The following is a 136,845-nucleotide window of genomic DNA, read 5'->3' on the forward strand; positions in this document are numbered from 1 at the left end:
GAAAAGATACTTGATACAATTTCAGTTTTCTTAAATTTACCAAGGCTTGATTTGTGAGCCAAGCTATGAGCTATCCTGGAGGATGTTCCGTGAGCCCTTGAGAAAAATGTGTATTCGGTGGTTTTCGGATGGAGTGTCCTATAACTCTCAATTAAGGGCGTCTTGTCTAATGCATCATTTAAAGCTTGTGTTTCCTTATGTATTTTCATTTTGGATGATCTGTCCATGGGTGAAAGTGGGGCGTTAAAGTCCCCTGCTATGAATGTGTTACTGTCGATTTCCCCTTTTATGGCTGTTAGTATTTGCCTTATGTATTGAGGTGCTACTATGCTGGGTGCATAAACATTTACAATTGTATCTTCTCCTTGGATCGATCCCTTGATCATTCTGTAGTGTCCCTCTTTGTCTCTTCTAATAGCCTTTATTCTAAAGTCTGTATTGTCTGGTATGAGAATTGCTACTCCAGCTTTGTTTTGGTTTCCATATGCATGGACTATCTTTTTCCATCCCCTTACTTTCAGTCTGTATGTTTCTCCAGGTCAAAGTGGGTCTCTTGTAGACAGCACACACATGGGTCCGGTTTTTGTATCCATTCGGCCAGTCGGTGTCTTCTGGTGGGAGCATTTTAATCCATTTACCTTTAAGGTAATTATCGATATGTATGTTCCTGTTCCCATTTTCTTAATTTTTTTTTTTTTAACAGCATCTTTATTGGGGTATAGTTGCTTTACAACTGGTGTGTTAGTTTCTGCTTTACAACAAAGTGAATCAGTTATACATATACATATGTTCCCATATCTCTTCCCTCTTGCGTCTCCCTCCCTCCCACCCTCCCTACCCCACCCCTCCAGGCGGTCACAAAGCACTGAGCTGATATCCCTCTGCTCTGCGGCTGCTTCCCGCTAGCTATCTACCTCACGTTTGCCAGTGTATGTATATATGTCCATGCCTCTCTCACGCTTTGTCACAGCTCACCCTTCCCCCTCCCCATAGCCTCAAGTCCGTGCTCCAGTAGGTCTGTGTCTTTATTCCTGTCTTACCCCTAGGCTCTTCACGACATTTTCCCCCCTTAAATTCCCTATATATGTCTTTGTCTTTGCATACGGTCTTTGTCTTTCTCGTTCTGACTTACTTCACGCTGTATGACAGGCTCTAGGTCCATCCACCTCATTACAAACAGCTCGATTTCGTTTCTTCCTACGGCTGAGTAATAGTCCATTGTGTATATGTGCCACGTCTTCTTTGTCCGTTCATCCTATGATGGGCACCTAGGTCGTTCCCATCTCCGGGCTATTGTAGCGCCGCAATGAACATTTTGGTACATGACTCCTTTTGAATTACGGTCTTCTCAGGGTATATGCCCAGTAGTGGGACTGCTGAGTCATATGGTAGTTCTGGTTGTCGTTTTTTTAAGGAACCTCCATACTGTTCTCCATAGTGGCTGTACCAATTCACATTCCCACCAGCAGTGCAGGGGTGTTCCCTTTTCTCCACACCCTCTCCAGCTTTTATTGTTTCTAGATTCTTTTTGATGATGGCCATTCTGAGTGGTGTGAGATGATATCTCATTGTAGTTTTGATTTGCGGTTCCCTAATGATTAATGATGTCGAGCATTCTTTCATGTGTTTGTTGGCCGTCTGTAGATCTTCTTTGGAGAAATGTCTCTTTAGGGCTTCCCTGCCCATTTTTGGATCGGGTTGTGTGGTTTTTTTTTTTGTTATTGAGCTGCATGAGCTGCTCGTAAATTTTGGAGATTGATACTTTGTCAGTTGCTTCATTGGCAAATGTTTTCCCCCCACTCTGAAGGTTGCCTTTTGGTCTTGTTTATGATCTCCTTTGCTGTGCCAAAGCTTTGAAGTTTCATTAGGTCCCATTTGTTTCCTTTTGTTTTTAGTTCCAGTTCTCTAGCCGGTGGGTCAAAAAGGCTCTTGCGGTGATTTATGTTGTAGCGTGTCCTGCCTCTGTTTTCCCTCTAAGAGTGTGGTAGTTTCTGGCCCTACATTTAGGTCCTTAATCCATCTGAAGCTTATTTTTGTGTCTGGTGTTAGGGAGTGATCTAATCTCATACTTTTACATGTACCTGTCCAGTTTGCCCAGCACCACTTATTGAAGAGGCTGTCCTTTCTCCACTGTACATTCCTTCCTCCTTTATCAAAGACAAGGGGACCGTATATGTGCGTGGGTTTATCTCTGGGCTTTCCATCCTGCTCCACTGATCCTGCTCCATCTTTCTGTTTTGGTGCCAGTACCATACTGTCTTGAGTACTGTAGCTTTCTAGTATAGTCTGAAGTCAGGGAGCCTGATTCCTCCAGCTCCGTGTTTTGCGTTCGCCAAGATTGCTTTGGCCATTCGGGGTCTTTTGTGTTTTCATACAAACTGTGGCATTTTTTGTTCTAGTTCTGTGGAAAACGCCAGTGGCGGGTTGGTAGGGATTGCATCGAATCTGTAGCTTGCTTTGGGTAGTAGAGTCATTTTCACAATGTTGGTTGCTCCCATCCAAGAACATGGTCTATCTCGCCGTCTATTTGTATCAGCTTTAATTTCTTTCCACAGTGTCTTGTAAGTTATAAGATCTGCGTACAGCTCCTTTTGTCTCCTTAGGTAGGTTTACTCCTAGATATTTTATTCTTTTTGTTGCAATGGTAAGTGGGAGTGTTCTCTTGATTTCACTTTCAGATAGTTCCTCATTAGTGTAGAGGAATGCCAGAGATTTCTGTGCACTAAGTTTGTATCCTGCAACTTTACCAAATTCATTGATTAGCTCTAGTAGTTTTCTGGTGGCATCTTTAGGATTCTCTATGTATAGTCAGCATCATGTCATCTGCAAACAGTGACAGCTTTACTTCTTCTTTTCCGATTTGGAGTCCTTTCATTTCCTTTTCTTCTCTGATGGCTGTGGCCAAAACTTCCAAAACTATAGTGAGCAAGAGCGGTGAGAGTGGGAAACCTTGTCTTGTTCCTGATCTTCGTGGCACTGCTCTCAGTTTCTCACCATTGAGGATGACGTTGGCTGTGGGTTTGTCACACATGGCCTTTATTACGTTGAGGCACGTTCCCTCTACGCCTACTTTCTGCAGGGTTGTTAATCATAAATGGGTGCTGAATTTTGTCAAAAGCTTTCTCTGCATCTATTGAGATGATCCTATGGTTTTTCTCCTTCAATTTGTTAATGTGGCTTATCACATTGATTGCTTTGCGTATATTGAAGAATCCTTGCATTCCTGGAATAAAACCCCACTTGATCATGGTGTATGATCCTTTTTGAATGTGCCTGTCGGATTTTGTTTGCTAGTAGTTTGTTGAGGATTTTTGCATCTACGGTCATCAGCGATACCGCCCTGCAGTTTTCTTTCTTTGTGACATCCGTGTCTGGTTTGGGTATCAAGTTGATGGTGGCCTCGAAGAACGAATTTGGGGGTGTTCCTCCCTCTGCTATATTTTGGAAGAGTTTGAGAAGGATAGGTGTTAGCCCTTCTCTAAATGTTTGATAGAATTCGCCTGTGAAGCCCTCTGGTCCTGGGCTCTTGTTTGTTGGAAGATTTTTAATCACAGTGTCAATTTCAGTGCTTGTGATTGGTCTGTTCCTATTTGCTATTTCTTCCTGATTCAGTCTTGGCAGGTTGTGCATTTCCAAGAATTTGTCCATTTCTTCCAGGTTGTCCACTTTCCTGGCACAGAATTTCTTGCAGTAATCGCTCATGATCTTTTGTATTTCTGCAGTGTCAGTTGTTACTTCTCCTTTTTCATTTGTAATTCTATCGATCTGAGTCTTCTCCCTTTTTTCCTTGATGAGTCTGGCTAACGGTTTATCTATTTTGTTTATCTTCTCAAAGAGCCAGCTTTTAGTTCTATTGATCTTTGCTATCGTTGCCTTCATTTCTTTTTCATTTATTTCTGACCTGATCTTTATGATTTCTTTCCTTCCGCTAACGTTGGGGTTTTTTTGGTTCCTCTCTCTCTAATTGCTTTAGGCGCAAGGTTAGGTTGTGTATTCGAGATGTTTCCTGTCTCTTAAGGTGGGCTTGTGTTGCTATAAACGTCCCTCTTAGAACTGCTTTTGCTGCATCCCCTAGGTTTCGGGTCGTCGTGTCTCCAATGGCGTTTGTTTCTTGGTACTTTTTAAGAGCCTCTTTGATTTCTTCAGCGATCACTTCGTTATTAAGCAGTGTACTGTTTAGCCTCCGTGTGTCTGTATTTTTTACAGATCCTTTCCTGTAATTGATATCTAGTGTCATGGCGTCGTGGTCGGAAAAGATACTTGATACAATTTCAGTTTTCTTAAATTTACCAAGGCTTGATTTGTGAGCCAAGCTATGAGCTATCCTGGAGGATGTTCCGTGAGCCCTTGAGAAAAATGTGTATTCGGTGGTTTTCGGATGGAGTGTCCTATAACTCTCAATTAAGGGCGTCTTGTCTAATGCATCATTTAAAGCTTGTGTTTCCTTATGTATTTTCATTTTGGATGATCTGTCCATGGGTGAAAGTGGGGCGTTAAAGTCCCCTGCTATGAATGTGTTACTGTCGATTTCCCCTTTTATGGCTGTTAGTATTTGCCTTATGTATTGAGGTGCTACTATGCTGGGTGCATAAACATTTACAATTGTATCTTCTCCTTGGATCGATCCCTTGATCATTCTGTAGTGTCCCTCTTTGTCTCTTCTAATAGCCTTTATTCTAAAGTCTGTATTGTCTGGTATGAGAATTGCTACTCCAGCTTTGTTTTGGTTTCCATATGCATGGACTATCTTTTTCCATCCCCTTACTTTCAGTCTGTATGTTTCTCCAGGTCAAAGTGGGTCTCTTGTAGACAGCACACACATGGGTCCGGTTTTTGTATCCATTCGGCCAGTCGGTGTCTTCTGGTGGGAGCATTTTAATCCATTTACCTTTAAGGTAATTATCGATATGTATGTTCCTGTTCCCATTTTCTTAATTTTTTTTTTTAACAGCATCTTTATTGGGGTATAGTTGCTTTACAACTGGTGTGTTAGTTTCTGCTTTACAACAAAGTGAATCAGTTATACATATACATATGTTCCCATATCTCTTCCCTCTTGCGTCTCCCTCCCTCCCACCCTCCCTACCCCACCCCTCCAGGCGGTCACAAAGCACTGAGCTGATATCCCTCTGCTCTGCGGCTGCTTCCCGCTAGCTATCTACCTCACGTTTGCCAGTGTATGTATATATGTCCATGCCTCTCTCACGCTTTGTCACAGCTCACCCTTCCCCCTCCCCATAGCCTCAAGTCCGTGCTCCAGTAGGTCTGTGTCTTTATTCCTGTCTTACCCCTAGGCTCTTCACGACATTTTCCCCCCTTAAATTCCCTATATATGTCTTTGTCTTTGCATACGGTCTTTGTCTTTCTCGTTCTGACTTACTTCACGCTGTATGACAGGCTCTAGGTCCATCCACCTCATTACAAACAGCTCGATTTCGTTTCTTCCTACGGCTGAGTAATAGTCCATTGTGTATATGTGCCACGTCTTCTTTGTCCGTTCATCCTATGATGGGCACCTAGGTCGTTCCCATCTCCGGGCTATTGTAGCGCCGCAATGAACATTTTGGTACATGACTCCTTTTGAATTACGGTCTTCTCAGGGTATATGCCCAGTAGTGGGACTGCTGAGTCATATGGTAGTTCTGGTTGTCGTTTTTTTAAGGAACCTCCATACTGTTCTCCATAGTGGCTGTACCAATTCACATTCCCACCAGCAGTGCAGGGGTGTTCCCTTTTCTCCACACCCTCTCCAGCTTTTATTGTTTCTAGATTCTTTTTGATGATGGCCATTCTGAGTGGTGTGAGATGATATCTCATTGTAGTTTTGATTTGCGGTTCCCTAATGATTAATGATGTCGAGCATTCTTTCATGTGTTTGTTGGCCGTCTGTAGATCTTCTTTGGAGAAATGTCTCTTTAGGGCTTCCCTGCCCATTTTTGGATCGGGTTGTGTGGTTTTTTTTTTTGTTATTGAGCTGCATGAGCTGCTCGTAAATTTTGGAGATTGATACTTTGTCAGTTGCTTCATTGGCAAATGTTTTCCCCCCACTCTGAAGGTTGCCTTTTGGTCTTGTTTATGATCTCCTTTGCTGTGCCAAAGCTTTGAAGTTTCATTAGGTCCCATTTGTTTCCTTTTGTTTTTAGTTCCAGTTCTCTAGCCGGTGGGTCAAAAAGGCTCTTGCGGTGATTTATGTCGTAGCGTGTCCTGCCTATGTTTTCCCTCGAAGAGTGTGGTAGTTTCTGGCCCTACATTTAGGTCCTTAATCCATCTGAAGCTTATTTTTGTGTCTGGTGTTAGGGAGTGATCTAATCTCATACTTTTACATGTACCTGTCCAGTTTGCCCAGCACCACTTATTGAAGAGGCTGTCCTTTCTCCACTGTACATTTCCTTCCTCCTTTATCAAAGACAAGGGGACCGTATATGTGCGTGGGTTTATCTCTGGGCTTTCCATCCTGCTCCACTGATCCTGCTCCATCTTTCTGTTTTGGTGCCAGTACCATACTGTCTTGAGTACTGTAGCTTTCTAGTATAGTCTGAAGTCAGGGAGCCTGATTCCTCCAGCTCCGTGTTTTGCGTTCGCCAAGATTGCTTTGGCCATTCGGGGTCTTTTGTGTTTTCATACAAACTGTGGCATTTTTTGTTCTAGTTCTGTGGAAAACGCCAGTGGCGGGTTGGTAGGGATTGCATCGAATCTGTAGCTTGCTTTGGGTAGTAGAGTCATTTTCACAATGTTGGTTGCTCCCATCCAAGAACATGGTCTATCTCGCCATCTATTTGTATCAGCTTTAATTTCTTTCCACAGTGTCTTGTAAGTTATAAGATCTGCGTACAGCTCCTTTTGTCTCCTTAGGTAGGTTTACTCCTAGATATTTTATTCTTTTTGTTGCAATGGTACGTGGGAGTGTTCTCTTGATTTCACTTTCAGATAGTTCCTCATTAGTGTAGAGGAATGCCAGAGATTTCTGTGCACTAAGTTTGTATCCTGCAACTTTACCAAATTCATTGATTAGCTCTAGTAGTTTTCTGGTGGCATCTTTAGGATTCTCTATGTATAGTCAGCATCATGTCATCTGCAAACAGTGACAGCTTTACTTCTTCTTTTCCGATTTGGAGTCCTTTCATTTCCTTTTCTTCTCTGATGGCTGTGGCCAAAACTTCCAAAACTATAGTGAGCAAGAGCGGTGAGAGTGGGAAACCTTGTCTTGTTCCTGATCTTCGTGGCACTGCTCTCAGTTTCTCACCATTGAGGATGACGTTGGCTGTGGGTTTGTCACACATGGCCTTTATTACGTTGAGGCACGTTCCCTCTACGCCTACTTTCTGCAGGGTTGTTAATCATAAATGGGTGCTGAATTTTGTCAAAAGCTTTCTCTGCATCTATTGAGATGATCCTATGGTTTTTCTCCTTCAATTTGTTAATGTGGCTTATCACATTGATTGCTTTGCGTATATTGAAGAATCCTTGCATTCCTGGAATAAAACCCCACTTGATCATGGTGTATGATCCTTTTTGAATGTGCCTGTCGGATTTTGTTTGCTAGTATTTTGTTGAGGATTTTTGCATCTACGGTCATCAGCGATACCGCCCTGCAGTTTTCTTTCTTTGTGACATCCGTGTCTGGTTTGGGTATCAAGTTGATGGTGGCCTCGAAGAACGAATTTGGGGGTGTTCCTCCCTCTGCTATATTTTGGAAGAGTTTGAGAAGGATAGGTGTTAGCCCTTCTCTAAATGTTTGATAGAATTCGCCTGTGAAGCCCTCTGGTCCTGGGCTCTTGTTTGTTGGAAGATTTTTAATCACAGTGTCAATTTCAGTGCTTGTGATTGGTCTGTTCCTATTTGCTATTTCTTCCTGATTCAGTCTTGGCAGGTTGTGCATTTCCAAGAATTTGTCCATTTCTTCCAGGTTGTCCACTTTCCTGGCACAGAATTTCTTGCAGTAATCGCTCATGATCTTTTGTATTTCTGCAGTGTCAGTTGTTACTTCTCCTTTTTCATTTGTAATTCTATCGATCTGAGTCTTCTCCCTTTTTTCCTTGATGAGTCTGGCTAACGGTTTATCTATTTTGTTTATCTTCTCAAAGAGCCAGCTTTTAGTTCTATTGATCTTTGCTATCGTTGCCTTCATTTCTTTTTCATTTATTTCTGACCTGATCTTTATGATTTCTTTCCTTCCGCTAACGTTGGGGTTTTTTTGGTTCCTCTCTCTCTAATTGCTTTAGGCGCAAGGTTAGGTTGTGTATTCGAGATGTTTCCTGTCTCTTAAGGTGGGCTTGTGTTGCTATAAACGTCCCTCTTAGAACTGCTTTTGCTGCATCCCCTAGGTTTCGGGTCGTCGTGTCTCCAATGGCGTTTGTTTCTTGGTACTTTTTAAGAGCCTCTTTGATTTCTTCAGCGATCACTTCGTTATTAAGCAGTGTACTGTTTAGCCTCCGTGTGTCTGTATTTTTTACAGATCGTTTCCTGTAATTGATATCTAGTGTCATGGCGTCGTGGTTGGAAAAGATACTTGATGCAATTTCAGTTTTCTTAAATTTACCAAGGCTTGATTTGTGAGCCAAGCTATGAGCTATCCTGGAGGATGTTCCGTGAGCCCTTGAGAAAAATGTGTATTCGGTGGTTTTCGGATGGAGTGTCCTATAACTCTCAATTAAGGGCGTCTTGTCTAATGCATCATTTAAAGCTTGTGTTTCCTTATGTATTTTCATTTTGGATGATCTGTCCATGGGTGAAAGTGGGGCGTTAAAGTCCCCTGCTATGAATGTGTTACTGTCGATTTCCCCTTTTATGGCTGTTAGTATTTGCCTTATGTATTGAGGTGCTACTATGCTGGGTGCATAAACATTTACAATTGTATCTTCTCCTTGGATCGATCCCTTGATCATTCTGTAGTGTCCCTCTTTGTCTCTTCTAATAGCCTTTATTCTAAAGTCTGTATTGTCTGGTATGAGAATTGCTACTCCAGCTTTGTTTTGGTTTCCATATGCATGGACTATCTTTTTCCATCCCCTTACTTTCAGTCTGTATGTTTCTCCAGGTCAAAGTGGGTCTCTTGTAGACAGCACACACATGGGTCCGGTTTTTGTATCCATTCGGCCAGTCGGTGTCTTCTGGTGGGAGCATTTTAATCCATTTACCTTTAAGGTAATTATCGATATGTATGTTCCTGTTCCCATTTTCTTAATTTTTTTTTTTTTAACAGCATCTTTATTGGGGTATAGTTGCTTTACAACTGGTGTGTTAGTTTCTGCTTTACAACAAAGTGAATCAGTTATACATATACATATGTTCCCATATCTCTTCCCTCTTGCGTCTCCCTCCCTCCCACCCTCCCTACCCCACCCCTCCAGGCGGTCACAAAGCACTGAGCTGATATCCCTCTGCTCTGCGGCTGCTTCCCGCTAGCTATCTACCTCACGTTTGCCAGTGTATGTATATATGTCCATGCCTCTCTCACGCTTTGTCACAGCTCACCCTTCCCCCTCCCCATAGCCTCAAGTCCGTGCTCCAGTAGGTCTGTGTCTTTATTCCTGTCTTACCCCTAGGCTCTTCACGACATTTTCCCCCCTTAAATTCCCTATATATGTCTTTGTCTTTGCATACGGTCTTTGTCTTTCTCGTTCTGACTTACTTCACGCTGTATGACAGGCTCTAGGTCCATCCACCTCATTACAAACAGCTCGATTTCGTTTCTTCCTACGGCTGAGTAATAGTCCATTGTGTATATGTGCCACGTCTTCTTTGTCCGTTCATCCTATGATGGGCACCTAGGTCGTTCCCATCTCCGGGCTATTGTAGCGCCGCAATGAACATTTTGGTACATGACTCCTTTTGAATTACGGTCTTCTCAGGGTATATGCCCAGTAGTGGGACTGCTGAGTCATATGGTAGTTCTGGTTGTCGTTTTTTTAAGGAACCTCCATACTGTTCTCCATAGTGGCTGTACCAATTCACATTCCCACCAGCAGTGCAGGGGTGTTCCCTTTTCTCCACACCCTCTCCAGCTTTTATTGTTTCTAGATTCTTTTTGATGATGGCCATTCTGAGTGGTGTGAGATGATATCTCATTGTAGTTTTGATTTGCGGTTCCCTAATGATTAATGATGTCGAGCATTCTTTCATGTGTTTGTTGGCCGTCTGTAGATCTTCTTTGGAGAAATGTCTCTTTAGGGCTTCCCTGCCCATTTTTGGATCGGGTTGTGTGGTTTTTTTTTTTGTTATTGAGCTGCATGAGCTGCTCGTAAATTTTGGAGATTGATACTTTGTCAGTTGCTTCATTGGCAAATGTTTTCCCCCCACTCTGAAGGTTGCCTTTTGGTCTTGTTTATGATCTCCTTTGCTGTGCCAAAGCTTTGAAGTTTCATTAGGTCCCATTTGTTTCCTTTTGTTTTTAGTTCCAGTTCTCTAGCCGGTGGGTCAAAAAGGCTCTTGCGGTGATTTATGTTGTAGCGTGTCCTGCCTCTGTTTTCCCTCTAAGAGTGTGGTAGTTTCTGGCCCTACATTTAGGTCCTTAATCCATCTGAAGCTTATTTTTGTGTCTGGTGTTAGGGAGTGATCTAATCTCATACTTTTACATGTACCTGTCCAGTTTGCCCAGCACCACTTATTGAAGAGGCTGTCCTTTCTCCACTGTACATTCCTTCCTCCTTTATCAAAGACAAGGGGACCGTATATGTGCGTGGGTTTATCTCTGGGCTTTCCATCCTGCTCCACTGATCCTGCTCCATCTTTCTGTTTTGGTGCCAGTACCATACTGTCTTGAGTACTGTAGCTTTCTAGTATAGTCTGAAGTCAGGGAGCCTGATTCCTCCAGCTCCGTGTTTTGCGTTCGCCAAGATTGCTTTGGCCATTCGGGGTCTTTTGTGTTTTCATACAAACTGTGGCATTTTTTGTTCTAGTTCTGTGGAAAACGCCAGTGGCGGGTTGGTAGGGATTGCATCGAATCTGTAGCTTGCTTTGGGTAGTAGAGTCATTTTCACAATGTTGGTTGCTCCCATCCAAGAACATGGTCTATCTCGCCGTCTATTTGTATCAGCTTTAATTTCTTTCCACAGTGTCTTGTAAGTTATAAGATCTGCGTACAGCTCCTTTTGTCTCCTTAGGTAGGTTTACTCCTAGATATTTTATTCTTTTTGTTGCAATGGTAAGTGGGAGTGTTCTCTTGATTTCACTTTCAGATAGTTCCTCATTAGTGTAGAGGAATGCCAGAGATTTCTGTGCACTAAGTTTGTATCCTGCAACTTTACCAAATTCATTGATTAGCTCTAGTAGTTTTCTGGTGGCATCTTTAGGATTCTCTATGTATAGTCAGCATCATGTCATCTGCAAACAGTGACAGCTTTACTTCTTCTTTTCCGATTTGGAGTCCTTTCATTTCCTTTTCTTCTCTGATGGCTGTGGCCAAAACTTCCAAAACTATAGTGAGCAAGAGCGGTGAGAGTGGGAAACCTTGTCTTGTTCCTGATCTTCGTGGCACTGCTCTCAGTTTCTCACCATTGAGGATGACGTTGGCTGTGGGTTTGTCACACATGGCCTTTATTATGTTGAGGCACGTTCCCTCTACGCCTACTTTCTGCAGGGTTGTTAATCATAAATGGGTGCTGAATTTTGTCAAAAGCTTTCTCTGCATCTATTGAGATGATCCTATGGTTTTTCTCCTTCAATTTGTTAATGTGGCTTATCACATTGATTGCTTTGCGTATATTGAAGAATCCTTGCATTCCTGGAATAAAACCCCACTTGATCATGGTGTATGATCCTTTTTGAATGTGCCTGTCGGATTTTGTTTGCTAGTATTTTGTTGAGGATTTTTGCATCTACGGTCATCAGCGATACCGCCCTGCAGTTTTCTTTCTTTGTGACATCCGTGTCTGGTTTGGGTATCAAGTTGATGGTGGCCTCGAAGAACGAATTTGGGGGTGTTCCTCCCTCTGCTATATTTTGGAAGAGTTTGAGAAGGATAGGTGTTAGCCCTTCTCTAAATGTTTGATAGAATTCGCCTGTGAAGCCCTCTGGTCCTGGGCTCTTGTTTGTTGGAAGATTTTTAATCACAGTGTCAATTTCAGTGCTTGTGATTGGTCTGTTCCTATTTGCTATTTCTTCCTGATTCAGTCTTGGCAGGTTGTGCATTTCCAAGAATTTGTCCATTTCTTCCAGGTTGTCCACTTTCCTGGCACAGAATTTCTTGCAGTAATCGCTCATGATCTTTTGTATTTCTGCAGTGTCAGTTGTTACTTCTCCTTTTTCATTTGTAATTCTATCGATCTGAGTCTTCTCCCTTTTTTCCTTGATGAGTCTGGCTAACGGTTTATCTATTTTGTTTATCTTCTCAAAGAGCCAGCTTTTAGTTCTATTGATCTTTGCTATCGTTGCCTTCATTTCTTTTTCATTTATTTCTGACCTGATCTTTATGATTTCTTTCCTTCCGCTAACGTTGGGGTTTTTTTGGTTCCTCTCTCTCTAATTGCTTTAGGCGCAAGGTTAGGTTGTGTATTCGAGATGTTTCCTGTCTCTTAAGGTGGGCTTGTGTTGCTATAAACGTCCCTCTTAGAACTGCTTTTGCTGCATCCCCTAGGTTTCGGGTCGTCGTGTCTCCAATGGCGTTTGTTTCTTGGTACTTTTTAAGAGCCTCTTTGATTTCTTCAGCGATCACTTCGTTATTAAGCAGTGTACTGTTTAGCCTCCGTGTGTCTGTATTTTTTACAGATCCTTTCCTGTAATTGATATCTAGTGTCATGGCGTCGTGGTCGGAAAAGATACTTGATACAATTTCAGTTTTCTTAAATTTACCAAGGCTTGATTTGTGAGCCAAGCTATGAGCTATCCTGGAGGATGTTCCGTGAGCCCTTGAGAAAAATGTGTATTCGGTTGTTTTCGGATGGAGTGTCCTATAACTCTCAATTAAGGGCGTCTTGTCTAATGCATCATTTAAAGCTTGTGTTTCCTTATGTATTTTCATTTTGGATGATCTGTCCATGGGTGAAAGTGGGGCGTTAAAGTCCCCTGCTATGAATGTGTTACTGTCGATTTCCCCTTTTATGGCTGTTAGTATTTGCCTTATGTATTGAGGTGCTACTATGCTGGGTGCATAAACATTTACAATTGTATCTTCTCCTTGGATCGATCCCTTGATCATTCTGTAGTGTCCCTCTTTGTCTCTTCTAATAGCCTTTATTCTAAAGTCTGTATTGTCTGGTATGAGAATTGCTACTCCAGCTTTGTTTTGGTTTCCATATGCATGGACTATCTTTTTCCATCCCCTTACTTTCAGTCTGTATGTTTCTCCAGGTCAAAGTGGGTCTCTTGTAGACAGCACACACATGGGTCCGGTTTTTGTATCCATTCGGCCAGTCGGTGTCTTCTGGTGGGAGCATTTTAATCCATTTACCTTTAAGGTAATTATCGATATGTATGTTCCTGTTCCCATTTTCTTAATTTTTTTTTTTTAACAGCATCTTTATTGGGGTATAGTTGCTTTACAACTGGTGTGTTAGTTTCTGCTTTACAACAAAGTGAATCAGTTATACATATACATATGTTCCCATATCTCTTCCCTCTTGCGTCTCCCTCCCTCCCACCCTCCCTACCCCACCCCTCCAGGCGGTCACAAAGCACTGAGCTGATATCCCTCTGCTCTGCGGCTGCTTCCCGCTAGCTATCTACCTCACGTTTGCCAGTGTATGTATATATGTCCATGCCTCTCTCACGCTTTGTCACAGCTCACCCTTCCCCCTCCCCATAGCCTCAAGTCCGTGCTCCAGTAGGTCTGTGTCTTTATTCCTGTCTTACCCCTAGGCTCTTCACGACATTTTCCCCCCTTAAATTCCCTATATATGTCTTTGTCTTTGCATACGGTCTTTGTCTTTCTCGTTCTGACTTACTTCACGCTGTATGACAGGCTCTAGGTCCATCCACCTCATTACAAACAGCTCGATTTCGTTTCTTCCTACGGCTGAGTAATAGTCCATTGTGTATATGTGCCACGTCTTCTTTGTCCGTTCATCCTATGATGGGCACCTAGGTCGTTCCCATCTCCGGGCTATTGTAGCGCTGCAATGAACATTTTGGTACATGACTCCTTTTGAATTACGGTCTTCTCAGGGTATATGCCCAGTAGTGGGACTGCTGAGTCATATGGTAGTTCTGGTTGTCGTTTTTTTAAGGAACCTCCATACTGTTCTCCATAGTGGCTGTACCAATTCACATTCCCACCAGCAGTGCAGGGGTGTTCCCTTTTCTCCACACCCTCTCCAGCTTTTATTGTTTCTAGATTCTTTTTGATGATGGCCATTCTGAGTGGTGTGAGATGATATCTCATTGTAGTTTTGATTTGCGGTTCCCTAATGATTAATGATGTCGAGCATTCTTTCATGTGTTTGTTGGCCGTCTGTAGATCTTCTTTGGAGAAATGTCTCTTTAGGGCTTCCCTGCCCATTTTTGGATCGGGTTGTGTGGTTTTTTTTTTGTTATTGAGCTGCATGAGCTGCTCGTAAATTTTGGAGATTGATACTTTGTCAGTTGCTTCATTGGCAAATGTTTTCCCCCCACTCTGAAGGTTGCCTTTTGGTCTTGTTTATGATCTCCTTTGCTGTGCCAAAGCTTTGAAGTTTCATTAGGTCCCATTTGTTTCCTTTTGTTTTTAGTTCCAGTTCTCTAGCCGGTGGGTCAAAAAGGCTCTTGCGGTGATTTATGTCGTAGCGTGTCCTGCCTATGTTTTCCCTCTAAGAGTGTGGTAGTTTCTGGCCCTACATTTAGGTCCTTAATCCATCTGAAGCTTATTTTTGTGTCTGGTGTTAGGGAGTGATCTAATCTCATACTTTTACATGTACCTGTCCAGTTTGCCCAGCACCACTTATTGAAGAGGCTGTCCTTTCTCCACTGTACATTTCCTTCCTCCTTTATCAAAGACAAGGGGACCGTATATGTGCGTGGGTTTATCTCTGGGCTTTCCATCCTGCTCCACTGATCCTGCTCCATCTTTCTGTTTTGGTGCCAGTACCATACTGTCTTGAGTACTGTAGCTTTCTAGTATAGTCTGAAGTCAGGGAGCCTGATTCCTCCAGCTCCGTGTTTTGCGTTCGCCAAGATTGCTTTGGCCATTCGGGGTCTTTTGTGTTTTCATACAAACTGTGGCATTTTTTGTTCTAGTTCTGTGGAAAACGCCAGTGGCGGGTTGGTAGGGATTGCATCGAATCTGTAGCTTGCTTTGGGTAGTAGAGTCTCATAAATGGGTGCTGAATTTTGTCAAAAGCTTTCTCTGCATCTATTGAGATGATCCTATGGTTTTTCTCCTTCAATTTGTTAATGTGGCTTATCACATTGATTGCTTTGCGTATATTGAAGAATCCTTGCATTCCTGGAATAAAACCCCACTTGATCATGGTGTATGATCCTTTTTGAATGTGCCTGTCGGATTTTGTTTGCTAGTATTTTGTTGAGGATTTTTGCATCTACGGTCATCAGCGATACCGCCCTGCAGTTTTCTTTCTTTGTGACATCCGTGTCTGGTTTGGGTATCAAGTTGATGGTGGCCTCGAAGAACGAATTTGGGGGTGTTCCTCCCTCTGCTATATTTTGGAAGAGTTTGAGAAGGATAGGTGTTAGCCCTTCTCTAAATGTTTGATAGAATTCGCCTGTGAAGCCCTCTGGTCCTGGGCTCTTGTTTGTTGGAAGATTTTTAATCACAGTGTCAATTTCAGTGCTTGTGATTGGTCTGTTCCTATTTGCTATTTCTTCCTGATTCAGTCTTGGCAGGTTGTGCATTTCCAAGAATTTGTCCATTTCTTCCAGGTTGTCCACTTTCCTGGCACAGAATTTCTTGCAGTAATCGCTCATGATCTTTTGTATTTCTGCAGTGTCAGTTGTTACTTCTCCTTTTTCATTTGTAATTCTATCGATCTGAGTCTTCTCCCTTTTTTCCTTGATGAGTCTGGCTAACGGTTTATCTATTTTGTTTATCTTCTCAAAGAGCCAGCTTTTAGTTCTATTGATCTTTGCTATCGTTGCCTTCATTTCTTTTTCATTTATTTCTGACCTGATCTTTATGATTTCTTTCCTTCCGCTAACGTTGGGGTTTTTTTGGTTCCTCTCTCTCTAATTGCTTTAGGCGCAAGGTTAGGTTGTGTATTCGAGATGTTTCCTGTCTCTTAAGGTGGGCTTGTGTTGCTATAAACGTCCCTCTTAGAACTGCTTTTGCTGCATCCCCTAGGTTTCGGGTCGTCGTGTCTCCAATGGCGTTTGTTTCTTGGTACTTTTTAAGAGCCTCTTTGATTTCTTCAGCGATCACTTCGTTATTAAGCAGTGTACTGTTTAGCCTCCGTGTGTCTGTATTTTTTACAGATCCTTTCCTGTAATTGATATCTAGTGTCATGGCGTCGTGGTCGGAAAAGATACTTGATACAATTTCAGTTTTCTTAAATTTACCAAGGCTTGATTTGTGAGCCAAGCTATGAGCTATCCTGGAGGATGTTCCGTGAGCCCTTGAGAAAAATGTGTATTCGGTGGTTTTCGGATGGAGTGTCCTATAACTCTCAATTAAGGGCGTCTTGTCTAATGCATCATTTAAAGCTTGTGTTTCCTTATGTATTTTCATTTTGGATGATCTGTCCATGGGTGAAAGTGGGGCGTTAAAGTCCCCTGCTATGAATGTGTTACTGTCGATTTCCCCTTTTATGGCTGTTAGTATTTGCCTTATGTATTGAGGTGCTACTATGCTGGGTGCATAAACATTTACAATTGTATCTTCTCCTTGGATCGATCCCTTGATCATTCTGTAGTGTCCCTCTTTGTCTCTTCTAATAGCCTTTATTCTAAAGTCTGTATTGTCTGGTATGAGAATTGCTACTCCAGCTTTGTTTTGGTTTCCATATGCATGGACTATCTTTTTCCATCCCCTTACTTTCAGTCTGTATGTTTCTCCAGGTCAAAGTGGGTCTCTTGTAGACAGCACACACATGGGTCCGGTTTTTGTATCCATTCGGCCAGTCGGTGTCTTCTGGTGGGAGCATTTTAATCCATTTACCTTTAAGGTAATTATCGATATGTATGTTCCTGTTCCCATTTTCTTAATTTTTTTTTTTTTAACAGCATCTTTATTGGGGTATAGTTGCTTTACAACTGGTGTGTTAGTTTCTGCTTTACAACAAAGTGAATCAGTTATACATATACATATGTTCCCATATCTCTTCCCTCTTGCGTCTCCCTCCCTCCCACCCTCCCTACCCCACCCCTCCAGGCGGTCACAAAGCACTGAGCTGATATCCCTCTGCTCTGCGGCTGCTTCCCGCTAGCTATCTACCTCACGTTTGCCAGTGTATGTATATATGTCCATGCCTCTCTCACGCTTTGTCACAGCTCACCCTTCCCCCTCCCCATAGCCTCAAGTCCGTGCTCCAGTAGGTCTGTGTCTTTATTCCTGTCTTACCCCTAGGCTCTTCACGACATTTTCCCCCCTTAAATTCCCTATATATGTCTTTGTCTTTGCATACGGTCTTTGTCTTTCTCGTTCTGACTTACTTCACGCTGTATGACAGGCTCTAGGTCCATCCACCTCATTACAAACAGCTCGATTTCGTTTCTTCCTACGGCTGAGTAATAGTCCATTGTGTATATGTGCCACGTCTTCTTTGTCCGTTCATCCTATGATGGGCACCTAGGTCGTTCCCATCTCCGGGCTATTGTAGCGCCGCAATGAACATTTTGGTACATGACTCCTTTTGAATTACGGTCTTCTCAGGGTATATGCCCAGTAGTGGGACTGCTGAGTCATATGGTAGTTCTGGTTGTCGTTTTTTTAAGGAACCTCCATACTGTTCTCCATAGTGGCTGTACCAATTCACATTCCCACCAGCAGTGCAGGGGTGTTCCCTTTTCTCCACACCCTCTCCAGCTTTTATTGTTTCTAGATTCTTTTTGATGATGGCCATTCTGAGTGGTGTGAGATGATATCTCATTGTAGTTTTGATTTGCGGTTCCCTAATGATTAATGATGTCGAGCATTCTTTCATGTGTTTGTTGGCCGTCTGTAGATCTTCTTTGGAGAAATGTCTCTTTAGGGCTTCCCTGCCCATTTTTGGATCGGGTTGTGTGGTTTTTTTTTTGTTATTGAGCTGCATGAGCTGCTCGTAAATTTTGGAGATTGATACTTTGTCAGTTGCTTCATTGGCAAATGTTTTCCCCCCACTCTGAAGGTTGCCTTTTGGTCTTGTTTATGATCTCCTTTGCTGTGCCAAAGCTTTGAAGTTTCATTAGGTCCCATTTGTTTCCTTTTGTTTTTAGTTCCAGTTCTCTAGCCGGTGGGTCAAAAAGGCTCTTGCGGTGATTTATGTCGTAGCGTGTCCTGCCTATGTTTTCCCTCTAAGAGTGTGGTAGTTTCTGGCCCTACATTTAGGTCCTTAATCCATCTGAAGCTTATTTTTGTGTCTGGTGTTAGGGAGTGATCTAATCTCATACTTTTACATGTACCTGTCCAGTTTGCCCAGCACCACTTATTGAAGAGGCTGTCCTTTCTCCACTGTACATTTCCTTCCTCCTTTATCAAAGACAAGGGGACCGTATATGTGCGTGGGTTTATCTCTGGGCTTTCCATCCTGCTCCACTGATCCTGCTCCATCTTTCTGTTTTGGTGCCAGTACCTTACTGTCTTGAGTACTGTAGCTTTCTAGTATAGTCTGAAGTCAGGGAGCCTGATTCCTCCAGCTCCGTGTTTTGCGTTCGCCAAGATTGCTTTGGCCATTCGGGGTCTTTTGTGTTTTCATACAAACTGTGGCATTTTTTGTTCTAGTTCTGTGGAAAACGCCAGTGGCGGGTTGGTAGGGATTGCATCGAATCTGTAGCTTGCTTTGGGTAGTAGAGTCTCATAAATGGGTGCTGAATTTTGTCAAAAGCTTTCTCTGCATCTATTGAGATGATCCTATGGTTTTTCTCCTTCAATTTGTTAATGTGGCTTATCACATTGATTGCTTTGCGTATATTGAAGAATCCTTGCATTCCTGGAATAAAACCCCACTTGATCATGGTGTATGATCCTTTTTGAATGTGCCTGTCGGATTTTGTTTGCTAGTAGTTTGTTGAGGATTTTTGCATCTACGGTCATCAGCGATACCGCCCTGCAGTTTTCTTTCTTTGTGACATCCGTGTCTGGTTTGGGTATCAAGTTGATGGTGGCCTCGAAGAACGAATTTGGGGGTGTTCCTCCCTCTGCTATATTTTGGAAGAGTTTGAGAAGGATAGGTGTTAGCCCTTCTCTAAATGTTTGATAGAATTCGCCTGTGAAGCCCTCTGGTCCTGGGCTCTTGTTTGTTGGAAGATTTTTAATCACAGTGTCAATTTCAGTGCTTGTGATTGGTCTGTTCCTATTTGCTATTTCTTCCTGATTCAGTCTTGGCAGGTTGTGCATTTCCAAGAATTTGTCCATTTCTTCCAGGTTGTCCACTTTCCTGGCACAGAATTTCTTGCAGTAATCGCTCATGATCTTTTGTATTTCTGCAGTGTCAGTTGTTACTTCTCCTTTTTCATTTGTAATTCTATCGATCTGAGTCTTCTCCCTTTTTTCCTTGATGAGTCTGGCTAACGGTTTATCTATTTTGTTTATCTTCTCAAAGAGCCAGCTTTTAGTTCTATTGATCTTTGCTATCGTTGCCTTCATTTCTTTTTCATTTATTTCTGACCTGATCTTTATGATTTCTTTCCTTCCGCTAACGTTGGGGTTTTTTTGGTTCCTCTCTCTCTAATTGCTTTAGGCGCAAGGTTAGGTTGTGTATTCGAGATGTTTCCTGTCTCTTAAGGTGGGCTTGTGTTGCTATAAACGTCCCTCTTAGAACTGCTTTTGCTGCATCCCCTAGGTTTCGGGTCGTCGTGTCTCCAATGGCGTTTGTTTCTTGGTACTTTTTAAGAGCCTCTTTGATTTCTTCAGCGATCACTTCGTTATTAAGCAGTGTACTGTTTAGCCTCCGTGTGTCTGTATTTTTTACAGATCCTTTCCTGTAATTGATATCTAGTGTCATGGCGTCGTGGTCGGAAAAGATACTTGATACAATTTCAGTTTTCTTAAATTTACCAAGGCTTGATTTGTGAGCCAAGCTATGAGCTATCCTGGAGGATGTTCCGTGAGCCCTTGAGAAAAATGTGTATTCGGTGGTTTTCGGATGGAGTGTCCTATAACTCTCAATTAAGGGCGTCTTGTCTAATGCATCATTTAAAGCTTGTGTTTCCTTATGTATTTTCATTTTGGATGATCTGTCCATGGGTGAAAGTGGGGCGTTAAAGTCCCCTGCTATGAATGTGTTACTGTCGATTTCCCCTTTTATGGCTGTTAGTATTTGCCTTATGTATTGAGGTGCTACTATGCTGGGTGCATAAACATTTACAATTGTATCTTCTCCTTGGATCGATCCCTTGATCATTCTGTAGTGTCCCTCTTTGTCTCTTCTAATAGCCTTTATTCTAAAGTCTGTATTGTCTGGTATGAGAATTGCTACTCCAGCTTTGTTTTGGTTTCCATATGCATGGACTATCTTTTTCCATCCCCTTACTTTCAGTCTGTATGTTTCTCCAGGTCAAAGTGGGTCTCTTGTAGACAGCACACACATGGGTCCGGTTTTTGTATCCATTCGGCCAGTCGGTGTCTTCTGGTGGGAGCATTTTAATCCATTTACCTTTAAGGTAATTATCGATATGTATGTTCCTGTTCCCATTTTCTTAATTTTTTTTTTTTTAACAGCATCTTTATTGGGGTATAGTTGCTTTACAACTGGTGTGTTAGTTTCTGCTTTACAACAAAGTGAATCAGTTATACATATACATATGTTCCCATATCTCTTCCCTCTTGCGTCTCCCTCCCTCCCACCCTCCCTACCCCACCCCTCCAGGCGGTCACAAAGCACTGAGCTGATATCCCTCTGCTCTGCGGCTGCTTCCCGCTAGCTATCTACCTCACGTTTGCCAGTGTATGTATATATGTCCATGCCTCTCTCACGCTTTGTCACAGCTCACCCTTCCCCCTCCCCATAGCCTCAAGTCCGTGCTCCAGTAGGTCTGTGTCTTTATTCCTGTCTTACCCCTAGGCTCTTCACGACATTTTCCCCCCTTAAATTCCCTATATATGTCTTTGTCTTTGCATACGGTCTTTGTCTTTCTCGTTCTGACTTACTTCACGCTGTATGACAGGCTCTAGGTCCATCCACCTCATTACAAACAGCTCGATTTCGTTTCTTCCTACGGCTGAGTAATAGTCCATTGTGTATATGTGCCACGTCTTCTTTGTCCGTTCATCCTATGATGGGCACCTAGGTCGTTCCCATCTCCGGGCTATTGTAGCGCTGCAATGAACATTTTGGTACATGACTCCTTTTGAATTACGGTCTTCTCAGGGTATATGCCCAGTAGTGGGACTGCTGAGTCATATGGTAGTTCTGGTTGTCGTTTTTTTAAGGAACCTCCATACTGTTCTCCATAGTGGCTGTACCAATTCACATTCCCACCAGCAGTGCAGGGGTGTTCCCTTTTCTCCACACCCTCTCCAGCTTATATTGTTTCTAGATTCTTTTTGATGATGGCCATTCTGAGTGGTGTGAGATGATATCTCATTGTAGTTTTGATTTGCGGTTCCCTAATGATTAATGATGTCGAGCATTCTTTCATGTGTTTGTTGGCCGTCTGTAGATCTTCTTTGGAGAAATGTCTCTTTAGGGCTTCCCTGCCCATTTTTGGATCGGGTTGTGTGGTTTTTTTTTTTGTTATTGAGCTGCATGAGCTGCTCGTAAATTTTGGAGATTGATACTTTGTCAGTTGCTTCATTGGCAAATGTTTTCCCCCCACTCTGAAGGTTGCCTTTTGGTCTTGTTTATGATCTCCTTTGCTGTGCCAAAGCTTTGAAGTTTCATTAGGTCCCATTTGTTTCCTTTTGTTTTTAGTTCCAGTTCTCTAGCCGGTGGGTCAAAAAGGCTCTTGCGGTGATTTATGTCGTAGCGTGTCCTGCCTATGTTTTCCCTCGAAGAGTGTGGTAGTTTCTGGCCCTACATTTAGGTCCTTAATCCATCTGAAGCTTATTTTTGTGTCTGGTGTTAGGGAGTGATCTAATCTCATACTTTTACATGTACCTGTCCAGTTTGCCCAGCACCACTTATTGAAGAGGCTGTCCTTTCTCCACTGTACATTTCCTTCCTCCTTTATCAAAGACAAGGGGACCGTATATGTGCGTGGGTTTATCTCTGGGCTTTCCATCCTGCTCCACTGATCCTGCTCCATCTTTCTGTTTTGGTGCCAGTACCATACTGTCTTGAGTACTGTAGCTTTCTAGTATAGTCTGAAGTCAGGGAGCCTGATTCCTCCAGCTCCGTGTTTTGCGTTCGCCAAGATTGCTTTGGCCATTCGGGGTCTTTTGTGTTTTCATACAAACTGTGGCATTTTTTGTTCTAGTTCTGTGGAAAACGCCAGTGGCGGGTTGGTAGGGATTGCATCGAATCTGTAGCTTGCTTTGGGTAGTAGAGTCTCATAAATGGGTGCTGAATTTTGTCAAAAGCTTTCTCTGCATCTATTGAGATGATCCTATGGTTTTTCTCCTTCAATTTGTTAATGTGGCTTATCACATTGATTGCTTTGCGTATATTGAAGAATCCTTGCATTCCTGGAATAAAACCCCACTTGATCATGGTGTATGATCCTTTTTGAATGTGCCTGTCGGATTTTGTTTGCTAGTAGTTTGTTGAGGATTTTTGCATCTACGGTCATCAGCGATACCGCCCTGCAGTTTTCTTTCTTTGTGACATCCGTGTCTGGTTTGGGTATCAAGTTGATGGTGGCCTCGAAGAACGAATTTGGGGGTGTTCCTCCCTCTGCTATATTTTGGAAGAGTTTGAGAAGGATAGGTGTTAGCCCTTCTCTAAATGTTTGATAGAATTCGCCTGTGAAGCCCTCTGGTCCTGGGCTCTTGTTTGTTGGAAGATTTTTAATCACAGTGTCAATTTCAGTGCTTGTGATTGGTCTGTTCCTATTTGCTATTTCTTCCTGATTCAGTCTTGGCAGGTTGTGCATTTCCAAGAATTTGTCCATTTCTTCCAGGTTGTCCACTTTCCTGGCACAGAATTTCTTGCAGTAATCGCTCATGATCTTTTGTATTTCTGCAGTGTCAGTTGTTACTTCTCCTTTTTCATTTGTAATTCTATCGATCTGAGTCTTCTCCCTTTTTTCCTTGATGAGTCTGGCTAACGGTTTATCTATTTTGTTTATCTTCTCAAAGAGCCAGCTTTTAGTTCTATTGATCTTTGCTATCGTTGCCTTCATTTCTTTTTCATTTATTTCTGACCTGATCTTTATGATTTCTTTCCTTCCGCTAACGTTGGGGTTTTTTTGGTTCCTCTCTCTCTAATTGCTTTAGGCGCAAGGTTAGGTTGTGTATTCGAGATGTTTCCTGTCTCTTAAGGTGGGCTTGTGTTGCTATAAACGTCCCTCTTAGAACTGCTTTTGCTGCATCCCCTAGGTTTCGGGTCGTCGTGTCTCCAATGGCGTTTGTTTCTTGGTACTTTTTAAGAGCCTCTTTGATTTCTTCAGCGGTCACTTCGTTATTAAGCAGTGTACTGTTTAGCCTCCGTGTGTCTGTATTTTTTACAGATCCTTTCCTGTAATTGATATCTAGTGTCATGGCGTCGTGGTCGGAAAAGATACTTGATACAATTTCAGTTTTCTTAAATTTACCAAGGCTTGATTTGTGAGCCAAGCTATGAGCTATCCTGGAGGATGTTCCGTGAGCCCTTGAGAAAAATGTGTATTCGGTGGTTTTCGGATGGAGTGTCCTATAACTCTCAATTAAGGGCGTCTTGTCTAATGCATCATTTAAAGCTTGTGTTTCCTTATGTATTTTCATTTTGGATGATCTGTCCATGGGTGAAAGTGGGGCGTTAAAGTCCCCTGCTATGAATGTGTTACTGTCGATTTCCCCTTTTATGGCTGTTAGTATTTGCCTTATGTATTGAGGTGCTACTATGCTGGGTGCATAAACATTTACAATTGTATCTTCTCCTTGGATCGATCCCTTGATCATTCTGTAGTGTCCCTCTTTGTCTCTTCTAATAGCCTTTATTCTAAAGTCTGTATTGTCTGGTATGAGAATTGCTACTCCAGCTTTGTTTTGGTTTCCATATGCATGGACTATCTTTTTCCATCCCCTTACTTTCAGTCTGTATGTTTCTCCAGGTCAAAGTGGGTCTCTTGTAGACAGCACACACATGGGTCCGGTTTTTGTATCCATTCGGCCAGTCGGTGTCTTCTGGTGGGAGCATTTTAATCCATTTACCTTTAAGGTAATTATCGATATGTATGTTCCTGTTCCCATTTTCTTAATTTTTTTTTTTTAACAGCATCTTTATTGGGGTATAGTTGCTTTACAACTGGTGTGTTAGTTTCTGCTTTACAACAAAGTGAATCAGTTATACATATACATATGTTCCCATATCTCTTCCCTCTTGCGTCTCCCTCCCTCCCACCCTCCCTACCCCACCCCTCCAGGCGGTCACAAAGCACTGAGCTGATATCCCTCTGCTCTGCGGCTGCTTCCCGCTAGCTATCTACCTCACGTTTGCCAGTGTATGTATATATGTCCATGCCTCTCTCACGCTTTGTCACAGCTCACCCTTCCCCCTCCCCATAGCCTCAAGTCCGTGCTCCAGTAGGTCTGTGTCTTTATTCCTGTCTTACCCCTAGGCTCTTCACGACATTTTCCCCCCTTAAATTCCCTATATATGTCTTTGTCTTTGCATACGGTCTTTGTCTTTCTCGTTCTGACTTACTTCACGCTGTATGACAGGCTCTAGGTCCATCCACCTCATTACAAACAGCTCGATTTCGTTTCTTCCTACGGCTGAGTAATAGTCCATTGTGTATATGTGCCACGTCTTCTTTGTCCGTTCATCCTATGATGGGCACCTAGGTCGTTCCCATCTCCGGGCTATTGTAGCGCTGCAATGAACATTTTGGTACATGACTCCTTTTGAATTACGGTCTTCTCAGGGTATATGCCCAGTAGTGGGACTGCTGAGTCATATGGTAGTTCTGGTTGTCGTTTTTTTAAGGAACCTCCATACTGTTCTCCATAGTGGCTGTACCAATTCACATTCCCACCAGCAGTGCAGGGGTGTTCCCTTTTCTCCACACCCTCTCCAGCTTATATTGTTTCTAGATTCTTTTTGATGATGGCCATTCTGAGTGGTGTGAGATGATATCTCATTGTAGTTTTGATTTGCGGTTCCCTAATGATTAATGATGTCGAGCATTCTTTCATGTGTTTGTTGGCCGTCTGTAGATCTTCTTTGGAGAAATGTCTCTTTAGGGCTTCCCTGCCCATTTTTGGATCGGGTTGTGTGGTTTTTTTTTTTGTTATTGAGCTGCATGAGCTGCTCGTAAATTTTGGAGATTGATACTTTGTCAGTTGCTTCATTGGCAAATGTTTTCCCCCCACTCTGAAGGTTGCCTTTTGGTCTTGTTTATGATCTCCTTTGCTGTGCCAAAGCTTTGAAGTTTCATTAGGTCCCATTTGTTTCCTTTTGTTTTTAGTTCCAGTTCTCTAGCCGGTGGGTCAAAAAGGCTCTTGCGGTGATTTATGTCGTAGCGTGTCCTGCCTATGTTTTCCCTCGAAGAGTGTGGTAGTTTCTGGCCCTACATTTAGGTCCTTAATCCATCTGAAGCTTATTTTTGTGTCTGGTGTTAGGGAGTGATCTAATCTCATACTTTTACATGTACCTGTCCAGTTTGCCCAGCACCACTTATTGAAGAGGCTGTCCTTTCTCCACTGTACATTTCCTTCCTCCTTTATCAAAGACAAGGGGACCGTATATGTGCGTGGGTTTATCTCTGGGCTTTCCATCCTGCTCCACTGATCCTGCTCCATCTTTCTGTTTTGGTGCCAGTACCATACTGTCTTGAGTACTGTAGCTTTCTAGTATAGTCTGAAGTCAGGGAGCCTGATTCCTCCAGCTCCGTGTTTTGCGTTCGCCAAGATTGCTTTGGCCATTCGGGGTCTTTTGTGTTTTCATACAAACTGTGGCATTTTTTGTTCTAGTTCTGTGGAAAACGCCAGTGGCGGGTTGGTAGGGATTGCATCGAATCTGTAGCTTGCTTTGGGTAGTAGAGTCTCATAAATGGGTGCTGAATTTTGTCAAAAGCTTTCTCTGCATCTATTGAGATGATCCTATGGTTTTTCTCCTTCAATTTGTTAATGTGGCTTATCACATTGATTGCTTTGCGTATATTGAAGAATCCTTGCATTCCTGGAATAAAACCCCACTTGATCATGGTGTATGATCCTTTTTGAATGTGCCTGTCGGATTTTGTTTGCTAGTAGTTTGTTGAGGATTTTTGCATCTACGGTCATCAGCGATACCGCCCTGCAGTTTTCTTTCTTTGTGACATCCGTGTCTGGTTTGGGTATCAAGTTGATGGTGGCCTCGAAGAACGAATTTGGGGGTGTTCCTCCCTCTGCTATATTTTGGAAGAGTTTGAGAAGGATAGGTGTTAGCCCTTCTCTAAATGTTTGATAGAATTCGCCTGTGAAGCCCTCTGGTCCTGGGCTCTTGTTTGTTGGAAGATTTTTAATCACAGTGTCAATTTCAGTGCTTGTGATTGGTCTGTTCCTATTTGCTATTTCTTCCTGATTCAGTCTTGGCAGGTTGTGCATTTCCAAGAATTTGTCCATTTCTTCCAGGTTGTCCACTTTCCTGGCACAGAATTTCTTGCAGTAATCGCTCATGATCTTTTGTATTTCTGCAGTGTCAGTTGTTACTTCTCCTTTTTCATTTGTAATTCTATCGATCTGAGTCTTCTCCCTTTTTTCCTTGATGAGTCTGGCTAACGGTTTATCTATTTTGTTTATCTTCTCAAAGAGCCAGCTTTTAGTTCTATTGATCTTTGCTATCGTTGCCTTCATTTCTTTTTCATTTATTTCTGACCTGATCTTTATGATTTCTTTCCTTCCGCTAACGTTGGGGTTTTTTTGGTTCCTCTCTCTCTAATTGCTTTAGGCGCAAGGTTAGGTTGTGTATTCGAGATGTTTCCTGTCTCTTAAGGTGGGCTTGTGTTGCTATAAACGTCCCTCTTAGAACTGCTTTTGCTGCATCCCCTAGGTTTCGGGTCGTCGTGTCTCCAATGGCGTTTGTTTCTTGGTACTTTTTAAGAGCCTCTTTGATTTCTTCAGCGGTCACTTCGTTATTAAGCAGTGTACTGTTTAGCCTCCGTGTGTCTGTATTTTTTACAGATCCTTTCCTGTAATTGATATCTAGTGTCATGGCGTCGTGGTCGGAAAAGATACTTGATACAATTTCAGTTTTCTTAAATTTACCAAGGCTTGATTTGTGAGCCAAGCTATGAGCTATCCTGGAGGATGTTCCGTGAGCCCTTGAGAAAAATGTGTATTCGGTGGTTTTCGGATGGAGTGTCCTATAACTCTCAATTAAGGGCGTCTTGTCTAATGCATCATTTAAAGCTTGTGTTTCCTTATGTATTTTCATTTTGGATGATCTGTCCATGGGTGAAAGTGGGGCGTTAAAGTCCCCTGCTATGAATGTGTTACTGTCGATTTCCCCTTTTATGGCTGTTAGTATTTGCCTTATGTATTGAGGTGCTACTATGCTGGGTGCATAAACATTTACAATTGTATCTTCTCCTTGGATCGATCCCTTGATCATTCTGTAGTGTCCCTCTTTGTCTCTTCTAATAGCCTTTATTCTAAAGTCTGTATTGTCTGGTATGAGAATTGCTACTCCAGCTTTGTTTTGGTTTCCATATGCATGGACTATCTTTTTCCATCCCCTTACTTTCAGTCTGTATGTTTCTCCAGGTCAAAGTGGGTCTCTTGTAGACAGCACACACATGGGTCCGGTTTTTGTATCCATTCGGCCAGTCGGTGTCTTCTGGTGGGAGCATTTTAATCCATTTACCTTTAAGGTAATTATCGATATGTATGTTCCTGTTCCCATTTTCTTAATTTTTTTTTTTAACAGCATCTTTATTGGGGTATAGTTGCTTTACAACTGGTGTGTTAGTTTCTGCTTTACAACAAAGTGAATCAGTTATACATATACATATGTTCCCATATCTCTTCCCTCTTGCGTCTCCCTCCCTCCCACCCTCCCTACCCCACCCCTCCAGGCGGTCACAAAGCACTGAGCTGATATCCCTCTGCTCTGCGGCTGCTTCCCGCTAGCTATCTACCTCACGTTTGCCAGTGTATGTATATATGTCCATGCCTCTCTCACGCTTTGTCACAGCTCACCCTTCCCCCTCCCCATAGCCTCAAGTCCGTGCTCCAGTAGGTCTGTGTCTTTATTCCTGTCTTACCCCTAGGCTCTTCACGACATTTTCCCCCCTTAAATTCCCTATATATGTCTTTGTCTTTGCATACGGTCTTTGTCTTTCTCGTTCTGACTTACTTCACGCTGTATGACAGGCTCTAGGTCCATCCACCTCATTACAAACAGCTCGATTTCGTTTCTTCCTACGGCTGAGTAATAGTCCATTGTGTATATGTGCCACGTCTTCTTTGTCCGTTCATCCTATGATGGGCACCTAGGTCGTTCCCATCTCCGGGCTATTGTAGCGCTGCAATGAACATTTTGGTACATGACTCCTTTTGAATTACGGTCTTCTCAGGGTATATGCCCAGTAGTGGGACTGCTGAGTCATATGGTAGTTCTGGTTGTCGTTTTTTTAAGGAACCTCCATACTGTTCTCCATAGTGGCTGTACCAATTCACATTCCCACCAGCAGTGCAGGGGTGTTCCCTTTTCTCCACACCCTCTCCAGCTTATATTGTTTCTAGATTCTTTTTGATGATGGCCATTCTGAGTGGTGTGAGATGATATCTCATTGTAGTTTTGATTTGCGGTTCCCTAATGATTAATGATGTCGAGCATTCTTTCATGTGTTTGTTGGCCGTCTGTAGATCTTCTTTGGAGAAATGTCTCTTTAGGGCTTCCCTGCCCATTTTTGGATCGGGTTGTGTGGTTTTTTTTTTTTTGTTATTGAGCTGCATGAGCTGCTCGTAAATTTTGGAGATTGATACTTTGTCAGTTGCTTCATTGGCAAATGTTTTCCCCCCACTCTGAAGGTTGCCTTTTGGTCTTGTTTATGATCTCCTTTGCTGTGCCAAAGCTTTGAAGTTTCATTAGGTCCCATTTGTTTCCTTTTGTTTTTAGTTCCAGTTCTCTAGCCGGTGGGTCAAAAAGGCTCTTGCGGTGATTTATGTCGTAGCGTGTCCTGCCTATGTTTTCCCTCGAAGAGTGTGGTAGTTTCTGGCCCTACATTTAGGTCCTTAATCCATCTGAAGCTTATTTTTGTGTCTGGTGTTAGGGAGTGATCTAATCTCATACTTTTACATGTACCTGTCCAGTTTGCCCAGCACCACTTATTGAAGAGGCTGTCCTTTCTCCACTGTACATTTCCTTCCTCCTTTATCAAAGACAAGGGGACCGTATATGTGCGTGGGTTTATCTCTGGGCTTTCCATCCTGCTCCACTGATCCTGCTCCATCTTTCTGTTTTGGTGCCAGTACCATACTGTCTTGAGTACTGTAGCTTTCTAGTATAGTCTGAAGTCAGGGAGCCTGATTCCTCCAGCTCCGTGTTTTGCGTTCGCCAAGATTGCTTTGGCCATTCGGGGTCTTTTGTGTTTTCATACAAACTGTGGCATTTTTTGTTCTAGTTCTGTGGAAAACGCCAGTGGCGGGTTGGTAGGGATTGCATCGAATCTGTAGCTTGCTTTGGGTAGTAGAGTCATTTTCACAATGTTGGTTGCTCCCATCCAAGAACATGGTCTATCTCGCCGTCTATTTGTATCAGCTTTAATTTCTTTCCACAGTGTCTTGTAAGTTATAAGATCTGCGTACAGCTCCTTTTGTCTCCTTAGGTAGGTTTACTCCTAGATATTTTATTCTTTTTGTTGCAATGGTAAGTGGGAGTGTTCTCTTGATTTCACTTTCAGATAGTTCCTCATTAGTGTAGAGGAATGCCAGAGATTTCTGTGCACTAAGTTTGTATCCTGCAACTTTACCAAATTCATTGATTAGCTCTAGTAGTTTTCTGGTGGCATCTTTAGGATTCTCTATGTATAGTCAGCATCATGTCATCTGCAAACAGTGACAGCTTTACTTCTTCTTTTCCGATTTGGAGTCCTTTCATTTCCTTTTCTTCTCTGATGGCTGTGGCCAAAACTTCCAAAACTATAGTGAGCAAGAGCGGTGAGAGTGGGAAACCTTGTCTTGTTCCTGATCTTCGTGGCACTGCTCTCAGTTTCTCACCATTGAGGATGACGTTGGCTGTGGGTTTGTCACACATGGCCTTTATTACGTTGAGGCACGTTCCCTCTACGCCTACTTTCTGCAGGGTTGTTAATCATAAATGGGTGCTGAATTTTGTCAAAAGCTTTCTCTGCATCTATTGAGATGATCCTATGGTTTTTCTCCTTCAATTTGTTAATGTGGCTTATCACATTGATTGCTTTGCGTATATTGAAGAATCCTTGCATTCCTGGAATAAAACCCCACTTGATCATGGTGTATGATCCTTTTTGAATGTGCCTGTCGGATTTTGTTTGCTAGTAGTTTGTTGAGGATTTTTGCATCTACGGTCATCAGCGATACCGCCCTGCAGTTTTCTTTCTTTGTGACATCCGTGTCTGGTTTGGGTATCAAGTTGATGGTGGCCTCGAAGAACGAATTTGGGGGTGTTCCTCCCTCTGCTATATTTTGGAAGAGTTTGAGAAGGATAGGTGTTAGCCCTTCTCTAAATGTTTGATAGAATTCGCCTGTGAAGCCCTCTGGTCCTGGGCTCTTGTTTGTTGGAAGATTTTTAATCACAGTGTCAATTTCAGTGCTTGTGATTGGTCTGTTCCTATTTGCTATTTCTTCCTGATTCAGTCTTGGCAGGTTGTGCATTTCCAAGAATTTGTCCATTTCTTCCAGGTTGTCCACTTTCCTGGCACAGAATTTCTTGCAGTAATCGCTCATGATCTTTTGTATTTCTGCAGTGTCAGTTGTTACTTCTCCTTTTTCATTTGTAATTCTATCGATCTGAGTCTTCTCCCTTTTTTCCTTGATGAGTCTGGCTAACGGTTTATCTATTTTGTTTATCTTCTCAAAGAGCCAGCTTTTAGTTCTATTGATCTTTGCTATCGTTGCCTTCATTTCTTTTTCATTTATTTCTGACCTGATCTTTATGATTTCTTTCCTTCCGCTAACGTTGGGGTTTTTTTGGTTCCTCTCTCTCTAATTGCTTTAGGCGCAAGGTTAGGTTGTGTATTCGAGATGTTTCCTGTCTCTTAAGGTGGGCTTGTGTTGCTATAAACGTCCCTCTTAGAACTGCTTTTGCTGCATCCCCTAGGTTTCGGGTCGTCGTGTCTCCAATGGCGTTTGTTTCTTGGTACTTTTTAAGAGCCTCTTTGATTTCTTCAGCGGTCACTTCGTTATTAAGCAGTGTACTGTTTAGCCTCCGTGTGTCTGTATTTTTTACAGATCCTTTCCTGTAATTGATATCTAGTGTCATGGCGTCGTGGTCGGAAAAGATACTTGATACAATTTCAGTTTTCTTAAATTTACCAAGGCTTGATTTGTGAGCCAAGCTATGAGCTATCCTGGAGGATGTTCCGTGAGCCCTTGAGAAAAATGTGTATTCGGTGGTTTTCGGATGGAGTGTCCTATAACTCTCAATTAAGGGCGTCTTGTCTAATGCATCATTTAAAGCTTGTGTTTCCTTATGTATTTTCATTTTGGATGATCTGTCCATGGGTGAAAGTGGGGCGTTAAAGTCCCCTGCTATGAATGTGTTACTGTCGATTTCCCCTTTTATGGCTGTTAGTATTTGCCTTATGTATTGAGGTGCTACTATGCTGGGTGCATAAACATTTACAATTGTATCTTCTCCTTGGATCGATCCCTTGATCATTCTGTAGTGTCCCTCTTTGTCTCTTCTAATAGCCTTTATTCTAAAGTCTGTATTGTCTGGTATGAGAATTGCTACTCCAGCTTTGTTTTGGTTTCCATATGCATGGACTATCTTTTTCCATCCCCTTACTTTCAGTCTGTATGTTTCTCCAGGTCAAAGTGGGTCTCTTGTAGACAGCACACACATGGGTCCGGTTTTTGTATCCATTCGGCCAGTCGGTGTCTTCTGGTGGGAGCATTTTAATCCATTTACCTTTAAGGTAATTATCGATATGTATGTTCCTGTTCCCATTTTCTTAATTTTTTTTTTTTTAACAGCATCTTTATTGGGGTATAGTTGCTTTACAACTGGTGTGTTAGTTTCTGCTTTACAACAAAGTGAATCAGTTATACATATACATATGTTCCCATATCTCTTCCCTCTTGCGTCTCCCTCCCTCCCACCCTCCCTACCCCACCCCTCCAGGCGGTCACAAAGCACTGAGCTGATATCCCTCTGCTCTGCGGCTGCTTCCCGCTAGCTATCTACCTCACGTTTGCCAGTGTATGTATATATGTCCATGCCTCTCTCACGCTTTGTCACAGCTCACCCTTCCCCCTCCCCATAGCCTCAAGTCCGTGCTCCAGTAGGTCTGTGTCTTTATTCCTGTCTTACCCCTAGGCTCTTCACGACATTTTCCCCCCTTAAATTCCCTATATATGTCTTTGTCTTTGCATACGGTCTTTGTCTTTCTCGTTCTGACTTACTTCACGCTGTATGACAGGCTCTAGGTCCATCCACCTCATTACAAACAGCTCGATTTCGTTTCTTCCTACGGCTGAGTAATAGTCCATTGTGTATATGTGCCACGTCTTCTTTGTCCGTTCATCCTATGATGGGCACCTAGGTCGTTCCCATCTCCGGGCTATTGTAGCGCTGCAATGAACATTTTGGTACATGACTCCTTTTGAATTACGGTCTTCTCAGGGTATATGCCCAGTAGTGGGACTGCTGAGTCATATGGTAGTTCTGGTTGTCGTTTTTTTAAGGAACCTCCATACTGTTCTCCATAGTGGCTGTACCAATTCACATTCCCACCAGCAGTGCAGGGGTGTTCCCTTTTCTCCACACCCTCTCCAGCTTATATTGTTTCTAGATTCTTTTTGATGATGGCCATTCTGAGTGGTGTGAGATGATATCTCATTGTAGTTTTGATTTGCGGTTCCCTAATGATTAATGATGTCGAGCATTCTTTCATGTGTTTGTTGGCCGTCTGTAGATCTTCTTTGGAGAAATGTCTCTTTAGGGCTTCCCTGCCCATTTTTGGATCGGGTTGTGTGGTTTTTTTTTTTTTGTTATTGAGCTGCATGAGCTGCTCGTAAATTTTGGAGATTGATACTTTGTCAGTTGCTTCATTGGCAAATGTTTTCCCCCCACTCTGAAGGTTGCCTTTTGGTCTTGTTTATGATCTCCTTTGCTGTGCCAAAGCTTTGAAGTTTCATTAGGTCCCATTTGTTTCCTTTTGTTTTTAGTTCCAGTTCTCTAGCCGGTGGGTCAAAAAGGCTCTTGCGGTGATTTATGTCGTAGCGTGTCCTGCCTATGTTTTCCCTCGAAGAGTGTGGTAGTTTCTGGCCCTACATTTAGGTCCTTAATCCATCTGAAGCTTATTTTTGTGTCTGGTGTTAGGGAGTGATCTAATCTCATACTTTTACATGTACCTGTCCAGTTTGCCCAGCACCACTTATTGAAGAGGCTGTCCTTTCTCCACTGTACATTTCCTTCCTCCTTTATCAAAGACAAGGGGACCGTATATGTGCGTGGGTTTATCTCTGGGCTTTCCATCCTGCTCCACTGATCCTGCTCCATCTTTCTGTTTTGGTGCCAGTACCATACTGTCTTGAGTACTGTAGCTTTCTAGTATAGTCTGAAGTCAGGGAGCCTGATTCCTCCAGCTCCGTGTTTTGCGTTCGCCAAGATTGCTTTGGCCATTCGGGGTCTTTTGTGTTTTCATACAAACTGTGGCATTTTTTGTTCTAGTTCTGTGGAAAACGCCAGTGGCGGGTTGGTAGGGATTGCATCGAATCTGTAGCTTGCTTTGGGTAGTAGAGTCATTTTCACAATGTTGGTTGCTCCCATCCAAGAACATGGTCTATCTCGCCGTCTATTTGTATCAGCTTTAATTTCTTTCCACAGTGTCTTGTAAGTTATAAGATCTGCGTACAGCTCCTTTTGTCTCCTTAGGTAGGTTTACTCCTAGATATTTTATTCTTTTTGTTGCAATGGTAAGTGGGAGTGTTCTCTTGATTTCACTTTCAGATAGTTCCTCATTAGTGTAGAGGAATGCCAGAGATTTCTGTGCACTAAGTTTGTATCCTGCAACTTTACCAAATTCATTGATTAGCTCTAGTAGTTTTCTGGTGGCATCTTTAGGATTCTCTATGTATAGTCAGCATCATGTCATCTGCAAACAGTGACAGCTTTACTTCTTCTTTTCCGATTTGGAGTCCTTTCATTTCCTTTTCTTCTCTGATGGCTGTGGCCAAAACTTCCAAAACTATAGTGAGCAAGAGCGGTGAGAGTGGGAAACCTTGTCTTGTTCCTGATCTTCGTGGCACTGCTCTCAGTTTCTCACCATTGAGGATGACGTTGGCTGTGGGTTTGTCACACATGGCCTTTATTACGTTGAGGCACGTTCCCTCTACGCCTACTTTCTGCAGGGTTGTTAATCATAAATGGGTGCTGAATTTTGTCAAAAGCTTTCTCTGCATCTATTGAGATGATCCTATGGTTTTTCTCCTTCAATTTGTTAATGTGGCTTATCACATTGATTGCTTTGCGTATATTGAAGAATCCTTGCATTCCTGGAATAAAACCCCACTTGATCATGGTGTATGATCCTTTTTGAATGTGCCTGTCGGATTTTGTTTGCTAGTAGTTTGTTGAGGATTTTTGCATCTACGGTCATCAGCGATACCGCCCTGCAGTTTTCTTTCTTTGTGACATCCGTGTCTGGTTTGGGTATCAAGTTGATGGTGGCCTCGAAGAACGAATTTGGGGGTGTTCCTCCCTCTGCTATATTTTGGAAGAGTTTGAGAAGGATAGGTGTTAGCCCTTCTCTAAATGTTTGATAGAATTCGCCTGTGAAGCCCTCTGGTCCTGGGCTCTTGTTTGTTGGAAGATTTTTAATCACAGTGTCAATTTCAGTGCTTGTGATTGGTCTGTTCCTATTTGCTATTTCTTCCTGATTCAGTCTTGGCAGGTTGTGCATTTCCAAGAATTTGTCCATTTCTTCCAGGTTGTCCACTTTCCTGGCACAGAATTTCTTGCAGTAATCGCTCATGATCTTTTGTATTTCTGCAGTGTCAGTTGTTACTTCTCCTTTTTCATTTGTAATTCTATCGATCTGAGTCTTCTCCCTTTTTTCCTTGATGAGTCTGGCTAACGGTTTATCTATTTTGTTTATCTTCTCAAAGAGCCAGCTTTTAGTTCTATTGATCTTTGCTATCGTTGCCTTCATTTCTTTTTCATTTATTTCTGACCTGATCTTTATGATTTCTTTCCTTCCGCTAACGTTGGGGTTTTTTTGGTTCCTCTCTCTCTAATTGCTTTAGGCGCAAGGTTAGGTTGTGTATTCGAGATGTTTCCTGTCTCTTAAGGTGGGCTTGTGTTGCTATAAACGTCCCTCTTAGAACTGCTTTTGCTGCATCCCCTAGGTTTCGGGTCGTCGTGTCTCCAATGGCGTTTGTTTCTTGGTACTTTTTAAGAGCCTCTTTGATTTCTTCAGCGATCACTTCGTTATTAAGCAGTGTACTGTTTAGCCTCCGTGTGTCTGTATTTTTTACAGATCGTTTCCTGTAATTGATATCTAGTGTCATGGCGTCGTGGTCGGAAAAGATACTTGATACAATTTCAGTTTTCTTAAATTTACCAAGGCTTGATTTGTGAGCCAAGCTATGAGCTATCCTGGAGGATGTTCCGTGAGCCCTTGAGAAAAATGTGTATTCGGTGGTTTTCGGATGGAGTGTCCTATAACTCTCAATTAAGGGCGTCTTGTCTAATGCATCATTTAAAGCTTGTGTTTCCTTATGTATTTTCATTTTGGATGATCTGTCCATGGGTGAAAGTGGGGCGTTAAAGTCCCCTGCTATGAATGTGTTACTGTCGATTTCCCCTTTTATGGCTGTTAGTATTTGCCTTATGTATTGAGGTGCTACTATGCTGGGTGCATAAACATTTACAATTGTATCTTCTCCTTGGATCGATCCCTTGATCATTCTGTAGTGTCCCTCTTTGTCTCTTCTAATAGCCTTTATTCTAAAGTCTGTATTGTCTGGTATGAGAATTGCTACTCCAGCTTTGTTTTGGTTTCCATATGCATGGACTATCTTTTTCCATCCCCTTGCTTTCAGTCTGTATGTTTCTCCAGGTCAAAGTGGGTCTCTTGTAGACAGCACACACATGGGTCCGGTTTTTGTATCCATTCGGCCAGTCGGTGTCTTCTGGTGGGAGCATTTTAATCCATTTACCTTTAAGGTAATTATCGATATGTATGTTCCTGTTCCCATTTTCTTAATTTTTTTTTTTTAACAGCATCTTTATTGGGGTATAGTTGCTTTACAACTGGTGTGTTAGTTTCTGCTTTACAACAAAGTGAATCAGTTATACATATACATATGTTCCCATATCTCTTCCCTCTTGCGTCTCCCTCCCTCCCACCCTCCCTACCCCACCCCTCCAGGCGGTCACAAAGCACTGAGCTGATATCCCTCTGCTCTGCGGCTGCTTCCCGCTAGCTATCTACCTCACGTTTGCCAGTGTATGTATATATGTCCATGCCTCTCTCACGCTTTGTCACAGCTCACCCTTCCCCCTCCCCATAGCCTCAAGTCCGTGCTCCAGTAGGTCTGTGTCTTTATTCCTGTCTTACCCCTAGGCTCTTCACGACATTTTCCCCCCTTAAATTCCCTATATATGTCTTTGTCTTTGCATACGGTCTTTGTCTTTCTCGTTCTGACTTACTTCACGCTGTATGACAGGCTCTAGGTCCATCCACCTCATTACAAACAGCTCGATTTCGTTTCTTCCTACGGCTGAGTAATAGTCCATTGTATATATGTGCCACGTCTTCTTTGTCCGTTCATCCTATGATGGGCACCTAGGTCGTTCCCATCTCCGGGCTATTGTAGCGCTGCAATGAACATTTTGGTACATGACTCCTTTTGAATTACGGTCTTCTCAGGGTATATGCCCAGTAGTGGGACTGCTGAGTCATATGGTAGTTCTGGTTGTCGTTTTTTTAAGGAACCTCCATACTGTTCTCCATAGTGGCTGTACCAATTCACATTCCCACCAGCAGTGCAGGGGTGTTCCCTTTTCTCCACACCCTCTCCAGCTTATATTGTTTCTAGATTCTTTTTGATGATGGCCATTCTGAGTGGTGTGAGATGATATCTCATTGTAGTTTTGATTTGCGGTTCCCTAATGATTAATGATGTCGAGCATTCTTTCATGTGTTTGTTGGCCGTCTGTAGATCTTCTTTGGAGAAATGTCTCTTTAGGGCTTCCCTGCCCATTTTTGGATCGGGTTGTGTGGTTTTTTTTTTTTTTGTTATTGAGCTGCATGAGCTGCTCGTAAATTTTGGAGATTGATACTTTGTCAGTTGCTTCATTGGCAAATGTTTTCCCCCCACTCTGAAGGTTGCCTTTTGGTCTTGTTTATGATCTCCTTTGCTGTGCCAAAGCTTTGAAGTTTCATTAGGTCCCATTTGTTTCCTTTTGTTTTTAGTTCCAGTTCTCTAGCCGGTGGGTCAAAAAGGCTCTTGCGGTGATTTATGTCGTAGCGTGTCCTGCCTATGTTTTCCCTCGAAGAGTGTGGTAGTTTCTGGCCCTACATTTAGGTCCTTAATCCATCTGAAGCTTATTTTTGTGTCTGGTGTTAGGGAGTGATCTAATCTCATACTTTTACATGTACCTGTCCAGTTTGCCCAGCACCACTTATTGAAGAGGCTGTCCTTTCTCCACTGTACATTTCCTTCCTCCTTTATCAAAGACAAGGGGACCGTATATGTGCGTGGGTTTATCTCTGGGCTTTCCATCCTGCTCCACTGATCCTGCTCCATCTTTCTGTTTTGGTGCCAGTACCATACTGTCTTGAGTACTGTAGCTTTCTAGTATAGTCTGAAGTCAGGGAGCCTGATTCCTCCAGCTCCGTGTTTTGCGTTCGCCAAGATTGCTTTGGCCATTCGGGGTCTTTTGTGTTTTCATACAAACTGTGGCATTTTTTGTTCTAGTTCTGTGGAAAACGCCAGTGGCGGGTTGGTAGGGATTGCATCGAATCTGTAGCTTGCTTTGGGTAGTAGAGTCATTTTCACAATGTTGGTTGCTCCCATCCAAGAACATGGTCTATCTCGCCGTCTATTTGTATCAGCTTTAATTTCTTTCCACAGTGTCTTGTAAGTTATAAGATCTGCGTACAGCTCCTTTTGTCTCCTTAGGTAGGTTTACTCCTAGATATTTTATTCTTTTTGTTGCAATGGTAAGTGGGAGTGTTCTCTTGATTTCACTTTCAGATAGTTCCTCATTAGTGTAGAGGAATGCCAGAGATTTCTGTGCACTAAGTTTGTATCCTGCAACTTTACCAAATTCATTGATTAGCTCTAGTAGTTTTCTGGTGGCATCTTTAGGATTCTCTATGTATAGTCAGCATCATGTCATCTGCAAACAGTGACAGCTTTACTTCTTCTTTTCCGATTTGGAGTCCTTTCATTTCCTTTTCTTCTCTGATGGCTGTGGCCAAAACTTCCAAAACTATAGTGAGCAAGAGCGGTGAGAGTGGGAAACCTTGTCTTGTTCCTGATCTTCGTGGCACTGCTCTCAGTTTCTCACCATTGAGGATGACGTTGGCTGTGGGTTTGTCACACATGGCCTTTATTACGTTGAGGCACGTTCCCTCTACGCCTACTTTCTGCAGGGTTGTTAATCATAAATGGGTGCTGAATTTTGTCAAAAGCTTTCTCTGCATCTATTGAGATGATCCTATGGTTTTTCTCCTTCAATTTGTTAATGTGGCTTATCACATTGATTGCTTTGCGTATATTGAAGAATCCTTGCATTCCTGGAATAAAACCCCACTTGATCATGGTGTATGATCCTTTTTGAATGTGCCTGTCGGATTTTGTTTGCTAGTAGTTTGTTGAGGATTTTTGCATCTACGGTCATCAGCGATACCGCCCTGCAGTTTTCTTTCTTTGTGACATCCGTGTCTGGTTTGGGTATCAAGTTGATGGTGGCCTCGAAGAACGAATTTGGGGGTGTTCCTCCCTCTGCTATATTTTGGAAGAGTTTGAGAAGGATAGGTGTTAGCCCTTCTCTAAATGTTTGATAGAATTCGCCTGTGAAGCCCTCTGGTCCTGGGCTCTTGTTTGTTGGAAGATTTTTAATCACAGTGTCAATTTCAGTGCTTGTGATTGGTCTGTTCCTATTTGCTATTTCTTCCTGATTCAGTCTTGGCAGGTTGTGCATTTCCAAGAATTTGTCCATTTCTTCCAGGTTGTCCACTTTCCTGGCACAGAATTTCTTGCAGTAATCGCTCATGATCTTTTGTATTTCTGCAGTGTCAGTTGTTACTTCTCCTTTTTCATTTGTAATTCTATCGATCTGAGTCTTCTCCCTTTTTTCCTTGATGAGTCTGGCTAACGGTTTATCTATTTTGTTTATCTTCTCAAAGAGCCAGCTTTTAGTTCTATTGATCTTTGCTATCGTTGCCTTCATTTCTTTTTCATTTATTTCTGACCTGATCTTTATGATTTCTTTCCTTCCGCTAACGTTGGGGTTTTTTTGGTTCCTCTCTCTCTAATTGCTTTAGGCGCAAGGTTAGGTTGTGTATTCGAGATGTTTCCTGTCTCTTAAGGTGGGCTTGTGTTGCTATAAACGTCCCTCTTAGAACTGCTTTTGCTGCATCCCCTAGGTTTCGGGTCGTCGTGTCTCCAATGGCGTTTGTTTCTTGGTACTTTTTAAGAGCCTCTTTGATTTCTTCAGCGATCACTTCGTTATTAAGCAGTGTACTGTTTAGCCTCCGTGTGTCTGTATTTTTTACAGATCGTTTCCTGTAATTGATATCTAGTGTCATGGCGTCGTGGTCGGAAAAGATACTTGATACAATTTCAGTTTTCTTAAATTTACCAAGGCTTGATTTGTGAGCCAAGCTATGAGCTATCCTGGAGGATGTTCCGTGAGCCCTTGAGAAAAATGTGTATTCGGTGGTTTTCGGATGGAGTGTCCTATAACTCTCAATTAAGGGCGTCTTGTCTAATGCATCATTTAAAGCTTGTGTTTCCTTATGTATTTTCATTTTGGATGATCTGTCCATGGGTGAAAGTGGGGCGTTAAAGTCCCCTGCTATGAATGTGTTACTGTCGATTTCCCCTTTTATGGCTGTTAGTATTTGCCTTATGTATTGAGGTGCTACTATGCTGGGTGCATAAACATTTACAATTGTATCTTCTCCTTGGATCGATCCCTTGATCATTCTGTAGTGTCCCTCTTTGTCTCTTCTAATAGCCTTTATTCTAAAGTCTGTATTGTCTGGTATGAGAATTGCTACTCCAGCTTTGTTTTGGTTTCCATATGCATGGACTATCTTTTTCCATCCCCTTGCTTTCAGTCTGTATGTTTCTCCAGGTCAAAGTGGGTCTCTTGTAGACAGCACACACATGGGTCCGGTTTTTGTATCCATTCGGCCAGTCGGTGTCTTCTGGTGGGAGCATTTTAATCCATTTACCTTTAAGGTAATTATCGATATGTATGTTCCTGTTCCCATTTTCTTAATTTTTTTTTTTTAACAGCATCTTTATTGGGGTATAGTTGCTTTACAACTGGTGTGTTAGTTTCTGCTTTACAACAAAGTGAATCAGTTATACATATACATATGTTCCCATATCTCTTCCCTCTTGCGTCTCCCTCCCTCCCACCCTCCCTACCCCACCCCTCCAGGCGGTCACAAAGCACTGAGCTGATATCCCTCTGCTCTGCGGCTGCTTCCCGCTAGCTATCTACCTCACGTTTGCCAGTGTATGTATATATGTCCATGCCTCTCTCACGCTTTGTCACAGCTCACCCTTCCCCCTCCCCATAGCCTCAAGTCCGTGCTCCAGTAGGTCTGTGTCTTTATTCCTGTCTTACCCCTAGGCTCTTCACGACATTTTCCCCCCTTAAATTCCCTATATATGTCTTTGTCTTTGCATACGGTCTTTGTCTTTCTCGTTCTGACTTACTTCACGCTGTATGACAGGCTCTAGGTCCATCCACCTCATTACAAACAGCTCGATTTCGTTTCTTCCTACGGCTGAGTAATAGTCCATTGTATATATGTGCCACGTCTTCTTTGTCCGTTCATCCTATGATGGGCACCTAGGTCGTTCCCATCTCCGGGCTATTGTAGCGCTGCAATGAACATTTTGGTACATGACTCCTTTTGAATTACGGTCTTCTCAGGGTATATGCCCAGTAGTGGGACTGCTGAGTCATATGGTAGTTCTGGTTGTCGTTTTTTTAAGGAACCTCCATACTGTTCTCCATAGTGGCTGTACCAATTCACATTCCCACCAGCAGTGCAGGGGTGTTCCCTTTTCTCCACACCCTCTCCAGCTTTTATTGTTTCTAGATTCTTTTTGATGATGGCCATTCTGAGTGGTGTGAGATGATATCTCATTGTAGTTTTGATTTGCGGTTCCCTAATGATTAATGATGTCGAGCATTCTTTCATGTGTTTGTTGGCCGTCTGTAGATCTTCTTTGGAGAAATGTCTCTTTAGGGCTTCCCTGCCCATTTTTGGATCGGGTTGTGTGGTTTTTTTTTTTTGTTATTGAGCTGCATGAGCTGCTCGTAAATTTTGGAGATTGATACTTTGTCAGTTGCTTCATTGGCAAATGTTTTCCCCCCACTCTGAAGGTTGCCTTTTGGTCTTGTTTATGATCTCCTTTGCTGTGCCAAAGCTTTGAAGTTTCATTAGGTCCCATTTGTTTCCTTTTGTTTTTAGTTCCAGTTCTCTAGCTGGTGGGTCAAAAAGGCTCTTGCGGTGATTTATGTCGTAGCGTGTCCTGCCTATGTTTTCCCTCTAAGAGTGTGGTAGTTTCTGGCCCTACATTTAGGTCCTTAATCCATCTGAAGCTTATTTTTGTGTCTGGTGTTAGGGAGTGATCTAATCTCATACTTTTACATGTACCTGTCCAGTTTGCCCAGCACCACTTATTGAAGAGGCTGTCCTTTCTCCACTGTACATTCCTTCCTCCTTTATCAAAGACAAGGGGACCGTATATGTGCGTGGGTTTATCTCTGGGCTTTCCATCCTGCTCCACTGATCCTGCTCCATCTTTCTGTTTTGGTGCCAGTACCATACTGTCTTGAGTACTGTAGCTTTCTAGTATAGTCTGAAGTCAGGGAGCCTGATTCCTCCAGCTCCGTGTTTTGCGTTCGCCAAGATTGCTTTGGCCATTCGGGGTCTTTTGTGTTTTCATACAAACTGTGGCATTTTTTGTTCTAGTTCTGTGGAAAACGCCAGTGGCGGGTTGGTAGGGATTGCATCGAATCTGTAGCTTGCTTTGGGTAGTAGAGTCATTTTCACAATGTTGGTTGCTCCCATCCAAGAACATGGTCTATCTCGCCGTCTATTTGTATCAGCTTTAATTTCTTTCCACAGTGTCTTGTAAGTTATAAGATCTGCGTACAGCTCCTTTTGTCTCCTTAGGTAGGTTTACTCCTAGATATTTTATTCTTTTTGTTGCAATGGTAAGTGGGAGTGTTCTCTTGATTTCACTTTCAGATAGTTCCTCATTAGTGTAGAGGAATGCCAGAGATTTCTGTGCACTAAGTTTGTATCCTGCAACTTTACCAAATTCATTGATTAGCTCTAGTAGTTTTCTGGTGGCATCTTTAGGATTCTCTATGTATAGTCAGCATCATGTCATCTGCAAACAGTGACAGCTTTACTTCTTCTTTTCCGATTTGGAGTCCTTTCATTTCCTTTTCTTCTCTGATGGCTGTGGCCAAAACTTCCAAAACTATAGTGAGCAAGAGCGGTGAGAGTGGGAAACCTTGTCTTGTTCCTGATCTTCGTGGCACTGCTCTCAGTTTCTCACCATTGAGGATGACGTTGGCTGTGGGTTTGTCACACATGGCCTTTATTACGTTGAGGCACGTTCCCTCTACGCCTACTTTCTGCAGGGTTGTTAATCATAAATGGGTGCTGAATTTTGTCAAAAGCTTTCTCTGCATCTATTGAGATGATCCTATGGTTTTTCTCCTTCAATTTGTTAATGTGGCTTATCACATTGATTGCTTTGCGTATATTGAAGAATCCTTGCATTCCTGGAATAAAACCCCACTTGATCATGGTGTATGATCCTTTTTGAATGTGCCTGTCGGATTTTGTTTGCTAGTAGTTTGTTGAGGATTTTTGCATCTACGGTCATCAGCGATACCGCCCTGCAGTTTTCTTTCTTTGTGACATCCGTGTCTGGTTTGGGTATCAAGTTGATGGTGGCCTCGAAGAACGAATTTGGGGGTGTTCCTCCCTCTGCTATATTTTGGAAGAGTTTGAGAAGGATAGGTGTTAGCCCTTCTCTAAATGTTTGATAGAATTCGCCTGTGAAGCCCTCTGGTCCTGGGCTCTTGTTTGTTGGAAGATTTTTAATCACAGTGTCAATTTCAGTGCTTGTGATTGGTCTGTTCCTATTTGCTATTTCTTCCTGATTCAGTCTTGGCAGGTTGTGCATTTCCAAGAATTTGTCCATTTCTTCCAGGTTGTCCACTTTCCTGGCACAGAATTTCTTGCAGTAATCGCTCATGATCTTTTGTATTTCTGCAGTGTCAGTTGTTACTTCTCCTTTTTCATTTGTAATTCTATCGATCTGAGTCTTCTCCCTTTTTTCCTTGATGAGTCTGGCTAACGGTTTATCTATTTTGTTTATCTTCTCAAAGAGCCAGCTTTTAGTTCTATTGATCTTTGCTATCGTTGCCTTCATTTCTTTTTCATTTATTTCTGACCTGATCTTTATGATTTCTTTCCTTCCGCTAACGTTGGGGTTTTTTTGGTTCCTCTCTCTCTAATTGCTTTAGGCGCAAGGTTAGGTTGTGTATTCGAGATGTTTCCTGTCTCTTAAGGTGGGCTTGTGTTGCTATAAACGTCCCTCTTAGAACTGCTTTTGCTGCATCCCCTAGGTTTCGGGTCGTCGTGTCTCCAATGGCGTTTGTTTCTTGGTACTTTTTAAGAGCCTCTTTGATTTCTTCAGCGATCACTTCGTTATTAAGCAGTGTACTGTTTAGCCTCCGTGTGTCTGTATTTTTTACAGATCGTTTCCTGTAATTGATATCTAGTGTCATGGCGTCGTGGTCGGAAAAGATACTTGATACAATTTCAGTTTTCTTAAATTTACCAAGGCTTGATTTGTGAGCCAAGCTATGAGCTATCCTGGAGGATGTTCCGTGAGCCCTTGAGAAAAATGTGTATTCGGTGGTTTTCGGATGGAGTGTCCTATAACTCTCAATTAAGGGCGTCTTGTCTAATGCATCATTTAAAGCTTGTGTTTCCTTATGTATTTTCATTTTGGATGATCTGTCCATGGGTGAAAGTGGGGCGTTAAAGTCCCCTGCTATGAATGTGTTACTGTCGATTTCCCCTTTTATGGCTGTTAGTATTTGCCTTATGTATTGAGGTGCTACTATGCTGGGTGCATAAACATTTACAATTGTATCTTCTCCTTGGATCGATCCCTTGATCATTCTGTAGTGTCCCTCTTTGTCTCTTCTAATAGCCTTTATTCTAAAGTCTGTATTGTCTGGTATGAGAATTGCTACTCCAGCTTTGTTTTGGTTTCCATATGCATGGACTATCTTTTTCCATCCCCTTACTTTCAGTCTGTATGTTTCTCCAGGTCAAAGTGGGTCTCTTGTAGACAGCACACACATGGGTCCGGTTTTTGTATCCATTCGGCCAGTCGGTGTCTTCTGGTGGGAGCATTTTAATCCATTTACCTTTAAGGTAATTATCGATATGTATGTTCCTGTTCCCATTTTCTTAATTTTTTTTTTTTAACAGCATCTTTATTGGGGTATAGTTGCTTTACAACTGGTGTGTTAGTTTCTGCTTTACAACAAAGTGAATCAGTTATACATATACATATGTTCCCATATCTCTTCCCTCTTGCGTCTCCCTCCCTCCCACCCTCCCTACCCCACCCCTCCAGGCGGTCACAAAGCACTGAGCTGATATCCCTCTGCTCTGCGGCTGCTTCCCGCTAGCTATCTACCTCACGTTTGCCAGTGTATGTATATATGTCCATGCCTCTCTCACGCTTTGTCACAGCTCACCCTTCCCCCTCCCCATAGCCTCAAGTCCGTGCTCCAGTAGGTCTGTGTCTTTATTCCTGTCTTACCCCTAGGCTCTTCACGACATTTTCCCCCCTTAAATTCCCTATATATGTCTTTGTCTTTGCATACGGTCTTTGTCTTTCTCGTTCTGACTTACTTCACGCTGTATGACAGGCTCTAGGTCCATCCACCTCATTACAAACAGCTCGATTTCGTTTCTTCCTACGGCTGAGTAATAGTCCATTGTATATATGTGCCACGTCTTCTTTGTCCGTTCATCCTATGATGGGCACCTAGGTCGTTCCCATCTCCGGGCTATTGTAGCGCTGCAATGAACATTTTGGTACATGACTCCTTTTGAATTACGGTCTTCTCAGGGTATATGCCCAGTAGTGGGACTGCTGAGTCATATGGTAGTTCTGGTTGTCGTTTTTTTAAGGAACCTCCATACTGTTCTCCATAGTGGCTGTACCAATTCACATTCCCACCAGCAGTGCAGGGGTGTTCCCTTTTCTCCACACCCTCTCCAGCTTTTATTGTTTCTAGATTCTTTTTGATGATGGCCATTCTGAGTGGTGTGAGATGATATCTCATTGTAGTTTTGATTTGCGGTTCCCTAATGATTAATGATGTCGAGCATTCTTTCATGTGTTTGTTGGCCGTCTGTAGATCTTCTTTGGAGAAATGTCTCTTTAGGGCTTCCCTGCCCATTTTTGGATCGGGTTGTGTGGTTTTTTTTTTTTGTTATTGAGCTGCATGAGCTGCTCGTAAATTTTGGAGATTGATACTTTGTCAGTTGCTTCATTGGCAAATGTTTTCCCCCCACTCTGAAGGTTGCCTTTTGGTCTTGTTTATGATCTCCTTTGCTGTGCCAAAGCTTTGAAGTTTCATTAGGTCCCATTTGTTTCCTTTTGTTTTTAGTTCCAGTTCTCTAGCTGGTGGGTCAAAAAGGCTCTTGCGGTGATTTATGTCGTAGCGTGTCCTGCCTATGTTTTCCCTCTAAGAGTGTGGTAGTTTCTGGCCCTACATTTAGGTCCTTAATCCATCTGAAGCTTATTTTTGTGTCTGGTGTTAGGGAGTGATCTAATCTCATACTTTTACATGTACCTGTCCAGTTTGCCCAGCACCACTTATTGAAGAGGCTGTCCTTTCTCCACTGTACATTCCTTCCTCCTTTATCAAAGACAAGGGGACCGTATATGTGCGTGGGTTTATCTCTGCGCTTTCCATCCTGCTCCACTGATCCTGCTCCATCTTTCTGTTTTGGTGCCAGTACCATACTGTCTTGAGTACTGTAGCTTTCTAGTATAGTCTGAAGTCAGGGAGCCTGATTCCTCCAGCTCCGTGTTTTGCGTTCGCCAAGATTGCTTTGGCCATTCGGGGTCTTTTGTGTTTTCATACAAACTGTGGCATTTTTTGTTCTAGTTCTGTGGAAAACGCCAGTGGCGGGTTGGTAGGGATTGCATCGAATCTGTAGCTTGCTTTGGGTAGTAGAGTCATTTTCACAATGTTGGTTGCTCCCATCCAAGAACATGGTCTATCTCGCCGTCTATTTGTATCAGCTTTAATTTCTTTCCACAGTGTCTTGTAAGTTATAAGATCTGCGTACAGCTCCTTTTGTCTCCTTAGGTAGGTTTACTCCTAGATATTTTATTCTTTTTGTTGCAATGGTAAGTGGGAGTGTTCTCTTGATTTCACTTTCAGATAGTTCCTCATTAGTGTAGAGGAATGCCAGAGATTTCTGTGCACTAAGTTTGTATCCTGCAACTTTACCAAATTCATTGATTAGCTCTAGTAGTTTTCTGGTGGCATCTTTAGGATTCTCTATGTATAGTCAGCATCATGTCATCTGCAAACAGTGACAGCTTTACTTCTTCTTTTCCGATTTGGAGTCCTTTCATTTCCTTTTCTTCTCTGATGGCTGTGGCCAAAACTTCCAAAACTATAGTGAGCAAGAGCGGTGAGAGTGGGAAACCTTGTCTTGTTCCTGATCTTCGTGGCACTGCTCTCAGTTTCTCACCATTGAGGATGACGTTGGCTGTGGGTTTGTCACACATGGCCTTTATTATGTTGAGGCACGTTCCCTCTACGCCTACTTTCTGCAGGGTTGTTAATCATAAATGGGTGCTGAATTTTGTCAAAAGCTTTCTCTGCATCTATTGAGATGATCCTATGGTTTTTCTCCTTCAATTTGTTAATGTGGCTTATCACATTGATTGCTTTGCGTATATTGAAGAATCCTTGCATTCCTGGAATAAAACCCCACTTGATCATGGTGTATGATCCTTTTTGAATGTGCCTGTCGGATTTTGTTTGCTAGTATTTTGTTGAGGATTTTTGCATCTACGGTCATCAGCGATACCGCCCTGCAGTTTTCTTTCTTTGTGACATCCGTGTCTGGTTTGGGTATCAAGTTGATGGTGGCCTCGAAGAACGAATTTGGGGGTGTTCCTCCCTCTGCTATATTTTGGAAGAGTTTGAGAAGGATAGGTGTTAGCCCTTCTCTAAATGTTTGATAGAATTCGCCTGTGAAGCCCTCTGGTCCTGGGCTCTTGTTTGTTGGAAGATTTTTAATCACAGTGTCAATTTCAGTGCTTGTGATTGGTCTGTTCCTATTTGCTATTTCTTCCTGATTCAGTCTTGGCAGGTTGTGCATTTCCAAGAATTTGTCCATTTCTTCCAGGTTGTCCACTTTCCTGGCACAGAATTTCTTGCAGTAATCGCTCATGATCTTTTGTATTTCTGCAGTGTCAGTTGTTACTTCTCCTTTTTCATTTGTAATTCTATCGATCTGAGTCTTCTCCCTTTTTTCCTTGATGAGTCTGGCTAACGGTTTATCTATTTTGTTTATCTTCTCAAAGAGCCAGCTTTTAGTTCTATTGATCTTTGCTATCGTTGCCTTCATTTCTTTTTCATTTATTTCTGACCTGATCTTTATGATTTCTTTCCTTCCGCTAACGTTGGGGTTTTTTTGGTTCCTCTCTCTCTAATTGCTTTAGGCGCAAGGTTAGGTTGTGTATTCGAGATGTTTCCTGTCTCTTAAGGTGGGCTTGTGTTGCTATAAACGTCCCTCTTAGAACTGCTTTTGCTGCATCCCCTAGGTTTCGGGTCGTCGTGTCTCCAATGGCGTTTGTTTCTTGGTACTTTTTAAGAGCCTCTTTGATTTCTTCAGCGATCACTTCGTTATTAAGCAGTGTACTGTTTAGCCTCCGTGTGTCTGTATTTTTTACAGATCGTTTCCTGTAATTGATATCTAGTGTCATGGCGTCGTGGTCGGAAAAGATACTTGATACAATTTCAGTTTTCTTAAATTTACCAAGGCTTGATTTGTGAGCCAAGCTATGAGCTATCCTGGAGGATGTTCCGTGAGCCCTTGAGAAAAATGTGTATTCGGTGGTTTTCGGATGGAGTGTCCTATAACTCTCAATTAAGGGCGTCTTGTCTAATGCATCATTTAAAGCTTGTGTTTCCTTATGTATTTTCATTTTGGATGATCTGTCCATGGGTGAAAGTGGGGCGTTAAAGTCCCCTGCTATGAATGTGTTACTGTCGATTTCCCCTTTTATGGCTGTTAGTATTTGCCTTATGTATTGAGGTGCTACTATGCTGGGTGCATAAACATTTACAATTGTATCTTCTCCTTGGATCGATCCCTTGATCATTCTGTAGTGTCCCTCTTTGTCTCTTCTAATAGCCTTTATTCTAAAGTCTGTATTGTCTGGTATGAGAATTGCTACTCCAGCTTTGTTTTGGTTTCCATATGCATGGACTATCTTTTTCCATCCCCTTACTTTCAGTCTGTATGTTTCTCCAGGTCAAAGTGGGTCTCTTGTAGACAGCACACACATGGGTCCGGTTTTTGTATCCATTCGGCCAGTCGGTGTCTTCTGGTGGGAGCATTTTAATCCATTTACCTTTAAGGTAATTATCGATATGTATGTTCCTGTTCCCATTTTCTTAATTTTTTTTTTTTAACAGCATCTTTATTGGGGTATAGTTGCTTTACAACTGGTGTGTTAGTTTCTGCTTTACAACAAAGTGAATCAGTTATACATATACATATGTTCCCATATCTCTTCCCTCTTGCGTCTCCCTCCCTCCCACCCTCCCTACCCCACCCCTCCAGGCGGTCACAAAGCACTGAGCTGATATCCCTCTGCTCTGCGGCTGCTTCCCGCTAGCTATCTACCTCACGTTTGCCAGTGTATGTATATATGTCCATGCCTCTCTCACGCTTTGTCACAGCTCACCCTTCCCCCTCCCCATAGCCTCAAGTCCGTGCTCCAGTAGGTCTGTGTCTTTATTCCTGTCTTACCCCTAGGCTCTTCACGACATTTTCCCCCCTTAAATTCCCTATATATGTCTTTGTCTTTGCATACGGTCTTTGTCTTTCTCGTTCTGACTTCACGCTGTATGACAGGCTCTAGGTCCATCCACCTCATTACAAACAGCTCGATTTCGTTTCTTCCTACGGCTGAGTAATAGTCCATTGTATATATGTGCCACGTCTTCTTTGTCCGTTCATCCTATGATGGGCACCTAGGTCGTTCCCATCTCCGGGCTATTGTAGCGCTGCAATGAACATTTTGGTACATGACTCCTTTTGAATTACGGTCTTCTCAGGGTATATGCCCAGTAGTGGGACTGCTGAGTCATATGGTAGTTCTGGTTGTCGTTTTTTTAAGGAACCTCCATACTGTTCTCCATAGTGGCTGTACCAATTCACATTCCCACCAGCAGTGCAGGGGTGTTCCCTTTTCTCCACACCCTCTCCAGCTTTTATTGTTTCTAGATTCTTTTTGATGATGGCCATTCTGAGTGGTGTGAGATGATATCTCATTGTAGTTTTGATTTGCGGTTCCCTAATGATTAATGATGTCGAGCATTCTTTCATGTGTTTGTTGGCCGTCTGTAGATCTTCTTTGGAGAAATGTCTCTTTAGGGCTTCCCTGCCCATTTTTGGATCGGGTTGTGTGGTTTTTTTTTTGTTATTGAGCTGCATGAGCTGCTCGTAAATTTTGGAGATTGATACTTTGTCAGTTGCTTCATTGGCAAATGTTTTCCCCCCACTCTGAAGGTTGCCTTTTGGTCTTGTTTATGATCTCCTTTGCTGTGCCAAAGCTTTGAAGTTTCATTAGGTCCCATTTGTTTCCTTTTGTTTTTAGTTCCAGTTCTCTAGCCGGTGGGTCAAAAAGGCTCTTGCGGTGATTTATGTCGTAGCGTGTCCTGCCTATGTTTTCCCTCTAAGAGTGTGGTAGTTTCTGGCCCTACATTTAGGTCCTTAATCCATCTGAAGCTTATTTTTGTGTCTGGTGTTAGAGAGTGATCTAATCTCATACTTTTACATGTACCTGTCCAGTTTGCCCAGCACCACTTATTGAAGAGGCTGTCCTTTCTCCACTGTACATTTCCTTCCTCCTTTATCAAAGACAAGGGGACCGTATATGTGCGTGGGTTTATCTCTGGGCTTTCCATCCTGCTCCACTGATCCTGCTCCATCTTTCTGTTTTGGTGCCAGTACCATACTGTCTTGAGTACTGTAGCTTTCTAGTATAGTCTGAAGTCAGGGAGCCTGATTCCTCCAGCTCCGTGTTTTGCGTTCGCCAAGATTGCTTTGGCCATTCGGGGTCTTTTGTGTTTTCATACAAACTGTGGCATTTTTTGTTCTAGTTCTGTGGAAAACGCCAGTGGCGGGTTGGTAGGGATTGCATCGAATCTGTAGCTTGCTTTGGGTAGTAGAGTCATTTTCACAATGTTGGTTGCTCCCATCCAAGAACATGGTCTATCTCGCCGTCTATTTGTATCAGCTTTAATTTCTTTCCACAGTAAGAACGAAGGTAAAGTATAATAACGTTATTAAAATTAATTATTAAGAAAACATTTTTAAAAAACCATGGACGGATAGAACCCTAGGACAAATGGTGGAAGCAAGACTATACAGACAAGATCTCACTCAGAAGCATACACATACACATTCACAAAAAGAGGAAAAAGGAAAAAAATCATAGATCTTGCTCCTAAAGTCCACTTCCTTAATTTGGGATGATTGTTTGTCTATTCAGGTATTCCACAGATGCAGGGTATATCAAGTTGATTGTGGAGCTTTAATCCGCGGCTCCTGTGGCTGCTGGAAGAGATTTCCCTTTCTCTTCTTTGTTCTCACAGCTCACAGGGGCTCAGCTTTGGATTTGGCCCCGCCTTTGCGTGTAGGTCGCTGGAGGGCGTCTGTTTTTTGCTCAGACAGGACGGGGTTAAAGGAGCCACTGATTCGGGGGCTCTGGCGCACTCAGGCCAGCGGGGAGGGAGGGGCATGGAGTGCGGGGCGGGCCTGCGGCGGCAAAGGCTGGCGTTACTTTGCACCAGCCTGAGGCCCGCCATGCGTTCTCCCAGGGAAGTTGTCCCTGGATCCCGGGAGCCTGGCAGTGGCGGGCTGCACAGGCTCCACGGAGGAGGGGTGTGGAGAGTGACCTGTGCTCACACACAGGCCCCTTGGTGGCGGCAGCAGCAGCCTTAGCGTCTCCCGCCAGTCTCTGGGGTCCGCGCTTTTAGCCGCGGCTCGCGCCCGTCTCTGGGGTCCACGCTTTTAGCCGCGGCTCGCGCCCGTCTCTGGGGTCCGCGCTTTTAGCCGCGGCTCGCGCCCGTCTCTGGAGTTCCTTTAAGCAGCGTTCTTAAACCCCTCTCCTCGCGCACCAGGAAACAAAGAGGGAAGAAAAAATCTCTAGCCTCTTCAGCAGGTGCAGACTTTTCCCCGGACTCCTTCCCGGCTAGCCGTGGTTCACTAAACCCTTCAGGCTGTGTTCAAGCCGCCAACCCCGGTCCTCTCCCTGCGCTCCATCTGAAACCGAAACCCGAGCCTCAGAACCTCAGCTCGCAGCCCCGCCTGCCCCGGCGGGTGAGCAGACAAGCCTCTCAGGCTGGTGAGTGCCGGTCGGCACCGATCCTCTGTGCGGGAATCTCCCCGCTTTGCCCTCCGCACCCGTGTCTGTGCTCTCCTCCGCGGCTTCGAAGCTCCCCCCTCCGCCTCCCGCAGTCTCCGCCCGCGAAGGGGCTTCCTAGTGTGTGGAAACTTTTCCTCCTTCACAGCTCCCACCCACTGGTGCAGGTGCCATCCCTATTCTTTTGTCTCTGTTTTTTCTTTTTTTTTTCTTTTACCCTACCCAGGTACGTGGGGAGTTTCTTGCCTTTTGGGAGGTCTGAGGTCTTCTGCCAGCCTTCAGTAGGTGTTCTGTAGGAGTTTTTCCACGTGTAGATGTATTTCTGGTGTATCTGTGGGGAGGAAGGTGATCTCCGCGTCTTACTCTTCCGCCATCTTCCTGAAGTCCAGGTCTAAATCTTTTAAAATTATGTTTTTGTCTTCAAGTTTTAATAAATTTTTAATGTTTTTATTATAGCATATGGCGTTTTCAGTTACTTGACTGGAAGCCATTAGAGAAAGATTTATCTATAAGTTTTTATTATAATGAAAGTTTTGGTGTACTTTTCCTTGTGACACTTTGCAGCATTCTTTCAGCTAGTGTTTACTGAGGGCTTCATATGTACCATACTTTTCTGGGTGCTATTGCTTTCAGCAGTGAACAAAATAAAGTCTTTACTCTCCTGGAACTAGCACTTTCTGGTGGGAGAAAAACAACAAAGCAGGATAAGGGGTAAAAAGAGATGGGAATAATAAATGGAATAGTTTTACCATTTGGTTAAATGTCAAACTATTATAAATCACATGGCCAGAAGACATTGGTGTATTTTAATTCACAATAACCAGAGAGCCTCATACATTTACCAAGGTACTTAACCATGTTTATGGAGTACAGCAATGCTCTGAGGTGGGGAACTGTTACCATCCCCGTTTATAGATGAGGAGTCTGAGGAGACGTGAGTTGCCCAGAATTACACAGCAATAAGTAAGTGGGAAGGTGCGATTTGACCCGAAACCATGCTCTAATTTTTTTAATGTATGGACTTTATTATGTTTCATTTGTTTCTGATTTATGTGAATTTTTTCTTTAAAGATTTTTTCTGATGTCGACCATTTTTAAAGTGTTTATTGCATTTGTTACAGTATTGCTTCTGTTTTATATTTTGGTTTTTTGGCCGCAAGGCATGTGAGATCTTAGTTCCCCCACCAGGGATCGAACCCTCACCCCCTCCATTGGAAGGCGAAGTCTTAACCACTGGACCACCAGGGAAGTCCCCCTTCTGTGACTATTTTTATGGCAATTTTTTTAAATTTTATTTTTTATTGACGTATAGTTGAATTACAGTGTTGTGTTAATTACTGCTGTACAGGAAAGTGACTCAGTTACACATTTATATACATTCTTTTTCATATTCTTTTCCATTACGGTTTATTACGCAATATAGAATATAGTTCCCTGTGCTCTACAGTAGGACCTTTTTGTTTTTTTTAAAGATACATCCACATTTTAAAAAAAAGTATTTATTTATTTATTTATGGCTGCGTTGGGCATTCGTTGCTGCACGCAGGTTTTCTCTAGTTGAGGTGCATGGGCTTCTCATTGTGGCGGCTACTCTTCTTGCAGAGCATGGGCTCTAGCTGCCTGGACTTCAGTAGTTGTGGCATCAGGCTTAGTTGCTCTCTGGCACGTGAGATCTTCCCGGACCAGGGCTTGAACCTGTGTCCCCTGCCTTGGCAGGAGTATTCTTAACCACTGTGCCACAAGGGAAGTCCCATGTAGGACCTTTTTGTTTATCCATCCTGTATATACATCTGCTAATTCCAAACTCCCAATACAACCCTCTCCCACCCCCTCCCCCTTGGTAACCACCAATCTATTCTCTATGTCCTTGGTTATGTTTCTGTTTCACAGATAAGCAGAACCCAGGCTCTTAATTACTTTGTTATCCTGTTTCCTTTTAAGAGAGGAAGGGTTTAAGGAAGGCACTGAGAGAGAAGGCAGTGAGCACCAGAAGTGCATAACAGTGGGGCTGTCAGAAAGCACACCTATCTCCTTCCCCCATCATGAGCAGAATTTCTAAATAGCAGAGTATGTAAGAGTATGTGATGACACATCTGTGGATTAAATTCTGTCTCCCTGGTAAAACATGTACAGATAAGTGTTTAGTTCATTCAGACTGAAAGGTGAGAGCAGAGAACAGCTGGAGTGTCAGATTTCTTCTAGAAGGTCCTGCCTGATTGTTACTAAGAGGGCTACTACAGTACTAGTTAGTTCATTAGTCATGGGTTGGGTGTTAGAGGAGTGAAACGATGAGCAAGATGTAGCGTTGGCCCTTTAGCAGTGGGGTGAGAGGGGAAGACACACAGCAGATGTCTCATCCTGCACGTGACATGCTGTGACGGGCATATTCAGGGCGTTTAGTCAGTGTGGAAGAAGAGGGGGAGCTATGAGGCAAAGAAAAGTCATCGAAAGAGGCAGTCCCTAAGCTAAGTCTTAAAGGACTCGTGAAAAACTGGTGAGTCAGCCGGTGAAGGGAAAGGACACTCAAGGCAGAGAGGACAGCAGAAGTCCAGAGCCGTGAGTGTGCGAGGGGTGTGTTACGGAGCCACAGGCACAGGCTCTGGAGGATCAGTGCAGTGTCACCAGGCAGTGGCAAGTGCCCCTAAAGGAGGCCACGAGGAGGAGAACGGGTCTTAACCACCCATGTGCTTGGAGCTCGTTTCCTCAGAAAACAGCCAAGAATGGAAAGGACAAGTTCAGGTGGCATTTTAGACCACTGACGTCAGTATGGATGAGGAATTTGAAGAAGCCTGGAGACAATTATGTCCCACTCTTCTGAGGAGCAGTGTTTTTTATTTTCAAGTGGGACTTTCACGCTGCCACCTCCTCTCCTGTCCCTACTGAGAGGTTTATAGGCCGGCAGAAGGGAGAACCTGGCTTAAGTAAAGTTAATCAGGTTTCTTTACTGTACAGCTCCTCGGGGCTGCTAGTGTTCATTCTGGATCGTCACAGCAGGCGTATGGTACATGGCCATCCTCAAAGCTATTTGACTCTAGAGTCCTGTTTAAATAGAATTGTCTAACAACTGGTTCCACCAAACAGCTATTTGGTAACTTCTAGACCAGGTAATAGCAAGAAGAAAGGGGTCTGAAATAAGGTATAAATGAAAGGAGGAAATAAATTCTAATTGTATTTGGGAAATTACAAGCAAGACTTGATCTTGGGAAGTATGGAAGAAGTAGAAGGCGGAGGCTGAACCCCCATCTGTGTGACTAAGGTTGGGTGGTGCTATCATTGAGTTTGGAAATAGGGGATAAAGAACTGAATTGGGAAAAAGACTTTAGTTCTGGACATGTTGAATTGTAAAGCACGTGTAGAATTCAGGAGACACACTGGTAGATAACTGGACATGCACGTGAAGACATGGAAAGATAAAAATTTGAGTGTCATCAGCACGTATCAGCAGTCATTAAAATCATGAACATGGATGAGATTTCAGAGAATTGTGAGTACCGACAATGTTTAAGTAATAAGCGGAGAAAGAATTCTGGGAAGGAGAGAGGTAATAGAGTTTCAAGAAGGAGGAAGTAGATGACAGTGTCATCCTTCAGAGAATGTGAGTGTCCACTGGATTTGGGCAGTTAGGTCCCCAGTGACCTTAGAGAAGTTCAGTGAAGTGGTGGACAAAAAGCCAGATGGCAATAAATTGAGGGTGTAGGGCTGCCTGTGGGGGCCAGGCGGGGCTAGTGAAGACAGTGGGAATAGGCTACTCTCAAGGAGTTTGGATGAAAAGAGAAAATAATTAGCAAAAAAGAATTTTTTAGAATGAGAAGGACTTATATTTTATATGTTGAAATGAAGGAACCGATAAAAGAGATCCTGAAGATGTAGATAATAATTTAGAGAACTGGGGAATCATGGACATATGAATAAGAAAAAAACTTTGCACAGTCTATAAAAATCACTTGTATCCTTCGAGTTGGATGGATACTGGTAAGTTTGGGAGGAAATAAACGTAAGAAGAGATAGAAGTTAAATGAGTTTATACTGATAGCCTCAGTTTTCTTTGACACAGATCTTTCAGAGACACATATATACACATACATAATTACAGTTTTAAAATTCTTTCATAGTTACATGTTTTATTAATCACGTCTGAGAAAAGTCATTGATTTTCATTTTGTACCGCATTTTCTTGTAAGGACAAGATACAGTGACAACTTCCAAGCGTTTTGCATATCAAAGCTGAAACAGAAAGTATCTCCATAATTGAATTTTCACTTATTTGTAATAAGTTTATCCTTAGGAGGATACTTTCATGGTGTTTGATCACAGATGAGTTTGGGCATTGCTATCACTCAATAGTGTTAAGCATCTGTCAGGCTCTCTCCTATACTATATATTAATTTTTTCTCCGTGAAGCAAATATTTATTGGTGGCCTGTGGGAATAAGATACACCTAGGTCCTCTTTCCTTGGTATATTCACAAAAGCCTCTGAAACTAAATTTCGAAGTCAGGCCATACTAAGGCCTGGCATAATAAGTTTTCATAGTTAACAGTTTCTTTGTGTTTGTGGGGTTTTTTTGTTTTTATTTTTTTGAAGCAAGGATGAGACACTGTCTTAACTCAGTAGTTGTCCATTGATTAATAAATCTCAGAAGACATTGATGAAGCATGGTATTTTGAATATCCTTTCCACAGCATAGGTAATGGGCCATCCTGAAACTCTGGTGAGATGCTTATCATTTTCAGATTTTGGAGTGGCAGTGGTAATTCAATTACACCTTGAATTATCACTATAAACATGAATTCAGCCAAATAAAAACAGTGCCTCTGCCTACTGAGGTTGTCAATTTCCATCTCAACAAAAGTGAATATTTCTCCTTTCGATTAAAATCAAGAAAATCCCCTCTGTCCAGGATGCAATAATGGGGTTCAAGAAAGAGGAAAACTGAAGCTATTCCCTCTTTACACCTGAACAGTGAATTCATTCTGATATCAAATATTTTTTATGATTCTGTTATGACCAGGTGCTTTATTGTGTTTAGAGATCAAGTTACTGTTCATACTTGGTAAGAAAAATCCATGTTTTAGGACTCTGAATGGTAACTTTATATATTGTGTATATATATATATATATATATATATAAAATATATATATATTATATGTAATATACATTCCACCTATTCAACAAAATTGTACTTTTCATCATCTCTTATGAATGATGAACTGTATTCACTCTTTGGAAAGGGAATATAGGGAATTAAATTCTCCATATACTTTTTATAAAAGACCATGGAAACCAAATTCTCAACTGGGAGCAAACTTAGGTTGTGCTATGAAGGGTTATGCTTGCCTGGCCTTAGAGTGATAGGCCACGAACTCAAGGTGGAGTATTTTTCCCCTAAGTTACTTTCATTGATGCCACCCTGAAAAAATTTGGAGGGAGTATTTTTTTTTCCATTCCTACCTAGCCACCCTCTACCCTGGAGGGAGTAGTTTTTGCAATAGCTTTATCTCAGTAACGCTTTAAAAATGCTTCAGGGTATGGGAAACATAACTGTCAAAATGTTCGAGCAACTCTTGTTGATTTAAGTGTAATTTGTCAGGAGCAATACAGGAAGGAGCTGGGTACAAAAGACAAAAGGCTATTTCATGTATTGTTTTTGGCTTATTGTACAAAACTGAGAATGTCTCATACACTCACGCAGCCAAGGTCCCCTACTTTTGTCTCCTTCTAGTAAAAATAAAAGAGAGCTAGTTTCTCAATAGCAGTGTTCTATCCTTAAGTGATATTCTAATGGTCTCTGGAGCACAGAATAATTCCGTGGCAGGTCTGACCTCCAGTCACCGGGTTCTCTGTAACTTAATCTTTCATGGCCAATGACTATAATAATTATTTCCATTTGCATTTAGCACCTCAAAATTAAAAGCATTCCATGGACAACAAAATACGAAGTGATCTCATGAAGTGTTTTAGTATGGATAAAATAATAAACTATAAAAGTACAAATCATCAGTAAAGCTTTTCCTTTCCAGAGAACTATATTCAGAAATTAATGGAAGCATCTAAGGTGCGCATGTGTGTTTTTTCACCCATGATGTGTGTGTGTGTTTGTGTCTGTGTGTGTGTGTGCATTCCACTGCTACAGGAGACATGCAAAATAATATCAGATTTGCTACTATATGAAGTTCTGCTTTCTCCCAAGAACTGTGTGCTCGCAGGGTTCGTTCAGTAAGGTGAGTGCTCTACCACCACATCACAGTCATATCTCATCACCTTCAGCAGGAATAACTTACACTTTCACCTTACATGCTGGTGTATTAAATTAGTATTACTCATCAGAACTTGCTTATTAATAAAACAAGCTGAATTAGCCACTGGAGAATCATATTTGGAAATTCAATGACAATTTTACATTTTTAATAAAGGCTCAGAAATATTATTGCAAAGCAGGTGGTACAGAAAACTGTGGTCAAATTTGACATTCATTAATAATTGAAGTGTGGAACGTGACAGGTGAAAATTGATATTGATTTCTTTCCTCTAATATTTGGAAGAGTTCTAAAAGGTAAATAAAATGAGATAACAAGACATATCAAGTCTCACTGATTTCTTTGATCAACTCCTCCCTACATATCACTCCTTCGCCTGCCATGTTTTGAACAATTCAATGCCCATAGTCTTTCCATTTCAGTGCATTATAAAACACACTCAAGCTGGGTTTCAATCGTATTAGACTGAAAGCTGAACTTTTTATGAAGGATTATTTAAAACAAAATGTGTCTTGAGCCCAACAGCCTTTGAAAACAAACAATCCTGGGAGTTCAGTACGGAAATGTCAACACTGTGGAGAACTCTTAGATTCAGAAAATTCAGTAATCCTATTTGATGTATGTTAACCGTATCAATATTAACAAACTTCTGCTTGAGTTCAACACTGATTTGAGAGCTGAGTTACTACTGGTCTTGTATTTTAACTAGTTGTGAAAGGACTGAGAGAGTTGTTCTTGGGTTGAACTTGACCTGCCTCTGGGAATGCTCTCTTTTCTATCCGTCTTGAAAAGCTGTATAGAAGTGCATTTCTCTGCCTTCCTTCTTCCCATCTTCACCCCTTGGGAAAACAAAAGATGCTCAAATATAGATGTGAGCACTGCAGATGCTCTGTTTGGCAATGGTGTCTTTCAGCTTCCCAATAAAATTTATATTGCTGACCACCCATATGACTGAAAAGTGACTCATTTTACTGACAGATATCGGGCTTGAGATGCCAAAAGAAACAGGTCATTTCAAATTTCCTTTTTAATTTTAAGTCATAGCTTTTTGTTGCAACACTAGTTGTTCAAAAGTTAGATCATGAAGGTACCTTCTTATGACCTCCAAATAATTAATCAAAATGTTCAATGGGCTATATAAAAAGCAAGCAGAATATTCCTAATTATCAATCTTTCTCTTGAGTCATATAGTTCTTGTAATTTCAAGGAAGAGAAACTCAGATGTAAAGTGTTACAATAGCCAAGCCTACCAGCACTGTTATCTAACCATTCAGCAATTTTCTCTGCCAAGTCACTCTGAACCTTAGACTACTGAAAATGTGTTTTAAATTAATTTTTAAGGTTTTCCTCTTTTGAGTTAAAAAGTGGTCTCAATTTTATAAGTAAAATTAAAGAAGAAACACAAAATAGAACATCTGAGATATTTCCATTAGGCATTATCTATATATAAACATATATATATATATAATTTTAATATCTATACATATATAAAGGCACTGGGATAAATCTCCATCTTCTGTGCCAGTGGGACATAGGTCCATTATCTTAGGAATAGGGAACTCCTTTCACAATGGAAGTGAGGATATTGGCTGGACCATCCTTCTTGAATATAATTCCATGTAGCCTCCATTTAAGGTCGTCTGGATCTTGGTTCCTTGTAGCAATCTACTACTCCAACAGTGTGTCGTTCATCAAGTTCAGGTCTTTCTGAAGCCAGGCTAGAAATACAAAGTGAGGTGGCCGACTAAGGTAACTGACCAAAAAGGAGGAAAAGAAGACGAGCAAAACAATTTCCCAGTTTCAGTTTTTCCCATATTCTCTGTGCTTGACAAGGGAAAAAATATTTGGGTCTGAGTTCCTCTCATTCTTAGCCATTGTTGGTTCAAATCTGAGGAAAAAGAAAAAAGGTAAAAACGAAAATATGGAGTCCAGAATTCCGTTAGCTCTCTTGCATGCAATATCACAACTTAAAAGGCCTTCCAAAATGGAGGGATAAACTTTTAAAAATATAGCCCAATCTTTTCAATCTAAACAAGTAAACACTAAAAATATATTTTAGAAATCCAGCAAACACACTAACCACAGTCAAAGCAAAGGAAGGCTTATGGCTTACCAAATGACAGTGGCTGTCTACAAGAGAGAGAAAGAGAATACTCCAAAATTCTATCTGACCTGGCAGAGCTCAGCACAGCTACTATTCTTCTTTCCTAAAATCAAGGCATAAAGAAATTGAATAAAACTTGCCAAAATGTCACCTGGTGCTTCCAAAAGCAGATTAAAGAAGGGAGTATCCAGAAATCAGGATGAAGAAAACTACTTAGAGAAGTCCCTTCTCCTATCAGTGGGCCACCAGGGTTTATCTGGGTAATAAAATGATAATAGGCCTTTCTGTCATCTTCTTTTTATAATTTATACATTTAAATTTCAGTTAACATTTTTAAAATATCCATCAGAATGACAGGCATTTCCAGAAGTATCAGCTTTTTTTAAATCCTTACCCTTTTACAAACGTGAAAATTTAGACTTTAAAATTGTCTAAGTTAAAATACAATTCTCAAGTAAACAGGGACCAGTTTCTGGACTTTTCCACCGATCTGTCTTTCCCTCTGCCAGTGGCTTTATATGCTAATAGATCCTATGTTAACATTACATTTTATTAATGTTAACATATATGTTTAAAATGTTTCATCTATCCTTTTGCACTAACTTTTTCAGGTGAACACTGAACTGACTTCTAGATATTTACTAAGTTTTGTGACTATTACAAATGGGATCTTTCCTTGTTTTTTATTGTTATTTATGGCTTATGGGAAAATAACTGACTTTTACATACTTAGACATAACTGATCATAATTCTGAACATGATCATTTCTAGTTCTTCCACTGATTCCTGCATTTTGAAAAAAACAGTCATTATCATCTGTGATTTTTGTTGTTTCCTTAGTAAAGGCTCTGGAACCAGCCCCCACCCATGATGCTCCTCGTGTTCTTATCCTGCCTGATCCCACTTCCCGCTGCACCTGACCCTAACCTGTCTGCACTGCTGCTGTAAAACACTGTCTGTTCACATGGTGGTGATGGCAATAAAAACTCTTCATATCTGTAAAGTGCCAAGGGCTCTGCCTACTTTATTTTATCTTGGGGTTGTCACTAGACACATCACATGCTTCCCTCTCTTCCCTAAGGCCTGGACCCCACATGAAAGGGAGAAAAGGTGACCTTGTATCTGGATATGGATTTTGTCACTTCAAGAGCTTTATCACATTAAAATTAATATCTAATACATATTGAACACTTTGTCAGGAACATCCTAGGTGCGTTCCATAAGAACCAGAAATAATATTGACAGCTAACCATTAAGGAAGTAATTAACCATTAAGGAATAACCATTAAGGCTGTTTTAAGTTTAGCACACCAGAAAATATAAGGGGTATAAATTCTAGTAGCATTTAAAAAAAGAAAGAGTTACTAATTCTAATACTAGCTTTTCCTTTTCGACCACTTTCCAAAATTATAGTTCTCCTTTTCTGTCTAGCAGCTATGCATGGCTCCTTCACCGATGGAGAAGTTATCCACTGGTACTGAGACAGAAATGATAAATATGCCATTTAAGCTACAGGTAATTTAGGAGGGTTTGATCTTCATTGGAAATTAAGATATTTTACTTAATAAAAGGTCTTCAATCTGCACTTCTGGGAAGCTAAATTAAAGCATCACATAACATTTTCAAAAACAGAAAAGCCATTTCATTTGACTACAAACTTAGTTTTAAGATGGCAGAAAGTACCTTGATACTTTTCTTTTAAAAAGGAAAGAAAAGCCATTAAAGAGAAATTCTTCCGAGAGAATTAAAACATGTTATATGCCTCTGACTTGGCACTCCTTCCATTCTGGAGGCCTTTTTCGGTAACTGCTTTCATCACAGAATGATTTAAAGTAAAATAAATTGAAATTAGAGTAATTATTTCCCAATGAGTGGCTATTTCCATTTAAAACCAAAAGCCAACTAATTATTGCTTTTCCCATAAAATTAAATATGAAGTCTACATTATGTAATTATACACTTATTTCCCGCTTGTGTATTCTAATTTCTTCCTCAAAAACCTAAGATGCCATCTTGCAGACTGCCCCCAGTGGCTACTATTTTGGCAGCAGCAAAGGTCAGCTTTAAACAGTTTGCATCTAAAGTGGCTTTAGATACCTTTGGATAGAAAGTACAGTCTAAGCACCGTCCAGACACTTAGATACCTAAAGGGCATCAAAGATAACAAACCAAAGTCCTGATATTCCCTCAAAAGCTGCTCCTCCCATCAGCTCCCTTTTTCTAAGTGATACCACCCAGTTGCACACATAATCATCAACGACTTGTCTCCTTGTTACTGTCTCCTTCATACCCCACACCTAATATATCGGCAAGCCTTGTTAGCTACACCCTCAAAACACAACCTGAATTCAACCACTTTTCACTTGCTGCAAACTTCCAACCTAACCTAGGCCATAAACAGCCCTTATTTGGACCCCTGTGATAGTCTCCTAACTGGTCTCCTTGTTTGTCTTCTTTATCCCCCTCAAGTCTATTCTCTATACCAGGTCATCTTATTCAGATACTATTTGGATCATGCCTTGTCCCACTTCAAAACTCTCTACTCGTTTAGAAGAATCCACATCTTTACTCTGGCCTTCAAGACTTTACAAGAGCAGACCTCTGGCTAGCTCCTTGACCTCATGTCATACCACACTCTTCTTCACTCAGTACTCTGGCCATGTTGGCCTCCTTGTTTTTCCTTAAATAATCCACCCACCTACATGCCTGCATACTCATTGCTTCCTTGTCCTGGAATGTGCTTACTCCAGTTCTTCCATGGCTTGCTCCTCTCTTCATTCAGGTTTCCGTTCAAATGCCACTTCTCCTGTGAAGCTGTCCCCTAACAAACCTATCCAATGGAGTCCTACCTGCTCTCCCTCACTCTCCTTACATTAATATATTTTTGCACTTCCTACTATCTAAAATTATATGACTTATCTGTTTACTCATTTCTATCTGAACTCCTTCACTAGACTGTAAGCTCCACGAGGGCAAGACTTTTGTCTGTTTGGTTCACTGCTTTATCCCTAGTGCCTAAACCCATATCTGGCACACAGAAGATAGTAAAAAAATTACTTGTGAATCTGACAAATGAATAAAGAACTCCTGGAAAGAATTCAGAGGTTGCACAGGAAAGAAATAATGCTCTTCGTGGAAGCAGTCTTAGTATCTAGGTTCACCTCTATTCAGAGTTAAGAACAATTTACAAGTATAATTCACTTTAATTAGTACATTATCTGCTAAAAACATAAGGGAAGTGCAACACTAGACAAGTACAGTTGAAGCTTGAACAACATGGGTTTGAACCTCGTGGGTCCATTGACACACGGATATTTTTCAATAAATATGTACTATCATCCTACACGATCCAAGGTTGGTTGAATCCACAGATGCGGAACAACTGACTATAAACCTACTCCCAGATTTTCAACTGTGTAGGGGTCGGCACCCCTAGCCCCACGTTGTTCAAGGGCCAGCTGTATATGATGAGGAAAGTTAAACACATTAAGTTTTAAAAACTGTCAATACGTGAACAAATTCTTTTTGTTTTCCTATGTGTTTATCAATTTAAAAAAAGTGACCACATACCAATAAGTGGATTTTTTCTTATATCCAGAACGAGCAGAGTTCTGTTGGTTTCAAGGGCCTTTAGTAAAGTCTTTGCTCCTTCACTGGTGAGGCCACACTGCTGCAGGTCCAGTGCTTTCGATGAAAGACAAAAGGTCATTTGCAAAGTCTATACAGATTTAACATATAGACAGCTCCCATTTTCTCACGTGTGGAAGAGTCCTGCACAAGAGAAGTCATGGCAGGTTTGTAATTTTGGATATGGAAAAAAACAGAAATGTATATGCACACACATAATGCATAATCCAATTTAAAAACCTCTTCTTGGATGTGCAATGATAACCCTGCCTTTAGTCCCAATAAATCATCCAACATATTTTACAATTACAGAACTGAAGAATAACTGTATATAACCTATGAGCAAAAAGCATCACAAAATGAATCTCAGTTCATAATTAGCAAGGGCGGCAGTGGCATGTAAACCTCACAAGCAAAACCTGGTGGAGCTCAGAAATGCACTGCATTCTTTTGATCATGATCTTCAGCTCCAAATCACACATGAAACTAGTTAAAAGGGGAAAACAAAATAGAAGAAATGTAATAACTGTTAGTTTTAGAGGGAAAAGAACAAGTCTAAGAGGTTACAAATAATAACAAATTCAAACAATGTGTGAATAGAGAATACATACTAAAAACCTATCATGAAAGTATGATGGTCAAGAACTCTCTCCATAAAAAGTCAGACAAAAACCAGAAAAACTGATCATGAATTCTAGTAGTTCTGGGGCTGAACAACCTACTCATTTAAACCAAAGGGATCATCACCAAAGCACAGGTATTAAAAAATATTACATGAAAGGAAACTATGATGAGTCTTTTTTTTTTTTTTTGCAGTACACGGGCCTCTCACTGCTGTGGCCTCTCCCGTTGCGGAGCACAGGCTCCGGACGCATCGGCTCAGCAGCCATGGCTCACAGGCCTAGCTGCTCCGCGGCATGTGGGATCTTCCCGGACCGGGGCATGAACACGTGTCCCCTGCATCGGCAGGCGGACTCTCAACCATTGCGCCTACAGGGAAGCCCAGTGAGTCTTTTTTTTTAAGTGTTGTATGGACCATCACATTAAAATAACTGGAGTCTTTCAAATAGAAAGAAATAGAAATAGAAAGCAAGAAATAGCAAGTCAGACATATGGATCTGACAGGATACCATACAACCCTTACAAACTCTCACTACAGAAGAATGGACACAGGGTATAATTAACCAAAGAGCCAAATTAATACAAACAGCCAGTAAACCTCACCAGTAAATCAAATGAATACAAAATAAAACAAAATGTGGTTATTCTCCTATCAGATTAAGGCAAGATTCTGTACGAAAAGCCTTTAAATAATGTCTATACCTTTTTGATCCAACAACTCTCTTTCTAAGAATTTAACCAAAAGAAATAGAGATATAAGTAAGGAAATATATCAGAGTACTATTTGTAACTGAAAAACTGGACATAGCGTATATCCAAGAATGGATAAGCTATGTGCACTGTGGCATATTCATACAATGGAATACTGAACAATCACAAAAATCATGCAGGAGATGCAAATTTAATGACTTGCTAAAATGCTTATATGAAATTAATTGAAAAATATAAAATTTGGAGTAATCCCACTTGCATAGAAAATGGAGAGGTACTCATTTTTGTAGTTTTACATTTTTTAACAAGTGCTACAAGCCAGTGTTTGTGAGAGGCAGGCTTCACATCTACTGTTGGGGTGGACTACAAACTGGCATAGCATTTCTGGGTGGTAATTTGGCCATGTGTATCAAAAGTCTTAAAAATATGTCACACTTTGTCATTTCACTTGTAGTACCTTATTCTACAGAAGTAATCCCGATGGATACAGAGATGTATATACAACGTATTCACATTGTTTCTAACAGGGAAAAGCAAACTGTGTAAATCTAAAAGCAAAGAATTGATTAAACTATGGGACATCAATACGACGCAATACTACATGATACATCATTAAGTGAAAAAAGCAGGAATATGAAACAGCAAGTATACTACTATTCTATTTTTGTAATACCTAAGTGTACAAATATATTTATAGGGAAGAAAAAGACTGAAAGTATATACACCAAAATGAACAGTGATTATATCTGGCTATTAAAATTATAAGTAATTGTTCTCTTGTTACTCTGTAACAATGAGCTGTTCAGCCATTCCTACTGCCATGCTTTGGACCACTTGCATCACCCCAAAGTGTCTCTCATGCCATTACCTATCACTCCGTGCACTCGCCAGCCCCTGACAACCAGGAACCCACTCTCTGACTCTGTGGATCTACCTGTTCTGGACGTTTCTCCTCAGTGATGTCACACCCTGAGTGTCCCTCTGTGTCTGACTTCTCTCGCTGAGCATTGTGTCCTCAGAGTACATCCACGTGACAGTGAGTGTCAGGGCTTCACCCCTTTGTGTGCTGAGGGACTGAGAAAAGAAAAAAAAGAAAGGAAAATTGCATGCAACTCTAGTGACAGCCGGTAATGAGAACCAGAGGGAAGGCTCTGGGACAGGGGGCGCCATGCCCTGTGAGGCCCTGGGGCTGCTGCCAGTCTCCGTGGAGGCTCAGCAACTCCCAGTCACTTCCCAAATTGTGGTCGCTAACTGAGCATCTGGCCCCAGGACCCACTGCTCGTTCAGTCTATCTGCAGTCAGCCGTTCATCCTAAGAGCGATGCTCTCACAGGCTACATCAGGGAGCATGGGGACAGTTTACCGAGCTGTGCAGCCGTCCCTACTGCCGTGCTTTGGACCACTTCCATCACTGCCAGAATGTCCCTCACGAACTTACCTATCACTCCGCCACCTCGCTGGACCCTGACAAGCAGGAACTCACTGACTCTGTGAATCTACCTGTTCTGGATATTTCTCCTCAGTGGGGTCACATCCTGTGTGTCCTTCTTTTCTGACTTCTCTTGCATAGTGTTCTGGTCTCAGGGTGCATCCATGTGGCAGCGACTGTCAGGGATTCACCCGTTTGTGTGGCCTAGTGAAGCAAAGAAGACAAGAGAAAAGAAAGCAACGTGACATGAATGTATGGTGACAGCTGGTGATGAGAAACAGAGGGGAGGCTCTGGGGCCGTGGGCACCCTGCTCTGTGAGGCCCTGGGGCTGCTGACAGTCTCTGTGGAGGCTCAGCAAGTCCAAGTAACTTCTCCACGTTGGGGGCACCAGCTCACTGTCTGGGGCCAGAACCCACTGCTCGTTCAGTCTTCCTGCGATCAGCCCTTTGCCCTGAGAGCGATGCTCTCACAGGCCGCACCGGATCACGGGGGAGTTTATTTAGCTGTGAATCTACCACTACTGCCATGTTTTGGACCATTTCTGTCACCCCAAAAATGTCCCTCACGCCCTAAGATATCACTCTGTCCACTCGGCAGCCCCTGTCAACCAGGGACTTCCTCTCTGACTCCGTGGATCTACCTGTTCTTGACGTTTCACCTCAGTGGTGTCAGACCCTGTATGTCCTTCTGTGTCTGACTTCTCTCGCCGAGCATCATGTCCTCAGGGTGCATCCAGGTGGCAGCGAGTGTCAGGGGTTCACCCTTTGTGTGCTGATGGACAGAAAAAAGATAAAATAAAAGAATGGAACATTTCATGTAAGTCTGGTGACAGCTGGTGATGAGAACCAGAGAGAAGGCTCTGGGCCAGGGGACGCCATGCCCTGTGAGGCCCTGGGGGTGCTGCGAGTCTCCGTGGAGGCTCAGCAACTCACACTCACTACCCCATGTGGGGAGCCATCAACTGAGAGTCTCGGCCCAGGACCCACTGCATGTTCAGTCTTCCTGCAGTGAGCCCTTCGTTCTGAGAGCTGTGTTCTCACAGGCTACAATGGGGACCACATGGACAGTTTACTGAGCTGTGCAGCCCTCCCTACTGCCATATTTCGAAGCACTTCCATCACCCAAAAATTGTCCCTCACGCCCTTATCAATCACTCCATCCCTTCGCCAGCCTCTGACATCCAGGAACCCACTCTCTGCCTCTGTGGATCTACCTGTTCTGGACGTTTCTCCTCAGTGGGGTCACACCCTGTGTGTCCTTCTGTGTCTGACTTCTCTCGCTGAGCATCATGTTCTCAGGATTCATCCATGTGGCAGTGCGTGTCAGGGTTTCACACCTTTGCGTGCAGAGGGAATGAGAAAAGAGAAAAGAAAAGAAAGGAACATTGCATGCAAGTATGGTGACAGCTGGTGATGAGAACCAGAGGGAAGGCTCTGGGACCGGTGGCGCCATGACCCGTGAGGGCCTGGGGCGCCTGCCAGTCTCCATGGAGGCTCAGCAACTCCCAGTCACTTCCCCAAGTGGGGGGCCGCCCTCTGAGCGTCTGGGCCCAGGACCCACTGCTCATTCAGTCTTCCTTCAGTCAGCCCTTTGTACTGAGAGAGATGTTCTCACAATCTACAATGGGGAGCATGGGGACAGTTTACTGAGCCGTTCAGCCATACCAACTGCCGTGGTTTGGACCACTTCCATCACCCTAATAATGTCCCTCATGCCATTACCTATCACTCCGTCCCCTCGCCAGACCCTGACAACCAGGAACCCACTCTCTATGTGGATCTACCTGTTCTGGACGTTTCTCTTCAGTGGGGTCAGACCCTGTGTGTCCGTCTGTGTCTGACTCGTCTCACCGACCATCGTGTCAGGGTGCATCCACGTGGCGTTGAGTGTCAGGGGTTTACATCTTTGCATGCAGAAGGACTGATAAAAGTAAAAAGAACAGGAAGGAACATTGCACGCAAGTCTGGTGAAAACTGGTAATGACAGCAAGAGGGAAGGCCCTGTGACCAGGGCGCCAGGCCCCGTGAGGCTCTGTGGTTGCTGCCAGTCTCCGTGGAGGTTCACAAACTCCAAGTCACTACCCCAGGTGGGGGGCCGAAAAATGAGCGTCTTTACCGAAGACCCACTGCTCGTTCAGCCTTCCTGCGGTCAGCCCTTTGTCTTGAGAGCGATGCTCTCACAGGCCGCACAGAAGCGTGGGGGACAGTTTACTAAGCTGTGAAGCCATCACAACTGCCATGTTTTGGACCATTTACGTCACCCCAAAAATGACCCTCATGCCTTTAGCTATCACCCCGCCCCCACGGCAGCCCCTGACAAGGAGGGACTTACTCTCTGACTCTGTGGATCTACCTGCTCTGTACGTTTCTCCTCAGTGGAGTCAAACCCTGCGTGTCCTTTTTTTTCTGACGGCTCTCGCTGAGCATCGTGTCCTCAGGGTGCATACACGTGGCAGCAAGTGTCCGGGCATCACCCCTTAGCGTGCTGAGGGACAGAGAAAAGATAAAAAAAAAGAATGGAACATTGCATGCAAGTCTGCTGACAGCCGATGATGACAACGGGTGCCACGGACAGATTGGAAGAGGGCAATGGCAAAACCCAAGGGCCTTGGGACGTGTAAGAGAGGTTGTAGGGAGGAAGAGAGAAAGACATGCTATTCTCTGAAGCAATCATCGTAATCCAGGTGTAAAATAATAAATGGTAGACCCAGAGTAACGGCAACACAGATGGAAGGGTGGAGTATGAGAGACACTAGAAAGAAAAACTGTCAGGGCTTCACCATTGATTGGATACATTCATTTCTCCATTTAACACAGGTTATCAGTAACTGTGCCAGTCGCTGGGAACGAAGAGTAAGCAAAACAGTCATGATCTCTTCCTCACGGACCATGTGATAAACACCTATCTAAAAATGGATGTGAAATGTGATGAAGGCTATAAGCGAGAGGTACGTGGTGTTATGTGAGCTACGGTAGGGGGATGTGATGAGTTGAGTAGGTAAGGGGATACCTTCTTGACAAAGTGACACCTGAGAAGACATGAGAAGGATGAGGAGGCATCAATCAGTTGCAAACTAAACAGAAGGACATTTCATTCAGGGGGCAGCATGGGCAATGTGCCATTGTAAGTATGTAGGCCTGAGAGGAGGCCACTGTGGGCTGGAAGATTGAGAATGAAAGGAAGGAGGGGCAAGACGAGGCTGCAGAGATCCTGCTCCATCCTGCCCAGGGGATGCCCTGCCCTGCGGACTAGCACACCCAGAGTGCCAGTGCACAGCCAGATGAGAAGCCTGCTCTAGAATGCAAGTCAACACTGCTTCTTTCACCAAGAAAGTCTTGCCTGATAAACTAAACAGCATATCTAGTGGACATATGATTTACATTCTGAAACAAGCTCCTTAACTTATGGAATGGCAACAGTTCTCAGGGGGTCGGTCAGGAGCCTCCCGGCGTGTGTCCCAGGGACCCACCTGCCTGCAACCTTCAGCTGCCTGGCAGGAAGCTACGCGCCCACTCCTATGGCTATCTGTGCAGTGAGGTGTATTGCGCAGACAGGTTCCACACACACTTCAAGTCGGAGGGTGGACTCAGTGGCAAGGTGAGAGGCCGGCCTGCCCCACAGACCAAGAAGGCGCTCTTTGTCCTGGGCCGAGATGCTCGTGCCACCCCACTGGGCCTGCCGGGCTCTGAGGGCCCTGCCCTGGACCCCCTGCTCCCCTGCAATTTGTTCAGTAACAGCAGAGGTGGCCACACCCACACCCTCTGTGAGGTCGGTGTTCCACCCTCCTGTAGCCCCGCCCGCCCCCCTCCGCAGGTTGCCATGAACTACAGAAGCTGCATCCTGAGGCCACGGGGTTCCGAGGATGCCAAGGGCAGACATGATGGCCTTAAATGAGTCGCAGAGGCCTTAAGTGGGCTTGTGTGGTTGGGCTCACCTCTTATGTTTCAGTGAACTTTGTGAGAAGACAGGGCCTGGGAGCTGCAGCCTCACAGTTGGGCTCCACAGTAAGATGTGTGCGACACACCTCAAACTGACCTAAAACATGGAGCGATACCAGCCATCTAGAGGTCTAAAAGAGAGCCACTGCAGCTAGCCCACAGGTCCAAGAAAAATAAATTCTTATTTCTGTAACTGAGTTTTGGGGAGATTTGTTCCAAAGCATTATCACAGCAAGAGCTGACTAATACAGCATTCTCCAAATCACTGCTATGTACATGGCTGCCACCATGCCTATGTGTAAGGCAATTGTGTCCTCAAACTTTGAGAATTCTTGAATTCTTGGTGCCTCTCCAACACAATGTACATGGCTAAACTTTCCCCAAATAACTTCACTAATGTACCACAAAGAGCTCCCTAAACTTTTATTAAATGTAATGCCAAGTTCTTTCTATTCATTTTCTGTTTCTACATAGTTAAAATGATTTTTATCAATGTAAAAGGATGGAAAATTGGAACAAAGCATTTTGTGGATAGTTGTTATCCACAAAGGAAAATCACAAACAAAACAGGCATTACACTGAGTGTAGAGCACTAATGCCCCTGGTGTCTGTAAATGCCAAGTGAAAAAAGGTTTGATCGCAGAAAGCCTGAACGAGCGGTGAGTCCTGGGCCCAGATGCTCAGCTGGTGCCCCGTACGTGGGGAAGTCACTGGGGCTTCCAGAGCCTCCACAGAGACTGGCAGCAGCCCCAGGTCCTCACAGTGAATGGCATCACGGGCCCCAAAGCCTCCCCTCTGGATCTACCTGTTCTTGACGTTTCTCCTCAGTGGGGTGAGACCCTATATGCCTTTCTGTGTCTGACTTGTCTCGCCGAACATCGTGTACTCAGGGTGCATCCACGTGGCATCAAGTGTCAGGGGTTCACCTCTTTGTATGCAGAAGGACTGAGAAAAGAAAAGAAAAGAGAGAAACATTGCGTGCAAGTCTGGTGACAACTGGTGATGGGAACCAGAGGGAAGGCACTGTGACCAGGGGCGCCGGGCCCTGTGAGGCCCTGGGGTTGTTGCCAGTCTCCTTGGAGGCTCACCAACTCCCAGTCACTACCCCAAGTGGGGGGCCGCCAAATGGGCGTCTTTTCCGGGGACCCACTGCTCGTTCAGTCTTCCTGTGGTCAGCCCTTCGTCCTGAGAGCGATGCTCTCACAGGCCACACGGGAGCGCGGGGGACAGTTTCTCCTCAGTGTGGTCAGACCCTGTGTGTCCTTCTGTGTCTGACTGGTCTCGCCAACCATCGTGTCCTCAGGGTGCATCCAGGTGGCAGCGAGTGTCAGGGGTTCACCCTTTTCATGCTGAGGAACGGAAAAACGATAAAAGAAAAGAATGGAACATTGCATGTAAGTCTGGTGACAGCTGGTGATGAGAACCAGAGGGAAGGCTCTGGGGCAGGGGGCGCCGTGCCCTGTGAGGCCCTGGGGCTGCTGCGACTCTCTGAGGAGGCTCAGCAACTCCCAGTCACTACCCCAAGTGGGGAGCCATCAACTGAGAGTCTCGGCCCAGGACCCACTGCACGTTCAGTCTTCCTGCAGTCAGCCCTTCATTCTGAGAGCTGTGTTCTCACAGGCTACAATGGGGAGCATGTGGACAGTTTACTGAGCTGTGCAGCCCTCCCTACTGCCGTGCTTTGGATCATTTCCATGATCCAAAGCCGTGCTTTGGATCATTTCCATCACCCCCAAAATATCCCTCAGGCCCTTACCAATCACTGCATCCTCTCGCCAGCCCCTGACAACCAGGAACCCACTCTCTGCCTATGTGGATCTACCTGTTCTGGACGTTTCTCCTCAGTGGGGTCACACCCTGTGTGTCCTTCTGTGTCTGACTTCTCTCCCATAGCGTAGAAGTCTCAGGGTGCATCCAAGTGGCAGCGAGTGTCAGGGCTTCACCACTTTGCATGGCCTAGTGACGTAAAGCAGAGAAGATAAAAGAAAAGAACGTTGCATGCAAGTCTGTTGACAGCCGGTGATGAGAAACAGAGGGGAAGCTCTGGGGATGGGCGCGCCATGCTCTGTGAGGACCTGGGGCTGCTGCCAGTCTCTGGGGAGGCTCAGAAAGCCACAGTGACTTCCCCACGTGGGGGGTGCCAGCTGAGTGTCTGGGCCCAGGAGCCACTGCTCATTCAGTCTTTGTGCGGTCAGCCCTTCTTCCTGAGAGTGATGCTCTCAAAGGCTGCACCGGTGTGTGGGGGACAGTTTACCAAGCTGTGCAGCCATCACTACTGCCATGTTTTGGACCATTTACGTCACCCCAAAAATGTCCCTCACGCCCTTAGTTATCACTCCGTCCCCACGGCAGCCCCTGACAACGAGGGACTTACTCTCTGACTCTGTGGATCTACCTGCTCTGTACGTTTCTCCTCAGTGGAGTCAGACCCTGTGTGTCCTTTTGTTTCTGACGGCTCTCGCTGAGCATCGTGTCCTCAGGGTGCATACACGTGGCAGCAAGTGTGAGGGAATCACCCATTTGCGTGCTGAGGGACAGAGAAAAGATAAAAAAAAAGAATGGAACATTGCATGCAAGTCTGGTGACAGCCGGTGATGACAACCAGCGGGAAAGCCCTTGGGCCGGGTGCGCCATGAACTGTGAGGCCCTGGAGGTGCTGCCAGTCTCTGTGGAGGCTCCGCAAGTACCAGTGACTTCCCCACGTGGGCAGCATCAGCTCAGGTTCTGGGCCCAGGACTCACTGTGCGTTCAGCCTTCCTGCAGTCAGCCCTTCATCCTGAGAGCGATGCTATCACAGGCTACAACGGGGAGCATGGGGACAGTTTACTGAGCTGTTCATCCATCTTTACTGCCGTGTTTTGGATCACTTCTGTCACCTCAAAATGTACCTCACACCCTTAGCTATCACACCGTCCCCTCGCCAGCCCCTGACAACAGGAATCTGCAGCGGGCCGTTTCCGACCAGCAGAATAACGAGCCGCCACACGCAAGATTCTTCTCGTATCACACTTTATTGGAGCACAGCTTGGTTGAAGAAAGATGGAAGGAAGACGCTACGCAGCAGAATATGGCAGGCTTTATACTGGCCAGAAGGTCCACACAACAGCCCTGGATTGGTGTGTGTCAGTACATGTGACAATATATTGCTACGCCTACAATCCACGGGATGCACGCGTGGCGCCTTACGCGGCACTCCCGGGTAGTGCAAGCAAGATGCAACAATGTAATTTCGCCTTCCTCTGGACCAAGAATCCAGCTCCTTCCTGGCGGCGTCCCACATCTCCCCCTTTTTCTTTATGTCCTTAGACCACATAACGGTCGCCCGTACAAGTCTTGCCCCCAAGGGGACATGGCTGTTCAAGGGCTATTGTCATGGGCGGCAGAAATCACCCTCCCATAGTGCAATGCTGCTTACAGCGCGGGGTGCAAGGGCTGATTTCAGGCAGAGGTTCCCACTAGGAGTGCAATGGCTCATGGCCATCCTGTGCAGGGGCAACCACTAGGACTTGTTTAGCAGGGAGATCCAGGCACCGGCAGGCTGGCCGTTTTCAATGGCCACCAAGGCTTGCATCAACATAATCTTCTGTGTGTGTGACTTACGTTTCAGACGACACACCAACCACAGGCATAGTGCGATCCCCACTGCACAAAGGATGCCAAAAGCTCCCATGCCTACCCATTCTTTAAAGAAAAGAAAAGTAGAGGATAGCCATGAAGCAAAATTCCCAAAAGAAATAGGGTGTAACTCGGTAGTATTAAGATGAATAATCTGTAATCGTTGTTCAAACAGCAGTCTTTCTGCTTCTTCAGACCAATTTCCTTTTAAATATTCCCCAATCAATTTACTTTGGTTCAGACGTCCTATAATTTTATAGGGAGTAACACAAAGATGATTAAATTTAGCAACACAACCAAGCTGAAGCATATCATACAACTCTTCAAAAGCATCCTCCAGCAAATCCATCTGTTGATTTAAAGATAAAATGCCAGCATGTAAATGTGTATTAAAGCGATTCTGATTTTCTAATGCTAGCGACGTTTGCTTTACTATACCATTAATTACAGCAGCTGATTGTACCTGATTCACCATTGCTGCAGCAGCAGTGGCGGCCGCCGTCACAGAAGAAGTTAAGGCAATTATAAGTGCAGCAGTAATCCCAAGATCCCGCCGCTGCCTCACCAGATTAATTAATGGAAAAGTAGCGGGATCTGCCTTAACTGGAATGGGAACAAATGTAGGTATACGTAGTACTACAGCAGTCTGCACGATTGTTCCATTCCAACATTGTGAAATCCAGCAAGAAACGCCCTTATTACATCCTTCTGTATCATTAGACAATAAAAACATAAAAGGGGGTTGTACGCATATCACAGCTGCAGGCTTGGAATAATTATACAAAGAATTTAGTATATTACGTAATTTCAATTTATATATTTGACTTTTATTAGCTAATTTAACCTCCCCGCTCACATTATACAAGGTGCCATTACTAGAATAAATCATGGCCAACGCAGAAAGATCCATGCTAGCGCCAGCATCATTAGTCACAACCCAAGAATAAAACGGCCACCCTTCATAATACCAGGTAACATTAGAAGCATTACAATTTTTCCTGCCCGCAAAAGACTTTATATTAAATGATAATCGAAAACCATGGGCAACTTGCAACGATGCAAAATCCTTACCAGCACAAGATGTGAATACCGGAGGGTACCTAACATTTGGAACACAGGATAAAAAATTTAACGTATTATTTCCCCTGGTGTAATTAACTTTTTTATTCCTTACAGGAATCACTCCATCATGATAAAATAATAAAGTAGTCACATTCATTAACTCTAAGCCATTTGCTCCATCACCTGAGCCAGATTGAGCACCTAAGGATATTTTGGATAGGGCTTCAGACAGCATATTAAACGGCATTTGATTATGTTTCAATGGATTATCCCAGGCAACAAGTCTTTTCCATAACAAGCCTATACAGCTTACATTCAAATCCCAACTAAAACAAAGGGTTTTATTAATTCTAACAGAACTGCCATTATATGATATCCAATCCATATTCTGTGGATCTATACAAGGAGTATACATAGAGCAATCACTAGCATATAAAATTGGGAGTACTCGACTCTTAGCATGGACTGGCATGGGTACCGGCCAGGTTCTACTTATTCCCCAAAAGGTGTCTTCCATTGTCTGCATTGCTCCCCACAGGCAGCATAGTAGAAGTAACTGACGTAGAAAGGCCATCACTCTTCAACCGTTCTAGTGCAACGTACCGGCACCCAAACTGGTTCTTGACCCTGCGGGGAAACACATAAGGACCCCCTAGATCGTGTAAGAACAGCATCCGGGCCTCTCCAGGTGTTGGTTAAAACATCTTTCCACATAACTTTCCCATAATCCTGCAACTCCCGCACCGAATGGCGATCAGCCGCAGTACTAGCTGCAATACCCTCTTGTAAAAAATTTATTGTATATAGGGCAAGCGAAATTCTTTGTTTTGGAGTACAGCCTTCAGCAATTCCCCCCTTTTGTTTAAGTAAAACAGTTTTAAGATTTCTATGAGCACGCTCAATAATACCTTGTCCCTGAGGATTATAGGGTATGCCCGTAACATGGGAAACACCCATACGCTGACAAAATTGCGCAAATGATTTTGCAGTATATGCAGGGCCATTATCTGTTTTTAATTGTAATGGTTTGCCCCATGCAGCCCAGGCCTCCAGACAGTGAGTAATTACATGCTGTACTCGTTCTCCAGCCAACGGAGTGGCATGAAGGACGCCAGAGCAAGTGTCAATAGAAACATGAATATACTGTAACTTCCCAAAAGAGGAAAAATGAGTTACATCCATTTGCCACAAACTATTCGGAAGCAACCCACGAGGATTAACTCCAACAGGAGAAGCAGATGTAAAGGTTACGCAGACAGGGCATTGCTTTACAATCTTTCGAGCAGCGGCACGGGAAATAAAAAACTTTTTCCGAAGTACCACAGAAGAAACATGATATAAAGCATGAAATTCTTGGGCCTGCAAAAGGGGATCTAAAATGGGAAAAGCACGAGTTGCCAAATCTACTTGTGCATTAGCAGACGCCATTGGTCCAGGCAATAAACTATGTGCACGTATATGAGTAATATAAAAGGGATTTACGCGCTGTAAAATACAAGCACGTAACTGTACTAATAAAGGAGCTATAATGCTCGAGGGTTTAATAAAAGAAACTAATTCTAAATTTTTAACAGCATTCACCACATATAATGAATCCGAAACCAAATTAAAAGGCTGAGGAAATCTATTAAATACCGTTAATACTACTTCACACTCAACCAATTGAGGGGTATTAAGACAAAAATTTAAAATTACGGGGTCATTACCCTCTACCATATAAGCACCTTTCCCCGACTTAGAACCATCAGTATAAATGGTCAATGCATCCTTTAAAGGAGCTGAAGCAGTTATCCTAGGAAACAATATGGGATGATTTATTACAAATTTCAATAATTCACTTTTAGGCAAATGATTATCAAAAACATTAGGAAACATACACGCAAGAACAGACCACTCAGTCACAGTAGCTATCAAAACTTCCATTTGCTCTTTAGTATAAGGTATAATTAATTTATCAGGCATCACTGCAAAGCAACTCAAGCACTGTTTAATGCCTAAAATAGCTACTTCAGCAACCATGGAAGGATAATAGGTTAATGTTCGTAATCCAAGAGATTTAGTATGGATCCACAATAAAGGTCCATCCTGCCATAATACAGCAGTAGGAAATCCAAAAGTTGGCAAAACACATAACCAAAGGGGAAGGGATGAATCAAATCTAATCAATTGTGCAGCACTCATTGCTTGTTCCACTTTGGATAAGGCCGTAATAGCTTCTGGTGTTAAACTTCGGGGAGAAAGAAGATCGGAATCTCCTTCTAAAATACGAAATAAAGGCATCAAATCATGACGGGTTAATTTTAAATAAGGACGTAACCAGTTTATATCACCTAATAACTTTTGAAAATCATTCAAAGTTCGTAAATGCTCAGTCCTGATTATCAATTTCTGTGGCAAAATTGTATGATTAGTAATCCGCGCTCCCAAAAACTGTGTTACGTCACCCCTCTGAATTTTCTCAGGAGCAAGATATAATCCTTTCTCTTGCAAGCATTGCACTAGCACAGTCAAAGCATGTTCCAAATCTTCCATAATAGGAGCAGCTAGCAATATATCATCCATATAATGAATGATACGTAAAGATGGACACAATTTTCGAAGGGGCTGTAAAGCGGTATCCACATATAACTGACACATAGTAGGGCTATTTGCCATTCCTTGAGGTAACACAAGCCACTGGTACCGCTTATCCGGGTATTCATGATTCACCGTTGGCAAAGTAAAAGCAAAACGCTCCCTATCATTTTTATGTAAAGGGATAGAAAAGAAACAATTTTTAATATCTACTACTATAATCGGCCAATCCCTAGGAAGAGTGGACAAAACCGGTAAACCACGCTGAATAGGTCCCATTATTTGCATCTGCTGATTGATGGCGCGCAAATCATGTAGCAATCGCCATTTACCAGATTTTTTCTTAATTACAAAAATAGGGGTATTCCAAGGTGAAGTAGACTCTTCTAAATGTCCCAAATGTATCTGTTCTGTAACCAATTGTGTGGCTGCCAATAACTTTTCTCGGGATAAAGGCCACTGAGGAACCCAAATAGGGTCAAAAGTCATCCAAGTAATAGGAATCATAGACTCAGTGGCCCCTAAGGAAAACCCAAGCCTGCCCGATCTCTTTTTTGAATCAATTCCAAAGGGGATTGTATGCCTTGTAACCGCTGGCCTAGGCCTCTGTCGGGAACATAACCTTGCTTCAGCATTATTCTCTGGGCTGCTTCAGAATAATCATTGGTCAATGCCAACTTCATTTGAGATTGAACATCTCGGCCCCACAAATTAAAAGGCAACCCATCTACTACAAAAGGCTGAAAACAACCACTATGCTTTTCAAATTTCCAAGTCAACAATTTTAAACTAAGATTAGGTGTTTTAGCATATCCCAAACCTTGCAGAGTTTGTGAAGACTGTTGAAGGGGCCATGCTTTTGGCCAATCTTGTCGGGTAATAATACTACGATCAGCTCCAGTATCTATAAGGCCTACAAATCTACGGCCCTCAATCCATAAAGTTATCATTGGCCGATCATCAAGAGACAAAGAAAGAAAAGCTGAATCAATGCCTGATGACCCAAATCCATGAGAGCCCCGTTCAGCGGGCAAAGAGGGATATTTATCATGGCAAGAGGGTAAAATTAAAAGTTGTGCAATACGATCACCAGGGGCAATAACTATTATTCCCTTAGGTGATTGACATAACACCTTTATATTACCTGTATAATCAGAATCAATTACCCCTGGGGAAACTATCAAACCTTTCAAGGTACAGGAAGAACGGCCCAACACTAATCCTACCGTGCCCTTGGGTAATGGTCCATGCATATCTGAATCTATAGGCTGAATGCCCATATTGGTTGTCAATACCATTCGGGAGGTGGCACGGAGGTCCAGCCCTGCGGAGCCTGCCGTGGCTCGCCGCGGGGCTTGGGTGGCTGCAAGTTCACATTCTCGTGGGCCCCAAAAATTTTCGGGCCCTGAGACCGTGGGCCCATTAACCCGTTTTTTGACTGGGCATTTCCAAAGGTTGGTTGAAAGCTCTTGGATTGAGTTAGGGGTAGTAAAGGCTGGCCATTAATATCCTTCACAGATTTGCATTCATTAGCCCAATGCTTCCCTTTCTTGCATCTTGGACATGTCCCAGGAGGGCGTGCCGACTGGGACGTCTTAGGTTTAGCTCCTAACATTCTACATTGTTTCTTTAAATGTCCTGGTTTTCCACAATGGAAACAATTCCCAGATCGCACAGGATCTTGCATACCTTTAGCAGCTGTCATTACCGCAGCGGCAAGCCCTGCATTAGACAAAGGGCCTCCAATCTCCCTACAAGCTTTCATCCACACTTCAATGTCCTTTCCTTTAAAAGGTGTAATGGCTCGGCGGCATTCTTTTGTACATTGTTCATAAACAAGTTGTTTCACTAGAGGCATCGCCTCATCCACATTACCAAAAATTCTTCCCGCCACTTCCATCATCCGGGCTACAAAATCAGAAAATGGCTCTGTGCCTCCCTGTATTATTTTTGTTAAATTCCCTGACACCTCCCCTTTATTTGGGAGGGCTCGCCATGCACGCATATTAATCTCATTTATTTGATTATAAACTTGTACAGGGAACATAGTCTGATTATTTATCCACTGTCCTTGTCCTAATAACATATCTACATTCCAGGCAGGCTGCCCATTGGCAGCATTTTCCCTCGCTTGACTGTGAGCCAAATCAGAAACAATAGACTTCCAGTCTAAATATTGCCCCATCGTTAAACACGCACGAGCAATATCTTGCCAATCAGTAGGGGTCAAGGCATTTCTCGTAAGCCGCTGCAAAAGCATAATAGTATAATTAGCAGAAATGCCATCTCGTTTGGAAGCTTCTGCAAGATCTCTAATTAATTTATGATCTATCATATCATAATATCGCTGGCGTGTAGCCGGATCTTCAAATACTGGAAACGCATTGGACAAAGAAGAAGAAACTTGAAGCCAAGCCTCGCGGGGGATAAAAGTACATTGCGGGGAAGGAATGGAAGGCGCAGAACGCCTAGGTTGAACAACACTCCTTGAGGCAAAAAATTCCTGAGGTCGAGAAGGGGGCAAAGCCCCAAAAGGGCCATAACGCTCCTCCTCATATTTTGCAGCAGCTTCTGCCAAATCCGCAGCATCGCCGGGATCTAGCTCCTCATCATCTGATAAATACATGGCTTGCAAGCCAGACAATAGCGGATACATTGGTTCTCGCCCAGTCTCTTGGGCGTCTGGTTGTTTAGATTTTAACTTTTTCTTAACCTTATTATCTACTAATTCTTCTTTTGTAGGCCTATCATCTGTAGCCTTATGACTGCCTGCTTCGGAAGCACTATCTTGATATGACCGCAAAACTTGCGTCGCTTGTTTCACTATGTCTGTACACTTTCCCTCCTTAAGACAAGATCGAACTAAATTCCACAAAGGGAAAGTCGCACAGCACAGCTTACCCTCCTCATGAAAACGGTGCAAATCCTTTCCTAATTTCTCCCATGAAGGGATAGTCAAAGTACCCGAAACTCCAAACCATGGCGCTGCTTGATCTATATCATTCAGTAAACGGCCAAGAGTCTTGTGAGATAACGTCAACCCCCGATCCCGTAAAAGTGCCTGTATCGGCTCATAAAAATTTGCCGTGGGGTTAACATGAGTATTCCCCATTATGTACTTTTACTTACTTTCACTAAAAGATTTACACCATTACACACACAACAAGACAGTGCAAGGCACAAAAGCTACGTACCGGCAAAATTACCGGTTCACTCCGTGTGTCGAGTTCTGAATCGGTCCTCCATGCAAGGCGCGAAGATTCCCGGGTTTCGGCACCACTTGCAGCGGGCCGTTTCCGACCAGCAGAATAACGAGCCGCCACACGCAAGATTCTTCTCGTATCACACTTTATTGGAGCACAGCTTGGTTGAAGAAAGATGGAAGGAAGACGCTACGCAGCAGAATATGGCAGGCTTTATACTGGCCAGAAGGTCCACACAACAGCCCTGGATTGGTGTGTGTCAGTACATGTGACAATATATTGCTACGCCTACAATCCACGGGATGCACGCGTGGCGCCTTACGCGGCACTCCCGGGTAGTGCAAGCAAGATGCAACAATGTAATTTCGCCTTCCTCTGGACCAAGAATCCAGCTCCTTCCTGGCGGCGTCCCACAGGAATCCACTGACTATGTGGATCTACCTGTTCTTGAAGTTTCTCCTCAGTGGTGTCACACCCTGTGTGTCCTTGTGTGTCTGACTTCTCTCGCTCAGCATCGTGTTCTCAGGGTACATCCACGTGGCAGCGAGTGTCAGGGCTTCACGCCTTTGCATGGCCCAGTGACGTAAGGAAGAAAAGAGAAAAGAAAGGACCATTGCATGCAAGTCTGCTGACAGCCAATGATGACAACGGGTGCCACTGACGGATTGGAAGAGGGCAATGGCAAAATCCAAGAGCCCTGGGACATGTAAGAGGGGTTGTAGGGAGGAAGATAGGAAGACATGCTATGCTTTGAAGCAGTCACCGTAACCCAGGTGTAAACTCATAAACGGTAGACGCCGAGTAAGGGCGACACAGATGGCAGGGAGGAGTACGAGGGACACTAGACAGGAAAACGGTCAGGGCTTCACCAGGGATTGGGTGCATTCCTTTCTCCCTCTAACAGAGGTTATCAGTAACCGGGCTAGTCGCTGGGAATCAAGAGTAAGCAAAACAGACGTGATCTCTTCTTCCTCACGGACCACGGGGTAAACTTACCTACCTGAAACTGGATGTGAAAGGCGATGACGGCCATAAGCGAGAGGTGCGTGGTGTCACGTGAGCTACGGTAGGGGGACGTGATGAGTTGAGTAGGTAAGGGGACGCTTTCTTGACCAAGTGACACCTGAGAAGAGGTGAGAAGGGTGAGGCGGCATCAGTCAGCTGCAAACTAAACAGAGGGACACTTCCTGCAGAGGGGCAGCACGGGCGACGCGCCGTTGTAAGTATGCAGGCCTGAGAGGAGGCCACCGTGGGCAGGATGATTGAGAATGAAGGGAAGGAGCTGCAAGACGAGGCCGCAGAGATCACGCTCCACCCTGCCCAGGGGATGCCCTGCCCCGCGGACTAGCACACCCAGAGAGAGCGTACCAGTGCACAGCCAGATGAGACGCCTGCTCGAGAATGCAAGCCAACGCTGCTTCTTTCACCAAGAAAGTCTTGCCTGGTAAACTAAAGAGCGTATCGATAGAGTGGACACGTGACTTACATTCTGAGGCAGGCGCCCCGCCTTACGGAACGGCGACGGTTCTCAGGGGGGCCGGGCGGGAGCCGCTCCGCGCGTCTGTCCCAGGCACCCACCCGCCTGCGGGACCTCCGGCCGCCTCGCAGGAAGCTACGACGCCCAGTCCCGTGGCTACCTGTGCAGCGAGGCGTACTCCGCGGACGCGTGCCACACACACTTCAAGTGGGAGGGCGGCCTGAGTGGCAAGGCGAGAGGCCGGCCTGCCGCGCGTACCAAGAAGGCGCTCTTCGGCCTGGGCCTAGGTGCTTGCGCCGCCCCCCTGGGCCTACCGGGCTCCGAGGGCCCTGCCCTGGACCCCCTGCCCCCCTGCCCTTGGTTCAGTCACAGCAGAGGTGGCCACACCCACACCCTCTGTGACCTCGGCGTTCCACCCTCCTGCAGCCCCGCCCGCCCGCCCCACTCCGCCGGCTGCCCTGGGCTACGGAAGCTGCATCCTGGGGCCAGGGGGTTCCCAGGAGGCCAAGGGAAGACACGACGGCCTTAAATGAGTCGCAGAGGCCTTACGTGGGCTTGTGTGGTTGAGTTCACCTCTTACGTTTCACTGAAGTCTGCGAGAAGACAGGGACCTGCAGCCTCACAGTCGGGCTCCACGGTAAGGTGCGCGGGACCGACCTCAAACTGCCCCACGGCGTGGAGCAACACCCGCCATCGAGAGGTCTACAAGAGAGCCGCTGCAGCTAGCCCACAGGTCCCAGAAAACTAGATTCTTCTGTATGTAAGTGAGTTTTGGGGAGATTTGTTGCAAAGCGTTATCACAGCAAGAGCTGACTAATACAACATTCTCCAACTCACTGCCACGTCCACGGCTGCCACCGTGCCTACGTGTAAGGCAACTGTGTCCTCGAACTTTGAGAACTCCTGAATTCTCGGTGCCTCTCCAACACAATGTACGTGGCTAAGGTGTCCCCAGATAACTTCACTAACGTACCACCGAGACCGCCCTAAGCTCTTATTAAACGTAATGCAACGCTCTTTCTATTGGTTTTCTGTTTCTACGTAGGTAAAATGCTTTCCGTCAATCTAAAAGGATGGAAAATCGGCACAAAACACTCTGTGGATAGTTGTTTTTCACAAAGGAAAATCACAAACGAAACAGGCATGTCACCGGGTGCAGAGCACTAACGCCCCCTAGTGCCTCTAAATGCCAAGTGGACAGAGGCACTTAATTAAATATCGAATCCCAGCTCTCTCCACTTGAGAGGGAGAGCAAGCCATTCCCAAGTGGAGGAGGGATGTTTTCAGCAGCTACCTGCAACATTCTGTGGACCTGGCCACTGTGTAGCTGCAAAGAAACCTTTTGTCTGAGGAAACTAACTAAAGAAACTTGAAAGTGGAAAAAGAGAGAAAGAATGAGACAATACCCTTATCTTGGTGACTCATTCACTTATTCGTCCACTTACCAAATCAAATATCCACTACGTGTAGAGAGTACTGTGCTGAAAACCGCACAGAACACGGAGACGTACCCCCATTCGCAGGGAGGTTAGATACCAGAGAGGGAGACAAGATGTAGATTACCTCACGGCAGTTCCGCACACGTCTTGTTCAAGTGTTTGCAGCTTCAGGGGAGAGAAGGGATCCAGAAATCGCTTGGATTCTCAGTGAAGTCTTCCCAGAGAAGGAGGTGCAAAATAGGTGGACTGGAAGAAACCAAAAAATTAACCTCGTGGGTAGATACGAAACGGAGCAGAGGTGCACAGATATTTAGACCCCGTTCTTTCTTGAAACGTCTAGAAAGGGAAACTGAAGCCAAATTACGGAGGGCCTCGAGTGTCAGTCTTCGGAGCTTGGCCGTATGGGGTTGACAGCGGGTGCCACGGACGGCTCGGAAGAGGGCCAGGGCATAACCCAAGAGCCCTGGGAGGTGTAGGAGAGGTCGCAGCGAGGGAGATAGAAAGGCATGCGATTCTCCGAAGCAGTCACCGTAACCCAGGTGTAAACTCATAAACGGTAGACGCCGAGTAAGGGCGACACAGATGGCAGGGAGGAGTACGAGGGACACTAGACAGGAAAACGGTCAGGGCTTCACCAGGGATTGGGTGCATTCCTTTCTCCCTCTAACAGAGGTTATCAGTAACCGGGCTAGTCGCTGGGAATCAAGAGTAAGCAAAACAGGCGTGATCTCTTCTTCCTCACGGACCACGGGGTAAACTTACCTACCTGAAACTGGATGTGAAAGGCGATGACGGCCATAAGCGAGAGGTGCGTGGTGTCACGTGAGCTACGGTAGGGGGACGTGATGAGTTGAGTAGGTAAGGGGACGCTTTCTTGACCAAGTGACACCTGAGAAGAGGTGAGAAGGGTGAGGCGGCATCAGTCAGCTGCAAACTAAACAGAGGGACACTTCCTGCAGAGGGGCAGCACGGGCGACGCGCCGTTGTAAGTATGCAGGCCTGAGAGGAGGCCACCGTGGGCAGGATGATTGAGAATGAAGGGAAGGAGCTGCAAGACGAGGCCGCAGAGATCACGCTCCACCCTGCCCAGGGGATGCCCTGCCCCGCGGACTAGCACACCCAGAGAGAGAGTACCAGTGCACAGCCAGATGAGACGCCTGCTCGAGAATGCAAGCCAACGCTGCTTCTTTCACCAAGAAAGTCTTGCCTGGTAAACTAAAGAGCGTATCGATAGAGTGGACACGTGACTTACATTCTGAGGCAGGCGCCCCGCCTTACGGAACGGCGACGGTTCTCAGGGGGGCCGGGCGGGAGCCGCTCCGCGCGTCTGTCCCAGGCACCCACCCGCCTGCGGGACCTCCCGCCGCCTCGCAGGAAGCTACGACGCCCAGTCCCGTGGCTACCTGTGCAGCGAGGCGTACTCCGCGGACGCGTGCCACACACACTTCAAGTGGGAGGGCGGCCTGAGTGGCAAGGCGAGAGGCCGGCCTGCCGCGCGTACCAAGAAGGCGCTCTTCGGCCTGGGCGTAGGTGCTTGCGCCGCCCCCCTGGGCCTACCGGGCTCCGAGGGCCCTGCCCTGGACCCCCTGCCCCCCTACCCTTGGTTCAGTCACAGCAGAGGTGGCCACACCCACACCCTCTGTGACCTCGGCATTCCACCCTCCTGCAGCCCCGCCCACCCGCCCCACTCCGCCGGCTGCCCTGGGCTACGGAAGCTGCATCCTGGGGCCAGGGGGTTCCCAGGAGGCCAAGGGAAGACACGACGGCCTTAAATGAGTCGCAGAGGCCTTACGTGGGCTTGTGTGGTTGGGTTCACCTCTTACGTTTCACTGAACTCTGCGAGAAGACAGGGACCTGCAGCCTCACAGTCGGGCTCCACGGTAAGGTGCGCGGGACCGACCTCAAACTGCCCCACGGCGTGGAGCAACACCCGCCATCGAGAGGTCTACAAGAGAGCCGCTGCAGCTAGCCCACAGGTCCCAGAAAACTAGATTCTTCTGTATGTAAGTGAGTTTTGGGGAGATTTGTTGCAAAGCGTTATCACAGCAAGAGCTGACTAATACAACATTCTCCAACTCACTGCCACGTCCACGGCTGCCACCGTGCCTACGTGTAAGGCAACTGTGTCCTCGAACTGTGAGAACTCCTGAATTCTCGGTGCCTCTCCAACACAATGTACGTGGCTAAGGTGTCCCCAGATAACTTCACTAACGTACCACCGAGACCGCCCTAAGCTCTTATTAAACGTAATGCAACGCTCTTTCTATTGGTTTTCTGTCTCTACGTAGGTAAAATGCTTTCCGTCAATCTAAAAGGATGGAAAATCGGCACAAAACACTCTGTGGATAGTTGTCTTTCACAAAGGAAAATCACAAACGAAACAGGCATGTCACCGGGTGTAGAGCACTAACGCCCCCTAGTGCCTCTAAATGCCAAGTGGACAGAGGCACTTAATTAAATATCGAATCCCAGCTCTCTCCGCTTGAGAGGGAGAGCAAGCCATTCCCAAGTGGAGGAGGGATGTTTTCAGCAGCTATCTGCAACATTCTGTGGACCTGGCCACCGTGTAGCTGCAAAGAAACCTTTTGTCTGAGGAAACTAACTAAAGAAACTTGAAAGTGGAAAAAGAGAGAAAGAATGAGACAATACCCTTATCTTGGTGACTCATTCACTTATTCGTCCACTTACCAAATCAAATATCCACTACGTGTAGAGAGTACTGTGCTGAAAACCGCACAGAACACGGAGACGTACCCCCATTCGCAGGGAGGTTAGATACCAGAGAGGGAGACAAGATGTAGATTACCTCACGGCAGTTCCGCACACGTCTTGTTCAAGTGTTTGCAGCTTCAGGGGAGAGAAGGGATCCAGAAATCGCTTGGATTCTCAGTGAAGTCTTCCCAGAGAAGGAGGTGCAAAATAGGTGGACTGGAAGAAACCAAAAAATTAACCTCGTGGGTAGATATGAAACGGAGCAGAGGTGCACAGATATTTAGACCCCGTTCTTTCTTGAAACGTCTAGAAAGGGAAACTGAAGCCAAATTACGGAGGGCCTCGAGTGTCAGTCTTCGGAGCTTGGCCGTATGGGGTTGACAGCGGGTGCCACGGACGGCTCGGAAGAGGGCCAGGGCATAACCCAAGAGCCCTGGGAGGCGTAGGAGAGGTCGCAGCGAGGGAGATAGAAAGGCATGCGATTCTCCGAAGCAGTCACCGTAACCCAGGTGTAAACTCATAAACGGTAGACGCCGAGTAAGGGCGACACAGATGGCAGGGAGGAGTACGAGGGACACTAGACAGGAAAACGGTCAGGGCTTCACCAGGGATTGGGTGCATTCCTTTCTCCCTCTAACAGAGGTTATCAGTAACCGGGCTAGTCGCTGGGAATCAAGAGTAAGCAAAACAGGCGTGATCTCTTCTTCCTCACGGACCACGGGGTAAACTTACCTACCTGAAACTGGATGTGAAAGGCGATGACGGCCATAAGCGAGAGGTGCGTGGTGTCACGTGAGCTACGGTAGGGGGACGTGATGAGTTGAGTAGGTAAGGGGACGCTTTCTTGACCAAGTGACACCTGAGAAGAGGTGAGAAGGGTGAGGCGGCATCAGTCAGCTGCAAACTAAACAGAGGGACACTTCCTGCAGAGGGGTAGCACGGGCGACGCGCCGCTGTAAGTATGCAGGCCTGAGAGGAGGCCACCGTGGGCAGGATGATTGAGAATGAAGGGAAGGAGCTGCAAGACGCAGAGATCACGCTCCACCCTGCCCAGGGGATGCCCTGCCCCGCGGACTAGCACACCCAGAGAGAGCGTACCAGTGCACAGCCAGATGAGACGCCTGCTCGAGAATGCAAGCCAACGCTGCTTCTTTCACCAAGAAAGTCTTGCCTGGTAAACTAAAGAGCGTATCGATAGAGTGGACACGTGACTTACATTCTGAGGCAGGCGCCCCGCCTTACGGAACGGCGACGGTTCTCAGGGGGGCCGGGCGGGAGCCGCTCCGCGCGTCTGTCCCAGGCACCCACCCGCCTGCGGGACCTCCGGCCGCCTCGCAGGAAGCTACGACGCCCAGTCCCGCGGCTACCTGTGCAGCGAGGCGTACTCCGCGGACGCGTGCCACACACACTTCAAGTGGGAGGGCGGCCTGAGTGGCAAGGCGAGAGGCCGGCCTGCCGCGCGTACCAAGAAGGCGCTCTTCGGCCTGGGCCTAGGTGCTTGCGCCGCCCCCCTGGGCCTACCGGGCTCCGAGGGCCCTGCCCTGGACCCCCTGCCCCCCTGCCCTTGGTTCAGTCACAGCAGAGGTGGCCACACCCACACCCTCTGTGACCTCGGCGTTCCACCCTCCTGCAGCCCCGCCCGCCCGCCCCCCTCCGCCGGCTGCCCTGGGCTACGGAAGCTGCATCCTGGGGCCAGGGGGTTCCCAGGAGGCCAAGGGAAGACACGATGGCCTTCAATGAGTCGCAGAGGCCTTACGTGGGCTTGTGTGGTTGGGTTCACCTCTTACGTTTCACTGAACTCTGCGAGAAGACAGGGACCTGCAGCCTCACAGTCGGGCTCCACGGTAAGGTGCGCGGGACCGACCTCAAACTGCCCCACGGCGTGGAGCAACACCCGCCATCGAGAGGTCTACAAGAGAGCCGCTGCAGCTAGCCCACAGGTCCCAGAAAACTAGATTCTTCTTTACGTAAGTGAGTTTTGGGGAGATTTGTTGCAAAGCGTTATCACAGCAAGAGCCGACTAATACAACATTCTCCAAATCACTGCCATGTCCACGGCTGCCACCGAGCCTACGTGTAAGGCAACTGTGGCCTCGAACTTTGAGAACTCCTGAATTCTCGGTGCCTCTCCAACACAATGTACGTGGCTAAGGTGTCCCCAGATAACTTCACTAACGTACCACCGAGACCGCCCTAAGCTTTTTTTTTTTTTTTTTTTTATTTACATATGTTCCCATATCTCTTCCCGCTTGCGTCACCCTCCCTCCCACCCTCCCTATCCCACCCCTCCAGGCGGTCACAAAGCACCGAGCTGATCTCCCTGTGCTATGCGGCTGCTTCCCACTAGCTATCTACCTTACGTTTGGTAGTGTATACATGTCCATGCCTCTTTATTGCTTTGTCACCGTTTACCCTTCCCCCTCCCCATAGCCTCAAGTCCATTCTCTAGTAAGTCTGTGTCTTTATTCCTGTTTCACCCCTAGGTTTTTCATGACATTTTTTTTTTTCTTAAATTCCATATATATGTGTTAGCATACGGGTCTCTTGTAGACAGCAAATATATGGGTCTTGTTTTTGTATCCATTCAGCCAATCTGTGTCTTTTGGTGGGAGCATTTAGTCCATTTACATTTAAGGTAATTATCGATATGTGTGTTCCCATTCCCATTTTCTTAATTGTTTTGGGTTTGTTATTGTAGGTCTTTTCCTTCTTTTGTGTTTCTTGCCTAGAGAAGTTCCTTTAGCAGTTGTTGTAGAGCTGGTTTGGTGGTGCTGAACTCTCTCAGCTTTTGCTTGTCTCTAAAGGTTTTAATTTCTCCATCAAATCTGAATGAGATCCTTGCTGGGTAGAGTAATCTTGGTTGCAGGTTTTTCTCCTTCAACACTTTCAATATGTCCTGCCACTCCCTTCTGGCTTGCAGAGTTTCTGCTGAAAGATCAGCTGTTAACCTTATGGGGATTCCCTTGTGTGTTATTTGTTGTTTTTCCCTTGCTGCTTTTAATATGTTTTCTTTGTATTTAATTTTTGACAGTTTGATTAATATGTGTCTTGGCGTATTTCTCCTTGGATTTATCCTGTATGGGACTCTCTGTGCTTCCTGGACTTCATTAACTATTTCCTTTCCCATATTAGGGAAGTTTTCAACTATAACCTCTTCAAATATTTTCTCAGTCCCTTTCTTTTTCTCTTCTTCTTCTGGAACCCCTATACTTCGAATGTTGGTACGTTTAATGTTGTCCCAGAGGTCTCTGAGACTGTCCTCAGTTCTTTTCATTCTTTTTTCTTTATTCTGCTCCGCAGTAGTTATTTCCACTATTTTATCTTCCAGGTCACTTATCCGTTCTTCTGCCTCAGTTATTCTGCTATTGATCCCATCTAGAGTACTTTTAATTTCATTTATTGTGTTGTTCATCGTTGCTTGTTTCATCTTTAGTTCTTCTAGGTCCTTGTTAACTGATTCTTGCATTTTGTCCATTCTGTTGTCCATTCTATCTCCAAGATTTCGGATCAACCTTACTATCATTATTTTGAATTCTTTTTCAGGTAGACTGCCTATTTCCTCTTCATTTGTTAGGTCTGATGGGTTTTTATCTTGCTCCTTCATCTGCGGTGTGTTTTTCTGTCTTTTCATTTTGCTTATCTTACTGTGTTTGGGGTCTCCTTTTTTGCAGGCTGAAGGTTCGTAGTTCCTGTTGTTTTTTGTGTCTGTCCCCAGTGGCTAAGGTTGGTTCAGTGGGTTGTGTAGGCTTCCTGGTGGAGGGTACTAGTGCCTGTGTTCTGGTGGATGAGGCTAGATCTTGTCTTTCTGGTGGGCAGGTCCACGTCTGGTGGTGTGTTTTGGGGTGTCTGTAGACTTATTATGATTTGGGGCAGCCTCTCTGCTAATGGGTGGGGTTGTGTTCCTGTCTTGCTAGTTGTTTGGCATAGGATGTCCAGCACTGTAGCTTGCTGGTCGTTGAGTGAAGCTGGGTGCTGGCGTTGGGATGGAGATCTCTCGGAAATTTTTGCTGTTTGATATTATGTGCAGCTGGGAGGTCTCTTGTGGATCAGTGTCCTGAAGTTGGCTCTCCCACCTCAGAGGCACAGCACTGACTCCTGGCTGCAGCACCAAGAGCCTTTCATCCACACGGCTCCTTAATTTGGGATGATTGGTTGTCTATTCAGGTATTCCACAGATGCAGGGTATATCAAGTTGATTGTGGAGCTTTAATCCGCTGCTTCTGATGCTGCTGGGAGAGATTTCCCTTTCTCTTCTTTGTTCTCACAGCTCCCAGGGGCTCAGCTTTGGATTTAGCCCCGCCTGTGCGTGTAGGTCGCCGGAGGGCGTCTGTTCTTTGCTCAGACAGGACGGGGTTAAAGGAGCCACTGATTCGGAGGCTCTGGCTCACTCAGGCCCGGGGGTAGGGAGGGACACGGAGTGTGGGGCGGGCCTGCGGCGGCAGAGGCCGGTGAGACGTTGCAGCCTGAGGCGCGCCTGTGCGTTCTCCCGGGGGAGTTGTCCCTGGATCCCGGGACCCTGGCAGTGGCGGGCTGCACAGGCTCCCCGGAAGGGCGTGTGGCTAGTGACCTGTGTTCGCACACAGGCCTCCCGGTGGCGGCAGCAGCGGCCCTAGCGTCTCATGTCTGTCTCTGGGCTCCGCACTTTTAGCCGCGGCTCGCGCCCGTCCCTGGAGCTCTCTCAAGCAGCGTTCTTAATCCCCTCTCCTCGTGCACCAGGAAACAAAGAGGGACGTAAAAGTCTCTTGCCTCTTCGGCAGTTCCAGACTTCTCCCCGGACTCTCTCCCGGCCAGCCGCGGTGCACTAACGCCCTGCAGGCTGTGTTCACGCCGCCAACCTCAATCCTCTCCCGGCGCTCCGACAAAAGCCGGAGCCTCAGCTCCCAGTCCCGCCCGCCCCGGCGGGTGAGCAGACAAGCCTCTCGGCTGGCGAGTTCCGGTCGGCCCGATCCTCTGCGCTGGAATCTGTCCGCTTTGTCCTCCGCACCCCTGTTGCTGTGCTCTCCTCCGCGGCTCCCAAGCTCCCCCACTCCGCCTCCCGAAGCCTCCACCCGCGAAGGGGCTTCCTAGTGTGTGGACACTTTTCCTCCTTCACAGCTCTCTCCCGCTGGTGCAGGACCCGTCCCTATCCTTTTGTCTCTGTTTAGTTTTTTCTTTTGTCCTACCCAGGTACGTGGGGGGTTTCTTGCCTTTTGGGAGGTCTGAGGTGCGCCCTAAGCTTTTATTAAACGCAAAGCAACGCTCTTTCTATTCGTTTTCTGTTTCTACGTAGGTAAAATGCTTTCCGACAATCTAAAAGGATGGAAAATTGGCACAAAACACTCTGTGGATAGTTGTTTTTCACAAAGGAAAATCACAAACGAAACAGGCATTTCACCGGGTGTACAGCACTAACGCCCCCTAGTGCCTCTAAATGCCAAGTGGACAGAGGCACTTAATTAAATATCGAATCCCAGCTCTCTCCGCTTGAGAGGGAGAGCAAGCCATTCTCAAGTGGAGGAGGGATGTTTTCAGCAGCTATCTGCAACATTCTGTGGACCTGGCCACTGTGTAGCTACAAAGAAACCTTTTGTCTGAGGAAACTAACTAAAGAAACTTGAAAGTGGAAAAAGCGAGAAAGAATGAGACAATACCCTTATCTTGGTGACTCATTCACTTATTCGTCCACTTACCAAAGCAAATATCCACTACGTGCAGAGAGTACCGTGCTGAAAACCGCACAGAACACGGAGACGTACCCCCATTCGCAGGGAGGTTAGATACCAGAGAGGGAGACAAGATGTAGATTACCTTACGGCAGTTCCGCACATGTCTTGTTAAACTGTTTACAGCTTCAGGGGAGAGAAGGGATCCACAAATCGCTTGGATTCTCAGTGAAGTCTTCCCAGAGAAGGAGGTGCAAAATAGGTGGACTGGAAGAAACAAAAAAATTAACCTCGTGGGTAGATATGAAACGGAGCAGAGGTGCACAGATATTTAGACCCCGTTCTTCCTTGAAACGTCTAGAAAGTGAAACTGAAGCCAAATTACGGAGGGCCTTGAGTGTCAGTCTTAGGAGCTTGGCCGTATGGGGATGACAGCGGGTGCCACGGACGGCTCGGAAGAGGGCAAGGGCATAACCCAAGAGCCCTGGGAGGCGTAGGAGAGGTCGCAGCGAGGGAGGTAGAAAGGCATGCGATTCTCCGAAGCAGTCACCGTAACCCAGGTGTAAACTCATAAACGGTAGACGCGGAGTAAGGGCGACACAGATGGCAGGGAGGAGTACGAGGGACACTAGAAAGGAAAACGGTCAGGGCTTCACCAGGGATTGGGTGCATTCCTTTCTCTCCTCCAACAGAGGTTATCAGTAACCGGGCTAGTCGCTGGGAATCAAGAGTAAGCAAAACAGGCGTGATCTCTTCTTCCTCACGGACCACGGGGTAAACTTACCTACCTGAAACTGGATGTGAAAGGCGACGACGGCCATAAGCGAGAGGTGCGTGGTGTCACGTGAGCTACGGTAGGGGGACGTGATGAGTTGAGTAGGTAAGGGGACGCTTTCTTGACCAAGTGACACCTGAGAAGAGGTGAGAAGGGTGAGGCGGCATCAGTCAGCTGCAAACTAAACAGAGGGACACTTCCTGCAGAGGGGCAGCACGGGCAATGCGCCGTTGTAAGTATGCAGGCCTGAGAGGAGGCCACCGTGGGCAGGACGATTGAGAATGAAAGGAAGGAGCTGCAGGACGAGGCCGCAGAGATCACGCTCCACCCTGCCCAGGGGATGCCCTGCCCTGCGGACTAGCACACCCAGAGAGAGAGTACCAGTGCACAGCCAGATGAGAAGCCTGCTCGAGAATGCAAGCCAACGCTGCTCCTTTCACCAAGAAAGTCTTGCCTGGTAAACTAAACAGCGTATCCATAGAGCGGACACGTGATTTACATTCTGAAGCAGGCGCCCCGCCTTACGGAACGGCGACGGTTCTCAGGGGGGCCGGGCGGGAGCCGCTCCGCGCGTCTGTGCCAGGGACCCACCCGCCTGCGGGACCTCCGGCCGCCCCGCAGGAAGCTACGACGCCCAGTCCCACGGCTACCTGTGCAGCGAGGCGTACTCCGCGGACGCGTGCCACACACACTTCAAGTGGGAGGGCGGCCTGAGTGGCAAGGCGAGAGGCCGGCCTGCCGCGGCAGACCAAGAAGGCGCTCTTCGGCCTGGGCCTAGGTGCTTGCGCCGCCCCCCTGGGCCTACCGGGCTCTGAGGGCCCTGCCCTGGACCCCCTGCCCCCCTGCCCTTGGTTCAGTCACAGCAGAGGTGGCCACACCCACACCCTCTGTGACCTCGGCGTTCCACCCTCCTGCAGCCCCGCCCGCCCCCCTCCGCCGGTTGCCCTGGGCTACGGAAGCTGCATCCTGGGGCCAGGGGGTTCCCAGGAGGCCAAGGGAAGACACGATGGCCTTCAATGAGTCGCAGAGGCCTTACGTGGCCTTGTGTGGTTGGGCTCACCTCTTACCTTCCAGTGAACTCTGCGAGAAGACGGGGACCTGCAGCCTCACAGTTGGGCTCCACGGTAAGGTGTGCGGGACAGACCTCAAACTGACCCACGGCATGGAGCAACACCCGCCATCGAGAGGTCTACAAGAGAGCCGCTGCAGCTAGCCCACAGGTCCCAGAAAACTAGATTCTTCTTTACGTAAGTGAGTTTTGGGGAGATTTGTTGCAAAGCATTATCACAGCAAGAGCCGACTAATACAACATTCTCCAAATCACTGCCATGTCCACGGCTGCCACCGAGCCTACGTGTAAGGCAACTGTGTCCTCGAACTTTGAGAACTCCTGAATTCTCGGTGCCTCTCCAACACAATGTACGTGGCTAAGGTGTCCCCAGATAACTTCACTAACGTACCACCGAGACCGCCCTAAGCTTTTATTAAACGCAAAGCAACGCTCTTTCTATTCGTTTTCTGTTTCTACGTAGGTAAAATGCTCTCCGACAATCTAAAAGGATGGAAAATTGGCACAAAACACTCTGTGGATAGTTGTTTTTCACAAAGGAAAATCACAAACGAAACAGGCATTTCACCGGGTGTAGAGCACTAACGCCCCCTAGTGCCTCTAAATGCCAAGTGGACAGAGGCACTTAATTAAATATCGAATCCCAGCTCTCTCCGCTTGAGAGGGAGAGCAAGCCATTCTCAAGTGGAGGAGGGATGTTTTCAGCAGCTATCTGCAACATTCTGTGGACCTGGCCACTGTGTAGCTACAAAGAAACCTTTTGTCTGAGGAAACTAACTAAAGAAACTTGAAAGTGGAAAACGCGAGAAAGAATGAGACAATACCCTTATCTTGGTGACTCATTCACTTATTCGTCCACTTACCAAAGCAAATATCCACTACGTGTAGAGAGTACTGTGCTGAAAACCGCACAGAACACGGAGACGTACCCCCATTCGCAGGGAGGTTAGATACCAGAGAGGGAGACAAGATGTAGATTACCTTACGGCAGTTCCGCACATGTCTTGTTAAACTGTTTACAGCTTCAGGGGAGAGAAGGGATCCACAAATCGCTTGGATTCTCAGTGAAGTCTTCCCAGAGAAGGAGGTGCAAAATAGGTGGACTGGAAGAAACAAAAAAATTAACCTCGTGGGTAGATATGAAACGGAGCAGAGGTGCACAGATATTTAGACCCCGTTCTTCCTTGAAACGTCTAGAAAGTGAAACTGAAGCCAAATTACGGAGGGCCTTGAGTGTCAGTCTTAGGAGCTTGGCCGTATGGGGTTGACAGCGGGTGCCACGGACGGCTCGGAAGAGGGCAAGGGCATAACCCAAGAGCCCTGGGAGGCGTAGGAGAGGTCGCAGCGAGGGAGGTAGAAAGGCATGCGATTCTCCGAAGCAGTCACCGTAACCCAGGTGTAAACTCATAAACGGTAGACGCGGAGTAAGGGCGACACAGATGGCAGGGAGGAGTACGAGGGACACTAGAAAGGAAAACGGTCAGGGCTTCACCAGGGATTGGGTGCATTCCTTTCTCCCTCTAACAGAGGTTATCAGTAACCGGGCTAGTCGCTGGGAATCAAGAGTAAGCAAAACAGGCGTGATCTCTTCTTCCTCACGGACCACGGGGTAAACTTACCTACCTGAAACTGGATGTGAAAGGCGACGACGGCCATAAGCGAGAGGTGCGTGGTGTCACGTGAGCTACGGTAGGGGGACGTGATGAGTTGAGTAGGTAAGGGGACGCTTTCTTGACCAAGTGACACCTGAGAAGAGATGAGAAGGGTGAGGCGGCATCAGTCAGCTGCAAACTAAACAGAGGGACACTTCCTGCAGAGGGGCAGCATGGGCAATGCGCCGTTGTAAGTATGCAGGCCTGAGAGGAGGCCACCGTGGGCAGGATGATTGAGAATGAAAGGAAGGAGCTGCAGGACGAGGCCGCAGAGATCACGCTCCACCCTGCCCAGGGGATGCCCTGCCCTGCGGACTAGCACACCCAGAGAGAGAGTACCAGTGCACAGCCAGATGAGAAGCCTGCTCGAGAATGCAAGCCAACGCTGCTCCTTTCACCAAGAAAGTCTTGCCTGGTAAACTAAACAGCGTATCCATAGAGCGGACACGTGATTTACATTCTGAAGCAGGCGCCCCGCCTTACGGAACGGCGACGGTTCTCAGGGGGGCCGGGCGGGAGCCGCTCCGCGCGTCTGTGCCAGGGACCCACCCGCCTGCGGGACCTCCGGCCGCCCCGCAGGAAGCTACGACGCCCAGTCCCACGGCTACCTGTGCAGCGAGGTGTACTCCGCGGACGCGTGCCACACACACTTCAAGTGGGAGGGCGGCCTGAGTGGCAAGGCGAGAGGCCGGCCTGCCGCGGCAGACCAAGAAGGCGCTCTTCGGCCTGGGCCTAGGTGCTTGCGCCGCCCCCCTGGGCCTACCGGGCTCTGAGGGCCCTGCCCTGGACCCCCTGCCCCCCTGCCCTTGGTTCAGTCACAGCAGAGGTGGCCACACCCACACCCTCTGTGACCTCGGCGTTCCACCCTCCTGCAGCCCCGCCCGCCCCCCTCCGCCGGTTGCCCTGGGCTACGGAAGCTGCATCCTGGGGCCAGGGGGTTCCCAGGAGGCCAAGGGAAGACACGATGGCCTTCAATGAGTCGCAGAGGCCTTACGTGGCCTTGTGTGGTTGGGCTCACCTCTTACCTTCCAGTGAACTCTGCGAGAAGACGGGGACCTGCAGCCTCACAGTTGGGCTCCACGGTAAGGTGTGCGGGACCGACCTCAAACTGACCCACGGCATGGAGCAACACCCGCCATCGAGAGGTCTACAAGAGAGCCGCTGCAGCTAGCCCACAGGTCCCAGAAAACTAGATTCTTCTTTACGTAAGTGAGTTTTGGGGAGATTTGTTGCAAAGCATTATCACAGCAAGAGCCGACTAATACAACATTCTCCAAATCACTGCCATGTCCACGGCTGCCACCGAGCCTACGTGTAAGGCAACTGTGTCCTCGAACTTTGAGAACTCCTGAATTCTCGGTGCCTCTCCAACACAATGTACGTGGCTAAGGTGTCCCCAGATAACTTCACTAACGTACCACCGAGACCGCCCTAAGCTTTTATTAAACGCAAAGCAACGCTCTTTCTATTCGTTTTCTGTTTCTACGTAGGTAAAATGCTCTCCGACAATCTAAAAGGATGGAAAATTGGCACAAAACACTCTGTGGATAGTTGTTTTTCACAAAGGAAAATCACAAACGAAACAGGCATTTCACCGGGTGTAGAGCACTAACGCCCCCTAGTGCCTCTAAATGCCAAGTGGACAGAGGCACTTAATTAAATATCGAATCCCAGCTCTCTCCGCTTGAGAGGGAGAGCAAGCCATTCCCAAGTGGAGGAGGGATGTTTTCAGCAGCTATCTGCAACATTCTGTGGACCTGGCCACTGTGTAGCTACAAAGAAACCTTTTGTCTGAGGAAACTAACTAAAGAAACTTGAAAGTGGAAAACGCGAGAAAGAATGAGACAATACCCTTATCTTGGTGACTCATTCACTTATTCGTCCACTTACCAAAGCAAATATCCACTACGTGTAGAGAGTACCGTGCTGAAAACCGCACAGAACACGGAGACGTACCCCCATTCGCAGGGAGGTTAGATACCAGAGAGGGAGACAAGATGTAGATTACCTTACGGCAGTTCCGCACATGTCTTGTTAAACTGTTTACAGCTTCAGGGGAGAGAAGGGATCCACAAATCGCTTGGATTCTCAGTGAAGTCTTCCCAGAGAAGGAGGTGCAAAATAGGTGGACTGGAAGAAACAAAAAAATTAACCTCGTGGGTAGATATGAAACGGAGCAGAGGTGCACAGATATTTAGACCCCGTTCTTCCTTGAAACGTCTAGAAAGTGAAACTGAAGCCAAATTACGGAGGGCCTTGAGTGTCAGTCTTAGGAGCTTGGCCGTATGGGGTTGACAGCGGGTGCCACGGACGGCTCGGAAGAGGGCAAGGGCATAACCCAAGAGCCCTGGGAGGCGTAGGAGAGGTCGCAGCGAGGGAGGTAGAAAGGCATGCGATTCTCCGAAGCAGTCACCGTAACCCAGGTGTAAACTCATAAACGGTAGACGCGGAGAAAGGGCGACACAGATGGCAGGGAGGAGTACGAGGGACACTAGAAAGGAAAACGGTCAGGGCTTCACCAGGGATTGGGTGCATTCCTTTCTCCCTCTAACAGAGGTTATCAGTAACCGGGCTAGTCGCTGGGAATCAAGAGTAAGCAAAACAGGCGTGATCTCTTCTTCCTCACGGACCACGGGGTAAACTTACCTACCTGAAACTGGATGTGAAAGGCGACGACGGCCATAAGCGAGAGGTGCGTGGTGTCACGTGAGCTACGGTAGGGGGACGTGATGAGTTGAGTAGGTAAGGGGACGCTTTCTTGACCAAGTGACACCTGAGAAGAGGTGAGAAGGGTGAGGCGGCATCAGTCAGCTGCAAACTAAACAGAGGGACACTTCCTGCAGAGGGGCAGCACGGGCAATGCGCCGTTGTAAGTATGCAGGCCTGAGAGGAGGCCACCGTGGGCAGGACGATTGAGAATGAAAGGAAGGAGCTGCAGGACGAGGCCGCAGAGATCACGCTCCACCCTGCCCAGGGGATGCCCTGCCCTGCGGACTAGCACACCCAGAGAGAGAGTACCAGTGCACAGCCAGATGAGAAGCCTGCTCGAGAATGCAAGCCAACGCTGCTCCTTTCACCAAGAAAGTCTTGCCTGGTAAACTAAACAGCGTATCCATAGAGCGGACACGTGATTTACATTCTGAAGCAGGCGCCCCGCCTTACGGAACGGCGACGGTTCTCAGGGGGGCCGGGCGGGAGCCGCTCCGCGCGTCTGTGCCAGGGACCCACCCGCCTGCGGGACCTCCGGCCGCCCCGCAGGAAGCTACGACGCCCAGTCCCACGGCTACCTGTGCAGCGAGGTGTACTCCGCGGACGCGTGCCACACACACTTCAAGTGGGAGGGCGGCCTGAGTGGCAAGGCGAGAGGCCGGCCTGCCGCGGCAGACCAAGAAGGCGCTCTTCGGCCTGGGCCTAGGTGCTTGCGCCGCCCCCCTGGGCCTACCGGGCTCTGAGGGCCCTGCCCTGGACCCCCTGCCCCCCTGCCCTTGGTTCAGTCACAGCAGAGGTGGCCACACCCACACCCTCTGTGACCTCGGCGTTCCACCCTCCTGCAGCCCCGCCCGCCCCCCTCCGCCGGTTGCCCTGGGCTACGGAAGCTGCATCCTGGGGCCAGGGGGTTCCCAGGAGGCCAAGGGAAGACACGATGGCCTTCAATGAGTCGCAGAGGCCTTACGTGGCCTTGTGTGGTTGGGCTCACCTCTTACCTTCCAGTGAACTCTGCGAGAAGACGGGGACCTGCAGCCTCACAGTTGGGCTCCACGGTAAGGTGTGCGGGACAGACCTCAAACTGACCCACGTCATGGAGCAACACCCGCCATCGAGAGGTCTACAAGAGAGCCGCTGCAGCTAGCCCACAGGTCCGAGAAAACTAGATTCTTCTTTACGTGAGTTTTGGGGAGGTTTGTTGCAAAGCATTATCACAGCAAGAGCCGACTAATACAACATTCTCCAAATCACTGCCATGTCCACGGCTGCCACCGAGCCTACGTGTAAGGCAACTGTGTCCTCGAACTTTGAGAACTCCTGAATTCTCGGTGCCTCTCCAACACAATGTACGTGGCTAAGGTGTCCCCAGATAACTTCACTAACGTACCACCGAGACCGCCCTAAGCTTTTATTAAACGCAAAGCAACGCTCTTTCTATTCGTTTTCTGTTTCTACGTAGGTAAAATGCTCTCCGACAATCTAAAAGGATGGAAAATTGGCACAAAACACTCTGTGGATAGTTGTTTTTCACAAAGGAAAATCACAAACGAAACAGGCATTTCACCGGGTGTAGAGCACTAACGCCCCCTAGTGCCTCTAAATGCCAAGTGGACAGAGGCACTTAATTAAATATCGAATCCCAGCTCTCTCCGCTTGAGAGGGAGAGCAAGCCATTCTCAAGTGGAGGAGGGATGTTTTCAGCAGCTATCTGCAACATTCTGTGGACCTGGCCACTGTGTAGCTACAAAGAAACCTTTTGTCTGAGGAAACTAACTAAAGAAACTTGAAAGTGGAAAACGCGAGAAAGAATGAGACAATACCCTTATCTTGGTGACTCATTCACTTATTCGTCCACTTACCAAAGCAAATATCCACTACGTGTAGAGAGTACTGTGCTGAAAACCGCACAGAACACGGAGACGTACCCCCATTCGCAGGGAGGTTAGATACCAGAGAGGGAGACAAGATGTAGATTACCTTACGGCAGTTCCGCACATGTCTTGTTAAACTGTTTACAGCTTCAGGGGAGAGAAGGGATCCACAAATCGCTTGGATTCTCAGTGAAGTCTTCCCAGAGAAGGAGGTGCAAAATAGGTGGACTGGAAGAAACAAAAAAATTAACCTCGTGGGTAGATATGAAACGGAGCAGAGGTGCACAGATATTTAGACCCCGTTCTTCCTTGAAACGTCTAGAAAGTGAAACTGAAGCCAAATTACGGAGGGCCTTGAGTGTCAGTCTTAGGAGCTTGGCCGTATGGGGTTGACAGCGGGTGCCACGGACGGCTCGGAAGAGGGCAAGGGCATAACCCAAGAGCCCTGGGAGGCGTAGGAGAGGTCGCAGCGAGGGAGGTAGAAAGGCATGCGATTCTCCGAAGCAGTCACCGTAACCCAGGTGTAAACTCATAAACGGTAGACGCGGAGTAAGGGCGACACAGATGGCAGGGAGGAGTACGAGGGACACTAGAAAGGAAAACGGTCAGGGCTTCACCAGGGATTGGGTGCATTCCTTTCTCCCTCTAACAGAGGTTATCAGTAACCGGGCTAGTCGCTGGGAATCAAGAGTAAGCAAAACAGGCGTGATCTCTTCTTCCTCACGGACCACGGGGTAAACTTACCTACCTGAAACTGGATGTGAAAGGCGACGACGGCCATAAGCGAGAGGTGCGTGGTGTCACGTGAGCTACGGTAGGGGGACGTGATGAGTTGAGTAGGTAAGGGGACGCTTTCTTGACCAAGTGACACCTGAGAAGAGATGAGAAGGGTGAGGCGGCATCAGTCAGCTGCAAACTAAACAGAGGGACACTTCCTGCAGAGGGGCAGCATGGGCAATGCGCCGTTGTAAGTATGCAGGCCTGAGAGGAGGCCACCGTGGGCAGGATGATTGAGAATGAAAGGAAGGAGCTGCAGGACGAGGCCGCAGAGATCACGCTCCACCCTGCCCAGGGGATGCCCTGCCCTGCGGACTAGCACACCCAGAGAGAGAGTACCAGTGCACAGCCAGATGAGAAGCCTGCTCGAGAATGCAAGCCAACGCTGCTCCTTTCACCAAGAAAGTCTTGCCTGGTAAACTAAACAGCGTATCCATAGAGCGGACACGTGATTTACATTCTGAAGCAGGCGCCCCGCCTTACGGAACGGCGACGGTTCTCAGGGGGGCCGGGCGGGAGCCGCTCCGCGCGTCTGTGCCAGGGACCCACCCGCCTGCGGGACCTCCGGCCGCCCCGCAGGAAGCTACGACGCCCAGTCCCACGGCTACCTGTGCAGCGAGGTGTACTCCGCGGACGCGTGCCACACACACTTCAAGTGGGAGGGCGGCCTGAGTGGCAAGGCGAGAGGCCGGCCTGCCGCGGCAGACCAAGAAGGCGCTCTTCGGCCTGGGCCTAGGTGCTTGCGCCGCCCCCCTGGGCCTACCGGGCTCTGAGGGCCCTGCCCTGGACCCCCTGCCCCCCTGCCCTTGGTTCAGTCACAGCAGAGGTGGCCACACCCACACCCTCTGTGACCTCGGCGTTCCACCCTCCTGCAGCCCCGCCCGCCCCCCTCCGCCGGTTGCCCTGGGCTACGGAAGCTGCATCCTGGGGCCAGGGGGTTCCCAGGAGGCCAAGGGAAGACACGATGGCCTTCAATGAGTCGCAGAGGCCTTACGTGGCCTTGTGTGGTTGGGCTCACCTCTTACCTTCCAGTGAACTCTGCGAGAAGACGGGGACCTGCAGCCTCACAGTTGGGCTCCACGGTAAGGTGTGCGGGACCGACCTCAAACTGACCCACGGCATGGAGCAACACCCGCCATCGAGAGGTCTACAAGAGAGCCGCTGCAGCTAGCCCACAGGTCCCAGAAAACTAGATTCTTCTTTACGTAAGTGAGTTTTGGGGAGATTTGTTGCAAAGCATTATCACAGCAAGAGCCGACTAATACAACATTCTCCAAATCACTGCCATGTCCACGGCTGCCACCGAGCCTACGTGTAAGGCAACTGTGTCCTCGAACTTTGAGAACTCCTGAATTCTCGGTGCCTCTCCAACACAATGTACGTGGCTAAGGTGTCCCCAGATAACTTCACTAACGTACCACCGAGACCGCCCTAAGCTTTTATTAAACGCAAAGCAACGCTCTTTCTATTCGTTTTCTGTTTCTACGTAGGTAAAATGCTCTCCGACAATCTAAAAGGATGGAAAATTGGCACAAAACACTCTGTGGATAGTTGTTTTTCACAAAGGAAAATCACAAACGAAACAGGCATTTCACCGGGTGTAGAGCACTAACGCCCCCTAGTGCCTCTAAATGCCAAGTGGACAGAGGCACTTAATTAAATATCGAATCCCAGCTCTCTCCGCTTGAGAGGGAGAGCAAGCCATTCCCAAGTGGAGGAGGGATGTTTTCAGCAGCTATCTGCAACATTCTGTGGACCTGGCCACTGTGTAGCTACAAAGAAACCTTTTGTCTGAGGAAACTAACTAAAGAAACTTGAAAGTGGAAAACGCGAGAAAGAATGAGACAATACCCTTATCTTGGTGACTCATTCACTTATTCGTCCACTTACCAAAGCAAATATCCACTACGTGTAGAGAGTACCGTGCTGAAAACCGCACAGAACACGGAGACGTACCCCCATTCGCAGGGAGGTTAGATACCAGAGAGGGAGACAAGATGTAGATTACCTTACGGCAGTTCCGCACATGTCTTGTTAAACTGTTTACAGCTTCAGGGGAGAGAAGGGATCCACAAATCGCTTGGATTCTCAGTGAAGTCTTCCCAGAGAAGGAGGTGCAAAATAGGTGGACTGGAAGAAACAAAAAAATTAACCTCGTGGGTAGATATGAAACGGAGCAGAGGTGCACAGATATTTAGACCCCGTTCTTCCTTGAAACGTCTAGAAAGTGAAACTGAAGCCAAATTACGGAGGGCCTTGAGTGTCAGTCTTAGGAGCTTGGCCGTATGGGGTTGACAGCGGGTGCCACGGACGGCTCGGAAGAGGGCAAGGGCATAACCCAAGAGCCCTGGGAGGCGTAGGAGAGGTCGCAGCGAGGGAGGTAGAAAGGCATGCGATTCTCCGAAGCAGTCACCGTAACCCAGGTGTAAACTCATAAACGGTAGACGCGGAGAAAGGGCGACACAGATGGCAGGGAGGAGTACGAGGGACACTAGAAAGGAAAACGGTCAGGGCTTCACCAGGGATTGGGTGCATTCCTTTCTCCCTCTAACAGAGGTTATCAGTAACCGGGCTAGTCGCTGGGAATCAAGAGTAAGCAAAACAGGCGTGATCTCTTCTTCCTCACGGACCACGGGGTAAACTTACCTACCTGAAACTGGATGTGAAAGGCGACGACGGCCATAAGCGAGAGGTGCGTGGTGTCACGTGAGCTACGGTAGGGGGACGTGATGAGTTGAGTAGGTAAGGGGACGCTTTCTTGACCAAGTGACACCTGAGAAGAGATGAGAAGGGTGAGGCGGCATCAGTCAGCTGCAAACTAAACAGAGGGACACTTCCTGCAGAGGGGCAGCACGGGCAATGCGCCGTTGTAAGTATGCAGGCCTGAGAGGAGGCCACCGTGGGCTGGAAGATTGAGAATGAAAGGAAGGAGGGGCAAGACGAGGCTGCAGAAATCATGCTCCACCCTGCCCAGGGGATGCCCTGCCCTGCGGACTAGCGCACCCAGAGTGCCAGTGCACAGCCAGAAGAGAAGCCTGCTCTAGAATGCAAGTCAACACTGCTTCTTTCACCAAGAAAGTATTGCCTGTTAAACTAAACAGCATATCTAGTGGACATATCATTTACATTCTGAAACAAGCTCCTTAACTTACGGAACGGCAACAGTTCTCAGGGGGTCGGTCAGGAGCCTCCCCGCGTGTGTCCCAGGGACCCACCTGCCTGCGACCTTCAGCTGCCTGGCAGGAAGCTAAGCGCCGACTCCTATGGCTATCTGTGCAGCGAGGTGTATTCCGCAGACACGTTCCGCACACACTTCAAGTCGGAGGGCGGACTCAGTGGCAAGGTGAGAGGCCGGCCTGCCGTGCAGACCAAGAAGGCGCTCTTTGTCCTGGGCCGAGATGCTCGTGCCACCTCCCTGGGCCTGCCGGGCTCTGAGGGCCCTGCCTGGACCCCCTGCTCCCCTGCACTTTGTTCAGTCACAGCAGAGGTGGCCACACCCACACCCTCTGTGAGGTCAGTGTTCCACCCTCCTGCAGCCCCGCCCCCTCTCCGCAGGTTGCCATGAACTACAGAAGCTGCATCCTGAGGCCAGGGGGTTCCGAGGATGCCAAGGGAAGACACGATGGCCTTAAATGAGTCGCAGAGGCCTTAAGTGGGCTTGTGTGGTTGGGCTCACCTCTTATGTTTCAGTGAACTTTGTGAGAAGACAGGGCCTGGGAGCTGCATCCTCACAGTTGGGCTCCACAGTAAGATGTGTGCGACACACCTCAAACTGACCCAAAACATGGAGCAATACCAGCCATTTAGAGGTCTAAAAGAGAGCCGCTGCAGCTAGCCCACAGGTCCAAGAAAAATAAATTCTTATTTATGTAACTGAGTTTTGGGGAGATTTGTTCCAAAGCATTATCACAGCAAGAGCTGACTAATAGAACATCCTCCAAATCACTGCTATGTACATGGTTGCCACCATGCCTACATATAAGGCAATTGTGTCCTCAAACTTTGAGAACTCCTGAATTCTCGGTGCCTCTCCAACACAATGTACATGGCTAAACTTTCCCCAAATAACTTCACTAATGTACCACAAAGATCTCCCTAAACTTTTATTAAATGTAATGCAAAGTTCTATTCATTTTTTGTTTCTACGTAGGTAAAATGATTTTTATCAATCTAAAAGGATGGAAAATTGGAACAAAACATTTTGTGGATAGTTGTTATCCACAAAGGAAAATCACAAACAAAACAGGCATTACACTGAGTGTAGAGCACTAATGCCCTTGGTGTCTGTAAATGCCAAGTGAACAAAGGTTTGATCGCAGAAAGACTGAACGAACAGTGAGTCCTGTGCCCAGATGCTCAGCTGGCGCCCCGTACGTGGGGAAGTCACTGGGGCTTCCAGAGCCTCCACGGAGACTGGCAGCAGCCCCAGGTCCTCACAGTGAACAGCATCATGGGCCCCAAAGCCTCCCCTCTGGATCTAGCTGTTCTTGACGTTTCTCCTCAGTGGGGTGAGACCCTATATGCCCTTCTGTGTCTGACTTGTCTCGCCGACCATCGTGTCCTCAGGGTGCATCCACGTGGCATCAAGTGTCAGGGGTTCACCTCTTTGCACGCAGAAGGACTGAGAAAAGAAGAAAGAAAAGAGAGGAACGTTGCGTGCAAGTCTGGTGACAACTGGTGATGAGAACCCGAGGGAAGGCACTGTGACCGGGGGCGCCGGGCCCTGTGAGGCCCTGGGGTTGCTGCCAGTCTCCTTGGAGGCTCACCAACTCCCAGTCACTACCCCAAGTGGGGGGCCGCCAAATGGGCGTCTTTGCCAGGGACCCACTGCTCGTTCAGTCTTCCTGTGGCCAGCCCTTCGTCCTGAGAGCGATGCTCTCACAGGCCGCACGGGAGCGCGGGCAACAGTTTACTAAGCTGTGAAGCCATCACAACTGCCATTTGTTCGACCATTTCCGTCACCCCGAAAATGTCCCTCACGCCCTTGGCTATTAATCCGTCTCCTCGGCAGCCCCTGACAACCAGGGACTTACTTTCTGCCTCTGTGGATCTACCTTTTCTGGACGTTTCTCCTCAGTGTGGTCAGACCCTGTGTGTCCTTCTGTGTCTGACTTGTCTCGCCGACCATCGTGTCCTCAGGGTGCATCCAGGTGGCAGCGAGTGTCAGGGGTTCACCCTTTTCATGCTGAGGAACAGAAAAAAGATAAAAGAAAAGAATGGAACATTGCATGTAAGTCTGGTGACAGCTGGTGATGAGAACCAGAGGGAAGGCTCTGGGGCAGGGGGCGCCGTGCCCTGTGAGGCCCTGGGGCTGCTGCGAGTCTCTGAGGAGGCTCAGCAACTCCCAGTCACTACCCCAAGTGGGGAGCCATCAACTGAGAGTCTGGGCCCAGGACCCACTGCATGTTCAGTCTTCCTGCAGTCAGCCCTTCGTTCTGAGAGCGATGTTCTCACAGGCTACAACGGGAAGCATGGGGACAGTTTACTGAGCTGTGCAGCCCTCCCTACTGCCGTGCTTTGGATCATTTCCATGATCCAAAGCCGTGCTTTGGATCATTTCCATCACCCCCAAAATATCCCTCAGGCCCTTACCAATCACTGCATCCTCTCGCCAGCCCCTGACAACCAGGAACCCACTCTCTGCCTATGTGGATCTACCTGTTCTGGACGTTTCTCCTCAGTGGGGTCACACCCTGTGTGTCCTTCTGTGTCTGACTTCTCTCCCATAGCGTAGAAGTCTCAGGGTGCATCCAAGTGGCAGCGAGTGTCAGGGCTTCACCACTTTGCATGGCCTAGTGACGTAAAGCAGAGAAGATAAAAGAAAAGAACATTGCATGCAAGTCTGTTGACAGCCGGTGATGAGAAACAGAGGGGAGGCTCTGGGGATGGGCGCACCGTGCTCTGTGAGGTCCTGGGGCTGCTGCCAGTCTCCGGGGAGGCTCAGAAAGCCCCAGTGACTTCCCCACGTGGGGGGTGCCAGCTGAGTGTCTGGGCCCAGGAGCCACTGCTCATTCAGTCTTCGTGTGGTCAGCCCTTCTTCCTGAGAGCGATGCTCTCAAAGGCTGCACCGGTGTGTGGGGGACAGTTTACCAAGCTGTGCAGCCATCACTACTGCCATGTTTTGGACCATTTACGTCACCCCAAAAATGTCCCTCACGCCCTTAGCTATCACTCCGCCCCCACGGCAGCCCCTGACAACGAGGGACTTACTCTCTGACTCTGTGGATCTACCTGCTCTGTACGTTTCTCCTCAGTGGAGTCAGACCCTGCATGTCCTTTTGTTTCTGACGGCTCTCGCTGAGCATCATGTCCTCAGGGTGCATACACGTGGCAGCAAGTGTCAGGGCATCACCCCTTTGCGTGCTGAGGGACAGAGAAAAGATAAAAAAAAAGAATGGAACATTGCATGCGAGTCTGGTGACAGCCGGTGATGACAACCAGCGGGAAGGCCCTTGGGCCGGGTGCGCCATGAACTGTGAGGCCCTGGGGGTGCTGCCGGTCTCTGTGGAGGCTCCGCAAGTACCAGTGACTTCCCCATGTGGGCAGCACCAGCTCAGGGTCTGGGTCCAGGACTCACTGCGCATTCAGTCTTCCTGCAGTCAGCCCTTCATCCGGAGAGCGATGCTATTACAGGCTGCAACGGGGAGCATGGGGACAGTTTACTGAGCTGTGCAGCCATCTTTACTGCCGTGCTTTGGATCACTTCTGTCACCCCAAAATGTACCTCACACCCTTAGCTATCACTCCGTCCCCTCGCCAGCCCCTGACAACCAGGAACCCACTGACTATGTGGATCTACATGTTCTTGAAGTTTCTCATCAGTGGTGTCACATCCTGTGTGTCCTTTTGTGTCTGACTTCTCTCGCTCAGCATCGTGTTCGCAGGGCACATCCACGTGGCAGCGAGTGTCAGTGCTTCACGCCTTTCCATGGCCCAGTGACATAAGGAAAAAAAGAGAAAAGAAAGGAACATTGCATGCAAGTCTGCTGACAGCCGATGATGCCACGGACGGATTGGAAGCGGGCAATGGCAAAACCCAAGAGCCTTGGGACGTGTAAGAGAGGTTGTAGGGTGGAAGATAGAAAGACATGCTATTCTCCGAAGCAATCATCGTAATCCAGGTGTAAAATAATAAATGGTAGACCTGGAGTAATGGCAACACAGATGGAAGGGTGGAGTATGAGAGACACTAGAAAGAAAAACGGTCAGGGCTTCACCATTGATTGGATACATTCATTTCTCCATTTAACACAGGTTATCAGTAACTGTGCTAGTCACTGGGAACCAAGGGTAAGCAAAACAGTCATGATCCCTTCCTCACGGACCATATGGTAAACACCTATCTAAAACTGGATGTGAAATGTGATGAAGGCTATAAGCGAGAGGTACATGGTGTTATGTGAGCTATGGTAGGGGGATGTGATGAGTTGAGTAGGTAAGGGGATACCTTCTTGACAAAGTGACACCTGAGAAGACATGAGAAGGATGAGGAGGCATCAATCAGTTGCAAACTAAACAGAAGGACATTTCCTGCAGAGGGGCAGCATGGGCAATGTGCTGTTGTAAGTATGTAGGCCTGAAAGGAGGCCACTGTGGGCTGGAAGATTGAGAATGAAAGGAAGGAGGGGCAAGACGAGGCTGCAGATATCATGCTCCATCCTGCCCAGGGGATGCCCTGCCCTGCACACTAGCACACCCAGAGTGCCAGTGCACAGCAAGATGAGCTCTAGAATGCAAGTCAATGCTGCTTCTTTCACCAAGAAAGTCTTGCCTGGTAAACTAAACAGCATATCTAGTGGACATATGATTTACATTCTGAAGCAAGCTCCCCATCTTACGGAACGGCGACGGTTCTCAGGGGGCCGGTCAGGAGCCTCTCCGCGTGTATCCCAGGGACCCACCCGCCTGCGACCTTCGGCCGCCTCGCAGGAAGCTACAACGCCCAGTCCTATGGCTACCTGTGCAGCGAGGTGTACTCCGCGGACGCGTTCCACACACACTTCAAGTAGGAGGGTGGCCTGAGTGGCAAGGTGAGAGGCCGGCCTGCCGCGAAGACCAAGAAGGTGCTCTTTGGTCTGGGCCTAGATGCTTGTGCCGCCCCCCTGGGCATACCGGGCTCTGAGGGCCCTGCCTGGACCCCCTGCCCCCCTGCCCTTGGTTCAGTCACAGCAGAGGTGGCCACACCCACACCCTCTGTGACCTCCGCGTTCCACCCTCCTGCAGCCCCGCCCCCTCTCCACCGGTTGCCATGGACTACAGAAGCTGCATCCTGAGGCCAGGGGGTTCCCAGGATGCCAAGGGAAGACACCATGGCCTTAAATGAGTTGCAGAGGCCTTAAGTGGGCTTGTGTGGTTGGGCTCTACTGTTATGTTTCAGTGAACTTTGTGAGAAGACAGGGACCTGCAGCCTCACAATTGGGCTCCACAGTATGATGTGTGGGACAGACCTCAAACTGACCCACAACATGGAGCAATACCAGCCATCGAGAGGTCTACAAGAGAGCCGCTGCAGCTAGCCCACAGGTCCAAGAAAAATAAATTCTTATTTATGTAACTGAGTTTTGGGGAGATTTGTTCCAAAGCATTACCACAGCAAGAGCTGACTAATACAACATTCTCCAAATCACTGCTATGTCCATGGCTGCCACCATGCCTACATGTAAGGCAACTGTGTCCTCGAACTTTGAGAATTCTTGAATTCTCGGTGCCTCTCCAACACAATGTACGTAGCTAAGGTTTCCCCAGATAACTTCACTAATGTACCACAAAGATCCCCCTAAGCTTTTATTAAATGTAATGCAAAGTTCTTTCTATTCGTTTTCTGTTTCTACGTAGTTAAAATTATTTTCATCAATCTAAAAGGATGGAAAATTGGAACAAAACACTTTGTGGATAGTTGTTTTTCACAAAGGAAAATCACAAACAAAACAGGCATTTCACCGAGTGTAGAACACTAACACCCCCTAGTGCCTCTAAATGCCAAGTGAACAGAGGCACTTAATTAAATATCGAATCCCAGCTCTCTCCGCTTGAGAGGGAGAGCAAGCCATTCTCAAGTGGAGGAGGGATGTTTTCAGCAGCTATCTGCAACATTCTGTGGACCTGGCCACTGTGTAGCTGCAAAGAAACCTTTTGTCTGAGGAAACTAACTAAAGAAACTTGAAAGTGGAAAAAGAGAGAAAGAATGAGACAATACCCTTATCTTGGTGGCTCATTCACTTATTCGTTCATTTACCAAATATTCACTACGTGTAGAGTACTGTGCTGAAAACTGCACAGAACACAGAGATGTACCCCCATTCTCAGGGAGGTTAGATACCAGAGAGGAAGATAAGATGTAGATTACCTTACGGCAGTTCCGCATATGTCTTGTTAAACTGTTTACAGCTTCAGGGGAGAGAAGGGATCCACAAATCGCTTGGATTCTCAGTGAAGTCTTCGCAGAGAAGGAGGTGCAAAATAGATGGACTGGAAGAAACAAAAAAATTAACCTCGTGGGTAGATATGAAACGGAGCAGAGGTGCACAGATATTTAGACCCCGCTCTTCCTTGAAACGTCTAGAAAGTGAAACTGAAGCCAGATTACGGAGGGCCTTGAGTGTCAGTCTTAGGAGCTTGGCCGTATGGGGATGACAGCGGGTGCCACGGACGGCTCGGAAGAGGGCAAGGGCATAACCCAAGAGCCCTGGGAGGCGTAGGAGAGGTCGCAGCGAGGGAGGTAGAAAGGCATGTGATTCTCCGAAGCAGTCACCGTAACCCAGGTGTAAACTCATAAACGGTAGACGCGGAGTAAGGGCGACACAGATGGCAGGGAGGAGTACGAGGGACACTAGAAAGGAAAACGGTCAGGGCTTCACCAGGGATTGGGTGCATTCCTTTCTCTCCTCTAACAGAGGTTATCAGTAACCGGGCTAGTCGCTGGGAATCAAGAGTAAGCAAAACAGGCATGATCTCTTCCTCACGGACCATATGGTAAACACCTACCTAAAACTGGATGTGAAATGTGATTAAGGCTGTAAGCGAGAGGTACGTGGTGTTATGTGAGCTATGGTAGGGGGACGTGATGAGTTGAGTAGGTAAGGGGACACTTTCTTGGCAAAGTGACACATGAGAAGAGATGCGAACGGTGAGGAGGCATCAATCAGCTGCAAACTAAACAGAAGGACATTTCCTGCAGAGAGGCAGCACGGGCAATGCGCCCTTGTAAGTATGCAGGCCTGAAAGGAGGCCACTGTGGGCTGGATGACTGAGAATGAAAGGAAGGAGCTGCAAGACGAGGCCACAGAGATCATGCTCCATCCTGCCCAGGGGATGCCCTGCGCTGCAGACTAGCACCCCCAGAGAGAGAGTACCAGTGCACAGCCAGATGAGAAGCCTGCTCTAGAATGCAAGTCAACGCTGCTTCTTTCACCAAGAAAGTCTTGCCTGGTAAACTAAACAGTATATGTAGTGGACATATGATTTACCTTCTGAAGCAAGCTCCTTATCTTACAGAACGGCACCAGTTGTCCACCGGAAGCCATCCTTTGACTCCACATTTTAGACCATGGTGAGGAGGTTAGTCTTTATCCTAAGAGCAATGGAAAGTCACAGACGGATTTGAAGTGGAGATGGTGGTGTCTGCATCATGGAACATGTATTGGAAGGCAGCCAGAGTCAGCAGAAAGAAGATGAGGAAGTTTGTGTCTGAAACACTTAACCTCTTGTTGAAATAAGAGGTATCCTCTTCAGGTGAGAGAGCAAGGACACACAACAGAGTCTAGTGGGACATGAAAAGGGTGGAGAAAGAGTCATTGTTAACGGCCATAAGTAAGGGAGTAGAAAAAAGAAATGGGGACCACATGTCAGTTAAAATAAGACAGCCTATGTTGTTTCCATAGCTCTGTGACTGGATCTAACAAAACACATTGCTCTGAAAGCAGGTCCAGAGAAGATAAATGTTAGAGATGCGCAGAATGCATCTGCAGTGAGGTTCCATGGGACGGTAAAATGGCTTGGCAGTCTGGGTATAATGTTGTCATGATGGACCAGCAGTCAACTACAGGGAATCAGAGGTAAAATGATAAACTGTATTCTAGTCAAACTTACACTCACCAGAGCCCGGAAGGAGGAGAGCCCGTGTCTTGTGCTGCCCAGTATCCATGTCCCTCCCAGCTCAGGTATTGGCAGGGAAGCCCAGGCATCTTGTCTTGGGCCAGGCACGCACCTGGCTTGTCAGAGGGTCCCAGAGGTGCTGTGGGGAGGCAGCTTTTGCTCACCATGTTCAGGGAAGCTACAACACACCAGATACTGAAAGGAGAACCAAAGCCACTATTAAGACATAATTCAACTGTCTCCCAGTCCAGCAAGGGGTCCTGTTAGCACCGTATCAGTGCAACTGGCGTCACCCCACCCCAGGACCAAGCCAAACGAACGCCTCTCCAGGGGCCTCGAGACCCCACGACCTGGGCCACACACACGGGAGCATCACTCAGCTATGCAAAGGGGTGAAGCCCTGACACTCACAACGTGGACGGACCCTGAGAACACGATGCTCAGTGAGAGAAACCAGACACAGAAGGACACACAGTGTGTGATTCCATTGATGGGAAACGTCCAGAACAGGCAGATCCACAGACACAGAGTGTCAGGGGCTGGAGCAGGGGACTGCCGGCCCTTTGCGCTGATGGAATGTTCTGGAATTAGAGGTGAAGGCTGCACAGCTCTGTGAATATAGTAAAAGCCATTAAATTGTACACTTCATATGGGTGAGTTCAGTGGTGTGTGAATGCTATCTCGGCAAAGCTGTCATTTAAAAAGACACAAAACCCACAACACCCAGCGCGGCTCCTCCTCCCCTTGTCCCACCCCTTCACCTGGTGTCTGTCCCAGACCAGGTGTGGGCCCAGCGTGTCCTGTGGCCCCAGCACCTGCTCTCCGGTGGGACCCTCACTCAGCCTGCAGGGTGAGCACAGAGCAGACGCCAGGGAGGCACCTGCACACCAGGGGAAACGTGAGCCACCACCACCATGGGACATGCAAATCCTTCCCTAGAGCTCCCCGCCCCAAGCCCCATGACTCCTGCCATCCCCGTGGGCACCACCCCGTGGCGGTCTCCCCCCCCAGGGACACAGCCTGCAAAAACCCCTTCCCCACCCAGGAAAAGACGTGTCAGGTTTTTAAAGGACCAGCGTTCTCAGAGGTAACCTCTCTCACACACCGGCTGCCCGTGCACCTGGTGTGAGCCTGACGTGCTTTCCCGACATCGGCCGCGTACCCCATGACTAACTGAGGGGATTCAAACGGAAGCCCCTCAGAGATGAGGAGGCGTTGTCATCCAAGGTCAACACTCAGTGAAGCACGCAGCCTCCGACCTCCCAACTGCAGCTCACGGGAACCTGTGACTCGGGAGCCCTGCCAGGCGCCCTGGACAGGAAGAGGGCCCGGTCCGACACAGGGGCGCTAAGGAACAGAGCCCCGGGCTAGGCACCGCGACAGCGGCCGTGGGTGGGGAGAGAGAGTCTGGGAAGGAACAAGAAAGGCGGGCAGTGAGGGAGGCACTACAGAGCCACGCATGAGCTGCGGAGGACCATGGACAGGCACCCGGCATGTCCTCTGTTAACACCCTTGGGACCGCTTGACGCCATGGGCGTGGCAGGAGACCCGGCTGGTGGGAACGGCAGGGACAGCTTGAGGGGACAGAGAAGACGTCAAAGAGGCCTCCAGGCAGCACCCTGAGTGGGAGGAAGGAAACAGGACTGTCATCCCACAGCCAGGGAGAGAAGGCTCACGCACTGGGGAAGAGTGCCAGGACCACGAGAGGAGGACACAGCAGAAAGAAAGAGGGAGGAGAGGGGTTTCCTGGGAGACATGCGCCGGGCCCGGGGCCCAGGGATGCGCAGACACAGCCAGTCACACCCTACAGGTCCCCAAATCCAAAAGGGACACCAAACACTCTGTATCTTGATTGTATCAATGACAATGAAATCATTACATCGGTGCGTAGCTTTGTAAGATGCCACCATCGGGAGAAACTGAGTAAAGAGAACGTGGGATGTGTCCGACCTATTTCTGACAGCTGTGCAAGAATCTACGATAATCTCAAAATAAAAAGTTTAATTTAATTAAGGAAAAAAGGACGCAGCTCTTAGAGGTAGACTGGGGGCCGGTCCCCTGCAGCTCCCAGCCACCTCCTGCCTAGTGAATATCCAAAGGGCCGGCTGGCTGCCTCTGGCCCCTCCCACCAGGAACAGAGTATACAGGTGGCATTTGGATGTTAGGGACCAAAGTATGAAAGCTAACAGGCACGTACATACGGAATACCAGGCATTTCCCGGTGATCCCTTCCTCTTCAAAGGGGCTACTTCACCCACAGAAAGTCCTCAAAGGGTTAACCTGCCTTCCACCTGAGCTCAGATTAGGCAGGACTCACACCAGCAGAGGTCAGATCAGAAAATGTTTTCTGAGTCACAGGGAGGGATGGCTCACTCACCCTCCCACTTCAGCTACTACCCACTGTGGAGTGAAGGGTGTGACTGCTCAGCGGGCATTCATCAGAGACTCGTGGGCTCTCAGGAGGAAGCCAGAAGCAGGCGGGGACACTCACGCTGGGGCCGCTCCACGCCCACAGCCTCAGTGAGTCACGGAGGGGAAGGACCACTGCACGCCCTTGCTGGCTCCTGCCCTGCCATCAGGCAGCCGAAGATACCACCTGCTTCCTCCTGAGCTGAGACCCGGTTTTCCCACCAAAAGAAGGACCATCCTGCTTTAGAAATGCCACCGTGAGCTATAAGTAGATATCTGGGAACTCTCAGTCACAGAAGGAACAAAACTCGCCCTGCACCTCATCCTCCTATTTGTCAATTGCGCAAAAGCCCATCTTGGAGGCTGGACATTTCCGAGTACAGGCGGTTGTGGCTGTTTACACTTCCTCCTGCGGGTGCCCCCACCTCAGAGAAACCACCCACACCTCCCCCAGGGCAAATGTGGCAGCCCCACTCTCTGGGACCTCAGTTGATCCCATATACGGGGCACTACACCTCAGCTGAACTTCTGTGTTTATAGATCACCTACCATCCTTAGTTCATAAGTTTTGAGAATAAGAATACTGTCACCCTCAGAATGGGAGAAAATATTTGCAAACGAATTAACGGACAAAGGATTAATCTCCAAAATATATAAACAGATCATGCAGCTCAATACTAAAGAAACAAACAACCCAATCCAAAAATGGACAGATGACCTAAATAACCATTTCTCCAAAGAAGACATACAGATGGCCAAGAAGCACGTGAAAAGCTGCTCAACATCACTAATTATTAGAGAAATGCAAATCAAAACTACAATGAGGTATCACCTCACACCAGTTAGAATGGGTACCATCAGAAAATCTACAAACAACAAATGCTGGAGAGGGTGTGGAGAAAAGGGAACCCTTTTGCACTGCTGGTGGGAATGTTAATTGATACAGCCACTATGGAGAACAGTATGGAGGTTCCTTAAAAAACTAAAAATAGAATTACCATTTGATCCAGCAATCCCACTACTGGGCATATACCCAGAGAAAACCATAATTTAAAAAGACACATGCACCCCAATGTTCACTGCAGCACTATTTACAACAGCCAGGTCATGGAAGCAACCTAAATGCCCATCGACAGATGAACAGATAAAGAAGTTGTGGTACATATACACAATGGAATATTACTCAGCCATAAAAAGGAAAGAAATTGAGTCATTTGTTGAGACATGGATGGATCTAGAGACTGTCATACAGAGTGAAGTAAGTCAGAAAGAGAAAAACAAATATCGTATGTAAACGCATGTATGTGGAACTTAGAAAAATGGTACAGATGAACTGGTTTGCAGGGCAGAAGTTGAGACACAGATGTAGAGAACAAACGTATGGACACCAAGGCGGGAAAGCCACGGGGGGGTGGGGATGGTGGTGTGTTGAACTGGGCGAGTCGGATTGACATGTATACACTGATGTGTATAAAACTGATGACTAATAAGAACGTGCTATATAAAAAAATAAATTAAATAAAATTCAAAAATCAAAAAAACAAAAAAAAGAATACTGTCTACTGTCCTCCGCGCCCCCTGGAACACTCACTCTAAATATCCAGGAGGTGCTTGCAGAATGAATGAATCAATGAACAAACAAGCTCACTCATTTCAAACGTGCGGTCACGTGAATAACCTGACCTTCTAAGAAGTTAAGCTTCTGGAAGGAGCCCATTTTCTTAATGTATTCAGCATCGAGTCATCACAAAATATGAACTCTTATAAAGTACTGCCCCCTCACTTCCCATGAGAAAGCAAAATTCCTCAGCAGGGAAATGGGAGGGTAGCAGACATTACCCGCAAAGCTTTAGGAAGGCTGCAGCTCGCTGAGCACTTCACTAGGGCCCCTGACCGCCTGCCTGATAGTAGGACAGACACACCAGGAATGGCTGCTGACCGGCAGAAAGAGCACCCGGCCAGGCAGGCAGCACACCCTGCACCCTGCCAAGCGAGGTCCAGCCAGCAAGGGAAAGACGCTCTCTCCACTTCAGAACCGCCCACCACTAGAAAGCCAGGTCCCGCCAGGGCCTGGACACACGAGGCCTTCCTTACAAGGGTTACAAATCTGTGGCCTTGCTCTGCCTCGAATAAAAGACAGAGACGGGGACAACATGACCATCTCCAGATGAACCTTCAACTTCGTTTCAAGTGCCTGGGTGCTGGGTCACAGTGCATTTCTAAACTCTTCCAATACTCAAAAATACCAATTTCTAAGATGCAGAAGGGTTGTTAAACATACACTTAGCACAGATCCCAGTCCCACTCCTGAGTATTTTCTCAAGTGAGGTAAAAACCCAAGTTCACATGGAAACCTGCCCTGGGATGTTTACAGCAGCTTTATTCCTGATCTCCTCAAAACTGGAAACATCCCACAAGTCCTGCCACCCGCAGGCGAATGGACAAACGCATCATGGAATACAACACAGCCAGAAAAAGGAGTGGCTTCTCATACCCGCAACAACAGGGATGACGGACTTCCCTGGTGGTCCAGTGGCTAAGACTCCGCGCTCCCAATGCAGGGGGCCCGGGGTCCATCTCTGCTCAGGGAACTAGATCCCGCACGCTGCAACTAAAACATACTGCATGCGCCAATGAAGATCCCATGTGCCGCAACTAAGACCCGGCACAGCCAAGTAAATAACTAACTAAATCAATGTTTAAAACAACAACAACGACAAAAACAAACCTGGGATGAATCTCGCATAGGTTTTGCTGAGCCAAAGCAGCCAGAATTGAAAAGCTACATGCTGTTGTTCCGTTCATCTGGCTTTCTGGAAAAGCCAAAACCTTAGGGACAGAGAGGAGATTAGTGGCCAAGAGGCTAGAGGCGCGCTGGCGCCAAAGGGCAGCAAGTGGGATGACAGGATTGCTCTGCCGCCTGACGGCGATCATCTGTCAAAACTCCTACAACTGTGCACTACAAGTGAACTATGCTTCACGGCTACTAAGGATAAACAAATTAATACATTTTGAAAAATGCGCCGGCCAGCCAACCGGTGCAAGACAAGTGCAGTAAGAGGGGCGGGGAGGCGAGGCAAGTGGATCAGCTGGAGTTCTGAAGGCTCTCGCCACTTTCAGTTTCCCTCCCCTGGGATGTCTCCCCGCCCTGCCCACTGCTCAGGCCGCCCACCCGGGCCACCCGGAGTTACCCAACCGGAAAAGCCAGAGCCCAGGCTCAGCCGCGCCTCCGGGCACAGGAAGAGCAAAAATAGAAAGCGCCAGTGCGCGGTGGCGGGCTGGAAACCCTCGGACCTCAGATAACTGCGGAGAACCGGGGCCCGGGAGTCAACATCGGCTCCCAGGCGGTCCCAGCGTCCCGACCCCGACCCCGGCCGCGACACACTTTCCACGAACTGACACACACGGAGCCCGCGCGAGGGCCGGGTCGCCTGGAGGCCGGTCCCCCGCAAGCCGAGCGCACGAAAGAGCGCCCCAAAGGCGCCGGCCCAAGGCGCCCGCTGCGCTTTCCCTCCGGAAGGTGGGCTGCAGGGCCCAAGCGTAAACCCTGAGACAAGGAACACGCGCACCACGCCGCCACGGGGGACGAGAGGCCGGGCGTCCACCTAGCCGGACATCCTGCATTTCTGGACTCACCGGACGCCTGTGTAAATTTACGTCTGGCGTGTCATTTTCCAAAGGCCACTCAAGATCAGGGGACAGAATGCCTCCTCTCCAAGTGTCCTGCCAGCCCACCCACTCAAGATCAGAGGGACAAAATGCCTAACTAAAACAAAACAGAAACACAAAAAAACTGGAGTGAGAGAGGAAAGGGTGCCCTGAAAAATAAAAAAAGAACTAAGCACGTTGACAGCGCTAAGAATAAACTACCAGGAAAAAGAAACCCTACATGTCAGATCCTAAAGTACAGAAGGGCAAGCCCGCCGGCATTCCAGGCCCGGGGGGACCGGGGTCCCCAGCACTGCAAAGCCAACCGCAGACCGGCTCAGGCGCCCCTCGGAAGCACGGGGTCCCCGCGGCTGAGTCTGCGCCCCCGGCCGGCGCCGGCTCCCCTCTGCCCACCCTGCGCGCGGGGGCTAGAAACTGCCGCGGAGAACCACGGCGGGGCGGGAAGGGGGCCTCCAAACAGGGTCTGGCGACTGGAGTCGCTCCGTTTCTCGGTGGGCTCAGTACGCGCCGTGGGGGAAGAGGGGCGGGGGCCCGGGAGGAGACGGGCGGCAGTTACGTAGACCGGCAGCGGCCACGGGTAGACGGCGGGCTCGGCCCCCACGAGCGGCTCCAGCCTCAGCTCCAGCTTCTCCCCCATGTCTTCGCGCGCGGCCCCCACACCGTGCTAGTTTGGCGGTTGGCGGAGGGGCGCGGCGCCGCCGGCGGGGGCGGGGCAGACGGGAGGCTGAGGGGAGGGTGCCTGGCCTGGGCCTCAGCTGCCGCCGCCGCGCTCCCATCCGGCCCCCGGCTCCCTCTTTGCGGTCACAGGCCCGGGGCCTCCAGCGCTGTCGCCAACTCGGGCCGGCGTGAGGCGAGCACAACAGCCGGGGGCCGGGCTGAACCACTCGCGGCACGCGCGGACCGCCCCGTGGACTCTCACGCACGGACGCACGCACGCACAGACGCACGTCTTCGGCTGCCCCCGGCCACCCTCACCGGCCCGAAGCGGGGACCCGGGAAGACTCCTCAGGGCCAGTGGTGGCGGGTTCGACTCCCGCACTTGACACACCGTGACACACACCCTCCCCCCCAATAATAAGACTATAATTCCTATTAAATATGACAGCCAGAATCCCGGCTTCTGTTCACAAAAATGCCGTGTATTTAGCCTATGCTAGGCACCAGACCGCGGACGCTCAGTACTGGCAAAAAAGGAAATGCCCTGCCCTCATAGCACTGCCATTTTAATTGGAATAGTAGTGACAATGGTCAAGGGAGAAAATAAAGTGTCATCATCGCCACGGGGATGGTTAATTTCATGTGCGCACTGCGTGGGGCCCCGGCAACCACAAACATTATTCCAGATGTGGCCAGGAAGGTATTTTTCAAGAGAGGTTAACACTGAAATGGGTCAACTTTGCATAAAGGAGATTGTCAATGCCACGGTGTGGGTGGGCCTCGTCCATCACTTGAAGGACTGGAGAGAAAAATGAGGTTCCCTAGAAAGAGGGAACTGTTCCTCCAATGGCCTTGGGACATCAGCTCTTCCCTGTGTCTCCAGCCCAGAGTCCTGCCCTGACTTGCCTGCCTCACGGTCACATGAGTCAACTCCTTAAAACAAAACTATATATGTAAAAATACTGAATATATACAAGCCTATTAATTTGTATATGTGTGTATACATATTATATATATGTATACACGTTTATATGTGCGTGCGTTTGTAGTATATGTGTAAGTACTATATACAGTATACATACAAGCCTATATATTTGTGTGTACATATTGTATACATGTATGTATGTATATATATAGTATACACATTATAAACGTGAACATGCTGTATATATATATTGATATACGGGTGTGTATATATATAGTATATGTACACTGTATGTATGTATACAGTGTATATTTATATATAGGTGTGTCTCGATTTTTTTTTAACTATGGACATCCAGTTGTTTCAGCACTATTTGATGAAAAGACTATAAAAAAAAGACTATATAAAAAGACTATTGTATTGTCTTTGTTCTTTTGCCAAAGACCAGTTGATTGTATTTATGTGGGTCTATTTTGGGGCTCTTTATTCTGTTCCATTGATCTACTTCTTGTTTCACCAATACCACCCTGTCTTGATTACTGCACCTTCATAATAAGTCTTCAAGCTGGGTAGTGTCATTCCTTCAACTGTGTCCTTCAATGAGGTGATAGCTATTCTGGGTCTCTTGCCTCTTCATATGGACTTTAGAATCAGTTTGTCAATATCCATAAAATAACTTGCTGGGATTTTGATTGGGATCGCACTGAATTTCTATAGATTAACTTAGAAAGAACTGACATTTTGAGAATACCGAGTCTTCCTATTCATGAACATGCAATCTCTCTCCATTTATTTAGTTATTCTTTGACTTCATTCATCACGGTTTTGTAGTTTTCCTCCTATAGATGTTGTACATATTTTATTAGATTTATATAGAAGTATTACATTTTTGGCAATGCTAATGTAAATAGTGTCGGTTTTTTTTTAAATCTATTCCACTTGTTCATTTTTGGGATATAGGAAAGCAATTGCCTTTTGTATATTAACCCTGGATCCTGCAACCTTGCTATAATCACTTATTAGTTACAGGAGTTTTGGGTCAACACTTTAAGATTTTCTACATAGATGATCATGTCACCTGTGAACAAAGACAGGTTTATGTCTTCGTTCTCAATCTGTACACCTTTTATTTCCTTTTCTTGCCTTATTGCATTAGCAAGGACTTGCAGCACAATACTGAAAAGTTATAATAAAGGAGGACATCCTTGCCTTGTGCTTAATCTTAGTGGGAAAGCATTGAGTTTCTCTCCAGTAAGTATGATGTCAGCTATTGGTTTTTTTGTAGATCGTATTTATCAAGTTAAGAAAGTCCCTCTCTATTCCTAGTTTACTGAGAGTTTTTCTCATGAGTGCACGCTGGATTTTGTCGAATGCTTCTTCCGCATGTATTTATATGTTTTTTTTCCTTTATTTGTCTTGGTTGGATTATATTGATTAATTTTCAAATGTTGAACCAGCATTATGTACCTGACACAAATCCCGTTTGGTCATGGTATATAATTGTTTTTATACTTTTTTGGCTTCAATTTGCTAACATTTTGTTGAGAATCTCTGACACAATTTTTATCACATTTCTACTATAAAAGGTTTGGGATTCTAACGAATTTAAGCTATTAGTCTTATCAAATTGTGCTTTTTATTCAAAGATACACCATAGCAGAACCCTGAGGGAATGGATGGTGAATGGTAAGGCCTGAATTTACACTTCTTTTAATCCTGAATCCTGAATCCGTCTCTCAACAAGTGTTCACGGTTGATGTTTATTTTTTTGGAAATTAGACATAGCTCACTCCATTCATTCATTCAACAGATTCTACAGCAGAAGGGAGGCTCCTAAGGAGGTAGGGTGTATTAGTGGGGCTTCAGGTTATTACAGGGAATGCAAGCAAGGACTCATAATGGAGACGGTGATATTTGAGGAAAGACCTAAAAAAGTGAGTGGATGAGTACTGTAGATAGTAAAGACAACAGCAATTCAGGTAAAGGGAACAGCAAGTGAAAATGTCTTCCTACTATAGTTGTTGAACATCAAGGACTAAAGAGTATAAGGTGTTTGGAAAAGAGTGAGCAAGGAGTAGAGGTGGAGGAGATGAGATCAAACATATAATGTGGAGGATAATCATGGTGCAACTTTCCAGCATTTTAAGAACTTCAGCTTCAACTATGATGAAGGGGAAGACACTGAAGTCACGTAATTCTTCTGACTTAGATTCTCAAAGTGTTCTCCAGCCACTGTGTTAAGGACACAGTTCAGAGGGATAATAATTAAGATGACAGGCAACGAAATCTTAATCCTGAGTGGTAACAGTGGAAAAATCGAGAAACTGTCAAATTCTGGTTCTATCTCAAAGATAGGGCTGACACATTTTGCTTGTGTATTGGATGTGAAAGGAGAGAGAAAGAAAAACGTTAAAGATGAATCACATTTTGTAACTGAGCACCAGGAAGAATGGAGCTGCGCTTTTCTGTTTTGGAAAGTCTACAGAAAAAGCATGAGTGACTATGTGTGTATTTGATTGCAAGGTATATTAGGTTTGGGATGTCAATTAAATGACAAAACAGAGATATTCTGTTAGTAACCAGTCTTGTTAGGTGGACCCAGTCCGTAAATGACAACCATCAACCTACCTAATCTGCTCAATTTGAAGCCCCATAAAGGATTTGGGGGCATTAGTGTGAAGAGGGCTTCCTTTTGCGTTTGTGTGTATGTGTGTCATTTGCTTTGACACTGTGGTTAGGCTAAAGTAGCACTATTCTGGGCTTTCATCTTTGGCAACTTTTTTCTCACCAAGAAGATTTTTTATTGGGTTGACGCCAAATGAGTATTTGCCTGATTCTTCATGTCCTGATTCTTTAACTATTTTCCTAGTTTGGACAGCCACAAATTTGGTTAGTATTTGTTAATTTCACCCTTCAACTTGGACACACTTGAAGCGAAGTGAAGTCCCACCACACTGATGGTAGACTCCATCTGAGCATGCTCAAAAGAGCACAGAAGGTTGTCCACGGGGAGGGTACTATCAGAGGCTGATTGACAGCATGTGTGTTGTAGACCAACTTAAGGGCAAACACATACGGTTCTTACGCTTTCCTGTTCCTAATAATAGGCAATGGCAGGCTCTGGATCACAATGTTTGAACCCAGCAGGAATAGTGTTGCATTATATGTGGCATGACTAAGATAAGGGGTATATATGTTATCTAGCATATATCTTCTTTTTTATGCTACACAAATACAAGGCTGTCACTTTCTGAGACATTAAACTTTCTCTGGCTGTGACAGATTAAAAGCAGATGCCAAGTTAGAAACATTTCTGAATTAGGTGATTTGGGTTCCTTGACCAGGTTAAAAAAAACAAAACAAAACTGTTTTTCTTCTTGGTTTCACATTTAAACAATATGAGTTAGTCTAAACTATATGACCAAAAAATCGAACTACTAAAATAACAGGCTCTTATCATTATTATTTTGATATAATAAATAATAGAGGGATATTGTTTTACTAATAATTACCAGCATTTAGTAACGACAAGCCAAACATTAAGCCTTTAAGAAATTTGTGAACTCCTTCATTTCTTACAATAACTCTGTCAGATTGGTACCAGTATTTATCCCCATTGATGAAGAAACTCAGTTTCAGAGGAAGACACTGAGACACAGAGAGGTTAAATGTAACTTGTCTATAACTGCCCTAGCTGCTACGCTAGTCGGCTTCATCAACCACTATCACCACTATCACATTTTTTTAATTGGACTTCAGATTCAGATAAACAATTTTTCCTGGTTGCAAGGAAATCATTTAACAGGCCCACATTGCAATGCTTGAAATGCAAGTCTGAGCCCAAATCTGAGAACCCTAAACCATGTGATCACTAAAAATACTGAGTATCAATTCTGAGCCTTATAATACAAGTTTGCATTTAAAATAACAGGCCCTATTAGGAATAAGTGTACAAATGGCATTCTAGGAGGGAATATATCCAACAGGTGTTTTAAATTCCTTTAGTGGCAGTGAAAAAGTATGAAGGCATTTCCTGCAACACTAAATGAGCTGATTTGCTTTTGGTGGGTAAACACTGAACTTAGTTTACAAAACTTAACCTGAAAGTATTTTCTAAGTATCCTGCTATAACTCAAAGTTAGCCTTGTTATCTCCTTTAACAAACAAGAATGGTAAGACACAGTCTCAGTTAGTATAGTATGGATAAATCATTTGCAGTCTTGGGTAAACTTGTACCTTAACAAGTGTCTTCAATTTGGGGAAGACATGAATTCACAATAGCCATTCTCTATGCATATTATTGCCATATAAACTAATTCCAGCAAAAGAAAGCTATAGTTAGGTAGAACCTTTCATAAAGTGATGCAGTCACTCAGGAATACTTTATAACCTAAACCGACTGGACAGTCAGTAACCAATGAATTATCCTAATGCTGATTCATCTCAGAGGTCCTTTATTCCAATGACTTTCGCTGCTATCCTTCTCTTTTCCTTTTGGGATTAAGAACTACGCATAAAGTCTTAGTTACTCTAAGGTTCACCTTGTACCTCTCCTGTCATACAACTCGTCACTTTCCCCATCATCTGCCGCCAAATGCCAAAAAGAAATCTGAGTACTCTGCGGTCATGGCACAGGTATTTCTAAAGAGAGAAACACCTGTTCAAAAATCACTAATCCGAGAATAAATATATGGGGAAATGAACCGGGGACATGAGTAGAATCAACTGAAACTGTGAGAGGCCAGCAGGGCAGATATGTGTGTCTCTATGTGCCTTAAAGAATAATGCTCTCTATGAGAAAAAATGCTTTAATGCCCCAAACTTTAATCCAATTAATATCTGGGAATATATTTCAAGACCACTTGTATATATGTGTATGTACATAATGTTAGCATTGTATATTATTTTTGTTATGTTCTCCCTTATATTCATGGGAATATGTTGCCTTTAAAGTTTAAACTTTCTTGTTGATTTTGTACATGGATGAAGGTTCACACAGTAAGATAAGTTCAAGGATTTCTTTCTCTAATACCATTGATATGAATTCCTACTATTTAATTTCTTTTTGATAGATTTTCAGATGACAGTCCAAGATAGTTCTGCCAATGGAAATCACAGGACTACCAAATATGGAAAAGACTTTGGAACACTTACAGTGTGTTTTCATGGTCTGCATCAGAATTCTACAGAAGGCGTTTGGCTGAATTGGCAGTGAAATGAGAATGGAAAGTTAGTGTGTCAGTTACTTTTCAGTGCAGTATGTTTTCTTTTCTACTATTCTACTATGTATTAGAAATTACGTAAAAATCAGGAGAAGAGAAATGGTTAAGAAAAAACATAATCTGTCATGTTAAAGACATTCGGCACTTACCTAGACTCACAGGTAACATGAGAGAACATGAGAGCTGGCTTGTGAGAGCTAACCTTGTTCCATTTCCCTCAGTGTCTTCATGAAAAGCTTTGAGGCTCAAAGAAGGAAGTGACCCTGCCAGGTGCATACCATGAATCAGTGATGAAAGGGAGACTCCTTGGCTTCTGTAGAGCCATGCCTCTGTGCACACGGCATTAAAGAAGCATTAATTAAATGCCCCTTTACCTAACAACGTGGAGCTTAATCATAGGGTTTGGGCTTCTTGTCTCTCCTTTTCTTTTGCTTTCTCTTTTACATCCTTGGGGGCCTTAGTTTTTAGTTGCTCTCTTGAACTGGATTTACAAGACATTTATTTTCACTAGCCCTTATTTTTTTGGATTGTAGGCTGAATTTTTAAGAAGTTGGGGAAGGATACTAAACTGCCAAAAGTTAACAGATTATTGGCAAAGATATAAAAATAATTACAATGCCAATTTCCCTGGGTATTCCCTGTGTACTTTAGGGGTAAAAATAGTATTTGTAAAGTGATTTCAAAATGTGCAAATATTACCTGTGGGATATAACCTACGGGTGAAGAGCACTAACTCTAAAATTAATTTGCCTGGATCTTTTTTCCCCAGCTCCACCACTTATTAGTGGTGGGAGTTCAGGAGTGGTACTTCTTTGTGTTTCACTTCCTCTTCGAAAATCAAGGGCTTAATAACCTCACCCATTTTACAGGGCTGTGGCGTGGAGTTAATACATGTAGAGTGGTTAGGAATCCATGCCACTCTTAAGTCTTTTAAAATCAATCTTACTATTGTTGTTACTACTATTATTAATTTGTTAGCTGTCCTTGAAAAAGTTTGCCAGCAGTACTCACTTGCTTTTCTTTTTGTTGTATATTCTCTACATCCCACTTAAGCATTCTACCAAACCTTAAGAGGCTCTTTTCAGATATTTTACACCTCTTTACTTGTTTGTCACAGCAAAAGTAAAAGGAGTGTGGCTCCCCTTGATCAAACAAACCAGAACTTTGGTTTTCTCCCATTCATACACATTGGTGAACAGATGTGAAAAAACGACTCCATGGGGCTTTCAGTCTGGAGCCAAACATCCAGGCTCTGTGTTACTCGACACTATTATGCACACATGTTGGTCCCTTAGGACCCAAAAGAATCTCAACTAAGCCCATCATTGTTTCAGGAATATGACGAATGCTTTTTGTGAAGTAGTTGAATGTAACAGAAATACAAGAAAAGGCAGAGGTGTTTCGTATCACAACTTTTTGAGAAATGCTCACAGCTCTAAGATGTAGCTGAGAATTCCGCCATCAGCTAATCCTTTCAAAGTGACCATAAATTTCACCATAAATACATTTTTTCAGCAATGGCAATAACGCGGTGACTATACTGCTCAATTCCTCACAGTGTCAGCATTAAATACATTAAAAGGGTAAGTTAAAATATCTGTCTGATTGCTTCTGACATAACCCCGAGATCTCTTTTATTTCTGTACTCCATCAATTATAATGTGGAACATTAAGACAAATTATTTCTAAACACTAACAAGGAATGTAGCAACAAATGGCAGACAATCAAGGGGAATTTTGCCGTAGCATGGTGCTTATTTTGTTACAAGCAGGAGTGCAAACCCAAAGGATGTAATTTAGAGGAAACTCTGTCCCGTCTATTCTCTAGGAACTAGAACAAGGAGACTGAGAGAAGATGATTCTGGGTAAATCAAACCGTTTTCTCCTAATTACAGCTGACTAATAGGGAGCAAACTCCCATGGAAGGCTGTGATCTGCTTGAAGAAAGCTACGAGGTTGCCCTGGTTAGGGTCTTTCATATACAGTTATTCAAGCTCAGACTTGATCATCTGTCAGGGATGCTACAGTAGGGAGAGTTTTGCCGTAGCTCTGAGACTCAGCAAGATCACTTCCAACTCTAAAACCTACAATGTTAATTTAATCACCAACACCAGCCATCATTAAGAGTGACCTTAAATAACTCCAAATCTGTTCATCTACTCACATATTCTTTACACAGTCAACAGACCTCGAGTGATTACTACATGCCAGACACAGTTCTAAGACACAGAATAAGGGATAAGAAAGGTAACAACCTCTGTCACTGTGGGGCTTGAGTTCTTTGGGAAGAAGTTCATCTAAATACAAAGAGACACCAAAGATAATATTTGTTTTTATTATTATTCTGTGAAAGAAGTAAGGTAATCTGATAAATTGGGACTAAGTTAGGCTGGTAGGACAATCACGGAAAAATATCTTTAAAAGATGAGTGCCAAAGAATAGAATCATTTATGGATAATTTTTCTGGAAATAATATTTCCAAAACATGGTAAAAGCAAATACAAAGGCGCTGAGGCAAGATGAAGCTTAACTACAATCAAGAAACAAAAAGAAGCTAAAAGGTTAGGTCAGGAGATAACCACACAAATTTACACCAGCTGGTCCCTAACTTCAAGTCTATGTGGATATATTCTTGAGGTGAGTTAGACATATATATCATCCAAAAAACAAAAAGAAGTTGACTCCACAATTACCCTGGAAATTCTGAGACTCTTTACAAAGGCACCACCGTATTAAAGATCACAGACATCATTCTCCAAACTCCACTCTGGCCATCACTTGCAGGCATTTAACAGGGGTGTTTAATATCCTCTCTAAAATATTGGGCAGGAAGAACAAACATCCTAGCATGTCTGCACCGTGCACCTAGTGTCCCACAATTGAAAAGTAGCTGGAGCTCACCCTGCTGACGGCTTTGCCGGTTTTTTTTTTTTTACCTTTTATTAAGAATCCCATCTCTTTTAAGAACTGGGATATATTTTTTGAGGGAAATAAACTATAGGAAAATTCAACTGACAGAGATCATACTGTACTTAACTTTTCTGTTCTTTGCTACATTTATTTGTTGAGACAAACATCTGTTCTTAGCCTTTTTTTAATGGCTCTGTTAAATAGAAGGGACACACAGTACACTGCACATACTTAAAGAACACAATTTAAGTTCTGAAATATGCGTATACCCATGGACCTGCCAACACAATCAAGAGAAGGAACATATCCTCACTTGCAAGTGTTTTTATGCCTCATTCATAAAGCCCCTTTTTCCCCTCACATTCCACCCCTCCACATCCCCAAGTGACCACTGATACGCTATCATATCACTCTATCGTTAGACACGTGTTTGCAATTTTCTAGAAATTTACATAAATGGATTCACACAGTGAGGACTCTTTTATCTGGCTTCTTTCACACAATGTAATGATTCTGAGAGTAATTCATATTTTTGTAGGTATCAATAGTCAATCACTTTGCTTTGCTGAGTAGTGTTTCACTGTATGAGTATATCACGGTATGTTTATTCATTCACCTGTTGATGGGTGCTCGAGGTTGTTACAATTCTATTAAAAATAAAGATGCTGTGATGATCCATGTACAAGTCTTTGTATGAACATATGCTTTGATTTTCCTTGCATAAATATCTAGGTGCAGAAAGGCTGGATCATACGGTAGGTGTATGTTCGACTTATAAGGAAACAGCCAAACTGTTGACTGAAGTGACTGTACCATTTTCCTTCCCACTAGCAGTGTAAAAGACTTGCAGTTCCTACACTGCCTCACCAATACTTGGTGTGGTTGGACTTTTCTAATTTTAGCCATTCAATATGTGTGTAGTGGTATCTCCTGGGGCTTTCATTTTCATTTAGCTAATAATTGATTACATTGAGCAACTTCATGTGCTTATTTGCATCCGTACACCTCCTTGGCAGGATCTCTTTTTAAATATTTTTACCCATGTTGTTAATTAAAAAAAATTTTTCTAATTACTGAGTTTTGAGAGTTCTATACCTGTTAGAGACACAAGTCTTTTCAGGTATATAATTTGTAAATATTTTCTTCCAACCTGTGGCTTTTCTTTTATTAATAATGGCTTCCAAAGATGAAACCCAATTTATCACTTTTTTTCTTTTATGGATCTTGTTTTTGGTGTCATCTCTAGGAAATCTTTGCTTAACCCAAGGTCAAAAAGATTTTGTCCACGTTTTAGAGATTTATGTTTTGATCTACATTTAGTTAATTCTTTATATGGTGTGAAGTAGGGATCAAAGGTCATACTTTTGCATATGGCTATCCATGCACAGTATCCGTGTGCTATATGCTTCTGGCACCATTGGTCAAGAAGACTATCCTTTCTCCTCAAAATTCGCTTTGCAGCTCTGTTGAATAATCAATTGTCCTTATATGTGTGGATATGTTTCTGGGATCTACATTCTATTTGATTGATGTATTATATGTGACCCTTGGTTATAATATATTCTTTCACGGATGTCTTTCCACTTGCTCATGTAAATAGTCTCCCAGTAATATAGCCTTACCATTTTACTGGACATACCTAGGTATACCTGAGATGCATTTGATAAATCGATGGAACTTGCACTCAAACTAGGGTTACTTTCCAAAAACACTTAAAATGTTCAGGTGTAAAAACTATGTACTCTACAGCCTTCCTGCCTCAACCCAGAGTATGTTAACGCAGACCCACAAGCTATTTTGCACGTGTATGGGGCTGTAGAGTCTGGGGAGTATGAGAGTGGTGTCTGCTGTCTATCCCAAAAGATCATCATAGGACGCAAAGGAAACATTAAGGAAATAGACAGGAATAGTCAAATGCCAAACGTTAAAATATTTCTCATGTGTTTTTAATATTTACATTGAGATAAATAAGCAAATTATTATAAAATACAAAAATTTAGAGAATATTTCAAAATGCTCTTTTTTGCCAGATGCAACCAGATACTAGGAATAAATAGAGGAATTTTCTGGAACCAGCTTGTCTTTCCTTTTTTTAATCACCACTGAGTGATGGGGTTGTATTTTATTCAGTCTATTGTACATGTGGGTGTGAATAAGATGGAACTTCTCTCAAAAAGAGATATGAGCAAAGAATATATGTTGTCAACTTGTCTAAAACATTTTTTCATGTTCTGACTCATTTTTCTTTGTATTGGCATTTCAAGGGATTTTGTTTTTTAATTTGACTATTAAGAAACCTTGATAACTTCAGTGATATCCCATGAAGATAATATAAACAACTGTAATGGAAAATGAAAAGATGATAATAGCAACCAGCACTGTGACATTTCTTGCCATTGTTCTTTACTATTTAGAATAGTAACAAACCCCATATTAATCTGACTTTTTGAACTTTGGCCTTTATTTTTGTGGAAGAAGTTCCTTTCACTTTGCTTATTATCTGTTTGCAATTAAAAACAATGAATGGGGGCTTCCCTGGTGGTGCAGTGGTTGAGAGTCCGCCTGCCGATGCAGGGGACACGGGTTCGTGCCCCGGTCCGGGAAGATCCCACACACCGCGGAGCTGCTGGGCCCGTGAGCCATGGCCACTGAGCCTGAGCGTCCGGAGCCTGTGCTCCGCAACGGGAGAGGCCACAACAGTGAGAGGCCCGCGTACCGCAAAAACAAACAAAAAAAACAATTAATGACCATACTTTGATATGATCATCTTAGAGTTGTATAGAGGGAGGATAGTTATGCAACTATTTATATATCTGTGGGTTCAAGAAAATTTAAAGGCTTGATATTTGAATCCTGTGGAAGGTAGCCTCCTTTCCCAGAGGGAAATGAACATATACATGTACTAACTGTAGTTTATAATAAAGCAACACCTGTTCTTAGTGCCACCTTCTATTCCAGGCATGTTTAGGTATAGGGAAGGGGAACAAGAGCTATAAAACATAAGTCTTGTCTATAAGGAGTTTACAGTTTAGGGGGGTTGAGGGCACTCAATGACTCAACGAGGATGAGCCTGATGCAGGTGGCTACAAGGTCACTCTTGGATAAAGTCTGCTTTAGGAAAGACCAGCTTACTCTTATTCTGTTAAACTCTTTAATGTGGTGTCCAATAAACCTGAATATCAAGCTCAAACGCCACTTTTTCCAGGGGGGTAACAGCCAACAAGTTAATATGATTCCTACACACTTGACACAACTCACCAGAGGTCTTGAATTCGGTGAGCACATTGACCTCCTTTAAGAAAGATCACCATTTAAACTTCGAATGCTAAGTTCTAAGAGAATGAAGTAAGTAATAAGTGATATTCAGGTTCAGAGGTGGAAGAGAAAAGAGGGCTCCCCTTGAGTAGAACATTTTGTTGGATTCTCCAAAGTGGCAAACAATAAGGAGAACACTAACCAGCTAAGACTCTGAAGAAGTTGAGAATTAAGATGAAAGCCTAAGATGGAGGTCAAAATGTCCCCTAGATTTAAGGATACACTTAGGCTGAAAGGGAAACTATTGAAAAAGATGTAGAAAATGCTAAATATTTCACAAAAAAATTATTAGAACTAATAAAACAACTTAGCAAAGTTTGTTTGCAGAATATGAAATCAACATATACGCACCACTTGCATTTCTGCACATTAACAATGAACAATCCGGAAAAGAAATTAGGAGAACAATTCCATTTACAATAGCATCAAAAAGAATAAAATACTTAGGAATAAGCTTAACCAAAGACATGACAGATTTGTACACTGAAAACTACAGCATTATTGAAAGAAACTAAGGAAAACATAAATAAATGGGAAGACATCCCACGCTCATAAACTATTGTTAAAATGTCCATATTACACAAAGCTACCTACAGATTTAAAGCATGCCTATCAAAATCCCCTATTTTTGCAGAAATAGAAGAAACGACTCCAAAATTGATATGTAACCACAAAGGACCCTCAACAACCAAAGCAAACATGAAGACCTCACACTCTCTTTTGAAATGAAGTTTTCTTGTTATTGTGGGTTATAAATCCAAAGTCCTAAAAGTCCATAAATTATCCTCCTAAATTTACATTTTGGTTAATTCTCAGTGACAGGCCTTTCCGTGCCTGAGTGGCAGTGAGGGCTGCTTCAATATCTGTAGCTTGGACTTCTGTCACTGACATGGTGTGGGTATCTCAGAGCCTGGCTCTTTTATCAGTCGATCAAATCCTGCATGAACCATGCTCAGAAGGGCCCCACGCTTGCTTGGTTTCATGCTGTGCTATTGCTGTCTTGAAATTCTTAATGATTTTATCTTTGAACTTACGTTCTGTAAGTAAAATTTATAGGACAATAAAATATACACATGAGCAGAGGAGACATGTGCAATATGTGTGTCTCCACCATTCCTGCTGCCCCATTCACATCTAGTTTTCACCCTGCTTATGGTGTGCTTTCCATGACACACTTATTTGGTACCCATTTGGAGTCTTACTGAGTTCCACCAGAATTCTGTGCTACTGCTCACATCCAAGACTAAGTGAAGGTGTTAACAGCTCCAGGAGGCCATGCTTTCCATTTGAATCTGAACTTACTTCTAACACAGAAAGAAAGCAGTTGTTTTTTAAAAAACAAGAATGTCCAAGGAATCTTATCATATCCTTTCTTACTCGTGTTACTTCCCAATATTAGCCAAACACTTCTGCTGAAAAAGATGACATATATGAAAAAGAGAAGAGAGAACAACCCATAGAACCCATTTAGGGCTCACCCTAATCTAGTATGATGTCATCTTATCTCGATTCTATCTGAAAAAAGAATTTACTTGGGCACATTCACAGGTTCCAGGTGAACGTGAATTTGGGGAGGACACTATGCACCCCAGTGCAAATATTTTCAACAACACTTTTTCTTTGCAGTTTGAACAAGAGGCACTATATTTTCATTTTGCACTGGAGCCCACACGTTATGTCACTTTTTACTTTTAGAGCCCATGTTGGAAAATGGGGTTTCATGAGACAGCCAAGTGAGTCTGTCAAGTGAATTCTAGAATTATCCAGACTTACCCACTTTGTTGCAGCAAGTTGGTTCCAGGCAAACCCATGTGAAAGGGACATGTCCACAATGGAGCAGAGAACTTTTGTCTCTCTATCACCAGACTCACTCCCAAGATGAAGGAAAGAAGAGCTTAGCAAAGCATGGCCAGTTATTCTTCCCAACTTTGCCAGTCAAGTAGGTCACCTCACCTAGCCAGTGTCAGTGAATATAAGAGCAAGGAGGTTAAAAGTTATACTACTCAAATTCCCTTCACATGCTGGTACCATTAGGAACAAGAAGGGAAATTGTCACTAATGCTTTTCTGTTTCACTAATGTTTCCCTGTTTTTTTCAATCTCTTAACACACTCAACTATGCCTTTAAGCCTGTAATTAACGGAATATGGCTCTCCCTTCAGGACAAAGAAAAGACCTTTATCAGGACAGTCCTGCTCGCACTTTTATGGGGCTACTCATTTGAGTGGCCTCTGGGAACTGCTGGTGGACAACTTAGAGTTTCATCCCAGAAGTCTCTGATATGGGTGAGAAATTGCTTTAATTTAAATTAACTCCAGGGCTACTCATATCCAATGATCAGAAACAACTTTTTGTTTACCAGCCATCCACAGCACAGCTAACCATAGAAAGTTGATGAGGTTAAATGACAAACTAAGATTAAATACATAAAAGCATCCAGTAATACAATTCAGAAATCATAGAAATGTTGCAAATTTGAAAGTACACCTCCGCCAGCATCAAATTCTTCACAGAGAAATTAAAAGGGTACACATTAAACGCTCTTATGAATTAAGGTCCCAAAGTATTAAAGCCCAATTTTGAAATCAAGTTTCCTTGTTACTGTGGGTTAAAAATCCAAAGTCCTAAATGTCCATAAACCATCCTCCCAGCTGTACATTTGGTTCATTCTCAGTCACAGGGCTTTCATTTCCTGAATGCGACTGAGGGCTCCTTCAGTATCTGTAGCTTGGACTTCTGTCACTGACACGGGTGTGGGTCTCTCAGGGCCTTGGCTGTTTTATCAGTTTATCAAGTTTCTCATGAACCGTGTTTTAAAGAGTCTAAAGAGTTACTAAGATACAATTTGATTTTACAGCACTATCCCCACAATTTAAAAACAATCTCAAAAGCAAGCCAATGCCCCACTCCTAGAAGACAGAAACTAGGCACATTTTTGTGCCCAGAATCCAGTACAGAATTTGACCAAAGAACAAAGCAGAAACTCAATGGCATTTGAGAGAAAGATAAAGTCTCTTTTGTTTTAGCCTCACTAGGATGTCCATTAGTCTATGCCATTTCACTGAAATTTCTGACCTGCAAACTTCGAACCAGGAGGACTCTTTGAAGCCTGACGTTGATTAGTCACTATGAATTTGCCACGTGCAGTGCACAGCCCTGAGCATCTGTCACACATGGACTCTTGAGTTATCCTTCCTCTTTGATGACCTTGTGGTTCACACTGCAGTACTGAACTGATTACGGGTTCTGTCAAGTGACATTACACCTCCAGTTCTGATGCGTAGATTTGACAGTCCTATGCTGTCATGGCCATTTTCACTGCCTCCTGCTATGGAACTGCACAGACCAAAGGCGGCTGCCTTTAAGAGAACATTTCTTTCTCCAGCATAATTGACAAATCCAGTGTCAGCTTGGGTCCACATGTAAAGGGAGTCACTTCAGCCTATGGTAGACCATATGTGTCAATGCCGACAAGTTCTACAAGACATGTTTTCCTTACAACTGAGTCTTTTTCTCAGTCAAGCCTGCTTGGGAAAAACTGTACCTGAAGAGTAAGGCAAGGTGGACGGCTGCCTGAGACTTTCCTGCCCTGTAAACTCCTGCACAGTCTCAAGTCAAGTGCCAGGTAAAGGTCTCTGTATACTTAAGACCCTTCAGGTGCCTTATTCATTCCGCTCCAGGTATTGCTCAGTCACCTGCAACTCCCTAATGCCCCTTTTCTTTATGTCAGACCTTTACTTAAGTGGCTCGAAAGAAACAGCCACTCTCCCACACCATAAGCTGCAGCCATCAGCCAAAATCAAAGTGTCTTACGGCTGGTTGGATGGTGGCCCCCAAAAGGATATATCCATGTCCTAATCCTTGACTGTTACCTCATTTGAAAAAAAAAAAGTTTTGCAAATGTCATTAAGGATCTTGAGATGGGATTTCCATCCTATATTATGTGGATGGGTCCTAAATATAATGACAATTGTCCTTATTATACAAGAAGGGCAGAGGGACATTTGAGACAGACAAAAGAGAAGATACAGACACAGAAAGGGGGTGATGTGAAGACAGAGACAAAAACTGAGTGATGTGGCTTCAAGCCAAGGAAGAGGGCGACCACCAGAAGCTGAAAGAGGCAAGGGATAGAATCTCCCCTAGAGCATCTGTAGGGAGAGCAGCCTTGCTGACACCTTGATATCACACTTCTGGCCTCTACAACTGTGAGATAGTAAATTTCTCTTGTGTTAAGCCTCCAAGTTTATTAGTCTCCCAGCAAGCACGGGACACTTATACAGCATGCACTAAACCTTTTCTAGGCTTCAGCAGTTTACTGCACAAACCTAAATATTTTCAAACAGTCAAAGGTCTCAACATCCCACCATACATTAAAAACCAAGGCACTAGACTACCTTCCTTGGCAGTAACAAAATATCTTCCACAAGGACAGTTTGCTCTCTAAGATGTCTGCTCCTTTCTTTTTATTTCTCAGTGTTCCCAGGTAATGCACCAAGTGTTAGGGTCTTTTAATTACCTTCCAGCAAGTACAATGCCTTAATTCCATTTGGTTTGGAATAAATTAGGAAACAAGATAAAAGCAAAAAGATGGAGGGCCGAATATTCCTGTTACTGAACAGTCACGTGAAGAAACAGTAAGGGAATTTAACACAGATTTTTAGTTTAACAGCATAACTGAAAAACAAAAACAAAAACCAACCAACCAACCAACCGTTCTTCTACCCACTGAAAGGAAAGTAAAAGTGATTCAGGGAGCTTCCAAATCTTGTGAAGCAGCTTAAAAAGGGAGAGGGGAGGCACACAACTGTTGAGAACGACACTCTAATGCACAAGGTCAGGGATCCTAACAAATTCTCAAAGTCTCAACATATACCAACAAGAACCGTATTATTAGAAATATAAAGGCACAGAGATATAAATGCATAGAGATATAAACTATTTGGTATTAAAAACAGACCTTGTTATATAAACATATAGTATGTCACTTTTATCGCTTTATGAGAATAACCGTATAAAGAAAGTCCAGAAGACCCCACTGCTGTCATCTTGCAAAGGATCAAAATTCAGCACCTACAGGGCCCCACCCACCCTCCACGCTGTGTGTCTGTGTGTCTCTAAAAACAACAACCTGCAATTGGCATATAATTAAACCCATAGGCAGCTTTGAATATGAGATCTAG

General features: G+C 45.4%; 1 protein-coding gene across 3 annotated transcripts; it reads right to left on the reverse strand.

Annotated features, from left to right (window-relative positions):
* Nucleotides 1-59,879: 59,879 nt before the first annotated feature.
* On the reverse strand, nucleotides 59,880-119,535 carry LOC137220002 (uncharacterized). 3 transcript variants are annotated; one of them, XM_067729438.1, is made up of 22 exons: nucleotides 104,109-104,346; nucleotides 103,471-103,592; nucleotides 101,430-101,556; nucleotides 100,792-100,913; nucleotides 98,755-98,881; nucleotides 98,117-98,238; nucleotides 96,076-96,202; nucleotides 95,438-95,559; nucleotides 94,455-94,576; nucleotides 93,401-93,523; nucleotides 81,784-81,906; nucleotides 73,284-73,415; nucleotides 72,711-72,844; nucleotides 71,977-72,237; nucleotides 71,694-71,833; nucleotides 69,303-69,434; nucleotides 68,734-68,870; nucleotides 68,164-68,286; nucleotides 67,591-67,721; nucleotides 67,021-67,153; nucleotides 64,133-64,333; nucleotides 59,880-60,665 (listed from the first exon to the last, which is right to left on the reverse strand). In XM_067729438.1, the coding sequence occupies exons 1-13, from the start codon at nucleotides 104,143-104,145 to the stop codon at nucleotides 72,820-72,822; spliced, it is 1,431 nt and encodes a 476-aa protein (XP_067585539.1). In that variant the 5' UTR covers nucleotides 104,146-104,346; the 3' UTR covers nucleotides 59,880-60,665; nucleotides 64,133-64,333; nucleotides 67,021-67,153; nucleotides 67,591-67,721; nucleotides 68,164-68,286; nucleotides 68,734-68,870; nucleotides 69,303-69,434; nucleotides 71,694-71,833; nucleotides 71,977-72,237; nucleotides 72,711-72,819. The 3 variants fall into 3 exon arrangements, with proteins under 3 accessions (XP_067585539.1, XP_067585540.1, XP_067585541.1); XM_067729439.1 differs by lacking the exons at nucleotides 59,880-60,665; nucleotides 64,133-64,333; nucleotides 67,021-67,153; ... (7 more) ...; nucleotides 73,284-73,415; nucleotides 104,109-104,346 and adding exons at nucleotides 73,631-73,686; nucleotides 112,557-112,751; nucleotides 112,968-119,535; XM_067729440.1 differs by lacking the exons at nucleotides 59,880-60,665; nucleotides 64,133-64,333; nucleotides 67,021-67,153; ... (8 more) ...; nucleotides 81,784-81,906; nucleotides 104,109-104,346 and adding exons at nucleotides 92,757-92,879; nucleotides 112,557-112,751; nucleotides 112,968-119,535 and having other exon boundaries at nucleotides 93,397-93,523.
* Nucleotides 119,536-136,845: the final 17,310 nt, after the last annotated feature.

The sequence above is a fragment of the Pseudorca crassidens genome, chromosome 2, assembly GCF_039906515.1.
Source record: "Pseudorca crassidens isolate mPseCra1 chromosome 2, mPseCra1.hap1, whole genome shotgun sequence".
Lineage (NCBI taxonomy): Eukaryota > Metazoa > Chordata > Mammalia > Artiodactyla > Delphinidae > Pseudorca > Pseudorca crassidens.

Bases quoted from the DNA above. Each gene is read 5' to 3' on its own strand.
- LOC137220002 (XM_067729438.1), bottom strand. From the start codon at position 104,145: ATGGCCGTCGTCGCCTTTCACATCCAGTTTCAGGTAG. The intron at 100,914-101,429 runs GTAAGTTTACCC...TGTTTCTTCCAG, and splicing joins TCACATCCAGTTTCAGGTAG to TCCACCTATTTTGCACCTCC. The intron at 94,577-95,437 runs GTAATCTACATC...GCTCTCTTGTAG, and splicing joins ATGTGCGGAACTGCCGTAAG to ACCTCTCGATGGCGGGTGTT.